A 144,179-nucleotide genomic window follows, 5' to 3' on the forward strand; every position below is an offset into this window, starting at 1 on the left:
GAAGGGGGGGGACATTCAGAGTGATGGCGTTTGTCTTCCCAAGTAACTGTTACGCGTGATGGAGCCCTGCTTTCCTGGAGATGGCTGAACACCTGCCTGCCCATGGGAAGGAGTGAATGAATTCCTTGGTTTGCTTTGCTTGTGTGCACAGCTTTTGCTTTACCTGTTAAACTGTCTTTATCTCAACCCATGAGTTTTCTCACTTTTACCCTTCCAATTCTCTCCCCTACCCCACTATGGGGGGAGTGAGCGAGCGGCTGTGTGGTGCTCAGTTGCCAGCTGGGGTTAAACCATGACACTGCCGCTGGTTATTTTTGTTGGAAATGGCCCTTGCTATTTTTCAGTCTAGTTGATTTAGCCAGCAGTTTCCGGAGAACAAAAAAGTCAGTGCTTTCTCTTGACCCTTCATTGCAAAACACAACCTGAGCTTTAGGAAACTCGTTGTCGGAGGGTTCCCATTCCTCGACCTGCCCTCGCCGCTGGGGCTACTGTGAGAAAACACCCAGGGCTGTCGGGTGGCCGTCCCACCAGGCACAGAAGGGCACGAGCCCTGGCTGCCTGGGCACGGTCTGTGAGAGCCCCTTCTCCAGGGAAGCTATGTATTACAGAGCAGTTGGTGCTGCACAGTGCCGAGGTTGTAGATGCTATAATAAAAGCACTCCAGAGAGTTTTTTGCAGGGAATGAACGAACACCATTGCTTCTGAAGCAAAAGCAAAGTCTAATTTTGAGAGGCTCAGTACAGCTGCAGCATCGATGCGACCCCAATTTGAATGCTGCTTCTCCTCACCTGTTTGCACAGCTAAAAGTGAGCGGCCATTTGCCTTTTCCATATTTATAAAAAAGGTTGTAACCTTTATTCCTGCCTCAAGGAACAGATTGAATTGCTTGTGATGATCCAGAATAATGTCATCATTTATTCCCTCTCCAAAAGCAATTAGTATTTCAGCTTGATTATTTGCATATAATATGAGTCATCGGACAAAATACCGTGGGTACAAAAATGCTCCCTAATAAAGAAAATGATAAAAGGTATCTAATCTTAAAGATCCAACATATGCTTAAATATCATGAAACTGCCACACATCAAGAAAAAAATTTCAGCCCCCACTTTGTGAACCAGGAATATTGATCCTGTATTTCTGTTTAACCCCAAACCCTTAATTAATTTCTTGCAGGGTCAGGGCACTGTAACACCAAAGGCAGCTTGTGCTACTGTCAGAGCGCACAAACAAGGCACAGCAACTTTGCTCCAGCACACTTTCAGAGCTGTCAAAGCATCCAAAAACCTCCTAAGTCAGGCTCGAATTTTGGGGTTTTTTTTCCTCTTATTTATTTTCTGATTTCTGGCTTGATGTATTGCAGCTCGTTGATATTTTCAGCTCTTTTCCTCAGAAACTGAAGGCTAGAAGCTGACACATTCTTAAGAGAAGGTACGAGTCTCATAGGAGCATCATGATTTCAGGAGCTCAGACTTTAATGAGAACATCAAATCTATCTGACATTATGATAAGGTCATCAGAAATTAGCAACACTGAAGGTGTATCCTTGGTGTGCTTCTAACATAGATCATAGCTGAGATAGATAGATAGATAGATAGATAGATAGATAGATAGATAGATAGATAGATAGATGTCAGTACTGATGTTGACAAGTAGCCTCATTGGCAAGCTTTGGAGTTAAGTGTAGCTAGAAATGGAGTTTCATGAAAATTTAGACCAAAAGTAAATGTTTTTTTTCTTTTCCCTCCTTTTAAAAAGAAAAAGGAAATTCATGTCTGTAAGTCTTCATATGCAACATCTCAAAAGCGTGGAAGCGCTTTCATTTAAAACTTCCCTTAGCTGGGTTAGCCTCAGCCCTGCCAGGATGACATAATTGTCAGAGAAAGGGAAAGCAAAAGTTTGCACAGGAATGAAAGTGAGCCATTTAATGATGTTTTACCTAATGATTCACCCACAAAAGCAAATAAAATCAATGCTGATAAGCGATACCCATACCCAAAGTCCTCTCCTTTTCCAAAAGCGGAGGATTACTTCTTTTAAGTAATTGAGCGGGCAGGTGAAGGGGGTGAAGGTGAGGAGACCACATCAGCTGTGCGAACCTACCTGCAACGTCAAGGGAGAGGACTTGCAGAGGAGCTCACAACACCAAGTGCCAGGCAACACATGCAGAGCGGAAAACTCCATGTCTGAAGTGATGCCCATGGGCTAACAGCACGGATCAGGGTCAGCGCTGGGCTCCAGGGGTGCTGCTGTGCTGGGGAGCAAGCATGAGCCCCGGGGAGCCTGGGGAGACAGACTGGAAAGGGACAACTGGGGAACAGTTGCTCTTGCAGAGCGAGTGCAAGAATGGAAATTAATTTAAGCGCATGCCCAGAGGACACGTCCAATGGCAACTCTAAAATGTGGGTGTCCAGCTGCAGCCTCCGGTTTGGGAAGTCCCTGAACTGTTGGCTGCTGGAAGGTGAGATGATGCTCAAGGACAAGGATGGCTCCAGGCCTTCCCTCGTGTGTCTGCTGCTGGCCACAGCCAGTCGGAGGTGTGGGGCTAGCTGGGCTGGGTCAGTCCTCACTGACAGCCCAGGAAAGGACCCTATGGATGGATAACACTCGAAGTTGCTCGATTTATACTGAGCAGAAAGCATCGATATCACAGTACTTACCCCACCTGGAGTAATGCATCCAGCTCTGGAGTCCTCAGCACAAGAAAGACACGGACCTGTTGGAGCAGGTCCAGAGAAGGGACACAAAAATGGTCAGAGGGCTGGAGCACCTCTACTGTGAGAAAAGGCTGAGAGAGTTGGGGTTGTTCAGCCTGGAGAAGAGAAGGCTGCGAGGAGACCTTACTACAGCCTTTCAGTACTTAAAGTGGGCTTATAAGAAAGATGGGGACAAACTTTTTAGTGGGGCCTGTTGCGATAGGACAAGGAGTAATGGTTTTAAACTAAAAGAGGGTAGATTCAGACTAGATATTAGGAAGAAATTATTCATGATGAGGGTGGTGAGACACTGGAACGGGTTGCCTAGAGAGGTGGTAGATGCCCCATCGCTGGTAACATTCAAGATCAGGTTGGACGGGGCTCTGAGCAACCTGATCTGGTTGAAGATGTCCCTGCTCACTGCAGGGGGGGGTTGAACTAGATGTCCCTTCCAACCCAAACTATTCTATGATTCTACTTACACTGGATCAGTTAATAGTAATAGCCACTGCTAAAATACAACCATGTTCACACTAGTGATCCCAGCAAGGGGCTTGCTCTCTAACAGAAACCCCCACCTTTAAGAACATAACCACATTTTTTGGGGCAGTATTTTGGCAATGGCTTTCCTTAAGGAATAAGTCAGCAGGCAGTGTTCCAGTATCAGGGTGCAGTATTTTTATGCCAGGCGGCATTAAGCGGTGTGTTTTCTGCTCGTGCCCTGTGTGCTGTAGCACTCACTTGGTCAGGTGGGAGCTGGACGCTCATGAGCTGCGGCTGTGCTGGAAAGACTTTTCCCACTGTAATGAACTGGAGTAAGATTTTTATGACCAAAACCACCAAAAATCACCGTGCGCAGAGTTGCCCTCATCTTCTGCAGGGTGTTTTTTGTTCATTTTTGTTTGGGTTGGGGTTTTTTTGCATTGCTCATTCTTCTTGATTAATTCAAATGCCTACCTTAAACTTATCTTGAGAAAGGCAAAGGATCTAACCCTCCTGTAAACAACAGACTGTAGACGTGAGAGCTTTCTCTTCTCTAAATTACTAATAACTGATACCTGTATTTTCACATCCCCAAAAGGAAACTTTTTTAAAGAAAGGGACGTTTGCCACTGAAGCAGCTAGCTCATGGTGAAATGCAAACAGAGTTGTGGTGCAGGTTGATTTTACCTCCAGGCTGACCGTGAGCAGCCACGCTGAGATGAAATAAGACTGCCATGGAAAACCGGAGTGTTTTCCCTTGGGCTACAGGGTGCAGAGCTGCAGTCCCCTCCTTGCCCCAGCACTCGCTGGGGGCATTAATGCTCACGAGGAGCAGCACCGAGGCACGCAGGGGTTGGGGCGGCCAAGCCAGGCGCTGGCAGCTCCTCGAGGGAAGGGTGGGTGGGTGGGCAATGGCTGCTGAACACCCCCATCCAACATCGCCTGGTCTTACGGGCTCTCCACCTCCTGAACCAACAGGCTCAGCACAGATGGCCTGAGAGGTCCAGGCATGTACATCCGCTCTGCTAAAAGCCAGAGGGTCCAGGAGCAAGTTTAAGCACTGCAGGCATTGAGGATGCTCCAGTAGAAGAACATCCCCAAACCTCCTCTGCTGGAAACAGTTAGGGGCACATGCTAGACTTCCCTTCCCCTCTAAGATTTCACTTCATGTATTAAAAATGAATTAAGAAAACCAATATTGTGAGAGACAAAAAAAAAAAATAAAGGGCTGTCTCTTCAAGCCTTTTCAAATTTCCCTTGTTCTGCATGGGGGTCATTGTGGCAGCTTGGCCCTGGGATCTGCTCCCAGACCTCGCTGGCTACCAAGGCCACCAAAGCAGCCCAGGGCTGGAGTAAAGTCACTGCCCAGCTCTGACATTTCTAATACCGATACTGGCATCCCCAACAAGTTACATGAAAATACGACCTTTCCTATCACCTCCCTCTATCCCAGATCTACCTGAGCACCCCCAGCCCTGACTTACTTGTGTCCTGTTCTTGGTTGGAGCTGCTTCAGTTTTCTCCACACGCCCTGGCAATACAACTACTGCCATTCCTTAGAAAGCCCAATTGCATTTATGGCACTTAAGTAGTAAATAGGAGTAATTGCCTTCTGAACACACAGGCTGTCCTGGCTCAGATCCTCTACGCGAACCCATTACATGGGGAGCTGCTCTTCATTAAGAGCATGACTGAACTTGATCCACCACCATTGCTCACTGGATTTAAAGCTGATGGAGATGGGGAGAAGGGCTAAGGGACTTTTTCCTGCACTGCCTATGAGTAGTTACACTTCCATCCTCTTCTCACCTCACCCTGACAGACATGAAATGCTTTTATTGTCACGGTCGGGGTGGATCCCTTGTGAATGGCAGATGGAGAAAGCCCATGGCTGCAGGGAGCTTACCAAGGCTTTGCTAAATCCTGTACTCAGGGGGCACAGATAGGTACAGCACCCCGACCCGCTGGGGCTATACTCAGCTGCATTGTCCCAATCTCTGTTTGCTTTTTTCCTATTCCAGGTAAGCATTAAATCTGCTTCTCTGTCAACCAGAGGTCACTGCTCCTTGAAGGCAGGAAAGCTTGCAGTGAGCTGCAAGGCACACCTACTCCCCACACTCACATTCACTTCTCTTTGGGTTTGGGGTTTTTTTTTGTCAGCTGCATCTTTTCTACAAAGAAGCCCACACAAACCTCCCTTCTGGCTGCTTTCGCTTGTGATTTTGCAAGCCTTTATAATCAGTTTTTAGAAATGCTTCAAGCAAGACCACTGAAGCACTTCGTAACATCCTTCTGAAGCATTTTTAAATGAGGTTGTGGTACGTGTCAGGAACAAGCCTGACATTGCTTGGAGGTCACCTTTACCTCTAGGATCATGGAATCATTTCCAAAGAGCTGTTCCTCACAGAGGCTCGGTGGTCTGGCCTGCCCAGTAGTTGTTTGGACCTCATCTCGATCACCTCATAGGGTCACTGCAAGCAAGAGTGGTGGCCCTGGAGCAGCCGGCCCCAGGGGATATGCACTTACAGAGCTGGAGCCTGAAGTAAGTCAGTGAAAACAAGGAAGTCCAACTTCTTTTGGTATGGACATTCCTATCAATTCATCATGCTTTCATGCCCATGCAAAAGGTGCAATAATTTACCTCTGGAGCCCCTTTGGAGCTTATTCATCCTACCTGCTGAGGCAGAAAGACGCTACTCTGCAGCAACCACTTTCAATATGTTATAAAGCAGATTTTGCGGCTCCCGAGTAGCGCCAAGTTTCTAGCTTCTTGCCTGCTTTGCAAGGAAGAAGAAATAAACTCCTAGCAGCCTCCTGTGAGGAAAGGGTCCTCATTTCAAGCATCTGTAAGCAGGGCCAGGGGGGCAGGAGGGAGGACGCGCCGGTGGCAGAAGTGCCGGAGCAGAGCCCAGCAGGCTGCAGCCCCGGTGAGCCCGTGGCGTGCAGGGCACTCTGCTCTGGCAGCGGCCGGTTTCACAGAGATCGTGAGTTTAAGCACATATCTAATTGAATTGCAGATGTCTTTTCTGATGGCTATCTGGTAGCAAAGCTTTGATTAAAGCAGCAGCGGAGAGGCAGAACAGGCTGGTTCTCAGTAATAAAACTAATGGAAGGAAGAATGACCATTTACTGCAGCCTCCACCGGGAGCGTAATGCAGGCAGATACTTCAAACAAGATTTTTGGGGGAGATCTGAGAGCTCAGCACAGACACCCAGCTTCCAGCTCCTAGAGATCCTGGATGTACATTGGACTGGAAAGCAGCTGACAGTAATTTAAATAATCCACAAATAAGCTCATCTCTCTCCCTTCCCATACTCCCTGATGAACAACAGATCTGCTTTCCTTTTTGAAGGCCATAGATGTTTGTTCTTCTTGACTTTGTTTTTTCAAAGGCTGACAAATTTTATTTGCTGCTGTTTTGCTACTTCCAAGATTCAGGTGGATTTGCCCTGAGCTTGCACTTGCCAGACCTCAACCTCTTGCCGTTTTACAGTGCCTTTAGAGCTCTGAAGAGGGAGAACTTTAACAGAGCTCTCAGTCCGCCCAAACTAGAAGACTGTAAAATGGAGTGTTATGACTTTTTTTTTGTTGTTGTTGCCTGTAGCCACTTTCTCATGACAACTTGAACTGCATCCAGTATGTATTACCACATACACATCACTGAAAAACCACCCCCACCCAACGCAGCTGAAGAATCAAAGTTACACTTAAGATGACCTAAGAACCTGGCTTAGCTCAAGAACAAGGTTTTTGAGAACTGTTTTCCCTTTCCTCAGCTGGCCGTTACTCTGTACCCAAATTCCCTTTGTGCTACATTTTGAGGGCCTCTTGGCCATGTCCTACCCCAAACGCTCTTGCCTCTTGGCCCAGCACAACTCTCCTGGGAGCATCTCAATGAACCACCACCATCTGGGACCTAGTTTCAAGGAAAGTCAGCGCAGTTTTGCTCATTTTCCCTTTTGAACTTCTGCCCCCTTTCCGATCTATTTACAATGTAAGGAAGTTAGTTTATTCATGGTTTGGCTTTTAACTTCGTTGTTGAGCTTGGCTTTGCTCCTGTTGGAAACTGGACCCCGATTCAGGAGGGCAGTTGCCAGTGTCTGCTGGAAACTCCTTGCCATGGGATTTTCAAGCACGCTGTTTGTTGGCCTAGCTCGGCACATGCTAAATGCCGTCGGAAGAGTCTGCTTACTCATCGCAGGAAAAGGGTCGGGCCAGTGGCAGGTGTTTTTTCAGAGTATCCTCAAACAAGCATTTCAAACACCGAAGCTCGTTCCAGACTTGCCAGGAGCTCCCTCCAGCAACCACTCTCTGTTCAGTTTCATACATCCCACGTTACACTGACAAGCAACGGTTGGAATTGGGCTAATTTCCAGCTTCGGCAAAGCCTTGGATTTGTAACTTGTTTCAGGTTCACCCCAGCAGAAAACTCTCCAGAAAAGTTAAAATGCGTAACCCCAGAGAGAGGAGAAAAGCAAGAAATAATGCAATGTCCGTCAGACGTGAACTGTTACTAAAGTACTCAAGACACTTAACGAGCGGTTTTGCAAATGGCATATATTAAGCTAAACAAGCATGCCTTCAGTCAGCAAGCTCAAGTACTGCTATTTCACCCTACAAGGAATAAATAATAATTAAAATCCTTTGTATTGAGATTAATACATTCACTGTAGCTACAGAAATCAAGGGTGGTAATTCCCAAAATAACCTCACTGGGTTCTTTCTCCAGTTGAAAGACAGGAAGCTGCCTCAAAGGCATTGATTTATTCCGTAAGAATTAGGGAGAGGCATCTCTAAGGCACTGCATTTACTCCACTGCTGCTGGGAGGTTTTGTCTGGGTGCTCTCCGGACAGTTTTCAGGCATGTTATTGAAGCATATTTCTCTTCCCCAAGTATCTACAGAGCCCTCAGAATCTGAACAATCTGGACTTGCCTTAAAATGATTTGCCAAAAATTATCCTTTTTTTTTTAAAAAAAAAAGCCACGAGGAAAAAAATAGCAACTTGCTCTCCATGATAATTTGCTTAGATCAGTTTATCATATTGCTGTTAAAAATAAAGCAAGTGTGCAGCTAAATGTCAACAAGAACTTAAATGACAAACAGCTTGAATACAGCCTGAGAATTACTGAATTGGAGATATGCAGAAAATAAAAAACCTGACATATAAAAGACAGATTACATTTAATTTGATTCTCACTGTGGATGAAAAACCTGAGCATCTCAGAGTTTGTATAAAGAAAAATTCTGGTGGAAAAAGACAATACTCTTCACTATTGACGTTTGATTTAAATTGCTCTGAAAAATGATTTGTTCTAGAACAAAAGCAAAAATCAAAACAATTCATTCCAGCAGTATTACAACACAACTGACAGAAACATCTACTCTTTGTTTGGGTCTCAAGTGCAATTTTAGTCAATTTGAATCCGTTTCATGGAAGGAGGCTGCAGTTTTGACAGAGCTATTGCTAAAATCATCTCAGCAACAAAATGTTGCTCTGCCTAACTTTAGCAATTAATAAACAGCTCCAAAAACCAGCTCCATAGTTTTAAAACTGTTCGGTACTTAAGACTAAATGATCAGATTTGTCAGCGTTGAAGCACGGTGTACTAAAATTATCAATGTATGACCTAACTGAAAACCTTCAGACTTCCAGATATTGTATTAAAGAACAGTTAAAAAAAAATAATCTTGGATTTAGAATATACTCAGGCTGTTCTTTAAACAAAGCAAAAGAAATAAACCCAGAGGTCAATTTCTTTTTTAAACAAAAAATAATTCTTCGCAAATTTTGGTCAGTGAAGCAGGTGAAAAAGCCTATTTGCATGTTAAGATTGACTTTTTTTATATACTCAGTGTTATGGCCTGGAAGTGCTAAAGAGACATTCAGAACATAAAGGCAACTGGAGACAATTAAGCCATTTAAAAAGCACCAAAATTAGCATTCTTTTTGTCAGATCCAGATAATTCAAGTGCTGTTCTGCCACAAAGGCTATCATCAATTTCTAATTTTAGCTTAATCCATCAAAAAAAGCATCTTGCATTTCTCTCTGGTGTTCCTCATTGAGAACACTCTTAAATTATGTATTGAAATCTAAAGAACACAAACTACAAGTTAAGGTTCACACTCCCAGAGACACACTCATGCATGCACTTTGATACTCTAATCCCAATAAAGGAATGCAACTGCCTGCACCGATACAGCTGCTGAACTGCTGCACGAGGAGTACCCAAAAGCAAGAATTTAGCTATAAATCACACAAAAAGGTGACCTGTCCTGCCTTTGAACCCTCAGCCTTCTCATTCTCTCTACTACGCCCAACTATTCGCAATAATATGAAGTTCCACAAGAATGGTACCTCCTGATTTTCATTGCATGAAGTACGCAGTCATATTAACATATAAAAAACCTTGTAATTAACTCTTACGTTTTAAGTCACATTAATTCCTTGTATTCAAATATTAGGACACTGCTGTCACGGTCAAAGCACTGTCCTACTACTCCTCAAAAGGACTGACCATTTTATCCCATTAATTGTGAATACTGTTAAATATCCAAGATTCACATCCTTAACACCAGGAAACAGAATCCACTGTAAAACTGCAAATTCCTTCACTCCCCCAGTTGCAGACTACTACACCGTATCTATACTCTTTCACCTAGAGATCTGTAGGTTTAGATTTGGTTATATTTTAATTATCATGAGTAAACACGAAAAAAGTATTTTTTTCAAGCTGAAGGGAAACAGTTTTGTCTTCACACTGGACTGGAAATGAACACTTTGACAAGGCAGAATTAATACAAGTTTACACAACTTCAACTCACAGAAAACACCACCTATGAAATAACCAAAGGTAAGAGCTGTGAAGGTGGAAGTGAGAAATTCTTGAACATCAAGATTTCAGTCTGCAGTCGTCACTAGAAGTTTTCGAGAGAAGTCAGTGCCACGGCTGGCCTTCTGGGGAAGCTGTAATGCCCGCTGCCTTTGTCGCCCCAAATTAAGGGCGTTGGAGCTGCTGCCAGCATGGGATGACCGGCGCCCAGGCAAGGGCAGAGTTTGCCGCTAGGGAACAACCGCTGCACAAGATTTATACGTTTACAGCTGATCATACAGAAGTCTGTGCTCCTGCTTATCTACTACTCAATGTACAGAAGGCACCCAACAGTCCTGACCGTATAGGATTGGACCAAAACAAGAGCTTTGCTCCTAGTCAGGCCCCCTACTCCTCCCCTCCTTCACTTGACTTCACACTCACGTTTCTAAGAAACTGGAAAGCAGGAGCTGCATTTTTAGCTGAACCTGTGAGATCTGAAGCCAACAGACAGGATCTCGCAGCCAGACCTATGCTTCTTGACCTCACTGCTCATGTGAAACTGCACTGCAACATGCTGAACGTGATTGCAGTTAACATTAGTACAATATACAAACAGTGATTTATCAACATCATATGCTTTATTGAAAGTTGACAAGTGCAACAGTTAAATACATTGACGTGTTACAACTGTTTAGAGAACATGCACAAAAACATATGCATACTACTATACAGATAATATGCAAAAAATCCATACTGGGAAACCCAATTTTTTTTTTTTTTTTTTAAATTCTTTGCTAGCAGGGTTTGATAATTTTTGGAGTGGTTTTTCCTGTCTTGAACCAAACTACAATGAACAAAGATTTACCTCAAGATAATCAGCAGCCAGGGAACTTCAGAAGTTACACAAACAGCATAAATCTGCCAAATTCTGAACAGTTGCGTAGGTGCATTCTTATTTATGTAGCATTAAAAATAAAAAAAAAAAACCAAACAACTTCCCAAACTTCTTCAGCCAATGAAACAACTAAACTTCAATCTGTACAACCTAAATAGTTACAGTTTTCTATTTTACAAAGTAATTACACTAAATACACAAATATACAGTAGGCAAATAACCTTCATTGTAATTATCCTATGACCCAACTGTACGTCACCTACCTGCTTTCTATATACAACACAGCTTTATGCACCTGTCCACTGCTTCAGAAAACGGTGCAAATATTTGCACTTAAGGTTTCAGGTGACAGTTAAGTGTTAAACACTGAATTTACCTTTCTCCCTCTTCCTCTTAAGATCCTATGCACCAGTCCTCACTTTGGAACCCCAGTGCACTATGGGGGATTGAGCCATCGCTTTTCACTCCAGTCTATTTCTTCATATTTCCAAGCTCGAAAAGCACTTGTATCAGTTACATCACTGGATGAGTGGAAGATTTAAAAACAAACCAAAAAAATGCAGGCATGCAGCTTCGTTTCTCAGCCACTTGCAGAAGCTGCTCAAGTCCCCAGTGTACTTGTGCTAATTCTCTGGAAGAAGTTTATTTTACAATCAACCTAAGAACAAAGACTCCTTCAAGCCAAAGGGGGAAGGGAGGGAAGAGAGAGACAGATGAGTGTGTAATACAGGCGGGGAGAAGCCTCTCCCGATGTGTGCAGGGCATGGAGTCCTCAGTCTGGGTTGCAACGTGCATTGAAATGGATGAAGGGTGGCTGTGGCGGATTCCCGCTAGTCCTTCTTGCTCTGGACAGTCCAGAGGCCAGCGATCACGATGGCAATGGCATTTTGAACTATGCTGAAGGCCCCGACCCCTGTGATGCCGGCTGAGCAGGCTGCTGTGTTGTCCCTTGTGACTGGGAAGAGGAAGGCGGGGAACCAGTCTGCAGCTGTGCTTGGAACTGGGCGAGCTGCTCCGGGCTGGCGAGTGTTTTTAGCAGAGTGTTTTCTTGCTCCAGCTGGGAGTTCTTTTCTATCAGCTCTTTGATTTGCTCTTTGAGGACCTCCACTTCCTCCCTCACCGCATACATCAAGTGACTCTTTACCAGATCCTGAAACGCAAAAGAGAGCGTGCGCGTTAGGAAAGCAGCCCAGCGCCAGGCCCAGGCTCCCACCCAGCTCAGCCGCACGGAGATGCAGCAGATCCACCTGTACAGAGAGCAGGCGCGAATGCAGCTCTGCGAGGGCGCGGAATCGCATCCCAGCGAGGGCCATGACCCCGCTGCTCACGCCCGGCGGGGCCAGCCCCATGGCCAGCTGCACGTCGGTGGAGGGAGTCGGGCTGGGCAACGCTTGGCATCGCAGCAGCCAAGATGCGCCAGGGCTTGGCTGGCCTGACTTGGGGAAGGGGCCGGGGAAGGGTGACAGCCCCGGTCCCGCCAGGGGAAGGGGCTGGGGCCCGGTGACAGCCCCGGTCCCACCGGGGGAAGGGGCCCAGTGACAGACCCGGTCCCACCGGGGGAAGGGGCCCGGGGCCCGGTGACAGCCCCGGTCCCGCCGGGGGAAGGGGACGGGGCCGGGGCCCGGTGACAGCCCCGGTCCCGCCGGGGGAAGGGGACGGGGCCGGGGCCCGGTGACAGCCCCGGTCCCGCCGGGGGAAGGGGCCCGGGGCCGGGGCCCGGTGACAGCCCCGGTCCCGCCGGGGGAAGGGCCCCGGGCCCGGTGACAGCCCCGGCCCCGGCGCACACGTGCGGCCCCGCGCGGGCAGCCGGCCCCGCCCCCCGGAGCCCGGCCCCGCCCCCGCCGTCAGGCCCCGCCCCCCGCGCACCGGCTGCAGCCAGTTCTGGGCGCAGGTTGCCGCATTTCCCTCCCTCCCGCCGGCCGCGCGCGGCCGCGGGTGACGTCAGGGCGCGCCCTGCCAATGAGCGGCCGAGTTATTTATAGCCGGGAGTTAAAGGCTCGGAGTTTGCCTAGCAACAGTCGGCAGAGGCTCCCGTGAGAACGGCTGCAGGCTCCGCTCCAGTAACAAAGGGCGGCCGGGCCCCAGGCGCAGCGCGGTCCGGGGGCAGGGCGGGGGCCGGCCCGGCGGCGGCCCCGGGCACCGCGACGCCCGTGGCGGCCGCCGGGAGCGGGGCGGGGCGGAGCGGCGGAGGATGCGCCCGTGCGGCAGGGAGGGGTGGCCCGGGGCGGGATGCGCTGGGAGGATTTTAAAAAAAAAAAAAATAAAATGAAAAGCACCCCAAGACATCCCCCACTTTGGGGGGGGGGGTAAAACCCCCAAAGAAGTGCCGCTGTCTGCCCCAGCAGCGCCCCTCCCCCGCCGCACGGAGCCGGGATCGATCGGTTCGGGGAGGCAGGAGCCAAAAGCGATGCCGTCATTCCCTCCCCGGCATCGACAGAGAAACGTGCGCATTCCTCCCCGCAGGAAGCCTTTGATCAATTAAAAAAAAAAAAAAAAACCCCAACGAACCCCAAAAACCCAACAAAAAACCAAAACCGAACCACCACCACAAAAAAAAAAAAGCCCCAAAACCAAAGCCGTGCCTCCCCCTCCCTGGCCCCGCTGTAAAAACGCGTCCGCGCAGGGGTTAACCATCGCCCGACGCATCCCGATATTGTTTACCGCTTTAAACACGAACTAGGTTTTATGCCCCAGTCGGTACGTACCATCGCTTGCTCGATTTTGTTGTCGATAGCTACCACGCTTGCACCAGAGGAGCTGCAAGAGAGAAAAAAAAGAAAAAAAAAAAAAAAAAACAAACCACAACATTAGCGGCGGCTGAATTATTTAAGAGACAAGAGACGCGGGCATTGGTAGCCAGTTGGCCGAGAAAGTCATCCTCACGCTGCCCTGCCGCCGCCGCCTCACCGGGATGCTCCAATGCAGCAAAGCAACCTGTGAAGCCGCCCCGAGCCCCCCGCCTGCAGCCGGATCAAATATCCCGACATTTCCCCCCCCCCCCCACCCCCCCCCCGCCCCAGCAGACCACAAAGATGGAGCTGAAGTGCAGGCTGCGGCAGAAGCGCTCCGCGGCGGGGCCGCCGTCCCCCCCGGGGAGGCGAGGCGAGGCGAGGCGAGGCGAGGCGAGGCGGGCGCCCGGTGCCGCCGCTGCGGCTCCCCCGGACAAAGGAGCCAGCCCCGGCGTTCACCTGCCCCGCTGCCGCCGCGCCGGCACGGCCCCTCGGACACAACACTTATTTACCTACTGTCGAGCCTCAGGGATGAGTTGTCGGTGCCCAGCAAGGACGATAAGAAAGAAATTGAGAAGTGTCTTAGTTGATAAACTCCTAGATCCATTGCCACTGGTCTACAACATTGGGCATTCATGCAATCGCGGCCAGAAACGCTCCCCGGAGAAATCGGGTCTCCCTCTCTCCGGACGTGTGTGCGTGCGTGCGTGTGTGCGGGCGGCGGGGCGGCTCCGCCGGGCGGCGGGACCCTGCGGGGCCGGGCGGCGGGACCCTGCGGGGCGCGGGGCTGCGCTCGGCCAGCTCCGAGGTCAGCGCTCCGCCGCGCCGCACAAAACCTGGCCATCCCGGCCCCCCCCATAATTTATGCGCCGCCGCCGCCGCCCATTGGCTGCGCCGCCGCCCGGGCCCCGCCCCCTTCGCATCTCATTAGGAGCCTTCCCCCCCCGCGCCGCCGCCGCCGCGCAGCCCCCCCCCCCCCCCGGGCCGGCAGCGCCCTGCCCGCCCCGCAGCGCCCACGCGGGACGGCCCCGCACGCGTGGGGGGCGCGGGCTCTGCCCCCCTCGCCCGCCAAACCCCGGCAGGCGGGGTGCCGGAGCGCGGCTCGCCGTGCCGACTTCCAGCCGCCAGAAGGGAGGGGGAATTAAAAAGAAAAAAAAAAAAAAAAAAACACCACCACCACACCCACAACCAACAAAACCCCCAAACTAATAACAATAACAGTAATAATTAAAGGCGCTCGGGAGCGGCGGGGAAGCCCCGCGCGCTGCCAGCCGCCGCCGCCGGCGGGAGCGCGGCCCGCGCCGCCGCCCGTTCCCGCGCCGACAGCGCCACCTGTCGGCAGCGGCCGCGCAGCTGCCAGCGCCGGCTCCCGCGGCTGCCCGCCCGCCCCCCCCCCCACCCACCCGGGGCGGGGTCCCCCTGCCCGCACCCCCGCCGCCCCTGCGAATTTTAGGTCAGGAGAACGAAACCCGCAGCCGTTAGCTCTGGCCGCTCCGGCTGGGCAAGGCGGTGAGGGCAAGGCACGCACGTAGCGAGGCGCTGCAGAGAACACCCGTTCAGGCCGCTACGGATCTGCTAAAGCAGCAGCGATCCCCCTCTTATCCCTCACACAGCCCTCGCATCATCCACAGAAAGCGCACACAGCACAAGCCTGCAGCTTCCTAGCGAGCCGGCCGATAGCCCTCTACGCTAACAGGGAATCACAGAATCACAGAATTGTTTACGTTGGAAAAGACCTTTAAGATCATCCAGTCCAACCATTAACCTACACTACCAAGTCCACACTAAACCAATCAAGGGTAGACTAGGCTAAACCATGTCCCAAAGTGCCACATCTACCCGTTTTTTGAACGCTTCCAGGGATGGGGACTCCACCACCTCTCTGGGCAGCCTGTTCCAATGCTTGACCACCCTTTCTGTAAAGAAATTTTTCCTAATATCCAATCTAAACCTCTCCTGGCGCAGCTTGAGCCCATTTCCTCTTGTCCTATCACTAACTACATGGGAGAAGAGACCAACACCCACCTCACTACAACCTCCTCTCAGGTAGTTGTAGAGACCGATAAGGTCTCCCCTCAGCCTCCTCTTCTCCAGGCTAAACAACCCCAGTTCCCTCAGCTGCTCCTCATAAGGCCTGTGCTCCAGACTCTTCACCAGCCTTGTTGCCCTTCTCTGGACACGCTCCAGCACCTCAATGTCTTTCTTGTATTGAGGGGCCCAAAGCTGGACACAGTATTCCAGCTGTGGCCTCACCAGCGCCGAGTACAGGGGGACAATCACCTCCCTGCTCCTGCTGGCAAATGCCTCTTCACTCATTTTTAGATTGCACTGTACAGCACTTAAAAAGTTGCCGCACGTGCATTAATAATAATCTCGGAAAAATTATTCTCCCACCTAACTGTGGTGTACCTCTCAACAAACATCACGCTCTCGTGCGTCGCGGAACGCAGCCGCCGCCACCCCAGGCGACCCCCTCCACCGTAAGAGCTCAGGAGGAGACCCAAGGCTGAACCAGACGGCCGCAAAATACCGCCACAAGAAACAGCCGACCTTCAAAACCACTATGTTCTAGACCTGCACTTTCATCGGGCATTACATGACTTAAAGCCGCAAAAATGAAGTCAAAAACCTCTTCAACTCTCTATAGCAAACTTCTCCAAGATCTACAAGTCACGTATACGCCACAAGTGTTGCTCCCAGAGAAGCAGGAAAGCCGGGAGGCACGGAATAATCGTCTTAAAGCTAAATTTAGCATTTGCGTACCTGCATCATCCTTCTTAGTTTATTTATGTTGTCCTAGTCTACTATTCTTTCATTCAATAATTCTGGCAGAGTAGTACAAACTAATCCTATTCACGAGAGAGGTCACATATTTAGGAATACAAGTTCCTCGTAGCCGCTTTCCCACTACCACGCATGACGCACATCCTGCAAGGGCACAGCTCTCATCTCGCCCTTAGGCTATCTGGGGAAGTTGTGCAGAATAGCGCCCAACAGGCTGAAAATGAAAGGAAGGGATTTTTTAAAAAAAAAAAAAAAAAAAAAAAAAAGAAGAAAACCCCACCTTGCCTGTATTGACTTGCAAATTTAATAGCAAGTAAATTAGAAGCAACACATTAAAACATATGCATCAGGCTCCAGCTTCCCACCTTCCGACAGACAAATACCAGTAACCATACACTGTACGGACACTTCAACTAACCACTTTCTTTGCAGAGGTTACTTACTGCACATGATGGTGCTCACTGTATTCAATGATCAAGTGGGACATTTAATAAACAGCACCAAAAGCACATTATCTGCACCAGAATCTGTATCAACTTCTGTCCTAGACTTGATCCAAATTAATGTTTTATGAAGGGCTGGGCTTGAAAATCAGTAATGGCTCAAATGACTCCTCGTCATGGCAGTTACTCAGGACATTAGAATTAATGAAATTTCAGCTGGACACCAGCTCAGGGGCAATCTCAGGCCCCCGAAGCTCTTAATCAGAAAAGGGCAGATTAGGTGTAGAAAGCAAGAAGTCCTATCTCTGCTAATTAGGGTCCTTAGAAAATAACTTGCTTAAGATAGCAAACTCACATGCCTGAACAGACATACCCTTGAAATGCCTGCTTTGCTGTTGCAGGACAGACAGCAAACATTTGTATATATATTTTTACATGTACGAATGGAAAGTCATGGATGCATTCCAGGATGATTGTTGCTGCTGCCATAATGATCATTACTAAATGCCATCATTCAACTTTTGACAGAAAAATTATACGATTCTTAGACTAGATTAACAATAAATAACATTGCCCTCTTCTAATCTATATTAATGTATCTTCATGAAGAATAGATACAGATATGATGCTAAATCCAATTCCCACTAAACTCATTAACCATCTTCCATTAACTTCAATAGGCTTTTAACAAATTCCTTCATTTATTTTTAGATGCCTACAAGCCAAGTTGTGATTCAACAGAAAGCTGTCAGCTGCGTAAGTAGGACTGCATATTAATATGCATGCTCCGCTTTGCCCACCCTGTAAAAAAGCAAGCCGTAAGTCTCCCTTTATGGCTGAGAAAGCTCTGAGCTCGCAGACCATCTAGGAAATAAAAAACATGACATGTACTACTTCCATCCCCAAAATTGGGGAGGGGAGGAGCACCACTAATCTCCGATGTTCTCGCCTCCACATCCAGTCATCTGCCTGACACGGACAGAGACTGAACACCCTATTTAAAGGTTGAGGTTTTGCTGTTCTTTTCCTCAATGCACATTACCTATGAAATAAAACAATCTATAAAAGATCTAAGGCAAATAATCCTCCGAGCTCCCTGTCCCCTTGCTTGCTCCCTAATTTGTCTCCCCTCCCTGCCTCCTCCACCATGAACATTCAACATGCACTTCACTCAGATTATGTTGTTTTGACTCACTCGCTCTCCCTTATAGCATGAGAAGGGAGTCAAGATGACTAAAGGAATTACTCAAAACCTCCTAACCATCTCTTTAACACCTCATTAACAGATACAGCACGATATTAGACATCAACTCCTCCTGCAAAAGCTTACAATTTTACATTCCTGGGAGCAGAGGTGAGAAAGGCTGCATCATTCCTCATCTGTTCAAAGCCACTCTGGGTCTGCACCGGACTGGACCAATTCACACCCATTAGATACGCGACGAGGGACATTTGTTGAGAGTCCCCTCGCAGAGGATCACAGGCTTCAGAAGCCTGCATGTCTATGGAGCACCCCAGGTGTTCAAAAACTGCATAAAGTAATAGAAAAAGACTTGAGATGGGTTACCGAGAAACAAGCAGGGCAGAATACAATATAGTGCTAAACAAGTAGCTTACCAGCATCTTTGATCCTCAAATAAATTAACTGCTTAAGTTGAAACATATATGGCAGTCAAAGACTTTTTAGCATGCTTCACCTTTCCTAGTGTTTCAGTTCTTAAACACTGTTTCTCCCACTAAATAATTTCCTCTTGTCTCAATTTAATCATGCTAAGCACTTGAAAAAAGTGCTTTTCATCTTAAGCACATAATGAGGTTAGCTGCAGCACAGAATCATTTTGTCTCTACGCAAGTCTGGTTTGGCATATTTCTCTGTTCATGTCAGAAAAGTCTTTCACTTAAAAGATTTATCTTTCAAGTACCTTGTCAACGTATGCTTCCTTCAGAAGCCAACATTAAAAGCCCTAGACAAGCATCTCCTGAACTTAAAATAAATTTCATCTTTTGACTATGTTGCAAAGTGACCACACCAGAAACCGTACAAGAAAACAGCAATTTCTGTCACAGCACACTTTCATCTTATACTATAGACAGGCTCAGACACTGTGGACTTGAACTACAGTTTTTAACTACAAAATAAAAGTACTGAAGAGGTTAAAAAAAAAATCTGTTAATTACTCAAGATGAGACTACAGTAATTAGATTCTACATGACATCTGACTTTACATTTCACTTGGCATCTAAAAGTGGTCAATAAATGGCAAAGTACTGTTCTGCCTTAAAATTCATAAATTCAAAACTATTTGTGTATTGACAGGAATCCCCAGCATCAAACTTACACAAAACTGCTCCAAGCTAATAACCTAAAGAGGAAACTCTGGCTGCAGCTGACATCAAGGACTAAAGCATTATTTATTTCAGTAGGCCATGATTTTTTTTTTTTTTTTTCCATTTCAGTAAAGGTTTAAGATAGGCTGGAGAAGCTGCCTAATGATTTTTTTTCCCCCACAATAAGTCATAATTATTTTTTTAACAGACTGTGGGGGGGGGGAATCACATTCAGATAGTCTAAATAAAGATCACAGAATCTCAGCCAACTTCCTTTTCCAGCCCCAAACTTGTAGCTAGGATCTTGATTTAAAGAAAACAAGCCATTGAGTACTTATTGCTCAGCTCCAAAGGCTAACATGTATTTTATTTCTAGTTAAAATTCTGCAGATTTCAATTTCATACCTCTGCTAAATTGGAGAACCTCTTGTTACCAGATATTACTCTATCAGTTTTCCTAAATGTGTGCTTTTCCTCCCCCACAGTAAAGTTATTTGCATCTATAATTTGGTTTACTAGGAATTGGATTTTAGTTCCATGAAAAACAGATAAAAGGGAAAGCTATGCAAGATGCTAGTGAAATGAAGTACTATATTTGTAATTTTTTTTTCCCCCTCCCAGATGTGCAAGCATAACTAAATAAATATTCAGCGGAACAAATACATACACCCTACTGGGGTTCTGGAAATAACCTGACAGTATCTCTAATCGCAATGCATACACCGAAGTATCATGCTGTGCGCTCTGCACAGGGGACAGAAGGCTGCATTTAAAAGCCAGAAGATAACCGTGTAAGATCAAAAGACAAACAAGGAGCGGTTCGCACTGGCTCCTTTGAGGATATCCTCTTTCTTTTACAGGCAACTAATTGCTAAGTCAACCCCAGTTGTTTTTAATGAGAATTATAATGATTCTACCAATTTTAATGCTGACAAAATAAAACATAAGGTCCGTATCAAGTACCTGGATATAGACAAACACAAAAGATAATCCACTCTTCACTGGTCAGAGAACTCTTCAAGGAAATACAAGCCATCTTACAGCAATTCTGATGCTTGGAGAAGGACATGTGGTATCCCCTTTCCTGAGATCATCCATAGATGACCATCTAGCAATGCGGGTGGGATGAAGGACCCTGCTCTGTGCACATCCATTGAGTTTCAAAAGTCTCCTCACAGAGTCAAGTGAGGTCTATCATAACTCAAAACCTGAAATTGCATCTAGATGCTACACCACCTAAATTTAAAGAGTTATATACATTTGCAGTAACACCTAGTTTGGGAATCATAGGCTTCCCTAATTTCATATCCAAGCTTAAAATGAGTACATGTAAAATATTTAAATTCATTAAAAAGTGAAAGCCCTCCTCAGTATCCCATAAACTGCCCTTGACCAAGGACTGCAAGTGGGAAGAGATTCACCAACCATGTTACCACCCTGAAAGCTTTAAGTGAGACATCTGAGCTGAGAATTGATTTTCTTTCCTCCAGAAAGCAGCACACAATGTCATTCTGCATGCTATCACTGTCCCCAGGATGGAAGGGGAGAAAAACCATTTAGTGGCATAAAGCAGCATATGCAGAAAAGTGGTAAAATATTACAGTCTTTAAGTTTTACTACCCGAAGCATGGAGCTGAAATTCATTTTTCCTTTCTGTGAAATTTGGTTTAAATAATTTAACCACAAAAAGAGCGTTCAATTCCCTGGTCTTATGCATAGCTTTCATGTGCAATGCTCTTCTCAAAGCCAAGGAGAACACCTCATAGTAAAAACCACTCACGCTAGCATTTAATCCCACTTGTTCTAACTGTACAACAACATATTTTTCAACCACAGACTCCAAAATTAAATGAAGAGCAGAGGAAAGAGTCACTGGAGCATTTCAAGTTACATCTAACATAACAAAAGAAACATAGCAAGTATAGGAAGTGGTTTGGCACAGTGACACAACAAGCATTTGGAAAGCTGAAGTTCTTTTATTAAACAGCATCTCTGACCCAGGGGGCCAACAACCCAGGAGGGAATCCGGGACAGTGGCTGACACCCACCCACCCCACCCTACCTTGATAGCACACAGTGGGATTTAGTCATCAAATTAAAAAAGAAGCCAATTTAACCTGTAGCTGAGAAGGGTTATCTTTTATTATTTTTTTAAACTCTTAATATCTTCTATTTCCTTAAGGCTGCGGAAAAGTCACACCAAGCACATGAAGTGGGAGTACTCCATCTTACTGACTGGTGCTATCTGTGGAAGGGGAGGGGCATGGAGGACCTTAAATCCCTCCATTTCCCCTGTCTCCAGCCCCCTGTAAAGCCTACACCCATTATGCTTTTTTTTTTTTTAACCACTTAATCCCTTGTTTTCTCTTTTCCCACCTCCTCCCCTTTTTCTAATTGTTCCCCTTGAAACTATATTGAAAATCTTGGATCAGCTAATAATTTTGTCACCCTTATTAAGAAATCATTTATATGGCGTAAGAGCTGGTCTACACTTCTCACTGAATATCGTTTTCTCTTTGATAGCCACTTTTCGATTCAACAGTTGAAACTAACCCTGTATTTCCCACAGAAGTATATCACACTAGAAGCCAACTCAAAGTTGCCAGGAACAAAGCCAAAACCCCTGCAGTTAATCAGCATTGTCCTATGGTCTGCAGGAATTTTGGAATGAGGTTTGGTACTCCAGCTTCTATGGAAATTATTAAAAACAGTCAATGATGACCAAAGGAGAAAAGTACAGACACAAAGTGTAAGGTAAGACTGTAGTGAAGGAATGAAGCACCCGGGAGGGGGAATCTAATCTGCCGTGAACGAGGATGAAGGTCCACCACTGTTTGGCTTTTGACGTGGCAGAACCCTCATTATCACCCTGTTCTGCAGAACCATTTTTAAGGCCATTCTGCTAAACAATAATAAACCCCCAACACTGCAACTCCATTACACATGTAGTAAAGCCAACAAGGTGAGAGCTCAATGCCACTCTTCTTCCTTAGCAAATCCGCCAAGGCAACAGACCTCTATCCAGTTGTCCATTTACACTCCTACAATTTCAGTCTCTTTGCAATCACTCAAGGGCAATCACTCATCATTCAAAGGCATTAGCAACATCAATGAACAAGTAGGTGAATGGCTTTCAGATTAACTTCCCTGGCTCTAATGCATGTACATTACACAAATTTGTAATACCGTGTTTCCTAATGTCTGAGTGGTCAAAACACTCTACTTCAGTTGTGCCTGAACCCACAGTTTATCATCTTTTGGTGAATTCCTAAAAAATTTAGAGAATCGTAGAATCATTTAAGTTGGAAAAGACCTTTAAGATCATCCAGTCCAACCATTAACCTAACATTACCAAGTCCACCACTAAACCAATTAAGGGTAGAGTAGAAATTTCGTGTTTCCTGGCTTGGTGGCTAGATTATTTTTAATGAAAGTAAAAACTAGGAATCATTAAGATTGGAAAGGACCTCTAAGATCATTATTCCAATCATCAACCCAACACCACCATGCCCACTAAACCATGTCCCAAAGTGCCACGTCTACCTGTTCTTTGAACACTTCCAGGGATGGTGACTCCACCACCTCTCTGGGCAGCCTGTTCCAATGCTTGACTACTCTTTCCGTAAAGAAATTTTTAATTAATCCAATCTAAACCTCCCCTGGCGCAGCTTGAGCCCATTTCCTCTTGTCCTATCACTAACTACTTGGGAGAAGAGACCAACACCCACCTCACTACAACCTCCTCTCAGGTAGTTGTAGAGAGCAATAAGGTCTCCCCTCAGCCTCCTCTTCTCCAGGCTAAACAACCCCAGTTCCCTCAGCCGCTCCTCGTAAGGCCTGTGCTCCAGACCCTTCACCAGCCTTGTTGCCCTTCTCTGAATACGCTCCAGCACCTCAATGTCTGTCTTGTATTGAGGGGCCCAAAACTGGACACAGTATTCCAGCTGTGGCCTCACCAGCGCCGAGTACAGGGGGACAATCACTTCCCTGCTCCTGCTGGCCACACTATTTCTGATACAAGCCGGGATGCTGTTGGCTGCCTTGGCCACCTGGGCACACTGCTGGCTCATGTTCAGCCGGCTGTCAACCAGCATCCCCAGGTCCTTTTTGGACCTGAAAAATTCAAGACCTGCTGTTCCATCCAAGCAGAAGTGCACTTTAACAGGCTGAAGTAACTCTCATGTATTTAAAGGTATTTTTATACCTGAATGGAAACTTTCATTTATAGAAATCAAACCCCACGTACCTCCACCCATTCAGGAAGCATGGGGGGAATTTCCAGAAATGTGCAGAAATGTGACCTGATCTACCAGATTTATTGCACAAAAGTCCCGCTTCCCTTTATCAGCCACTGCGTTGGGCATTTGCTGGGTGTTTTCCTGCCAGCCTGTGCCTTTTTTTTTTTATTTCCCCTTCTTATGGAAATGAGGATATGAGAGGAATCTGATACATGTCCATGCTTCTAACTCAGTACGGCACTGAGAAACAGGTACAGCTAGACACTGCAGTGGGAAAGTACTCTCAGGCTTCTTAATCCAGGCATAGCTTCAGTGGCTTAAGAGACAAATCCTACTGACTCATGATTGCAGAAGTCCCAACAGAGTATCTCCATGTAAAAAACACTTACGCTTTCCTCACTGAAGAAACTGTAAAGCAATACTGGTTTGAAATAGAATGCAAGATAGCTGGGAAAGTACATACAACTATGAAACGAGGTGTGCTTAAAAAGTACTTTAAAAGTTACGTAAAGACAGATAAATAGATATTTTAATCTGACCTGACTGTTCCTTATAGCTACCCACTTCAGCACAACACTTCTTTCCTGTAATCCTGCCACGCCGCAAACCAAACAGAACAGTCAGAACAGATGTGCCTGCTCAGCATACTTTGAACACGTCCCTGGAGCACCTTCATGGCTGGCACAGGTCCATGTCACCTACAGAAGGCCCATATATCCTAAAGTCCTGGTTCTCCTTCAGGTGGGGTTCAACTTTCCTCAGTGCCCTACTGCTCCTCTAGAGGAGACTCAGGCAGTAGAAAGCCCTCCTTTTCCACAGGGCTGCATCTTCTAGCTTGTAAACAGCAAGTACCTTGACAGCGTCAGATCTGCGGTGGCCACGATGGGCAGACACCACTGACATTTAGCCACCCTTGAGCCAGACCTTCTGCAAACAGAAGACAGACTCTCAATCTTTTAATACACAACTTGGAAAGGAAAGATTACAGCATATTATTTCATACCTATTCAAAAACCAGGCAATCATCTTTATGCAGAGTTGGCTAAATTTATGAGTGGCATCCTGTTTATGAAGCAGCCCAGTCCATTCCCTCATACTGCTGATGCCTGTTTTCTGGTAGATATCCACCTAAAATATGTTGCATTAGCTATTCCAAGAGTCTTTCGTACAAAACAAGGTCTGAGCTCATGTATATACTGTGTCAGGCACCTAACACTTCTTGAAAACAATTACCTCATCCTCCAGAAACCACTGTCATCAAGATGACACCTTGAACCTTTGTGGCTTTAAAAAAAACCCCAAACCCTCAAAACAAAACCCCCACAAAAACAAAGCCCAACCAACTCCAGTATCAGAAGTCTGAGATGAGTAACCCGTTTAGTAACACACGGGAGTCCAAAGCAGCTCCCAGGTGCGTTTCCCCATTCTCACATGGGGTGTTAGCCCAGATGTCCAGTGGCCACTCTTCTACAGCATCAACGTGGTGAGCTGCCACACTGCTGTCAAGTTTAGGAAGGAGAGAAAACCCCTGCTGCGAGACAGGCTTTAAAGCCCCTCCCCTCTCCCAGCTTCACTGGTGGAGCCAGGGAACTGCTGCTGCAGGGTCCCATCAAGCACAGAGGACAAGTCACCTCTTCCAAAAACCACTCTAGGCAGGGAGGCATTGCCCGCTCCCACACAAGGTACTGAGTGGGGGAATTCCTCTCTGACTCTTCCTGGCAACTACTAATTGCTAGAGGCCCTGGGCAGGTAGATGGTAACATCAATCAGCACTTCAAGTATAAGCAATCATGACAGCTATAAACAAAAATATTTGTAAGTGAATATTTGAGTCACTGGGTAGCACTGGTGCGACTGAGATAGGCTCCTGCCTTGAATTAGTTTGCCCAAACCTGTTTTTCAGTCCCATTTCTGAAGAGCTCAGCATTTTAAAACAATCTGTTGATAAATTGAAATGGGTAGAAAAGAACCACTGAACCAATTCACAGAGACTGGGGTTGGGGGAATTTACTTACAGATAGACTGAAAGACATCAAGGTACTTGAAAGGATCTTTGAAATCCTTAGAAGGACTGAGACCCAATTTAACTAGAGTGAACAATTACCTTTAAATAGAGAAAATACTAGGTTTCAGGGGCTGTCAGATGTTTAATTTTCCATATTAGAGTGCATCTATTTAATATTTGCCTAATGATGAATTAAAGCCTGCCTTTTAAAAACAGTAAGAACGACTAGCTCAAATATAGTGGGGTTTCTATCCCCTGAGACTGGATGCCTTTCACTAAGGTATGCTTTAAACAACCTGAAGTTACTGAAGTACAGATAAGGATAACCTGAATATAATAGCGCAAGACATACAGAAGTTTTTGCCCTTGCCTTCAGTACTGCTCTTGTATTTTGACCAACTACAGCCCACCTTAATTGTGTCACGAGTTGGCAGGTGCACCTAGCACCCTCTTCTTCCAGCTGATGCCATAACCAGAGGCTGAAGCACCTTCTGACTTGTTTCCCCCCCCGCCCCAGGCCCACATCAACTGTGTTTCCAACCAAGTTTCAAAAAGAAGTACAGAAGATGCCACAACACTGTTTTTTCACTATGAATATGGAGACGTGTTGAAATATACCCATCTCAAGTGGACACAGGCACCTGCCTGCCGTCTGCACTACAAGAGAATCAGGAGCTCCTGCACACCCATATAATCTCCATTTCCAGCTGCCTAGCACTAGACAGCTGCCCAGTAGCACACAGACATTAGGGATCACCTTTCCAAAGCACTTTGGTGAAGCTCCAGTGCCTAAACTCTAAATCTTGGACTTCATTCTGGCAGCCAAACTTAAAATGAAAAAGTATAAAGTATTTAATTTTTTTAAGAATAAAAGCCCTTCTTAGTATGCTGTAAACTGCCCTTGACAAAGGACTGCAAGTGGGAAAAGATTCACCAACTGTGTCAATACCCTGAAAGTTTTAAATGAGATGCCTGACCTGGGAATCGCTCCTCTTTCCTCCAGAAAGCTGCACACAATTGCACTCCCTCTCAAAAGAGATTCTGCCTCTAATCCGGAGAAAGCCAAATGCTTCTTTGGATTTGGCCCACGCACTGAGGAGGGTCAGTTTTGGAAAGAAAATATAGCCATATGCAACATTAGCCAAGAACAGCTGCAAGAGAGGCTAAAGTTTCTCCTTCATTTGCAATTTATGGTTACATGACAGTCAGCCAGCCTTAATTCACAGAAAAACAAAGTAGAGCAAACCCAGCATATCTGCAAGAGAAACTAGAGGAAACAAAAGCAAATGAGAAGTAAACAGGAAGTAGCTTGCTGAAAAAGAATACAGGAGAAATCATGCAAATTTTCTGTACAGTGTTAACAGATACAGATTTTGGTTTATGGACTAGAGGTGCTGCATCATGCTGCTACATGTATCGGTAAAAATCAGTTATAGCAAAACCTCTTAATATTGCAGAAAGGTTGAAGAAAACCACATCTACTCCATCACACTTTTTCATTATATGTTCTCTGGAATAGATTGGTTTGTGGTAGGAAACAGTCGTCTTAATACTACCTTTTTTGTTCAGTAATATATAACAACACAGGTCATTGCTGTATACAAACACTGCTCAAGCAGTACATACCTGTTGTCATTGTATTTCAATTGCTATTATGAAAGATTTCCATTACACTGGTTCCTTAGGTGTTCAGATGAATTAATTTACTATAATTTTTAACATTCATTTGAAAGTTCAAGATGTTTTCAGAAACTGTCAATTGCTGAAGAAATTAAAAATGAGTTTTTAGAAGTTTTCCCATGTATAAATTTAGAATCATAGAATTGTTTAGGTTGGAAAAGACCTTTAAGATCATCCAGTCCAACCATTAACCTACACTACCAAGTCCACCACTAAACCAATTAAGGGCAGAGTAGCAATTTCATGTTTCCTGGCTTGGTGGCTGGATTATTTTTAATGAAAGTAAAAACTAGGAATCATTAAGGTTGGAAAGGACCTCTAAGGTAATTTATATTCTTTAAAGAGGCACCATTCACAGAGGAAAGCTATTCTCCACAGGCAATATCACAAACATAACATGACAAGAATATCAAGTGAAATGTATTAATTGGTGTTTGTCAAAATTTATATAAGAGCAAGGTTTTTGGATTTCAAGGGTGTGGCATAACAAAAGCACCAGTTCAGAGATCAGAAGTTATGTAGAACACATTCTGTGCTCCCTCCCACAGAAGGGTATTGGCCTCCTGCATACAGAAAAACAACTCTGCAACATGAAGAGTCAGGGCATTTTTTCCCCCACTGTCATGTTTTTTTAACTCAGTAAAAGAATTCTTCCCATTCACTGAGTTACTTGGTATTTCTTTTAAACACTAGAAAGGGACCAGATCAAAAAACATGCATTTCATATTTCACTGTTTATATGGAAAAGGAGGTTAATAAATGTAACTTGCAGAAGACTAAGCTGTATTTCAATGCCTCTGCAAACATTTAACAAGACTGATTAACTACACTTTTCTTTAAACATGTGACAAGACGGAAGAGAGTATATATTACATATGAAAAATATTTGAATGAATACAAACTTGTTTGATAATAAGTTTCAAATCATGTTAAAATTTTCATTTTTGGTTTAGCATTATGTCACTTAAGATTTGGAATAACATTCTTTTGAAAAGAGGAAAGAAAAGTACTGTAATGATTTTTCAAGACATGTAGATTTTCAGTGAATAAGTAAACCACTCTGTGTGACACAGTACTCTCAACTAGTATGATACTCCTAGCTTGAAGTAGTTTGAAATAGTTTTAACAAGTGCCAAGCACCTTGGTTTAGGAGAAGCATTTTTAAGTACTTGCTCAAACAAAATAATTTAAGAAACCATTAAAAAAAAAAAAAGGAAGTAAATCAAGCATCTAAACATTAAAAACTTTATAAATACCTCTTTAGATGCTGTTCCAGTTCCAGGAATAACACTTTCATGGTTATTTGGTCAGAGCCTTGTTTCTGGAGAAGTGTCACTTTCATTGATGTATCTATTTAGTACCTGCTGATTAGTTTCCCCCAGACAGAGGGTCGGAAGAAATACCTCTCGGTCCTTGGCAGTCGTAAGATTAGCATTAGCATTCCACTATTAACCACGGGTCCTTAACTCCACTGCACTTTCAAGAATCACAAAGCCTCGCCCGTTAAAGATTATCCACTTGCTTCTATTCAAAGTTTGCCGAGTTTAATAGTGGTTGGTCATGATCAACAAAAACAAGAAGGGCGAATGCTGATGACACTACAGATCCTGAGATCACATGGTGTTCTGTTACATAAAGCATCAAGAGAGATTAAAATCTTCACGATTAGGTTTTCAAATCTCGAACAAATGCATCTTCTTTCAGCAGTGCCAAATTCGCCAACTCTCAAGCTGATTCAGCCTGCTCCCACTTTTTGTAAAGCACGTTAATTGCTACAGGTAGCTAATTCTGCTTAGAGAAAGGCACCTGAGTTGTACTCTTTCTCAAATCAAAGTTCTAGTGCTTAATAGCAACTGTAAGTAGAGACAGAACTGACAGCACCCAGTTGCCAAAAAATATTTTACACAGACAAATCCTATCCCCTGACTGCTCTTATAACAAGAACCAATGACAAGAGTTGCAGACATGCATCTGCTTAGAGTCTTCTGCAGACCAGATAAAGATAGCAATTCATCATGTATCAAGCCAAATTCAATCAAATATTACATATTCTTCCTCACAGAAACACAGATCAGCATAAGGAATCTTTGGTGCCTTGTAGTACATCTGTACCATGTAACTACCAGCCTACTTGCGTAGGTACCATTATCTAACATTGTTTCAACGTAAATGTATTCCTTCCTCTATCACGGTGAACACTTTCCAGTGCTAACAAAAGTTGACTGCCCACAGTACACTGTAGAGAAGCAAACAAGATTCACTTTCCTAGTCTACATGCAAGCTGGAGAGCCGGAGATAACCTCTCACCACGGAAATAGCTGGCTACTTGCAGCATGTGTGCAGGAACCGCCACCACAAATGAGAGCATGGGCATTGGTGTTACACTCTTCCATCAGGCCGAGACCACAAAAATGCAGATGTTAACTTGGGCTTACTGCCGACGGCTAAAGGCATGTCACATCTATTTCCTCAAGTAGATTTGCTTGTAAGACTACACAGGAAAGAAACCAAATGGAAGGGCCAAACAAGTTGGCTCAGAGCATGGCTGTCTACTCTTTAGCTTGCATCTCTGTCTACTCTTTAGCTTGCATCTCTGTTATATGTTGCCAAGGCACTGAAGAGGTGACTGATGGCAAGAGAAGCAGGTATTACACGATAAAAAGAAAACAGTCTGGCTTGGGGGAGGAAGGAGTAAAACCAACCCCACGTATTAGAACTAGTAAGTCTGACATCACACAAAGGGAGTATTTTGGTTAGGAGGTAGAAAGGAACCAAACAACAAGAAATAATGCAATAATTCTTTGGGTTTTTTTCTGGGGGTGAGGGTTGCAGTGGGATTATCTCCCCATTCCCAGAGCCAAGAGGTAATTCAGATAATTTAAACTGGGCATCAGAGCTACTAACTGTGAAGCAATACAGAATATTTCTAAATGGTCTTCCCAGAGCCTGGTATGCCTGGCTTGTAAGGACAGAGCATCATGTTCCTTTTAAAGCACACCAGGGAGATTGAAGCAGACAAGTTACACCTAACAATGAATGTTTCTCTCATTACATCAAGTCCATCTCCCTCAGCATTGCCTAAAACAATGAATATACATTAAATTATGTTGTGATAGGAAAGGGACAAAAGTAGTGACGTTAACCTTTCCTGTGGACAGTCTTTACTTTCTCCTTTCCTATTCCAAGATGCCCTCTGAACAGGAGCTCCATCACGCTAGGGGCTGTGTCAAGACACTTAAAAACAAGATCCAGTAAGTTGTGCATGTCTGACCAACACATCACTTAGCTCTAACACTACTTGATTCAAACCTGGGTTTGCTTTTCAGCCAGAAGGATCACCAAATGTTAGATTACATGGGGGGGGGAATCAATTTCTTAAGACACACAAATCTAAGCACTGAATATAATTTACAAAAGATAAATAACTGTACTATCAACTCATGCCTACACACAAATAAAAAGATACTGTAAAAAGTTATCTTTCCAGCATCCTCCTCATGTGCTTACACTGAAGTCCTTATAATTTGCTCTGCTTATTAAAAGAAGACTAAATTTGAAAGTGAAAGGAAAAAAAAAATATATATGCACGCATGTATGATGCAGGACTACTGAATATATTCAGCTGCTTCATTCTGCAGAGAAGGAAGTACACTGCTGGGCCCATGAAGAGAAGCCATAGGTAGGCTCGATCTCTGGTAACACTAAAATCACCTTTCCTCATGCTTCAGCCCCAATTCCAGTGATGACTTTACAGTAAGGCAACACTCGCAGGCTTCATTTGATGCTAAGCACTTAATTCCAATTCATCACCTTTTTATTTGGAGGTTTTGTGCCCCAGAGGACTCTTTTATCAGTTCCATTTACCATCTTCATGAAAAACAGCAAAGGATTTGCTTTGTCAGTTCCCAGATTGAAACCAAATTAAATGTTAAAACATAGCTGCTTCAGAAGCAGGTCTACGTGATTTTTCTCATAAGCATTCCTATAAATTTGGCAATTCTGGTTACAGTGCATTCAAGTAATTAAAAGTATTACTCAGTTATGCGCAGGTCAACAACTTACAGGTAATAGAAACCACAAAGAAATTGTAAGTCAACTGGATTAACTAAGCAATGGAACATTTTTACTGCTTTGAAAAACAGCCTCTAGCTGCAACTGAAAAATGCCTGAAGCACAAGTATCTTCTTTCTTCTCCTGTCACATTCAAGAATTCAGCACCAAGCTATGCTTTCTTCCTTTGTCCTGAACCGTTCTGGCTGTTATATAAAGTGACAGATTGCACACAGATGAATTATCACTATGGGTACACTAGGATGTCAGATACGGGTAAGTTTTAGCATCTAATGAAACAAAAACCAACAACATTTCATGCGTGATAGCATCAGGGTACCTAGGTTCTCCCCTGCCCATAGCTCTTATGCCCAAAGGGGAGGAGGGAGCATATTTCAAGATACTTAACTTGCGGTACTCCTTGACAGTTTTGCTTTTTTTTTTAAAAAAAAAAAAAAAATCAGGCCAAGCTTAGATTTAACCTGGTAAGCAAATGAATCTGGCATTAAGCCAACAGAATTTACTGTTTATGTCAGTCTGAACGAAGTGCACTTGAGCACAAATTCCTGAGCATGTCACGCATCACTGAGTGAGCTGCCATACCTTCCTGGGGTAAACATTTAGCAGGTTCATTTTCCATGTACTATAGAGGACTTCAGAGACAGCTTGAATAATCCAGACTTTACCATAGCAAAAAGCAGAAAATAAAGCGCAAGCCAACCTTTAGACTACAGACATAAAGCGCTCTATGGTAACAATGTCAATTTTGATGTGATGCAACAAACTAAGAATAAACTTAAAATTCTGATGCCCATATGAGTGCTTGACAAAGCAGAAAATATACCAGACAAACATTCAAGCTCTTCTGGGAACTTTAAAGTTACAAACATGCAATCCTTAAGATATTCAAGGGTTAAAAAAAATTACTAAAACAGTGATCCGAGGTTGATATAAGCTGCCAGTACTCAGGATTTCCAAAGTTTGTTTTGTGTTACAGCAGTCTCCAAGACTACTACTTCAGGGGTTCAAAAAGAACAAGCAAACATTTATATCAAGTTGCAGTGCTTTTTGGTACAAGAGATGCCCCAGATAGCATTTGCATCATAACTTACGGGTTTTTTTAACACTTTGTTCCCCCCCACCCTCCCATCTTAAGATCAGTCTTTATAGAGTACTTTGGCACAAAGTGTTTTGCAAGGCTGCTAGTCAGTGACAGCAACACAGAAAAACCAAATCTGACTTCAGAAAATATTCATTAGAACTCATCAGTGAAGCAAGGCATGCTGGATTATCAAAGGAAATAAAACTGACAACGAGAAAAGGTAAAAAGCACAAAAAGCTGTACAAAGACATCTGCACCATAATGAAAACAAAAGCACTGAAGTGAAAGACAAGCGCGTGGAAGCCAACTTGGGAAGTGCCTCATTCCCAAATGCGAGCAGCAGGAATCTCTGCTGTACCTTTGCAATCCTTTTGTTTTGAACAGATGTGATGAAGTGCAGTTAGAGAAGATAGCTTTATTTCAGTCCATCATTAAGCAACTCAAAAAAAAAAAGTCTTTAGCTATTAACATCCTAATTGAACATCTGAGGAATATTCATATACATCTTTCATAGTCCCTACCTTTGTATCGCTTGGTGATGCTTTCAGTTACACAAAGATAAACATGACAATTACACATAATTAGCCTGTTGTTTAATACTACATTTTTATTTTTATTTTTGTCTTTATTTTCATCTCTTTACCCTGGTTATATGTTATCCTAGTCTAAAGCAAGTGCTCCTTTCCTTCGCTCTAGCACCTGTGAAATCCAAACCAACAGAATCTCTGATTAACGAGAAGCCCGATTAACATGGACTGACACAGCATAATAACAGCAGCTCAGCATCTTTTGCTGCAAGGGATTGTAAATTTATTTTGCATGTTACATCAGCTGAATACAAAATTAGTAATGAAGGATTTATGAATGTTCAGCTAGATTGGAGGGAAAGGAACCCTCCTCACACACACACGTGTGTGTTTGGTTGTGTTGGGTTTTTTTAACCTATGTACGCAAGAGAATTTGAGAGTATTATGAAGTTGCCAGTCATATAATGCATGAAATGGAGCCTCATGGTTAAGGGTAAATTAATTTCAACAGACAAATTGGGGCACAAAGCAGGCCTCACAAGCCTTCCTATTGAAAAGGGCCATCCAAAACCTTCACAGAACAATTCCAAAACAAATCTGCGTCCTGCCCAAACCTCCAAACTGAAACTCATCACTAGGTGTGGGCTGATAGGTACCGGTTACAGCTATTCCTGGATACCAGAAACTCCTCGGCAATACAGGAACTTTATGAGACTAAATTACAGCTGACATTCCTTGGGCATTTGGTGACATCCATATCAAATGAATGAGCTAAAGTTTTACAACAATGTAGTTCTAACCATTATCAAGATCGGAAGAATTTTTAACTCTACAGCTCTCTTCCCCCAAAGTTTTCCTTTCTTTCAGATTCCAGAGAGCAGCCTGCACTCAAGCAGCAGTTCAGGCCCAAAAAGCTTTGGGCTCTGTGAGGCTAGCATCTTATTTTTAAGAAGTCAACCTGTCTTGAAAAGGAGGCAAGTAGCAGAACGATGCAGCATCACCTCTGAGACACTACACAAGCACAAAATCATACCCCTTTTGCTATCACACACACAGCAGTTGTAACATGACCTTCGATGGTCTAAAGCAAGCCGCTGAGACCAGAGAGACCCGGTTTCTCTGCCACGCTCAACATTTTCCCATGGAGGGAACAACACTTTGTGTCCTGATGCTCCTCTTCATTTAGGTCAGACACTCTGCGAGGCGAGATCTAGCTGAAAAATTATTCTCTGATCTTTACATCAGAATAAAGCCCTCTAGGAACCCGTTGCTACCAATGGCAAGGCCACTCCAGCAGGCCTGGGTGTTTGGCTCCCGGACCCCCAGGACGGGAGGTACTGCAGCAGGAGCCCTTGGGATCAGCGCAATGTGGGAGCAGCACATGCAGGAGAAAGAAGGGTGTAACTTGCTGCTGAAACTGAAACTTCAGGATCTGACAAGTATTCTGTGCATAATCTGTTCTCATACAAATAACTTTCATGGTGCTGTGAAGCCTACTCAAATACACCAATTTCTGTGAACACATACAAGTGCGTAAAGAGGTCTGACAGGAAAATGGCAGCAACAAAATAACACTGCAGGTAGCAAACTAAATACCTTCCCATTTTGAGCCACTGATGCTACAAGTTGGTTGTTCCCCCGCCGTAATGAATCCTATCAGTGGCCCACCATGAATGATTAAGCCACATTAGTTCAAGTGTCAAGAATACCCTTGTCAAGAATACCTAACATTAAGCATTAGTTCCTGTAGCAGGCATTGGAAGACAGCATTAATCCCATACTTGATAATTTTTACTGTGAACATTCAACATTGCACAGCTCTTACCCTTCATCTACTTTGGTATTCTTCTAAATTGAGTGTGTTCGGCAATGTTTATTTCAGAAAAGACTGAAAGTCACAACCTTCAATTTTCTTACCTGGCTATGTAATAACAGCAAGCAGTTCTGAAATTAGTTGCTTCTGACAAAGCATTTTTTTCAGAGACCTTTTGACTGTATTTTCATTTCTTCCCTTATCAGTAAGGAGCACAGAATGTGACAACATTGCAGATATGCTGAAATGCTCCTCTTTTAAACCAGAAATTGGGACTTCAGTTCCATAACCAGTAATTATAAGTCATTTTCTTGAAATTAATTGCTCTAATCAGGTAAGTAAAAGCTATGGAGGTTATTTGGGAGACCAAAATAGAGCTTTGGAAGAGTATTACTGTATCTCACAGAGGAAGACAGATTATTTTTATATAAGCTATTATTAATGAGACTGAGAAATGTATTTATCATGAAATTAAATATTAAAGAACAGAATCACAGGAAAACCATCTAACTACAGATTTGGAAACTAGAAAAGCACATCAGTGAACCAGAAGATATAACAATGAGAAGAAAAGAACAGAAATAAGGCAAGTGGAAGCAGGGAAGGAACAGGGAGAAATAGTAGTCAGAGAAAACAGCAAGGAGAGCAAGGCATTAAACCGAGAAGGGTCAGGAACCACATGAGGGAGTGAAGAGGATAAAGGAATTATGGGCTAAAAATATCCCAAAGAAAGGTAACAGCAGATGTTACTTTTTTGGTACTTTTAATACAACATCTGAAAAACAGAAAAGGCATTTCTGGAAATGCCAGATTTGTCTGGAAAAAGAGAAGTATAGGAAGGGAAGGATTAAGAAACTAAATCTACAGTGAGCAGCTGCCAAAGCACTGCAATTTCCCTCGGCAGACCAGCACTTCGATTCATAACCCAATGCCATGACATCACTGTCTTATGATGACAGCTTTTGGAAAAGAGGAAAAAAAAAAGGGGGTGGGGGAAACCCCCAAAGTTTCAGACTCTCAATCTCTCTTCTCTGCGTACGTGAGCAAAAACATCCAGCCTATCACGACTCTCTCCTTAGTGCATGCTCCAAATACAATGTACTAGAGAAATACCTTAATCTAGGGTACCAGAAGTAAAACAGTTATATTAGCCAAGATTTTTACGTGGCTCAGCTTACCCCACTGGAAAGGGCTAAGGTGGCAATGCTATGGCAACTCATTCCAGAACGACTCATACAGCCCTGAACTGTGCTGTCCTGCATTTTGTAGCCATGCACAAAAGCCTCTCTACCACACAAATTCTCCTGCCAGGAGCACTGCAGTTCAGTATAGCACCATCAGCCCTTGGTTTAACCACTACGGCAGCTGCCTTTCAGCAGAGGTGGGTTAAACACTGCAGCGACTGAAAGCGAAAAGCCAGCAGACACCCATCTTGCCACAATCACAACAAGTATGAGGATTTTTTTTTTTTTTTTTTTTTAGAGAGAGCAGTACTCTGTGCGAGCTGCAAACAATATAGCACTACTTTCACTCCTCTTCAGAGAACAGGGAAGAAGAGAGAGCAAGCACGCATTTGAGTGGGGAGGACAGATGGACAGACACAAAGCTAGTTTATTGACCTAATTGCATTTCAGCTGTAGTTAATAATGGCTAACACTTCATATTGTTCACTGAAAAATGCACCAGAAGCAGTATGATGGGTTCTAAGTGTATTCCAAAAAGTCTCTATACTTCTGGCTTCTGAGTATCAATTTATCAAGTTGTTAGAACTGGGAGTTCTTGTTTCCAAGGTGCCTGAAAAAAAGAAATCGAAGTTTACTTCTTTCTCCTTCAGTGAACAGTTCAATATCCCATTAAACATTTGCGGTGATCCCTATTGGTACATACATACTGATCTAAGTCCAAAGATGTAAGTAATCTGCTCAGGCATTCATGGCAACAGGCTTTCCATTGACAAAGGCTCAACTTTCCATGTTTTAATAAAAGGCACGAATGTAGCTAACAAGACAAGTTAAATAACACTCTTTTCCTCTCACTCCATTACACATATTCCACTATTGTATTTCACAATGGGCTCCAACTAATTGCCATGAAACGTTCTCCTACTTCATCCTGCCCACATGTTCTTGCCTTCTCCTTTGCATTGGATCTGATGGAAAATGAAAAATTATAACCTGCTACACCATGTGAACAATATAAAAGTGAAGGCAGAAATGAGTCACTGGCAGAGGGGGAAGGGTGAGACTCTATAAACATTTTTCATCCTAGGCTGCTTTCCCCTTCCTTACACACACACACGCCAACTCCACTATCAGCATAAGGTCTTCCAGGAAACACCAGACAGGATGTGCTACCACCAAAAAGCAAATGTGAAATTTTGTTGTTGTTACTGTCTATCTGAATGTCTTCTTTTGGTTGGGGGCGGGATATATAAGAAAAGCAGATAAGGAAGAAAATATTCCAGCCATTCTCCTGGCTAATCATCTTTTCTAATGATACCCATCATAGCAGTAGGTTTTCCCTTTCCCAGTCTACAGCTAAGTGTGTGGCATGTCTGATTCAAGACTCACTGCACACTGCCAAGCAGAGGGCATGCTCAGTAAATACAGATACAAACAGACTGATATTTACCTGTGTCAGAAGTTTATCAGAACAGTTGAAGAACCACATTCCAAAGAAGATAAGCAGGCAGGCAGAAAGGACAACAGAAAAGAAAAAAAAGCAAACCCTAAATTATAGTCAAAGCCATCATATTGAGAGATAGACAGCAGCAAGTACAATTAATATTGAACCTGTTACTTCAAGGTTATTTGAGAAGTGGCTGGATCATTTGTGCCCAGGAGCAAAGAGGTATTGACACAGATATAGCATTATCCAACTATTTTATTAAAAAAAAAAATAAAAAAATAAAATAGTTAAGTCATGGCTTTATCACCTGTAACGCTGTCTGGTCCATTCAAAGGAACCCTTCAAAATAAGCACATGGTTAAAAAGAAAAAAGTCTGCTTACAACCGTACTGAAAGTAATTCACATATGGCTAACAAGAGGTGTTTCCCAAAGCTCACTTTAGCATAGGCACGGTTAGATGTCTAGAGGGTAGTACCCAGCCTGAGGCCCACTGTCCCTGCCTCTCTCTGCTAATCACAGAAGCAGCCCAATCTCCTGCACTAATGTTAGCCTTTATAAATATCCTCCCCTCTTATAAAGCAGTTTTTCTAGTGGCCAGCATAAGCCAAACTCTAAAAGGGCAGCTCATAAAACAAATAGAAAAACCACACATACAAAAAAAAAAAAAACCCCACCCAAAAAAATCAATTCAGTGGACTAAGAGAATTCTGGTAGCTAAAAGCCATCAGGCACAGCACCTAATGACACTCTTGACTTCACAAGGTTACTCAAGCTGAGGCCCTTACTCTGAAGGAGCTTAGTAGCACCTTTTCTGTTCCTGTGCTTCATTCTCCTAGCTTCTGAGCCTGACACTTCTCCTTCCCCACCTCCCGCATATTCTTTTCTCTGTCCTTTCTGGTACCTTTCCTTTTGGTTTAGTAGACTGGCACATAGCAAACCTTCCAGGTGTTTCCCCCTCACCCCCCACCCCCAGAAGACACAGTTGGCAATCAAGTTCCAAGCATGAGGGTAGTGTAAGGAGATGGGTAGATGGTTAGGGCAATGGATATCAAGCATGCATAATTTATCTGAGCTACAGCTGTCTCTGTAGAGAATGGAGAAAAATTGTTTCTTCTAGCATACCACACTGTAAGGAAAGCAGAGATCCACAACACACAAAAAAAGATCAGCCTGGCACCTTTAACAAAGCCAAAGGTAACGGGGGGGGAAAAAAAAAGCCAAGAAAAAAAAAAATCATTATCCTAAACTGTACAGACTAACCCTAAACCCATTTGGGGTTCAGACACTTTTTACATTCAGCTCAACAGCTCCAAAAAAGTGCTCAAAATCTAGCAATTCCCATTGCTCTCAAGAAGAGTAGCTAGATTATAATTTTTGAAGACCTGAACCTTTGTTCAATTGCACAGCAAAAGGTATCTGAAGAAACTGGAACATTATAGTCTTAACTCTGTTTTATCACTGGTCTTAATTATTTTCTTGCCAACCTGAATTAAGAGAAACTAGATAGCTTTCAGTCTCAAATTGCTGATTAAACTCATGCATAAAAGAAAGTTTTCACTACAATTAAAAGGTATTCCACATAGCACATTTTGGTTTTTAAAGCAAGTGCTTGCTCGTGCTGACTTGAGACTCCCCTCATTCACCAGTTAGATAGCTTTTTTCTTCTGCAAGGCCCCTACTTATGTAATAGCTCAGCTGCCTATGAAACACTCATACATCTCCACACAACAACCATGAAAGACAAATTATCCATTTTTGCTACAAACACTCCTCTAAACACAAAAAACCCAACTTTTTCTGGTTTTCTTATTCTTTACTTCTGCACCAACTTAGTTTTATAACAAAATGAAATCGCCACTAATAACAGCACTAGAAACAGGCACCTAAAATAGCAATGCAGCTTTTTTAAAAGAGATAAAACTATCCTTTGACCATGTACATATTGTCTGAGGAAAACCAAAGGGGTCATGCATATTTTTAAACTTCCCATACAGCACACTGCACACAAAAATAGGAATCAGAAGTGGACAATGCTTGTGTAACCAGAAAGTCCCCAGTCTCACTGCAGGAAGGCTTGACGTTATCCACACCAGCCCTGCCCCTGGAGGACTCTTTATACGTGGAATTAACTTTTACAGTCACGTTAAGACAGAAGAGGCTCCCTGTTGTTTACAACTGGGAACTTGAACAAGAAAGATACAAAGTGTAAGTACAGGTGTAGACCACTCACTATTTTTATCCCAAGCATCATGGAATTCTACGATTAATGATTCTATGATCATACAATTTGGGAGTTATTCAACCACAACAATAATTAAGGATGTCTTGAGAGTACCATACCTGAGCAATCTCTGTTTCAATACACTACATCACTGACACCGCAGCCTCAGCTGAACATAACCCAGCCCTGGCAGTTTTGAAGCTTTTTCTGTCTTTCCTTCCTTTAATGCTTCCCTCCTGTTGGGGTCTGTAGGCAGGCAAGACGCACAGCTGACTTGCGGAGGTCAGGAAAGCCCCTAATAATGTCTTCTCCCCAAAAGTCTAGCCCTAAACATCATCTAAGTTAAAAGCTGAATAAAAATGTGATTTAAATAAGCAACCCTGAACCAGGACTCTGCAGAATCAATCTATAAAAAGGTGAAACAATCACCATGACACATAAATGCAAAATAGCCAGATTTGGTGTTGAAAAAAAGCAACCATAATGCTATTAGCTACTTCTATCAACGCCCTCCATAAAAGCCCATATATAACGTCAGTAGAAAGGTCTGCCTAATTTACTGACTACTATTTCATGACTGTCATATGCCAGCATAGTCTGCATCCTTGTAGTCCATAGCGGAGTGTCACTGTTCCTTCCCCCAACCCACTGCCCACTAACCCTAATTGCTGTTGGTTTGGTCAGATGCGGATACAGCTGTGTTTCCAACTACCACTACATGGAATCATAGAATGCTTTGGGTTGGAAGGGACTTTTAGAGGTCATCTAGCCCAACCCCCCTGCAGTGAGCAGGGACAGCTTTAACCAGATCAGGTTGCTCAGAGCCCCGTCCAACCTGACCTTCAATGTTGCCAGGGATGGGGCCTCTACCACCTCTCTGGGCAACCTGTGCCAGTGCTTCACCACCCTCATTGTAAAAAATTTCTTCCTTATATGCAGTCTAAATCTACCCTCCTTTAGTTTAAATCCATTATTCCTCGTCCTGTCACAACAGGCCTTGCTAAGAAGATTGTCCCCATCTTTCCTGTAGGCCCCCTTTAAGTACTGGAAGGCCACAATAAGGTCTCCTCGCAGCCTTCTCTTCTCCAGGCTGAACAACCCCAACTCTCTCAGCCTGGCCTCATAGGAGAGGTGCTCTGGTTTTTACTGGCTATCAAATGGCGTTCAGACTGAATCCTGCTTCTAGTGAAACAGGCTGCTTAAGAGTAAAATCCAGATCAATAGTTCGGAACATTAAGATCTCATGGGAAAATGAAAACCCCCAAGTCAGGCAAATTCCTCATATTCTGCCCATTTTGTTCACCCTGCAGTGTCAACACTGAACTCCAACACCTTTTCTCGAGGAAGTGAGGGCTTCACCTTCTTCCCCTCTGCAAGGCCTTTCCTCTGATACCGCATTTGGTGCAGCTGCACTCCCGAGATGACGCTTCCGCTAAGAAAAACCTCAAGTTACGGACAGTTTCTCACGTGTCCCGAGGATCCCACTTCCACACGAGCACCGCTTCTGCTAAGCGGGCTGATTTATCCCGTTCACGTTAACAAAATTTAGAGAAGCGAAGTCTTAAGGCCGAAACGCGCCTTCACGGCTGCAGCCGTTCATCCAAGCCCGTCAAGCGCTGAGCCCTCAGGAGCGAGGCAGCGGTGACTCGACCCCGCCATCTTGTGGCCGCTGCCGGGGGGAAGCCGCGCTCCCCGCCGCAGCGGGAGGGCATTACCAGCTGCACTCCCCCGTACCGTGCGGGGGTGGTGGCCCCCTCCACCCGCTCCCTGCACAGCTACGGATTTGGGGGTGATGGGGGTGGGGGGGGGTGTCCCCTGCGCTCCAGCAGCTCGCCGCCTCGGGGGGGGGGGGGGGGTATCCCCCCCCCCCCGAGGCGGCGAGCTGCTGGAGCGCCCGCGGCCGCCAGGGGGCGCTGTGCGCCCGCCCGCCCCGCCGCCGGCGCGGACCTGCGGGCTCGGTAGAAAAATCGAATCGTCGCGACATGTCCTAATAAAACGGGATGCAGCGGTTCGAGCTCTCCTTCGCTCCTCCGGAAGGCTGTTTTATCTCCCTGAAAACAGTCTAAGACACAACAGGCCACTTCTGCCTGCGTTTACATAGATAACGGCTAAAAGGGGAGGGCACAGAAGTGTTTTAATTTTTACACAGAGGCCAGGCATATAAACAAGAGCGACGGCACTCGGGGGTGCTGCAGATAAACCCCAACTAACAGCGAAACGCGGGTTCTCGGATCACAGGGGAGCACAACCCCGAGATGGGAAACCGGGACCTGCCGGGCACACCTGTCCCCAGCTGCTGTGCACCCCCAGGCACGGGCCACACGCCCCCCACCTGTTTCTACAGCCTCCCCTAGCAATTTTCTTTTACCACGAAGAACGCGCCGAGTGGAAGCTCGCAGGGACAGAGTCCTAGAGAAAACCTGAGAAAGTCAACCTTCGCCCTGGGCTGGTTTCCCATCAGCGTCTCCTCTCGCTGACTGCCCGGAGCAGGGGGTGCCTCCGGGACACAGCACCAACCCCTTCCCCAGGGCAGCCCTCACGGTCACTCACCACACTTCCAGGTCTAAAAGGAGCCAAAACCTGTGTTGGTTTTCCCTCTGAGCAAGTATTTAAGGCTGCGTGCATGCAGGAAAAGCCCAGATAAATCTCTCAGAATCGTTTAGGTTGGAAAAGACCTTTAAGATCATCCAGTCCAACCATTAACCTACACTACCAAGTCCACACTAAACCAATCAAGGGTAGACTAGGCTAAACCATGTCCCGAAGTGCCACATCTACCCGTTTTTTTGAACGCTTCCAGGGATGGGGACTCCACCACCTCTCTGGGCAGCCTGTTCCAATGGAGCGGCACACCACGCAGTGTCTTCCACGCACACCAGGCAGTGCAGCTTTGATTGCTGGAGCCTGCTTGTGAATGGGGGCAGAAAGAGGCAGTGATCTGAACCAGACTGGGGCACACCATGTTTTTCTTGGGAGAGTTAACCTCCAAAACGCCACAGGCAGATAGGTTGGAGTACACCACGCTTGCCAAGTCAAGCTAAAACAACGCCCTCCCTTCCCTCAACCCTCTGATCAGGAACAAAGCCACAGACAAGGGTAGCAAGTTACTGGTGTCACACAATTGATGAAAAAAAAAAAAAAAGTAGAAAAAAGGCATTTCACATTATGCCTCCATAAATTCAGACTTTTTTTTTCCTTTCAAAACACTGAAGTGACAATGTATTTAAAAATCCTTCTCCTTTCCTGACTGTAAAGCCAATGTCGCTTCTCAGATTAAAATAATCCTTATATTAATTGGATTACCAGATTCCTTCCAGTGTCTTCCTGAAAACTCCCCTAAATTTAATACTTTCCATTGCTAGGAGGTCATTAGCTTACCCACAACAAACACATGCCCACAGCATTGCAGCTTGATTGAGAAATGACCCTTATCCTTTGTGCCAGCCTTGCAGCATATGACAGGAAAAAGAAAAATCCAAAGAGTTGTTTTAACAGAAGATGCCAAAGGGTCATTGCACTCTTCCCCCCGTCCCCAGCCCAATCCGACTTTGCTCACTAGCAGTTACCTCTAAGCAAATACTAAAGCAGCAAGACATCATGCATTCAAATTCTGCCGCTACTCCCAGGGAAACTACGAGGAAAAAACCAAGTCCTTGGCTGAACCTAGCTTAAAAAAATACACACAAGTGCCTGTGTGTGACATACCAACCTCACTTGTGTGCCTACATCAGAACACACACACTTTAGACAGTCTTAATTTCCAAGACTTTTTACGGCTAGAATATACTTTTAAAAATCAAGTTTTATGATTTTTTTGAAAATGTTTATGAAAAATGGGAAGTTTAAAAAAAAAAAAAGAGTATTCCACCATGCAATCATTTTCAACAATGGTAAATATGTAAATCAGTGTTTTTCCTTTTTATGAACACCCAAACACTTGAAGGTATTGGTTTTTTGTTTTTTTCCTTCCTTGTTTTTTCTGTTTGTTTGTTTTAACAGAGCATCAGCCAACATGGCAAAGACTTGTTCTTCAACTGCCAAAAGCATCACTAGTATAAAAGTGATGTCAGCACTGTTTTGTTAGTAAAGTTGGCCTTCCCTCTGAAGAGGCAGAACATGCACATTGCCAGGTCAAGCATTAATGGAAACTATTGTTAGTTTACTTAGCCCAGGAACGTGAAAGCTCGTAAGACAAGACAACATCATCAAAAAAGATCTGGGATCACCTCAAACTTAATCACTCCAACTCACTTCTGAAGATCCGTAGGCTCAGAAGTCTAAACAACTGAAGACATGGCATTGTTAATCACAAAAAAGGAATTAAGCCTTGACTTTTTTTTGTGCTCTTCCACCTCACCTCCCCCACCCCGCTGACTTACCTACACATGCACTGAACACGGTATATGGCAGAGAAAGATGTGCCTGCAAGATTGTGATCTCAATGAAAAACAGTTGTTTTATGCAGTCTACCCTTCCAAATTTAGTAATGAATCAACTGTCATAACAGGATTTGACACAAGAGTCTGAATCTTTTGTTACTGTGCCAAGCTAGAGTTTTGTCTACTACTGTAGTTTCAATACTGCACGTAGACTCCACAAGTTATCTGATCAAAACCGTATTTATGCTTTTAATTATCAAGGCAATGTTTTATTCAATTATTTTAGTGAATTGGCTTAGTTTTCCTGGTTACTTTCTCAAGTAGCTGAGTTCTTTCTACTGTCTACTTCATTACTTCATATGAACTTATGAGAAAACTATCTGAAAATGGACCTCGACCGGGATACACAGAAAGAGGAATACTGAAGGGCAAGTATTCTTAATTGACCAAACGTCTTTTGCTATAGCTTCTACAAGCTACAGAGTTGAAGTTTATACCTTTAAGGAATGGGAGCAAGTAATGACAGAGCAGGTCCAATAAAAAGAAAAAAAGCAATCAAGAAAAGTAGCTAAAATGGAAGCCTTGGAAACCACTTAGTGGGTGCTACTAACCACTGAATAATAGAAAAATTTAAATTGGAAGGGTTCTTTGGAGTTCATCTAGACCAACCTCCTGCTCACATGAGGACTAACTTCAAAATTACATCAGGTTGCTTTCTGAAGCAATTGAACAAGAATAGACAGAGCTCAAAGTTCATGAGCACTACTACCCTGACAGACCACCACAAGTTGGAAAGCGCCATCTGAAAGACTCAGCCTTAGGAATGCTGAAGAGCAGTAAACAAAAATGGTGCAGACTTCAGACAGACCTTGAAATTCAGATCAGCAAAGGCCACGGGTTTGCAATCCCCCACCCCCAACTAAAACAGCACAAGTTATTTTCTGAAACAACAGAAAGGAAAAGAACAGAGCATCAGAAGAACTAGCAATCGGTTCCCAAAATATTACAGCTCTAGGATATGAGAACCGGGAGAAACTGTATGGCTCATCAAAAGTACAGTTACAGAAGTACAGCAGGGAACTCCTCAGAACATACCTTATATTAAGCTATATTTTAAAAATTACTTCAGCTATTTGGCTTTTGCACTCCTGGTTGGAGGCCAAACCAGAATCTCAGCTCTCCAACAGCAGTAGCCTTTAATATGTTGTACACGTTTTCTTGCAACAGTTTAAGCTAAGAGATCATACTAGCCTGAAAAATAAAAAGTGTAAATAACTGTTCTCCCTCCTGGATGTTCTTAAGGAGGAAAGTTACATTCTCTCAGTCTTCCACTGGCGAGGGTAAACAAGGCAGCAGCTGAAGAGAACAAGAAATGCAGTACATGAAGCCTTTTCAGAAGTGCCCAAATTAAATTTGAACTGCGGGGCAGGGTGTGTAGCGGAGGGGAATATCAAAGTGAAAAGTGACAGTGAAAACAGGACCAAATACATCAGTCACACAGAAGGCAACTGGTTCTATAGCAGTGTCCCAGACAAAACCCTGTTTGCTTTGCAAATGTAAGTACAACTAGGTTCCAGCTCCGAACCACCCAGAAGCCTCAAGAACTCAAGAACGTATAACTGTACCACCAGATCATGCTAATAAGATCCAATTATGTATTTAAAAACAACAGTCACAAACAATTATGTTGTAATTAGGTATGATGTCATGGATCCAGGGTGCAGACAGCATTGAAAGAAGGGTATACCCAAACTGGCAAGAGAGATCTTATCTAAAAAAACAACCCCAAGAGACTGATCCAAAACATTAATGCTCTGTAGAATGCAGACTTAAGACTCAGTAGAATCCATTTTAAAAATGCCAAGTCTGTTTAATAGGCAGCTATAGGTAATATTAAAAAAAGGCAGACAAAAATTAGAATACTGTGGTCTTTATGTTAAAAACCTGACTATGAATCTGCATGAGTTTTCTACACTTTGGTGCTATTCTGTAACACTCAAATGACCACTTTTACAAAGTCCAACACCTGCCTATCTTGGGACTATTTCCTTCATAACGAAATCACTCTATGAACCACCGTTTCAGTCCAAATGTTTAGATGAAGGCTGCCTGAATTAACCACCAGGAACAGTTTGTTAAAGTGCAGAGACACCTATGTAATGAATAACTCAGCAGGTATCGGTCTCTACAGTCACTTCTGGAACTCAAAAGCAAAATAAATCAGAAAAGGAGAACAGAAACATTGAAATGAAGAGATGCAAAAATGAATTTAAGAGATGTATAAATGAATGATGCCGATGTCTATAGTTCAGAGAAAAAAAACCACAGAAGCAGAGTACCTGAAGTGTTAAGACTATACAGATGAACTGGACACATATCTTAACCTTGTATATCACTTAACATTATTCTCAAAATGTCTGTGTCACACAACTACAATTTTAAGTATTTTTGGAGTCTATTAAGAGCCAGTTACTTTTTCAAATCGCAAGCACTCTTGCCTGCACTGACTGCCAATAGTAACCACACACTTAACCGGATGTCCTTCTGTAGCTTCTATGAGTTAAAGATTGACATTTCTACTGTTTCAATAACTTGATGGTCACAAAGTTATGATGAAATTTTCTTTTTTTTTTTTTTTTTTTTTTTAAAATTCTAGAAGTTGTACTCCAGACTGAGCTCTAACAGCAAGGTTAAAGACATGCTAGAAATGTTTGCAATACATGCTTGCTGAGGTTAAGAATAGCCCAAAGATAAGCAGTTGCCTAAACTTGGCAGTTATGAACTGGGACTCTACACAGGCACAAAACATTCTTCTGATGCTCAGACTCATTTATTCTCAAACACTGACTGTCCCAGCTCCAAAGCCATACAAAAGTTTAATGAGGTGACAATCCTCTGCTGTCACAAAGTTTTGAGAGATTCAGGTCACAGAAGAAAAAAAAACAAAAACAAAACAAAAAACACACCACACACAAAAAAAAAACCCAACAAAAAACCCCATGGGTAATTTGACACAACAGGAACTCACTGAAGAGAATTAGATAATAGGTGCTAGGAGTCGGGTTTTTCCCATCAAGATAAAAAGCCTATTTTTTTTCCCAACACTAAGAGAGAAGGCTCACACTTCATATCAGAAAATGTGTGTATATGTGATCCTTGAATCGAGGGAAGGATTTAAAGAAAGCCTCTGATAAACCCATTCTTTTCAGGGAAGTCACCATTCACAACCATTTCTTTCCCAAAAGCTCTCAGAAGGTTAAAACACCTTCAGACAGTCTTACCTTTTGTGACAGATGCACTCCTCCTGTTTGAACTAATTGAACTTTGGTCCAGGCAGATGCTCAGCAAGTAGGCCTAATCAAAGTTAATCCTGCTGTGTGAGGCTATCGGTGAGAGCTCGGCACCAAACCCCACAAAAACCTGCCTGGCTGGAGACTGGGCTGATATCCAGCCGAAACTGCATTAACACAGCAGAAAATCTGCCTACAAATCAACCACTTTACACTATGAAGGTCTGCAGCCATCGGGGCCCGTTGAGATCTCCCTCCATAGCAGCTGGCTGTGCGGAGGCGATCTGCCCGTGAGCAGGGACGCCCCTCAAGGTTACCCCTCGAGGCTCAGAGATCCCTTACCTAACACCAGACATCGACGGGTTGGTAAGTGACATTTTTTGCATGCAACATTTAAGACATGTCTAGTAAGCTGACGCGATAATCTTTGTACCCCATACTAACCTAAGGGTAGTAAATAGTATTGACCACCAATTCATCTGTACTTATTAAATGTTTTATATACCTAAATTTACTGATTAGAACTCAATCAACTAAGTACTAGCTCAGATCTGAGTGATCTCTGACTCTTCTCCTGTGACACCTTTATACGCATCCATATTAAGACTAAACTTGGGAGGGGTGGGTTAGCAGGGAAAGGAGAGGCATAGCAATGCATATAACGTCGTCCGTAGCAATTAAATCTGCCTTTCATCAGCAAGAATGGCATATTGAATCTATCTTAATTAACAGCATAGAATTTCCCATAGCATTTGTGGGAAATACAAAATTTTTAAAATTTAGCATTAGTTGATCTCACATGCCATCTATACCATTGCTCTTGAAGCCACTAAAATCCTATAGTTACTGGAAAAATAACTTAAAGTCATGGCAGTGATAAAAGAATTCCCTCAGCCCATAAACCATACCCATATTGTTTACAGTGAAACTTTTTTTTTTTTTTTTTACATTCCACTTTCAAAAATAAAGTACACATAAGGCCTTGTTTGTACCAGGAGAACCCATCAGACTCATTATTTCTATTTAAAATTTGATGTAAGAACATTCATAAACACTCTGAATACAGACACACTAACAGTAACTTAAGTAAGAGTAATTGTACCTGCCTGCTATGCATTAATTTTATTTATCACCAGTTAGCATAACATGTAAGGGTCCATTAAGTTCAAATGCTTCCACAGTAGAAAGCTGTACTGAATCATTTTTCAATTGACTGTAATTAAACAGGTCTTCTCCCTAGAACTGGTGATCAGTTTCTGAAAGCAGATCATGCACCACAGGACAGATTCTTCACCTAAATTAGTCAGACATTAAAATTCCTTCATCATCTTCCCTTTTTTCATAGAATCTTACTAAGTACCACCCAGGTTTCCATTCATTTTAAAAGCAAAACCAGAAACACTGGGATTTTGTTCTCTGACAATACAAGAGGGTTCTATTTTCAGTAAAATAGCACTGCTTCACATCAGTATGCAAGACCATTACATTTCACAATTATTATGAAACAGAACTGTTAGATTAACAAAGGGCAGACACAACAATCTGGATATTTCCTATTCACATGTAACAGACAAAACTTAAATGATCACAATTTTAGACTCAAGCTTTACCTTGATAACTGCCTCCCTGTCTGCACACAGAGAAACTGAAGACTTTTCATTCTTCTCTAAAATAGCTGCATCTCAGAATTAGCTTTCAATGGAAAATTACTCTAGCCAGTGATGGATACTACCACTATAAATAGTTCCTGGAAATAAAGTGTTGAATAAATTGTTAAGCTAAATGGAAGGCTTGTTTTCTTTCTCACATTGACTCTCAAACCTCTCAAACACACTAGCCATAACCAACAGTATGATCCTCAAATATTAGCTAATGAAAATGTCAACAGAAAGCATGAGAATTAAGGAAAAAAAGTTAGCAGAGGCAGAGAGGCAGAGCTATAAATATTCAAAATATAACAAAACACAGGAAGGCATCATCAGCACAAAAAAAGTCAGCTATATACACAGCATAAAGAATCTCAAAGATTTTTACTCCTTTCTTATCCTAAAGAGCATAGAAAAGAGTGAGAATCTCATTCAGCTTCTCTCCCCCATATCATGGGATACAAGTTCCATGCTTTCATCTACACAATTACTACTTTTGTCTTTTGTGAATTATAGTGTCACCCATTTCCAGATGAAGCCAATGCCTTTATTAACTTCAGTGAGAAGGATTTGGGCTTCAAGTCATTAAGTATTTCAGAAATATAGGTTAGCCTATCTATAATTAGCATTCCTGATGATTTAAACATGGTTTGATGATTACTAAATTCATCATCTTTAAATAAACACTTCTGACTCAGCATCAGCAGAATAGAGACATTTTCATCAACTAATTTAGCTTAAGACTTTTTGGCAAGCAAGAATAGGAAAGAACCGATAGCTTTCGTAAGATCAGTGAAGGCAGGAACAGGCACGCAAGCATGTTAACAAGTAAAAGGGAAAATATTGTCATGAAACTGAATCCAGAATCATTGCAGACAATTGTTCCCATACTCTGATGTTTTGCATTTTCAAGTGAGTAATCAGTAAGCAGACACTACACAGACAAAAAAGTCCTTATCTAAGTATTCAGGTAAGGGACCTACCCTTTTTTTATTATGATTCAATAGTAACATGCTTTAGAAGTCAAACTGTATCTCATAGAAGCTAACAATATAAATTGGAAAACATTTATTTCAGTACTTAGTGGTCAAAGAGGATGAAGCTAGCTACTTCTGAATCAAAGATTTAATCCTATAATGGAGCCACAGTGTTCAATTGCCAACGATGAGCAAGAGTCATCTCAGCAAGTCACCTGCTAAGTAAGCCAGGAAACAATACAAAAATAAAAAGCGCCATGTATCCATAGTGGAAGAATGTACAAAGACTGAAAGGACATGCGCACACTGAGATCCTCAGCAAACAAACAAACCCCAAAATTAGGTACCAGAATTATTTTGTCAGTTCATTTACTGTCCAGAATTGAGACCTTCCCACAGCTCTCAAAGATCTGACCCACATTCAAAGGCCAGATCCAGAACTTTACAAGTCATCTGAACTACAAAATCTTGTTTCCAATACATCAGTGTCACACAAGGCTGACTGTCAGTCTTTCTAAACACTCACAAACAGATTTTTTCAAAGATTCACATAATTCTTTACACTAGTTTATTGATAACACATACACACCCCAGTAATTGCACTAAAACACAAGTCATTTTGCATATCAAGCCTCGAAGTCTGTTTTGTCTACAGACTCCTTGGAAACTTGGTTTGCATAACACATTCTTTCCAAAAGACTCCTCTGCTGAAATTAATGTAAGTTTTTTTTTCTTTTATGAAAGATGAGGCAGTTCTCTTCTAGTTTCAAAAACTCAATTTAACTTTTTTTATTTTAAATTCAGCAGAGGACCCTTCCTTCCATCTTCATAAGGCAGGCAAACACACCTTTCCACCACACAGATTTTAACCAAAACCAATTCTTTCCAGATTCAGTAACCCCCTCAGCTTTTATATATTGCATCGACTTATTTATTCCACACTGCACATTAAGATATCAGAGACCTTTAACTCTCTTTTCTAGTGTGTTACATCAGTCTTCAGCTACTAGGCTGCATACCATTCCTCAAATAGCACAAGTCATTCATCTTTTTTAGCAGTACACACACATGAAGCAAGCCATTTCCCATTTTTCCCCTACATCAGTTGCTTTAAAATAGATGAGACCTTAGAATGATGCTGAGTATCTAATGTGAGCTTCTCCAGAGGTCTGACCATATTTTAAAAATAAATAAATAAATAAAGGTGACAATTATATCTGTACTGGGTACAAGAATATGGCTGAATACAACAGCAAGCTATGTATGCATTGTCTGTGACATTTTGAAACAGACTTGCAGCAAAATATCTGAGGCTCCATAGAGCACAACAGCATAAAAAATTTATTCACATGCTTACTGCAAGCAGCTTGCCACTTTTTTTTTTTTTTTTTGGTCTGGTAGTTATTTCCTCCAGCCAAATAGGTGGCCGAGAGAATTCACCAAAGCAAAATATTTTTTAAAAGCTGACAACTTACATAAGATTAGACAATATTCCTAAGGAACAGTTTAAATGTCTAGAAGGTTTTATGAATGATGGCTTTTGTTCAGATTAAGTTTTTTATGTCATTATGGAGAAACTTATTACAGGTTTAATATGATTTGCAACCTCCACTAAATCAAAACAGAGGACTATCCCAGGAACTGGATACATTTAATTACATGCTGCTTGTCTGGATTTTTCTTTAAGGGACACATGCAGGGAGAAGGCTTCAAGGTTTAGGACCCTGAATTTTGCCCAAGTAGTCTAAAAACTAATTGTAACAATAATAAATAAATTACAATATGCTACCAAAAAGATTTCATTAACAGTCTGAAAATCCACTTAGTAGAGGACTTTCTAGACTCAGAGGAATAATGCTGTCAAACGCAGTATGCCCACTTAAAGTTGTATTTTAAATCAAATTTTATCTTCCGAATGATTTATGTTCAAAGTCAGTTACAAGTGGTGTAATCTCAGACTTCTGACTTTCTGTAAGCCACAGCATCCGTAAATCTTTACGTTAAAATAATTTTCCATTATTCCATTACACTAAGCTTCTTATGCTTTTCATCAGCACGGTACATTTGGAAACCAGAGTCAGTATGTCCTGAGGTAAGTGATCTCAGATGTTCAGTCTGAGCTTTAATAAGGAGAGATTTTTTTAAAGAGCCTCAGCATCTCTTCTCAGACCCACATTCCTTTATTAGTAGCTGCCGAATCCAGCAGCCCAACAGAGGTGATGCAGCCCCAACATCCCGCCCCAAGGTCCAGCCCGGTAGCGAGGCTGAGCATACGTTCCCCATAGGCACAGACACAAAACCACATGCACAGAACATATAACACACGGCTGTCCGCACAGGTCAACGCAAACTCCGCACTTGGGTAAACACAAACAGCACCAACAGCGGCCTCCTCCTCCTCCTCCTCTCTGATCAGGGTGAAAGTCCATTAGGTGCGTACGTACATACGTGCACGCACGCGCGCAGAGGATATGGCTACCCCTGTAACTGGCCTTGGGCTTGCTCTCAGCCTCCCTAGCAGCTGCCCCCTGACCCTCGGGCCCCCCAGCTACCATCACGTGGCTCCAGTTGCTGGTACTCGGACCCCCTCGCCAACACACAGACACGCTCACTACGAATCCCTCTAGGATCTGGCCTCGGGACTCTCGGTCTGGGCAGCAGCTGGCCCCCAGAGCCTCTTGCCTCCGGCTACTTCACGCACAGACACAAACAGGGGTCTCGCCAGACCCCAGTCTCCCCAGCAGCTGGCCTGGATGCCCAGTTCCTCCAGCAGCCAGCTCCTCCAGCTGTCTCGCGCAGATGCACGTGTGTTTTGCCCGCGCTTCACGGCCGCTGCCAACTCTCTTCTCCTACTCCCTGGCTAGTCCCGCTTCCCCGACCCAAGCGACCACGCACCGAGGCACGCGCCCTCACCCGAGCCAGCCGTCGTGGGCCTGTCTCCCACCGTCTGGCTCCAGCTGCTGGCACTGAGAGCCCGCAGGCACACACAGTAGGCAGCCCCTTACCCAACAATTAGAAACAGATTTTAATGAGAAGACAGGCCAGACTGATCAGGGCAGGGCATGGCCAGCCAAGCATACTATCCAGCCTCCTGCTCACATACAACCAGCCCAACTTTACCCCTTTGCCCCTCTATTTTCCCTACAGCTGTTCCTTCCCCAAAAATCACCCTCATTCCTCCTTCCCCCAGCCTTGGTCCCTCCCCGAAGCATCCCATGCTGAGTTGTGTACAATCCCAAAATGTTCTTCCCTGCGTCCCATAGTAAGTCCCAGGGTGACCCTACCCCCTTTCCCAATCTGCCAGCTGACCCCACAGAGCCTCTCCATTTACTTGTCAAGTGGCTGTCACCCAGGTCCCCGGGGCCGATGATCTCCAGTGACAGCCCTGGCAGGAGCCAAGTCAGGGGGCTCGTTTCTTTGACGAGGTTACTGGGGTTCCCCCACCTGCCCCTGCGCCTCGGGGCTTCGCTGTGCACACGGAGACAAGCCTTTTAATCACATAACCTATCACCCTTAGTATTTCCAGACTAAACATTCAAAGCCATTCCAAGAGTATTTATCAAAGCCATGAAAATAACATTTCAAAGTTCAAAGCTAATGTGTTTGGAAAAATCATCATGTTCACCACTTGTTTTAAGTTGTGGAGTTTTAGATTAAAAAACACAAGCACATCATTTATCAAATTTACTTACTCAAGTTGTTGCTCTTAAGTGTCAGGTGCTTGCTCATGCGTAATCCTAATAAACGTTTTCCAACAGTTATCAGGACACTTAAGTAATACAAAAAGCACCACATACCTTGTTGACCATATCATATTATATTTGCTTTATAAACACTCATGACTGTTAATGTTATTGCTAAGCAACTGGACTATCTACCATACAGTATTTGCATAGCACTGTCTATCAGCAAACAAATGATTTTGAACTCTTTCAGTTCACAATTCACAGAACTACACACATAACTAACACTGAACAGATTTTTTTTTTTTTAAACTTTCGATAAATTATCCATATCACTGGATGGCAAAAACACCTCATTCACCACTAGCATTTAAAAGATTGGAACTCTAAAGAGATTCAAAAGCATGGGGAGGTTTGGGTTGTATGGCAGATGACAGTAAAGCTGAACTTTTAACTATACAGCAGCTCTGCAAGGTGGAGGAAGCAAAACTAAAGACTATCTGGAACTTGCAAAGTACCACTTTATGCCTAGAAGGTAAGGGAACTCGGCTCTCTTTACTAGCTGTTACAGCAGCTGCACAGACGCAAATCTGCTCATGCACAAGAAAAAAAAAAATTAGTCAGTCAGAAAACGGAAGAGGAACAGACAAAGAGGAACCAGGGCTGTACTACTTCTGGTAACAATTGAAAATCTGCCCTCTTCCATTGCCTGCCACATATTACCTTCTCTGGTAATCCTAATTTTGTCCTTCTCTACCAGTATGTGGGGTGATCGTTCTTTCAGATCCCTCTTCGTTTCCGTTTTCTCTGAAAAGTAGAGGGTTTGGGTTTTTTTTTTTTAATTAAAACCTCAGCATTTCCAAATTATTTGACCCCAATGACATATCTACAATCTTGCAAAACAGCTGCTATTACTGAATTATACTCTAGTAGCCCCTCCATGAGTTCCACTGATGTTAAATGGTGCATTCCCTTGTGCAAGAAATCATACAACAATTCATATTCTGAGAGAGCAATGAGCTTGGCCAGACAAGGGCCCACCGAGGGCAAGCAAACCAGGTTCTTGCAGGGTTTATACAGGGAGCAACATTTTAACAGCCAGATTTCAATGAGGTGCTCTGAACAGCTGACCTAACAAGTCATGCTCTCATCACTGCAATGATGAACTGAAACCTTGTCCGTCACAGCTATGGAAAGGTCAAATATACAGTAAAAGTCAGCATAGTGTTTTAAATGCCCCATTCTTCCATGCAAAAGCATCATCTCAGTTGAATGGTGTAAGCAGCCATACACCAGCTGAAGAGAAGCAAGAGGAGCTCACATATTCCTGTTACTGTCAGGTCAAAACAGTGGGTAATTTTAGAACTACTCCACAAGAGACACGATTAAAATAGACAGATGAATTATATGAATTTGGAGTGGTGAGTGAGACTACAAAAATTCTCATTACCAAACATCTGGAATTAAACACTCTACTGAGCTAGAGATCAACGCAAATATTAGTTAGGCAGGTTTTCTAAGCATGGAGCTTCAGAAAGTCTACGGCTGCCCACACAGCCATATACTTAGGTTATACCAGACATTCCCAACATAAATCACCTTATTTTTTTGGTTTGATCCATCCCTCATCATTATTGATTCCTGACCTGTACTGTTGTCAGGGAAGCTGTGGCATGACTGTTAGCAGCCTACAGCTCAACATTGACAGAAGTTCAAAGAATCAAACACAAGAGGATATACAACAAAGATCACACAAGAGAATATACAACAGGTTTAAGCCGCTTTTGCACAAACACTGACCTGCTGGCACTGTTTGTGAAGTTTCTAGGACAGAGAATATCTTGCGTATTGAACATGAGAGGGGAAGCTTCAGTTTGCTTGTAAAGTCCACATTACAACAACTGAGGCAGAGAGAGGAAGAAGTGGGAAGAAGGATGTCATACCTACCAAGTGGAAGTGGGTAGCCAAAACAGGAGAATATTGCTACCCTTTTAAAAAAGAAACAAACAAAACCAACGAAACAAAAAACACCACACCCCCACAGCTTCCAAGGTGACACTCTTAAAATTTTAAAGCACATGGCTAACAGCAAGAATTAGAAGTAGACAGAGTAAGGCTGAGGAGAGAGGACACAACTCCCTACCTCGCCAGCCCTACAATGTCTACTTAACATGCACCGCATTAGCGAAAACATGCTCCCGGGAGAAGAATTAATTTAAATAATCACTTCCTCAGGTTAAACAGTTTTATGAAACAACACACATTTAATATTTATATAATGACAGTACCTGGCATCATATAGGCCTGAAGTCTCTGTGAATAATGGACTACACATCAACTCTGCCTTCATGTTAAAGTGCACGTTATTCTGGAGACTACATCTCTGAATTTTTCCAGGGAGAGTTGGGGAGTACAGGAGGAAGTGGTACAACACAGATCCTTTTAAATACATTACATATGCTTACTCAGATCAACAGTCATAGGTTTTTAAATCATATCATAAAACCACATTATTTTCCAATATAACAATAAAAGGAAGAGAAGGGAAACAAAGCACACATCATCAGTGTCAATGGAGAACTACTCACGTACTGATAGAGTGGGATAATTTTAGTATTAGAATGCAATAGTGTCAAATTTGTACTGGTTTAATTCCATTACCAAAATAAGAAGTTGGACCAAATTTAATGCTAAGTGACACATCCGATTATGCTAGAACTTGGATATCACAGTGATAACAACATGATGGCATGAAAAGACGCCTTTCAAGAAGGTATGGTATCTTTAGGTACCGTAACAGTTACACATGGCCTAAAATCCTCAGAAGGAAGTATTACAGCAAGAATTAAGGTAATTTCATTAATTTCAATGTTGTTGATCAGAGAAACATGAATTTAAAAATCCCTAGTCAAACCGTCATGGTTTCACTACTCAGGTTACAGAGGAAATGACTAAACATCACCAAGCATCTGTTATACTTACATCAATGTTATTTTAACTAGTCTTTGTGCAGATTCTCTTTCCATGTAAAACCCCAAGTGCAGTACTTGGTTCAAAGTATATGTATGACGGAAGGAACACAAAGTCTTTATGGCTCAGCAAAGACCATTTCCTATTCTCACTTATACTTTCAGTCCTATTTTAAAAGGCAGTCAACAAGACTTCAGTAAATTACTTCAGTAAATTGTGGTTCCTTTATTGTAACAACTAATCTGCTAAGAAGAACTTTTATTTTGTCTATGTAATATCAAAATAAGCTCTAGAAAAAGGTTTGGTAGAAAACAAGAACTCCAGCATCAGATTTGTGTTCGCACAATTTAAAAGTTACGACCAAGCTGTGTAAGACATCAAGTCATGTACCTGTACAAGCAGAAAGCATGTATTTCTGCATGTGAAGCACCATCTGCAAGCAATAAACTTCCCTGTCTTATTCTGGCCTCCAGGAAGATGAATAATGGCCTTTCACACAAAAGATATGCAGCTGGAGGGGATGCCAAGATAAACCTGCAGTACTCGTGTTTACCGTACCAAGTCCTACACAATTGTTAAAGAGTTCCCAGGAATAGCCTCTCCTGGAAGCCTGTGTCTTGCTTCTTCCCACGCATGCCCCAAACTATACAACCTGTTCTGACAAACAGGTTCAGTATAACCCAAAAGCTGTCAATACGCCCCATGAAGAGAGGAGGAGAGCCCCCAGACCTCCCATTGAGGTGTTAGAACAGACCCTCTTAACAGCACTAGCAGGACTGCTTAACACAGCATTTGGGGCAAAAGCGCTGCCCTGTGCGCTGTCATCCTTCCAAGCAACAGTGATGTCAAATAAGCACATGTTTAGAGTCAGAAGGTACCCCATAATTTGCAAGACAAATACAACAGGCAGCTATGTCTACCAGAAATACTGACATGCCCTTCAAGGGCAGATAAGCTCACAGAGCACAAATCAGGACAAAGATTCCTAAAAGGTAAGATACCACAAGTTGGTAACAGTGTTAGACAGTACCTGCCTATCCATAGGACCACAACATCTCTAAGAAAATTCAGTAGTCACCTCTTAGGGAGGCTGCACTGCAGGAACAGGTCCTCTTGTTAATGCCATACAGAATTCTTATGCCCTCCCAACAGACGGGAAATTAAATTGGTATTAATGAGTTGTCTTGAGTTCTTAGGTGAATGAAAGATTTTTTTTTTACAAAAAATCTTTTTATAGATGGCCCCAGGACTCAAAAGCATCTCCTCAAAATAGAAATCTGAGTTGATGCTCTTGTAAATACAACACAAAAGTGGAAGAGCCACTTCAGCATTCGAAAAGCAAAAGGATTTCAGTATTTTTTTCCCCTCCGGTGGGACCTTTGGTCTTGGTCTTATATATGGCTACGGTTGTGACTGAGAAATACTCAAGTCCACCACATCTGAAGTTTAGAAAGTACTAAAAAATTAAGTTGCAGGTCATGTTATTTCATTACCATTTCCAGAGGACATGATTCCACCTTCCTCAAGCTCTAGCCCACTTTATTCCAAGTTTCACTGAGCTAGCTCACTCAGGTACTAAGCCATAGGAGTGGCAAGGCCACCTCTTCATAAGTAAATCTAGTGGTGTTTTGTAATACAAGGAAATACCTTCTAAAAAAACCACATCTACAAATACTTGTTCTGAACCAGGCTTGCACACTCTTCATATTAATTTACAACCTTCATCTTTAAAGATGAAGTAACATATCTGTTCCTCATCACTGCAATAGCTACCACGAGCAAGCAGATTCAGCAATTTCTTTAAACTTCACAATTTAAAATCGAGAACTAAAACCAAACACCACAAATGGTTTAAAAAGTCTATACTGCTTACATAAGCCATCTTTTTTTACTTAAAATGCAAATCAGTGACCACCAAAACCACGTTAACACTTTATTTAAAAATGAAAGAATTAACTGACTTAATGCCTTGTTAATCAGTCTGTGGCTCAGCATTTAAACCTCACTGCCCTTAACAGGGCAAGAGCATTCAAGTCAAAAAAGCAGCACACAGGAGTAACAGATGGCAAAAAAAAAAAAAAGCAAAGCTTCCTACAGCCCTATCTAGTGACAGAGGAGCATCACTGCTGCAGTGACTGATCACTGCTCTTTGTGGGGACAAAACCATTCAATTACACATTAGTGCAGAATCATCAAGAACTAGATAAATATAGTATAATAATATTGTTTTGAAAGGCTAGGGAAAAGTTATGTTAAAGCCTTTATCTATTTAATGATTAGATGCTGAGTTTGATGGACTTTAAAGTCAAAAGGAAGAAATTAAAGTTCCGAGTCCCCAGACAAAGCTGTTTACAAAACTGATATTCTGCACCAACACACTATATCTGTCTATAAAAATACACAGATGTATCTATAAATCTATTTATATATAGACAGATATAGACATATAATCTCATTTGCAGAGAAAAATATACCTGATACTCCAACATGCTCTTACAGGCTGCAGGAGTTTGGAGTTGATACAAATTCATGCTTTCAACTTACTGAGCACTTAAAAAGATACAAAGAGTAATGTTTTTGAAGCTGTAGAAAACAATATTCTCTCTCACTGAATGTCCTCACTTTAAAAATAATCATCCGCATCCTTAACCCGACCTCCTTATAACCAGCAGAATAGCTTCCCCTGGAATCCTCACAGAACTCGTTATCTTAGTCTGCTTTCTGCAGGCAATCACATTAGTTGCTTTAGTTTGAGCTTATTTTGGTTTTAGTTTTCATTTTAAAGGTCAGTATGGGCGTCTAGTGCTATGAAGCAGCTCTTTAAATAAGTTTAAGACATCAGAATTTCATTTACCACTTTCCTTTCACCCTTCAATATAAATGTCACACAATATACAGTATCATCTCCAAAACTCTTCTTCAGTGTAAAAAAAATACACAATAGTGTTATTCAGCTACAGATCCCTTTGTAACCTGATACATACCTATTTGTGCATATACATGCACACCCCCACACAGCTAATACTCATGGGTTGGCATGATACTATTTTGATTTCTCCTATATACAAGCGCATAAAAGTTTGTATAAAACACTAAAAATACATATTTAGTTCCCTTACCTGTAAGAATGCATTTAATTTAGCAAAAGGCTAACAAACTCACATCTGAAGCTGTCCCTAACAGCACAGTAGAGAAAAAAACACATATAAACTTTTAAATGTTTAACTAACGGGGAGGAAAAAAAGAAAAAAAAAAACCTTTCTACTGCCTTTATAGGAGGAAGACAGTACTACAAACCTCGGCAAAAAATAAGGTCAGTGTGCTAAATAAGACAGGAACTAGGCAACAAGGGCAGAGGGCTTATTAAAAGTAGAAGGTCTTCACTAGCAAAGCCTGACAGCACTCACAAGTACAAATCATTCCTTTTTAAAAAAACTCAAGCTGTGAAGAAAAAAAAAAAAAACACACAAGGGAAGAATTATGAAAAAGAAAAATAAACTTTGTATCATATATATCATAGAATCATAGAATGCTTTTGGTTGGAAGGGACCTTGAGAGATCATCTAGCCCAACCCCCCCCCCCCCGCAGTGAGGAGGGACTGAACCCATGACCTTGGCATTATTAGCACCATGCTCTAACCAACTGATCATATATTATATTGTACTTTATACTATAGGTCTCAAAACTCCACCTCAGTGGGACTTTTGTCCTAGTAAAATCCTTGTATGACAGCCTATGCTGAAGTCTGAATTTTGAGGGAACAATTTTCAACTTTGGGTGCAAATGAGGAAATTCAAGTTCATTTGGGGTGTAGATAAAAACCCTTGCCTTATACATCAAATTGTTTGTACTGAAATACCATCCATGGGTCTCATTTAATAAGCAAAGTCTCCTTCTTGGCATCAAAAGAGGAAAAAAATGACATCCTGAATTATTTTATACAGACTAAAATGAAGTTTAGATTTGAGGAGGGAGGTGGAAAAAGAATTCAAAGCATATTACAGTCACTATAATTCTAGGTTAAAAGGTAAATTCCTGTATTTTGATACAGGTCGAGGCTTGAGGCTTTTTAAGTATCAAGATTAGTGTATTTCATAAATTAGGTTATGGATCATATTGAAAGCAATGAATTTTCCAGGTTTACCTAACCTGCAAGGATTCTCTGATGGGTGGGGGCAGTTTGCCAAGTAAAAAAAAAAAAAAAAAAAAAATCTCTTCATTGTGCCAGAAATTAGAGAGGAAACACAGGAGTGAAGAAGGGGAAAGAAATACAGGACTCTGGCAGTTTTATTGTATTTGCTTTTAGCTAGAGCAGAAAAAAGTTCCTTTGAGCAACAAGAACACCTGCCTTGCAAAAATCCAGTCACTACGTGATTTACTCCAGTGCAGTCCCCACAAAAAAATGTTCCAAGAATATGTCCTGAGAATAACTGAATGTCACATGCCAGTCAAACTGGTGAGATTATTCACTGAACCGAGGCCTTACACAATGTGGTTCTCAAGTATCTCCAATCTTTAATTCTGCACTCTGTGGAAAGAAACAAATACCGACAGCTAGTCAAGTCTTAACATCTTACATATACTTCAGTATTTACGTAAAGGCAGAAAGGAGAGTTTCTTTATAAAGTACACTGAATCACAAAGCAAGCCAGATTTTGGAACAGTAGGTGCTCCAAGAGGGACACAAAACAGTTCAGGGTGACAAAATGTGGCAATATAAGCCATTCACTGCTTAAGTACAAAGGCAAGTGAAGATCCTAGATCTATCTAATCCATTCACAGAATTAAAGCCCTCAGAAAAACGTTTAACTTGCAGTGTCATAAGGAATGGACAAGGAGCATAGCCCTTTATCATTATTATATTGCCACCAAGATTACACTTTCTAAAAAGTCTTTGAAGGAGGCAGAAAATTAATCTGAAACAATAACTTAAGGTCAACTACGAGCAGGAATTTGGTTGTTAAGATTACCTGGAGAGACAAGCAAAACACCCTGCAGCTGAAGTGCTGCCACACTGGAAGCACTGGTTTGACTGCTAGCCACGGAGATTATATTAGAGTCTTTCAAGTAATATGTATTTTTAAGAGAACAATGTGAGGACTGATACAGGGAAAAAAGTTACCTTGATTTTTCTTAGACATTTATTCTCTGAACAAATATAGTATTACCGTTCATCTTTCTCATCTGCAAAACTGCTTTATTAAAAAAACAGTTCCGAACTAGTTAAAAAGGAAGTTTTACAGAGACCTGACTAGTGTACTCTTTCAACAGGGATAGATGGGAAAAGGCTCCAAAGCAGATGCAAGTATAGGGAACAATAGCTAAAAAAATTTAAAAAAAAAATCATCGATAAAATTTAGCAGTAATACAAGGGAACAGATACTTAAGAGATATCACCCAAGGGAACAAAAATGTCAATACACAAATTATTTCTTGGAACACTCCTCAACATAATACATAACAGAAGAAAGCATTATTGTTCCCTAAAATACTCAAGATAATTTCATCATGTGTTTTGTAAATACTGTTTAAAAAAGTTCAGCAATCAGTTAAGAAATGTATGAAAAATATTAGCTGCATTCTAGGATATTATAGAGGTAAAACTAAGAAGAGACTAACACATGAAAAGCTGAAAAGTTTGTTATAGCACATTCTCATTTTTACAACAACTCTCAATTTATTAGGAAAGGAACTAAGGTAAGTTCTTTCTGTGAATGACCCTATTCTCATGTCCCTATCAATTTTTTTAACCTATTTCTAATTTCCACCAGATCCAACAGAGGCTTCCAGCTTCTAAAAAGATATACAAGCTCTTAAAAAGTTACATAAAAATAAACAGACAAGTCCAGGAGCCCTTCTAACTTCTCCCTACTTTCTCCTTAAAAAAAGCTTCAGCATTAACTCACTGTTTTTGACACCATTAGGTGATAAACATAACCAGTGCCCAAGGCATAACAAAGCTTCAAATCAGCACTTACACTTTATTAGCCACCAGAGAACCTAACCACACAACATACAAATCTATAGGAGTCCAGACTTTACTAGTCTCATTGCTTACAGGGCGGAAAAAGCTTAGCTGCTGCAAATGATTTTCTGTCAAATCTACTGCCTGTTAAGGGAAAGTTTCTACATTAGCTGGCAGCTTGTTATTTCAGTTCCTGCGCCGTTCCAGTATCTGACTCAGCCTCAATTTCTCTGTAGTCCTGAAGTCATCCAGGAACATCCTATCTGAACACGGCAACTGTGCTGAAGTCAGCTGTTCTTCATTTACTCTTCAGTCTGATTTCATCTCTCCATCATTTATACGCATACTCAAAAAGATTTTGCAAATTGATTTTTCATGCTTTCTCATCTAATGCAAAGTACTACCACAGATCAGGAAGACATTTTAGAAAGTATTTCAAATTTTAGTATTCTGAAAAGTTCTAAACACATGCCAGCAGCAGCTGTGTGAAAATTCCCCTGGAACACTTGAACGGATAAGGATGCTTTCCCAAGTCACAGCTTATGTGTGTTCAAGGTAATTTCCACCATTTCTCAGAGATTCATGTTTCAACATTCACATGCTACTTCACTTATACTCCACATTAAACAGTTATTTCCTAGCCTTTCACAATACTCTCCCTCACTGGTAAATGCCAGAATATACAATCGTGGGACAACAAAACAGATGAGAACAGAATTAAACTTCTACCTTAAGGAGCTGAGATTTCCTGATTTTACGCCTTAAGCCTTCCCCTAGCCACAAGCAACCAAGCTTCGGAAAAATAAGTAAGAATCTGTTATTTGTCAGTAATTTCTGCAACATAACATGTCCAAACAGTCTTTCCATTCTTCCTGTAACCCCACACAAAGAGTACAGAACAGTGTATTTTACCTTTGTGTTTTTAACAAAGGTTTCCTATCAACAAGAAGCAAAAAGTTTGCAAGCTCATGCTGCCTAGGCAGTTAAACCAATTTTAATCAAGGTAACATACAGAAAAAGTGCATAAGCTGCAGAAAATTCCATCATATTTTACTAGTATTAAAACTACAAAAATATGCTGATCTACCATTTAGCCTACACCTTCTCTATAGCTTTAACAAGTGTTTTCATTTTTCACCAAAAAAGCCAAAACTGAAGAGTTAATTTCCCTATATGCATGCCAATAATTCTAAAGATTACTTAACATGATATTAATTTCTAGAGTGCCTTTCCTCAATAGCAGTTTACATTTGCTAGCAATCTTTCTGCATTAGTATTATCGCAATTTTAATGTGGGCTCTAAATGAGCTAATCCCATCAGATGAATAAACCTCAGTTCAAGTCAGCACAAAGCTGTATTTTGTGGAAATCGATCTAAACCACATTTCAATCTTCAAAAGTCAATTATTATCACATTAAATATATTTATAATCATTAAAATTTCATTATTTGTTCAAATGCTATTTACTTCAGAATTACAGATGATATCTTTACCTGAATTTGGCAAGAAGGGGTCAGATACTGGCATGGCTGAAATTGTTCAAGTAGTTACTAAGAAGAAAACCACCCCAAGCCATATACCTCTCTCAACTGTTCGCGCAATCTCCTACAACTGTCCATCACGATAAATAAAATTATTTTCCCCCCATAAAAATTATACTCATTTGTGCAAGATCGATTTCTTCACTTACTGTTCTGTAACAGAAGCCTAATTCCACACATTTTCCTGACCTCCACTTGATTAGTACACAGAAAAAGTGAGAAACATCATTTTCTACCAGGGAGAGAAAAGGAAAGCCACCCATGTGTGAGAGTGGATCAAGGAAACGAAACAGTATAGCACAGTTTATTAAAACAGTAATTTTATATTCATCAAAAAAAATTAGCAAGTGATCAGGGAAGCATCATTGTCATCAGTAAAAGAAACACAAACTTAATATGGTCTTCAAAGAATTTTTTTACATTTTTTAACCATTCTTAAAATAGTTAATTCATCATGCCTTCCATGCTGTTTAGACGACCCAGCTTAAGTAGCAAAACCCAGCAACTCCTGAAACAACCCACCAACTCACCTCATGTTGCTGATACCAACTTATGGACCTGGCTTAGGAGCCGTGCAGCCACCAGTTCTTCATAAAGTCCACGCATGCAAGAAACAAAACTGCAAGGGTTCAACCATTTGTTACCATTGCTTTCAGAGAATGCCTTTTTCCAATTTTCAATCAAAAACACTTTCCTAAACTAACCCCTAAATCACATTCGTTCTTTCAGGGATCAGTAACAGAGGTCTGGCAAACCACGGTATCAATCTACTTTCCTCAGTTCTTTAAAAAAAAGTTGAAAAAGGATTTTTGTCACTGCTACTTGCTCAAATCCCAATGCTCTGCAAAGAGGACTGGAGAAATGAAATCCAACTTACAGCACACCACTGCTGATACTAGTCCGGCTTCTAGAAGTTCACAGAAAACTGTTGATGTTTTATTTCCTATCTCCCTCTCACTGTAAAGCAAGGAAATATAAACACCCCAGAACCTATGCTCTTTATTTTCATTTTCTTGTTTCTAAAATCATCATCATTTTCTGGTTTACAAAAGGAACACATTTTTTAATACAGCTCCCTTCCTTAAACTACTCTAAACTTACAAAGCATCTCTCACAAATGACACGTTTAGCTCTGGCTGAAGTAGCAACATTAGCAAGATTTTCCCCCAAATCTCCTAATCTTTACAGAATACTTTCTCATTCTCAGAGCATCCTGTTAACAGAGAAAGAGTTGCGACATAAGCCACAGAGAGTGGACAGAAGGTGGAAAGAAGCAAGCAAATTTTTCAGGTTAAACAAGATAGCTTTTCTGGGACAGGGAAAAGGAGCTGTCAACAGCCAGGATTTTATTGACTGGCTATGAACCAGTTAGGAGGAGCTGGCATCTGGTCAAGAAGATGAAAAGGATTAAGCAAAGTGAGTTAGGTAGCTCAAATGCTCAAGGAATCTTAAAGGGAATAGAAAGAGGAAAAATAGGAACAATTACAAATCTATTTTGTGAAATTCTGTTAGTACTGGGGATTAAAAACCTCTAAAATCGTACGGTGTTTTTCCATGTTTCCTGGCATTCTGGAGTCAGTCAGAAGATTCACTCAATACTCATACAATTATGTTAATTACAATATAAACAAGAAGAAAATGGTTTTAGACATCTTTATTATTTAATAACACAAAGGCAGGAGGTATTGCTCTAAAGATGTATCAAGAACCCAAGATTCCAGTGGCAAAACTCAGAGCATGATAGTAGTATGCTAACACAATGCTTATAGACAAGAAGTATCAAAATACTGACTGTAGAATAGCAACAGGTTTTTTGGTTTTGGGTTTGTTTTTTTTTTTTTCCCTTTGCATTCGTCCCAAACTGGGGGGGGGGGGGGGGGGGGGTAAAGTCATTTTAGCAACTGAGACAGTAACATTAGAAACAGTTCTCAGTGCCCCTGTTATTTTTTACTCTAAGTATTTAGTATTCTCAAGTGTTTGATGGTCTTAAATTTACCTTATACTACAGAACAAAATGACCAAAAACTGTGGCTGAGACAAGTATACCTATTAAGGAAGACACAAAAGATAACAAATCTTAAATGGACTAGAAGTTAGAAAAACAGGTATTTTCAACTAAAAGCACTGCTAGCACAGATCTCTAGCCACAGATGTTAGTATTTATTTCTGAAACTTGCAGATCTTCAGCTTATAACTTCTAGATTACTCCCGTTCAGCACACAGTTCATGTCTATACCCATAACAACTATTCAATTTTAAGGTCATCACATACATACTTCCACATATTAAAAAAAGTATTGAGTTTGATACATTAAATAGAGTTAAACAGATTTTTCTTTAAACTTCAAAGTTCACAAGTGTTACTGTGGTTGCATAGTTTAACACATGCATCTGACTATCAATTTTCTAAAAATACCAGGTTATAAATTTAGCATTTTACTTGATAACCGCAGAAGCAGCAAGACAAAGAAGTTTGATATTCACAGCAAAAAAAGGATATTAAAAAGCCATCCAGAGTGCCAAATCTCAGAAAGTCCAGTGAAAATGGCTCACTACATAAGTATGTACTTAAACACCACCATCTGAACAATTATTTTTAGAATGTACTAAGACTGCAGTGCATTCCAGCATAGTAAGAAGTCGCAACTGCCATGAAGCAGTAGCCTCAGGGCTATGTTAAGACTGTTCAACAATTTAAATACACTGGTAAATTTAATGAAAGATCTAGGCATTAGTTAAAAAACAATGTTTCGTGGTAAGTGATTTAAGAAATTAATTGGATTCAAGCACAAGCATCTGACTAGTTTACTCCAACTGCCAGAAGCAGAAAACAGGAAAATAGAAGTGCTCTTTACCTACTGCCAGAGGGTCCAGTTCACCCTCCTGCCACCCCTTCTCACACTCGGCTTCAGAACAAAGCTTTCCCCTTTCCTAATCTGAACATTAAAAGTAGTCTTATTCTACAAAACTAATTTCCTATAGCAAAAAGAACAAAAGTACACGGGCATGCGTATATATTGTTCACTACTGCCAAACATAAGGTTTTTATTTGAGATCTTGCAAGACATTTAATTAAGTTTGACTATAGAATCCCTTAGGGGGAAAATAATTAAAAGCTTTCTGCTTTCTAACAAATAACTCTTCACTCTTAAAAGGGGGAAAAAAAAATCACCCTAAGTTTTTCCACTTTCATAGCTGTCAACACTTCCAACATACCTTTTCTTGACACAAAACCACAGGAAACCTCAAAAGATGAAGTACTTCCCATATAGCCATTGTGACATTTTTAGCTGAAATTTATTTTTAAGTAAACTTGGAGAGGTAGAAGCCTAATTAAATACCATTTTCACAAGAAGCTTTATTAATATTATTTCTAATCATTTAAATGGACTGTAATTAGAAAAGGCTTTACAAATATAACAGTCTGAACCACAGCAGAACCCTGTTTCACAGATTCATGTGGCATCTCCTATGCAGGGGACAGCAAGATCCGATCACATTATGAGACCTGCAAACTCTTAAACTTGGATTTATTGACTTGATCTTCAGATAGGAAGATGCCAGGTTTAGGTTCTATAAAAGACATCTTTATGACATTGTAACAAAAGGACCGTGGGAGGCCAAACAAATTTCCTAAAGAATGAGGCGTTAGAAGTAATTTTCTGCCTAGGCCTCCATTTCTAGGGTGGCTCTGTGTGATGGAAAAAAGGAGTCATTTCTTTCCCAATCCCATTTTTGTCAGAAGATCCTGCTTAAGGAAGGCCAAGATCCAAACCCAGTCATCTTCCAGCAACATAAATGGCTCTCAAGATCTTCTGCTGAAGGCTTGTGATGCAGTATAAAGGTTAGAAGGTGTCCTGAAGCAATTTGGAGGGAATGAAGAGGGAGAGAAGAGTCACAAGATGCACCAAAGTAATAATGCACGTAACATAGTTCCAAATGACTTCAACTCAGCACGAAAGAGGAACTGGTAAAATCTCCTTAGAATTTCATTGCTAGTTTTCAAGTGATTCCTTTTGCTAAAAATCAAAAGGAAATTTAGAATAAGCTTCCTGTGCCAGCACTGACATAGCTGGAGAAAGAAAGGTCTGACTGCGGGCTACCTATGTTTGCAAGGAAGAGGCTGTTGCTCTGCACAGGGTGAAGCAAGAAAGGCAGAATTTACCTGAGCTGATTCTACTGATTCCCCTTCTCTGGGCCTGCCGATCGTGTGGGTTGGTAGCACATCCCTTTAATCAGGGTTTTTCAGTCTATTTCCTTCACATGGACAAAGAAACAGGACTTAAACCCAGCAGCCACAGGCTCCTCTGAAGGAAGAACGTATTTACACGTTTAGAACTGGGGAGCTTTTTCAGTGCTGGGAATCAAGTCGGATTTCAAACCCATTTAGCGGCCTCCACCTTACTGTGCATTCAAACCTAGCACTGGTGTAAAGAGACAGGGAGGAGATGAAAATTGCATGGCTATGGGCCATATACAATCACTGGCCCTATTACCTTGGCCCCAGCCACCAGTTTCTGCTCTTGGCTTAGTTTCATGTCTAGAAAAGGGTCAGACGAAGAAAGTCATTAGTGCTTCAAAGAACTGAAGTACAAATATGACCCGTGGACAGGAAGCTTACACAGAGGCATAAAAACCATTCTTTCCAAGTGCCCAGGATATTTTTTTTCTCCTCTCTCTCTCCTGCACATTTTTTTCTTTAAACTGCTCACACTTTCCCTCTCTCAGCCTAGAGAAGTGGAAGACAACATCAACAAAAAAAAGCATAGAGAAACAGCATAAAGTCCATCCTTCACACCTGAGCGGATGGCAGTTCAAAGGGGCCCTACCTACCTGCAACCCTGTTGTTTGCTTCAAGAACTCTGTTTGCCCAAGGAAAAAGAGACGAGCAAATCCTGGAAGCAGATCCTTCCCCAAAGGAAGTTTCTTTCTGAGTCTGCAGCCTGGAGCTTTTGCTTGAGACTCAGTCCTCTGAGTGGATTCTTTCTTCAAACTCTCACACTGGTTCTTTACTTTTTGTGGGCAGCTGGAAAAAGAATGAAGCCGTAGGCTGAGGCAGGGACTCCATACTTCCAGGATAGGGAGGCAGAAAGACTGGAGGGGAAGGAAAAGTGCTAGTTGGTAACTTCTTGAATAATGATCTGCATTCCCTCATTTTCTGCCACAGAGACATACACAGTCACTGCAATAGGGGAGGATGACAAGAGATGAGTACTAGACATGCAGTTTTTTCATGCTCTGATGCCAAAAAAAAACCCAAAAAAAACACCAACCCCAAAGTGTTGAGCTGTGAACTTTCCAGACTCTTAAGACATCTACCAATAGATGAGATCAATCATAAGATGTTTTGTCCAGAAAGTTCTCTCAGTTTGTTACAAGTAGATGTAGGTGGGGTGGGAGGGGATTTAAGTGCATTTCTTGGAAAAAAATTCCAAATCTCTCCTCTGTTCACTTTTTCTCAAGTGAATTAAAAATGGCATCTATTGCAATGCAGTGAACGTCTCCCCATAATCTGTTTCAGAAGAAATGATAATACTTACCTGAATGTTTCCCTCACCAATGACTTCCTAACCCCACCCCCAACTCCTCTGCAAAGGCTTTACTCCAATCTCACATCTTCCACTCTATTTGCAAAATCAGATCAAACACTGACAGCAGTTTAATGCTCCTGTGACAACCTCTGACTTAACCTAGGCACATTACGATTGCTGTGGAAGCTAAGCACCTACCCAAGTTCCTGGATCAGGTTTCTGGATTTCTAGAATATTCCTCTTTCTTCCTGAAAACCTAGGTGTCCTAGGAATTAATTGTCATTACTTGAACAACAAAAATACAGTGCATAAGAGAGCTGAAATTTTCTTCTTCACAAATCCTGAAAGCTGATAGACGTCTGTAAAATTTTATCAGCAGCATGGAGCCAACATGCAACAAAATAGAACTAGAAGTCACTGGACTTAAAACACAATTATATGCATAGCTGCTCATGTATGCGTTTACTGGTTATTATCCATTGCAATACGTTTTGCACGACAGCAACAGTGTCTGGTATTTGCGTGTAGGGTAGCTGTTGAGCTGTGTGCCTCAGATGAGGCGCTGTCATTTTACCTGCAGTGCTCTTCATTGCTCTCAAGACTCCAGGCAGGGTATGATCCAACAGTTAACCAAGAAGGTATGCTACTCATTATGTGTGATGCAGTTTCATTTAATTCATTTTGGGGCAATTTTGGTGGTGTTTCTTCATGCTCTCCTTTAGAGCACACACCTAAACAAAACAGCTTTATATGGTTAGGTATCTTATGTATCCTTCAATTATAAGCTTCCCCCTCCTCAAAGAAACTTTCCTTCATTCTGCTCCAAATAATACAAGGAGGAGTTGGAAAAAAAGCTAGGTTTTGTCATTAAAACCACAGCAATAAAATGTTTTTAAAAAGGCATCTTTAATTTTTGCAAGTTAGAGTAGCAGACAGGAAAATTTTTTTTTTTAAACAGGTGACAAATAAAGCCATCAAGGACAGAACCTGATATCCTACAGTAATTAAACGAGGAAAGTTTCTTCCAGAGAAACCACTTGGGCATGCAGAAGGATACTCTGCTTCTTGGTTCCTCTGAGGACACTGAATATTGTGATGGTATCTCAGTCTAAGGTAAGAAGTTTTGCTCTAAATAGCAAGACTATTTCACAGAAATAATAGGATTAGTTGTCTTTTACTGGAATTTCATGGCTTTTCAACACATGAGACCAAGATGTGTTCCTATACCTTTCAATTTGAGAAAACATTTGCCTTTTGATTATTTCAGATCAACTTCAAAGGTTAGAGAGTCAGATTCGGTCTTTTCATCCCACATGCATGTTTTTGTGAAAGGTCTTTCTGTTTGGAAAGAACTGACCAACACACACATAAATATACTTGGCCAACAGATGTCTCCAGGGTGACATTTATACTCTCCTCTTCAGTAAGGTAGAGGATACAAGATAAAAATAAAAGAAGAGAAAAATATAATATACAGAACATGTTCAATGCAAATTTCTGCTGCTCTGTACTTGCTGGCTAAGAAACTATCACAAAAGGACAGTATAATTAAAAGCACATCTCTTCTTCAGATTCCTTTGTGAATAGAAGGTTCTTTTTTACCAGGTAACTTGCAATACCTTGAATCTCGGGAACTTTTCAAGTTGCCAATACTTGTTACTCACAATTCATAGCTACAGTGCCATATAGAGCATTATAGGCTTAATTTCAGGTGATGCGTTGAAGCCTACAAACACTACTAACACTTCCGAAGTCAATATTCTTTTCTACCTCAAAGCAATAGAAGGTATCGGAGCAAATCAACCCAGACGAAGCAGCATGAACCAGCTTATTGCAGGTTCCTTTCAAACAGGAATCTGCCTAGGGCCTCTGTAATATCAAGATAAGGCCGCCCTTGAGAAATCCTCTTTCACCAGGGAAAGATCCTATTCACTGGAAAAAGACTCCAATATGCTGCACAGTATGAAATCACCTATTGAAGTTTCAGGGGTGTAGAAGAGAGGATTACTTGGTCTTATTCTCCTCATGTAGCAGTTCAGTAGAAGAGACAAAGATCCAATGTAAAATTTAAGGGGGGGGGGGGGGGGGAAGCATTTGCATGGACTTTGTCCACTGGTGTTTTCCTCCTGGAAACAGATGAACAACAAAACAGTTTGTGGAAGATCAATCTTAAACATGCTGTTAGGAACAACTTGTTTTTAAATTCCTTTCCTTACATCAAGGTCATAGTATCTTCTCTTTTTCCAAGAAAGGGAGAACCCTTTACTTCTGATTTTTATCCTTTCATACATCCTTCTTCCCTTGAACAGACTTGTCTTGAACTCTAAAGAATAAACGAGGTCAGTAATTTTTGTGTTCTACGTGTCAAAAATACTAGCCTGATTGATTCCTATACACAGATATGTATTTCAGGCTTAAACAACTACATCTTTCTGCATTTTGAGATGAGAAATGCTAATAAATACTCCTTTGCTCTTCTAAAGAGTTAAAAGAACGGAAAAGAGGTCTAGAGTAGACCATCCAAAGTACCTGAATCCCTCTGATGGAAATTTTGGGAGAGGTTTTTTTGTTGCCTCACATCAATCATCAGAAGTGATTCACACTACTGAGATGGGATGTTAAGCCAGCTTCAGGAGCTGAATACACAACAGCTCTTCTCAGTCGCTGTACCACAGAGTTTGCTGATTTACCTCAAGTGCAGGCTGTGATGAGATCTTTCTAGTTGGAGCAGGAAGGAATTATGGCTGTGATGACACAAGAACAACACATGTTGATGATCTTCAGATATAGATGAAGTCAGGAAAGACACTGATAGTTCTATTTGAGCATACAGAAGTCTGTAAGGAATCCTATAATCAATGTTCTCATCTCCTTTGGGCAAAGAAAGGAATCCCTGCAGTATCTTTCCACAGTGACCTGACTGTTGATAGACTCTGGGAGGAAAACTCCCTTTAGTGCTTTCTTCCACCTTCCTTGTCTACATGGCAGGTTTCACTGCCACTCACTAATTCAAGAGCCAGTGAAGAGTGATCCTCATTTTTCTGCATCAGTGAGCAGAAGCTCAGTAGCCAATAAAGAAAAGTTTAAACAATTGTGAGTAAATTCTACAGAATACCCATGCCAAATAAGCAAAACACTGAATCTATCTTTGTAAGTGGTACAGAATATAAGCAACAATACTTTTTTTACTTCTAGTACTCCAGCTCCAACAACTGCAGGATCCAAGTGAAAGAACATGGAAACAAAATGCAAACTGGCACAGCTGATTCAAGTTACCTGCAGCTACATCAACTATTTTTCAACCCTCAAACTAAACTTCTAAAGCATCATGCAACTATTTGAGATTTAAAGCAACAAGCCATACGAAATATTTGCAGCTCCTAAAATGAAACTTGTTCTAGGTTAAGTAGTTGTTGCCCTGCTGCCACTAGTCATACCTCTAGAAATATGTGCAGGCTGCAAACCCACTGCAGGATCTATGCACCAGCATCCAGTTGAACTGTTATTCAAAATAAACATTACAAGAACAACAAATTTTACTACAGCATCTTTCTTCTCAAAACTAGCACCAACATGACACGCATATTAAAGTATCAACAGGAGCGATGGAAGGCTGAATGTTCAAATTCCAAGCTACTGACACTATGAAAAAAAAAAAATACTAGTTTCCCAAAACTTCCTGGTTTGGGGTTTTTTTGAGGGGGGAAGGGGAGGAGGGGACTTGATGGGAAAGAAAGGTTCAGAAGCCAGTGAGCATTACAACTATACCAGATAATGTTATCAAGTCCCAATGTGGAGAAAAGACAGCAAAACCACTGATCAAAGTGTTGATTTTAAAAGATTAAATGTCATGCAACCCATCATTAAAAGCTTTACTTGCAGACAAATAGAATGGTAGGAATCTTGACCTTCTGAATTTCAGAATTTATTTTAAAGCATTTGGCCTCTCTCCAGAAATGTTTTGTGCTCAACTTCTTTAAAGGCTTACTAAAAACCAGAGAGGGCCACAGCATTGTCTAGATTATCAGACAAGGCATCGGACAATACCTACTCAAGACTGGCAATAGGTACCAAACCCTGAAAGACCCTTCCTACTGCCAGTTCAGGAGTGGTAAAAAGCTATGGCTTTTCTGAACTCAGCATGACAGAAAATTCCAAAATCGTATATGGCTGTCACAGCAACACACATTCGAGAAACACAGCCAGTATTTCTTGGCACATATAGAACAGCAGAAAAACACTAGGGGTATAAAATTGAATGATTGGTTGATTATAGAAAATACCACCTTGTAAAAATAATTCCCATTAATAGATGCATCATTTTTATAAAATTAAAGAAATGAGTATTTGTTAAACAGTGTTGTAATAATTTTTTCATTTTCAATTCATTATATTGCAAGAATATTTTTAAATGTCTTTATGAACATGCTTTTTGCTTCTTGTCAACTTTGTATGCCAAGTACAGTTGAGAGCAAACCTTTTTTTGGCCTAACTAAACCACATTTTAAATCAGATTAACAGACTTTACTGGCACTAATATACATTCCTGTCATAAAGACAGACCTTCATTCAGCCTTAGGGAAATTCTATGCTTCTGGACAGAGTGCATGAAGCGATAAAAAAAACCCAAAAAACAGTGTTTTTAAGACATCACATGATGCCATGTTGTTTGCCTTTTTCCTCCTTAAGAAAGCCAACTGTAGCAACAAATGTTACAGTATTTATGTATACCTTGAACTTATTTGAAGAAATCACATAAAATCTGAAGTTTCTTAATATTAATAATGTCTTTGCACTTTCCTTTTTAGCTCTTAATACATGGCTTGCTTGATTTAATTTGATTCCATTTACATGCAATTAGTTTACGTAAATTTCTTACACAACTTTTTTTTTTTAAAGCATCATTTTTCTTACTGAGTTCTCAATCTTCACATAATTCCTACACTTCTCTGGTCAGGGTCTTTAAGCCAGTCTATCTGCAGAACCTGGAAGCTGAAATACTACACATAAACAATGTTAAGAGGAGCGATTCCAGTACTGTTCAACAGCCACACCAGACTGGATGCCTGTGATTTGGGTTTTTTTTGGGGGGTGGGGTGAGGTCCAAACTGAATTTTCAGGTGAGAACAGCTCAAGGCTTTTCTCTGTAGGTTTTGACCCTTGATCATCTCCTTCATGACTTTCCTCTGGTGTCCAGGATCTCTGGAGAACTGAAATACTGCTTGAAAGCGGCATTTTTTCTGTATTTACTCAAATATATATATTTAATAAAGTGATGTTAGTAAAGGGCAGCATGGATGCACTGGAAAAATAAAAGCTAAACAAATGAGTTGCTTTTTTAAAATCACCAGTTTTAAGAAGTTCTACTTTGAAAAGTACTCAAAACATGCATTTCAGAATTGAGCACTCATTATGTTACTTTCTATATCAAATACAAATTTCTACATCTTCTATGTTAGAAGAACTTCCTGACTCTAGAGCTTACAAATTTAGCATGCAGTCTGACTGACAGGCTTGATCTTTTCTTCATTTTCAGTAGCAATAAGAATGCTACAGCCAAAACTGGACTGAGTTTTCTAGTAACTGTTACTGCTGAGGCACAAACTGATGTCAAATGCTACTGTAAGCTGTGTTAGTTCTCCAGCACTAAGTGTGTGATGTAACTAAGGCTTATTTTTGTCCAACACGAGCTGGTGACAGTGGAGACTGAAACCAATTTAGAGCCATGACTTGCAAATGATGTGCAAGCACACCATGACACCTCTGCAATATGTAGTCTGACTCTTAGGTTCAAGATTCAAGTTTAAAAAGTCTCATGTGCAATCCGTTAGGTTTTAGATTATAACTACACTTTTTATTTTCACCTAGTACGTGTTAACAGTACATGAAAAATGCATTCTAGATTATCTTGTACTGCTACCACCACATAAAACATGCTGTCTCCAATTAGCTAATAATTAAATGTTTTCTGAAGATTTGCTGACTTAACTTTCCTTATTGGACTAGTGCCTCAAATTCACCCATAGTTTAGCATCAAATTAAAATTGTGTCATTCTCTCAAATACAACTTGGAATAAGACCACCACAAGTTTTGTAATAAAAACGTTCGTAAGTCAGCTAAGGGAAAGGCCATTTGAAACGTATCATTTGGCTCTGCTTAACTAAATCTCTTTGCATTCAGTTGTCCCTATATCTTCTCTCCATGCAAGCACCTTCACACCTACCTGCTGTCATCAGCCAGAACTCCCAGCTTTTGCACTAGACACAGTTAATTTTGGCAGTGCCTCTTCACAGGCATACCAGTGTGCAGTGTTTGACTGTCATTCTGTATCTGTTGAAATATCAGCACTTGGTTTAGGTTATGTGCAAGAAGAAAAGAAACAGTATCAAGTCATACATAAACAATACATAGGAAAACACATAAAGATCTATTTCTAGCCTAGGCTTACTTCTTTCACAAAATTATTCAGAACAGGGAAAGAGACAGACATCAGACATCCATACCAAAATAGAAACTTACCCCACTGACTGATCTGGGTTGGAGAGTGTTTAACCATACCCTGAATCTCACAGGACCCTCTTTCCTTCATTTGAGTCAAGACTTTATTGACAAAAATAAACACAATCCAGGGCACATAAAAAAGAGCTTCCCACGCACTCAGACAAACACACAAGACACTATGAACCTTCTTGAAAAAAAAAACCTACTATCTGAATCATTACTGAACACTTTTGTGTATGATTAATATCTATAACTTGCATAGTTTATTTTGAAGCAAGTTTGACAACAATATACACCAGAGATATTCTTGACATAACTCTTTTAGCATGAAATTAGTTGCCTGATCTCTGATTTCTGTGCCAAAATGTAAAGGCCCGTGTTTCCTCAAAATAGTTTTTATATTTAATAAAAAGCTTCTGCCTCTAAGCTCCTAAGATCAGTTCTCCTATAAATGACCAGCGAGGCCCCTTTCCTTCCATCACATTTTCTTTTTAAGGCAAGATTCTAAAATTAGTTTGCAGCAGGACCAAGAGAGATCTGCATTAAAGTTCTCAGGCTTTAGCTGTACATTATATGCAAACTATTGTATTTTCTACTTAATGGTGTTCTAGCTACCAAAACCAAACAAAAGTAAAAAAAAAACAAACTCACAAGCATTCCACACTGCCATTACTTCTACATGCAAAAAAGTTCTTATTAGAAAACTATCTTACACACTCTTAAGTCAAACTCCACCTTCTAGTTTACTGAAATGTACAAAAAGGAAAGGATAGTGGATGTGACAAAGCTTGACATAGCCAACCTAAAGAAAACTGCAACACAGATGCCTAATAAAGTAAAAGTCTTTCATTGTTGGCATGTGTTCAAAATCCATTCTCTAGAGGCTGCAGAGTTAAGCATTACATTATATAGAATTCAACTGAGAATGAGTCTGTATTTTTAAGTGTACTCTTCCAAACAGCTATTTCCCCAACTTTTAAATGATTCTTAACTCATAGTTTAATAGCTGCATAACTGAAATCCCCATAAGCATTTTGCAAACTAGACCGGAGTTTAATATTGCGTAACTGCTTTTTTCCCTCCTCCTTTTTTTTGCTGGACAAGCATTACATTGAGTATTACTTCATGTATATAATTGTACATGTGAACATCAAGTAATTTTCTATTCTTTTATTTCTTAACTGTTTTTATTTAGACTTCAGTCCAATAGAAAAATTCTTCGAACAGAACTGCCAACTTCATACTTCAAGATGCGACTTACTGTAACATTCTGCTATTCCGAGCCCAGGCAATCTTTTAATGTCCTTTTATCAAGTCATCAAGGGATTGCCATTTACCAGTCAAGTTCTTTCATTCTCTTTTATAAAATAAAGCATGCATATGTATTTAGGCAGCCCGCATGACAGAAGAATCATATATGGTACCAAATAAAATGTATTCTAATGGTACTTGCATAGGCAACTGCACAGCTTTGTTGGAGAGAAGCTATAGGAAGTATTTGGGCGAGCACTAAATGGCACACTGCAATACAACATTGAATTTTTTTTTTTTCCACATGAACTGAATGCAGGGTTCAGAAATATGGCATATTCAAGCCTATGCTAATCAAAAGTTTGTTTTTCCAGTAATGTATCTTGATATTATCACTCAATATTTTCATTAATTAAATTTTTTCTCTCTTGTACATTTAAAACACGTAGACAGAAAAAAGGTGCAGTAGGAAAACCAAAAGCACTAACAAAATATTGATAGTCTCTCATTACAACAATCAAGTAATAATTTGGTTTTATACATACTGCAGTTCATTACAAAAACATGCAATGAAACATATTTTGCATTCAACAAAACTATATGGAAGATGTTTCCCATCTCCATTGGGGGGGCAGGGAGGAGGACATGGGGAAGGGTATACTCCACAACTCCAGGGGAATCACTTGAATGCTTGTTAGCAGCATGTACATTGGCAGACTGTTCTCAAAGAGCCAATAATTTAACCATGATAACCTTGGCCTTTAAGGAAATGAATCATTAACTGGACTGCACAGACTTCTGAGCTCCACAGTATGTAGAGCTCTAACTGCAGCAAAATGATACTGAGTATAGACCATAAAATTATGCAAACATATGATGAATCTTTAACTGCAACTTAATAAACAGTGGTAAAAGACATTACTGAAAAAGTGTAAGTATGTGTAAGTATTTTAAAAGGAAAGCGAAGAGACAAAATGTAAACCTTAACATTCTTCTCACTACAAGACAACCACTTCACATCTTCTCTCTCCACCCATTCCCCAGCACACATTAACACAACACGTATTCCTTCCCTCTTCTTTTTACTCAAATGAGAGCAAATGGTTATTCTGACCAGTGTCCTAAATATTAATGTAAAAAAAAAAATTATGTCTATTTAGCAGCAAGCAATCAGAGAAGTTAGTACCACCCGACCACCCTGTTTTCCATCTATCATAAGGCAAATTTAAACTACTACACGTTCATTCAGAGCATGAATATATAGTGCAAACAAAGTTAATCTGAGGTTAAAACATGACACTATGGACAAGAACGTCAGTAATCCCCCTCCACATGGCGTAGTCAAAGTACACAATTCAATGGGAGAAACCAGAGTTACTATGAGGAAGCTGAATTCACACAAGCTTAACAATCCATTTCAGAATCGGCGCTAACATTAAACACAAAAACCTACAAGTTATAGGAAAAGAGGGCTCATAGTTATTGTAACAATAAACTTGTCTCCATATTTTATTAGAATTATTCGTTTTGTTTAGTAAATGACTAAAAGAAAATAGAAGTTTGTGTAGTTTACACAGTTTAAAACTCCATAAACTTGCAAATGTCTAGTTATTACACTGAAGTGGTTTGCAATGATAAACCACTCGGACTCCACAAGATTAGTGCCCACTACGCATAGCTCTTATCTCAATTTTGATTGGGTCTTGAAAAAAAGAACGTAACAAACCAAGTATTTCTGCTGCATGTTCCCTACAAAACAACTTTTGAAGCTACCGTTCAATTTAAATCCAGTTTGACACCTCAAAGAATAGGAAAGTGTCATGAAAGCAATGGTGTGGATGAACACAGCCCTGTATCTGCCTCCACAAGCAGAAGGCAAGGGATGGCAAGAGGCACCCCAACATTACTCATTCTGATGGACGACAGCCAGCTATCCATGTAGCACATCCCAAGCTGAGAAAGCAGCAGCCCGGCCTGTTTTTTTTCAGGCAGACAGCAAGTCAAAAGACACAACGCAAAAGGGGAACTACGGTGGGGAAGGCAGAGGAAAGAGATACGAGAACTTAAATTACTGGGGGCAAAGGGAAGAGCAGCATGGCAATAGGAAAAAGATAACTGCGGTGCCAGAGTGAAGGAGACTTCTGACAGAAATCCCAGAAGCCCTACAGACAGCCCCCCCCCCCCTTTTTTTTTTCCTTAAAAAAACCCCTCCAGTACTCATGGAATTTTTTGTTTGTATCTCAAATAATAAACAAAAATACCCAGGGCGGGGGAGGGGGGGGGACAGACTTGAAAGTCAAATCTTTGAAGGTTGCTTCCTACATCCTACACTCGCCCTGTAGCAGAGTGAACTCCACTGACTGGAACGCTCTTGCAGCATTAACTTCATTTACGAAGCCATTGGCAGGACTGAAGGCAATGTTATGGGTATAATAGTTAGGCTTCAACATTAGCCTGACTATTGCATCAGTCATGCTATTTTTAAGTACAATTCAGCTTTTCTTTCACGATCTGATGCAAGCCTATATGGTTTTTGTTTTTAAACAGTTTAAATGTAGTTTGTTCAATACCGCCTTATTTGCCAAATATTTAAGAGCCATTTTAATATCATACAACCATGTCTACCAGTGAGTACATTTATTAAAAGCAACAACTGTTATGCTTGACAAGAGAGCTGCTAATATTAAATTTCTCCCTCTAAATAATATGCAAAGTTGGCAAAACATGTTTTGTTTTTACTTCCATTTTACTACTTTAGGCTGCATGGAAGACAGTATCAAAATGTTTGGCATCACTGTGCAAAAAAGTTAAAAGGTATCACAGGTACTAAACCCTGAAATCCAAGCTTTTCTAACAGAGGCACACACTAAACAAACAAAAAGCACGACAATTTACAATGGAAGCTTTGAAAAATCACATTATCAAGGTTTAAACAACCAAAGTAGGGGGATTCTCAGAAAGACAAGTTTCAGCCTTCAAGGCTTATAACCAATACACATTGTCATCTGTGCTGTATTTCAAAGAGCTTGGTCAGTTGAATTTACAACCCAAAATTTTAATGTAATTTTAACTTTAAATTTGTACATGCATTTTTTTTTTGGATGATCAATGCACACATTAGCACTTAACCAGAGCTGACAACCAAGCATTTAAAAGAAATTAGGCCCTGTCAAGAACATTTTGCAATAGATAGAATTGCTCTTCCCCACACTTCTTTTAATTACCTGTACTGGGGGAGAAGAACATTAAGTTCCCAGTTTCTAAGTTCTCAACATTTTATGAATCCCTTCCCCTTTAACCAACCAAAGCACGGACAAATGTTTTGAAAGCATTCTCCAACTGCAAATGGTTTTGAGTGCCCAGTTTGAAGTACCCTTGGCTCAGTTCCAGGAGCATTCTTCCTTTGAGACCACCAATACAAGTGCGTTTTAGAAAAATATGAAGTGAGACTAGTCTGTGCTAGAATAAATACCATCCAAGAGACAGCATGAAATAAAGAATCAACTAAAACCAAGGAGGTTTTATTAGAACATGAAGCTGCAATAAAATGGAATGCAACACATGAGTCAAAAGTACAAACAAGAGAACTACACTATAAAAAACTGTTTCTTCCCAAACCTTTGGGGTTGGGGAGGAACAAGTGCCCTTCACTATATATTGCTTTATTTTTATGCACCTAACAAAAACCAAAGTTAAAAATATTTCCATAGAAGCAAAACCACATTTACGAAAGTAGTGCACACCCTCTTAGAAAGACTTCAACATAAAAAAAGCTTAGCTAAACAGCTAGTTGTAAAGAAGAACTTGTGAGTTCTCAACCTAAGACTGCAGCAGAAATGCAACAGAATTCTTACACAGTTTTTCAGAGTTTTCACCAGTTCCTACGCTGTGTATCTAAAAAAGCACCTTCCTACAGTTTTCAGATAGTTTACAACCTCAGAAAAAAATTTAGAGTCTGATTTGTTGGGTAATTTAACTCAATTAGGGGGCTACAGTCACTGGTTTGTTTCTCATGCTGACGTTATCCTTAGACTTGCTTTCGTTTTCATCAAGGTACATTTGGGATGACATGCGAAATATTGGCAATTTCTCAGCCATAACACTAGTACATCTTAAAAACACATCATGGGAAACCAGGCTTAGCATTTGTGAAATTCCTGTTGTCATGGTGACATAATCAGACCCCAAAATACAGGGCCTAGCAAGGGGAAGACAGACTTCCCAATACCTGCGCTCTCCCATTTCTTTTAATACTTAACATCCTAACTTTTTGAAAAAGTTTCACAGAAGTTCATGAAAAGGTAATCATCAGGCTCAAGACAGGGTGTTTGAAGAGGGACATGCAGTTGCCAATTCCTCCACATTTCTTTTGCCCCAAGTTATCTACCAAAGCCATTTAGCAATTCAACAAACAGGAAAAGAAATCCTTTGAATAAATCTGAACAAGGATTCAAAAGCATATTCCATTTTCTTGGCTCCAATACACCCACTCTGGTCTGCTCACCAGCCAAAGTAAAACCACAAAAAACCTAACACGTTCTGAATTACTAGTATAACGAAAGTCTGAGCATGTTATTTTCACTCCATCATGCACTTATGCCACATTCTCTACTAGTTCAGAAGACACAAAATGAGGAAAGGAAAAGTGATGAACAGAAACTTTCCAATGGTAGAATATCTGGGAATAATAGGTCTGAAGTACCTACCCTTAGGCCTAGCGATCCCTTCAGACTGATCGAGATGCACACAGCAAGTCCAATGGATATGCCTCTCCACTTGTGTGACTGATGTACACCTACCGAGCCGCCGCTTCCTCTGGAAGGAGTTTTGGAGCCTGGACAGCTGTCAACCTGTGCAGAAGCTTGCAGGCTGCCACCCAAAGCAACAGGGTAACAGCGTACCACGAAAAGTGGAAGAGTTGGCAAACAGACAACGGCCGGTCAGCAGGTTCTCCTGCAATACTCTGTCAAACTTTACAGCTCTTTACTTCAAGCTTCTGTTCTCCTCTACAAGCACCAGTGAAAAAGAATTCAGAACACCAGAACAAAACCAAGACTTTTTCCTTCCTTAGAGCTCTCCCAAGAAATATGCATAACAAAATAAAAAATCCCTCAATCCCAGAGCACTGAACTCAAGGCAGCTTTGCCGATTGCATTGTGGAGTTCAAGACTGAAGGAGCCAGGAAGGGGACACGATATGGCTACATGGCAACAAAGGGCGAAATGGGCAAGCATTAGTTATAGATCGCAGAAGAAACAGTAAGTTTCCTTATGGTCTTTCTAGAAATTTTACTTTACAGAAAGCTAGATGTTCTCTGATTACAGTGTAGTAAATTAAATTAATTAAAACCAAATATTCACCATACTAACACTTAAGATACAAAACTGTACACAAATTCTATAGCTTGCTAAAACTTGCTACTTTGAAGTTAAACTGACAATCATATAATGTATTAGAATAAACTTAATATGGACAATAACCAGTGCCAGAACTGTGGGCTTAACAGTGATAAAATACTACGGTGAATTCACCACACTCTTTTCCTTCCCCCTTCCCAAAACATCCCATCTGAAGGTTTCAAATAAAGTAAACTAACAGGTTGGGGAGGAAGGCAAAGATACAGACAGCAAACAGAGAAAGGTAAAGGGACCTTAGGAAGGAAGAAAGCCACTGGAATTTACAGCAGTATCTACATCAAGTTTCTTGAAAACTGTTTCTGGGGGAAAAAAATTCTAAATAAAATGCAGGTGTGTGTCAGGAACGAGTTAAAGGTGTTCTACAGAAACAAGAATTAATTGCAAGCTCAAGAGGACTAATACAAGTCAGGCTTGCAGTCTACACATCAACCTAACATATTTAAGGTTTTTGGTTTCAGTTCTGTTATGGAGGAAGAATATTATCTCTGTTCTAGTGAAGCACCGCCTCCAGTTCCTGTTTTACCATCATAGGTCCCAATTTTTATGTTCATTTAAAAAAAAAAAATAGAATCACCAAGCAAGTAATCATGCTTCCTTGATGCATAAGTAATATTTTTTTTTAATAAATTCTTCAAAATTTATAAAAGTGTATTGAATTTCTCACAGGATCATCGACTAGTTGAGGTTGGAAGGGATCTCTCGAGACCACCAAGTCCAACCCCGCTGTTCAAAGAATGGTCAGCTAGCAGAAAGGAACAAGAAGCTACAAAAGGAATAGTAAGCTGCAAGATGTTCCAGTGCACCAACTTCTGAGACTTGGAAGCAAGCAGGGCTAGCAACTAACAGACCACCTTCCCCTCTTGTTTATTTTTTTAAAAGGTAGGTAGCAATGGTACTTGTACTTCATTATAGGAAACAGAAGCTGCATTTAAGAGACCTGTATACTAATTTTTGGAAAAACTTGCTGCTTCTTTATAAGTGAAGCGCATTCAGTGAAGCACAGTGTGCCACAAGGCCATTAAGTAATTATATTTAACATAAGATTCTGACACCCCATTATCAAATCGGTAAACTTTCTTGTTTACACATGTCACAGTTTGGTATTTCCCAATTTATGGAAAGCCTTTCTCTATTTGTCAATTACCTCCTCCACACAATATACCATACCTTCACTGATGGGAACAGTCTATTATTGATTCGTAACTGGAAATCTAGGGCAGCACATAAAAAGCTCACATCTTAAAGTTTTAGTTTCAATAAAATGTTTAGTGAAGATGGCAAATTATTCTCCAACTGATACAGTCCTGAATCTGTGCAATAACTGTATTTTTTAATTTATAACTACTTGTTTTGAAACTGAATAGCCAAGAGACAGCTACAGAAAATGTGTGAATTTTCTTTTATCTATCTGTATGACTTAACCCAGGAAACACCAAAAGACATGAAAAAAGAAAGCGTGAACAGAAACAGAAGCTTCAGAAGAGCCAGTTCCAAAAAGAGCAAAGATAGCAAGTAATATTCAGGGACACAATTTTTTTATTGACTTCAAGGGAATTTCATCAAGATGCTTTGGGACATATTGCGTTTGAAGAGAGTATATGCCAGGACTACTAAATAAACCAAAAGAGCAGGAAAGCAAATAATGTAAACCCCTCTTGAAGTGTGAATATCATCATGATTTTTTTTTGTGTGTTCAGTTGTATTAACTCAAATCCATAAGCAGAATTAAGACGACTAAATTGCTCCTCCCTAGTTGTCAAGTAAACACAGTCACCAGGGACCCTTTAAAGGCAGTGATTTATTTAAACTGGGCCAAAAACTTTGAAATTAGCATGGGCATTTCATATTACATTTTTATATTATATATCATCAAATAAGGTTTTAAACATCAAACATTTTGATATTTTTAAAGCTATGATGTCTCTTCTAGTTTTATAAACGGCCACATTAATGATAAAGAAAACACTATACTGCAAACACAGTAGAAGAGATGTAACACAACTCATGAATAATCCCACTGGTTTCGATAAAAACTCTTTAAGTACATGTACGTTTTCAGCTAAAGCTACATTCTTAAAAACCTTAAGGATGTAAAAAAGTTTCAGAAACTATTCAAAAGTCTAAGCTGTGAAAAATCAAAATCCTCAATGGCAAGGTATCCAGATTCCCACTTTTGGGTTTTATTGGTGCCAGAGACAGAGGAGAGGTTCAAAGAACTAATATAATCAACTCTTGTGTCAACCATAGCAATTCACATTTCCCCACCCCTCCTGCTCATGCTCCCTTAGAGAGCCATTCAGACAAAAAAAAAAAAAAAAAAACACATAAATAAGCAGCTGCAGTATGTGACACAGTACAAAACCTCAATGAATTTTTAGACAGCTATGAGTAAATTCCAATAGAAAATTCTTCCCTGGCTACATCACTCTTCTTTTTCCTCCAGGGAAAAATGGATTCCAAATATCTAGAAATAATAAGCATTTGTCAAAGGCTTTGAAATTAATCCTGCCTAGATACAGCACAGAAATAACTACCATATCAGAAATGCTAAATATCTTAATCCTTTTCCTAGATCTATGCAGGATTGCAAGAATGATCAAGTATCAACTAAAAAGTTAAGGAAAAGATTTGTTTGTCCATCTCCCTTCCCAGCTGGAGATTCCATGCATTAAACCTCAGGATTTTTTTAATTATTAAGTAGGCTTTCTATTACACAGCTTATTAAAGGTTAACATAATCAGTTCAAATAGAGGACAAAAACTATTAGTACAAACAAAAGAATTTAACAGCTTGTTTCAATGCTGGTTCTTTTCTTGTGTCAGGTTCTTTTGTGCAGCAACTGAAAAGCTTAAATAACAGGGGGAATCAGATCATCCAAAGCAAAATAGAAAAACAGCGCTACACAAGTATCTGAATCAGGTTCCACAGTCCTTAGAACAGTTCATATTTTCCATATGAATTTCAAACAATGCAAATATATTTGCATTTCAGTCTCACTCCAATGAATAATACATTTATTAGTAAATACAACCACTGAAATTCTACTTCTATTCTTTTTCATTTGGTATCTCCTAAAGCTTCTGGATTTTACCAGTTTATATTTTAAAGTCAGTCACATACTAACAAGAGTAACAAGGTTTACTTTACACAGTACAAATTATGCACAGAGCTGTTCTGGCTTCCTTCGTTTTTTTCCCTCTGAGCTTTGTCTTCATCCTCACTCTACTTAGAGGGGTTTTTTTTGGTTTTTTTTTTTTACTTAAAAGAACTTGGGTACCATTTTGGTGTACAGTTTTAAAAAAATATTTAAGCCATGTCAATTAACTACACCAAAGTATCTCAAATGCTCAGCTATACTAGAAACTCAGCAATCCCTTTCATCATTTTCTTCCATTAGTCTCAAACCCCTAATTACAAAAGCATGATGATTTCCCAAACGCAAACAGCAGCAAACATTCTTTTCAAAGGCAAAACAGAGTCAACACTTACACTTCTTAGTTCTAAGTCATTAAAAAGAAGAGCACCAGGAGCACCTTAGGTCATCATCCAGCAGAAATAATATCCCATCCATCCCCACAGCCTATTAACCAATATTGCATACTTCAAACACTTCTGCTGAAATCTAACTGATGGCATAACAGAAGTTTTTGCAAAAGGCACCTGTTAAAATTACTGGCACTAAGTTATTAGACTAATCAGATTTATAAACTTATCAAACCCAGCAGCCAGTGTCCTACAAGATTAGTTGGCTAGTTCAGAGCAGTTTAGCCCCTTATACTGTTGAACTGGTCATCACAGGCATATCCTGTTGTATACAGGAAGCAGCATACACACATACAGTACTTACATGCACATCTTAAAAAAAATTTTTTCCACAGTACCATATCTATGGAAGATAGCCACAAGATTAAAGCTTGCATGATCAGCAAAAAACCTCTAGTCAATGGACAGTGTGGAAAACACTTCTGAAAAAGGAGCTAGCCAGTCTAATTAGATATACCTAAACACACTAAGTATGGCAGCTTAAAATAAAGGGTTAAACCAACACATACTATTACATAGTAATATCTGGAGGAAGAGGATATATTTACAGTCTTTAAATAGTCTTTACAGACTTGGCTTTATCTTCCTACCTGCCCCTCTGCACCCACCAGTGTTTATAAACATCACTCACAAGAAGATTTCTTTCATAAGAACATAGTACTTTTAGTCTTGATTATCAGCACCCCTGATAAAGTCACCAGCTTCTTCAGATCCCTCTCTCCTAGGATGCTTTACAGAAATATCAACAACATTGTATTAGAGAGGGTCGGGTACATTTTCTTAAGAGTAAAGCTACACATAAGCTTATATGTGTGGTTGCATCCCCCTCCCCAATCTTTAGCACACAGTTTATCTTCCAAGAATATAAGATGCTCATGTTTATCCCTCTTCCAGTAGATGTGAGCAAGATGCGGCATGTAGTAAGCACTAACGTAATCAGAATTATGGTTATTTCTTTATGGATAATTTATTCTGCTTCCAACAACCCTGTACCCATTTCCTGAGAAGCTTAAGATATTCAAAGCTAACTGAACAATTAATTCATCACCTTAGTGTTCCCATAAACACAGCATTTTACAATATCACCTAGACAATAATATGATGCAAATTTCAAACACAGACTATCCAGCATGAGGAAGGAAGAAATAAATTTCCTGAACAGTAGTCAAAGTGTAAATAGAACGCTTGTCTAATCCTATTTTAGTGTTATACAGTACTTTCTAATCTCATATTCAAGATGCTTCATTAAGGCAATGGAAAGGTATTCTAGAAGAACTTATTACATGAAACAGGTTATAGACCAAAAAAAATGGATTAAGCACAGAAATTCACGCCAAGACACTAAACTAATTTGCAAAACCACATTTGCTAACTGGTTTTATACATTAATCATATGCCATGCAATGACTTGGAGTATATTACTTTGTTTTTTGAATTTTGTGTTTTAAGCCAAACATAGTAATTCTCTCCAGTGCTAAATGATGTTGCAGCCAACAGTGAACACTTGAGATATCAAACTATCTAGAAAATGTTAAGGTAATTTATTGGCTTTAGTAACTGCAATTAATTAAAAAGAAAGTAAGTTTTGCCAGACTTTTTATATTTAAAACAAGATCAACAGGCTTCCTGCATTTCCGAATTTATTACTCATTTTACTGCTAACTTGCAACATAATTGCATTATTTGCATATAATCGACATCACATTCTGCTTTGAAGTCTATCAAACAGCCTCTCCAAACACCAAGTACAACCCCTGAAAAGTCTGCAGACTCCTCCAGCTTCTGAAGTAGGATTCCTGGAACAGGTGCCATAGATCAAATACAATACTAATATTTAGCCAATAGCCACATGATAAGGAGAAAAATAGGCAGATACTGTATCTGGGGCTTGTCTAACCTGGATTTTGATTTAAGTCCTTTCCACAGCAGTACTCTTTTAGGGATCATATTCAGGTCTTGTCCAAGCACAAACTCATTAAGCAAAACATTCATTTCCACAGACAGGACAAGATAATACACATTCTACTCTGTGTGAGTATTCTGCTGCTGGATGGATTAAAACAGAAATACAACACAATGAAAAGAAAGCTATTTTCAATATATTACAAACTTGAATTTCTCAAGTCAGAAAAAAAACCCAAGTAGATTACTTGTCACCCTCAGGGTTTAGTGACCTCTGACACGCTTGCTGATCCACAGAGCATCTGACACACCAGCAACTCTGGCAATCTGGAAGTCCTGAAAAACGTGCTCCAGAATTTATTAGTAGCACAAAGTCAAATTCCTCCTCAATGTTACTCAAAGCATTTGAAAAAGCAGCACCGTGAGGAGGGCGCATTCTGAAAAATTTACACCAGATCTCGGAGTTCTGGTAACACTCTTGAAAATGACTATTAGTGCCCTGGTTGCAAATGTGACCACACAGGCATGAATCAAGCTGAACTGTCCTATTCTCTTTTTTTACTGTGAAGACAGTTCAAAGCAACTTTGGTAACAGCATTTACCTGACAGAATTGGAAGGGAAAGCACAGGAAGCATTCCACATCTTTTATTCAGAGTCCTCTGCAGGCAGCAGTAAAATTGAGAAAGTGGTAATTTTAAATGCTTGCTACTTGCCTATTTATTCATTAGCAACAGCTAATGGAGTTATCCACAGCCGCTCTAAGAGAGGTTATCACAACAGAATGCACCCTTCCTCCCCTGAGGCAGGATGTAACTACCAAGGAAGACGCGGAGAAGGAGGCTGCTGAAGGCCATCCCTCCTCCTGGTACCTGCAGTGTCCTGCAAAAGCACAAACAACATACTTCGATTCCATCACATAACCACTAAACGTGTAAATATGTTTGTAGAGAAGAACTAGCCTAGAAAGGCCTACAGTGCATCCTGATGTACAACCAAGCATTTGAAAAATACGCAAGCAGGGAAAACAGAAAAATCCAACTGCTAAAGTTTGTTTCTTTTTACCTCACTGGTGCAGCTACCACTTTACTCTGTAAAACTTCAGTAATTCTTCGCAGCTAGCTACCCTACATGCACTCCTATAACAGAGTTAATTATTTTGTGTTGCCAATAAGAATTGTTTCTATCAATGACTCTTCACAGGATTCTAAGCTTGCTCTCAAATATTTTGCTAAACATATAATTTTAAAATTTTAGAAAATTTAAACACCAGAAGCTGCCTTTTCAAGATTTATCATTTAAAGCATTTTTCTTCTTTTACAGGCCTCCTGGATGTTTGCCAGCGGGGCTCTAATGCCAGTGTTATAGCATCCAAAATGCTATTTTAAGCCATTGCTGTGCTGACCATTACATTTTTCAAGCACAAGAACAGCTTCCTGAAAAATAACAATTGTGAATAAGTGGTTTTGTTGTTAATAAAACTGTAAATATCTTGCTTCTGCTTACATGACATCTTCATTTCTGACCTATGCTTTGAAAGAGTATGGCAGTTGTTACACCTTTCCCTACTTTAGAGGTGCAATGTCTAAACTTCTACTACTCCATAAAGTCAGTAACACATCATTGCATCCCATCTAGCTTTTAGCAGCCATAGGATCAACTGCAATCATTCACATTTCTATAAACAGTTAAAGGCATGTATGGCTGCCTTCTGTACCTCTGTTTTTCCATTCGACTTGATTATTTTCTTCTCCTGCCCTCATGCTTCCATACTATTTTCAATATTTTAAATAAAAATAATTTTAAGTTTTAGTTTATTCCTAGTTTGAGGTAAGAAGGTAATGGAGTAGTATCCTGTCTTTAATAGTTGCCCACACCAAGTACTCCAGAAGTCACTGAAAAAGGTGAAAGTAGCAGATACAGCAGATCTAACTGAAAGATGTACTTGCTTCCCCCAAATTAGCTAGTAGTCCTAGAAGCTGAAGCCGAAAGTAATTTAATTTTTTCCATGTATCAATTATGTATCATTTTCTATATAAACATACATACACGTGTACACATATTTTTTCCTTTAAGTGTTGCTAATTTCTAGGCCTCCACAGGATCTTGTGGCAATGAGCTCCACAGACAAAACCTTTCTTAAATTAGCCAGGGCAATCTTACCTGTGTCCTCTTGTTCCCAAATTATTTGAGGGCACATAAGGTCCAGATCTTGTTCTGAACTAGTTCTCATTTATAATTTAAAGTACAAAAAAGTGGATATGTTATCATAGCTTTAGGCTCCTTATGAGTCATTGTCTCAATCAGAACTCTGATGTAGGTTTACCATTTGGCTTTAGAGATTTGTTTCTTGGTTTAGGTATTACTTTGTCATTTCATTTTGAAATCCTTCTAATCCCTGTAGATCATCTTTAGTCATTTTAAAAAAATGCACCACCACAACTGAATTCTGAGATGTTGTAGGACAGGCTCCAGCAACACCACAGACCTTAACTCATTAGCTCTTTTTTTCCTCCAAGGGCTCAAGTTCAAGTACTCAGTTTATAAGATGGACATTCTGGGCTTTGTATCTGTCCACACCAAACCCAAATGACCGTTCTGGCACATTTGGCAACAGATTTGGAACTCTTAAACATATTAATTTACCACAGTAATACTGGGTAAGAGTGGAAAATCCTTAGGAAGGCAGAAGTGACCAGATAAGACACTACATTGTAATTAGAGAACGTATGCGTGAAATAAGATAAAAGGCAAGCCACTGGCCCTAACACCGGCTCCACTTCCTGCTGGCACCAAACATTAGGAGCAAGCAAACCTAGCCTACAAGGACAATACAAAGGGCTTCTGGTTAAGTAAGAGTGACTCTCTAGGAAAACAAAGAAGGGAAAATAATACAAACGGAGGTTTTCCAACAGTCTGACAAGAGGAATTAGCAGCATGCACACTTAGTTAATCGCTCATACCATCCTCTTTCTTACTCCCTTTCATTGCTTCTGCTGTGAAGACTCACCAACAGCCAGCCTCCTTTTCCTGAACCAAAATATTTACCATTCGTCAAGAGTTCTCAAGCAAAGAACAGCAGATGCTGAACCAAACTGGACAAATAGAAACAGCACAGGACACAGTCCTGAAGCAGAACTGTAAGACACCATTGCAGGCTTCGAAACAGGATGCATTAGTTCAAGCAGCATAACCTAGCTCTGCAAGCATTGCATTTCACCAATGTTATCAGAAAAGGAGCAGAATAAAGTTTTGAAGCCTATACTCAGGTATGCACGCGGAGCAATATAGTGAAGCTACAATATAAACAGTTCACATCAAGAAAAACAAATACCCCAGAAAATCTTAAAATGCAATTTGCACACACATAAAATACGCTAACCTGGTAAATCTACAATTAGTATCAACCAATTGCTTCTATTACTTATAATTCTGGAAGGTGCTGGCCTCAACAGTTAAGCATCGATTAAAACAGTCACTTCCAAGGATATATGGCATCCCCACAACACTGGGTCATACCAGCCAGACTCTACAAAACCCACTCTAGCTGGCCGAAAGCTTCTCACTAGTCATTTCTTCCTATGGCAGTGGGCCTCCGGCCACAAGCCATCAAGAAAGAAACTCTTTCATCCCTTCCCAAGAAATTATATTGAAGGCAAGAGAAGCACATACGTTTCTAGATACCTTTCTTGTAGAAGGCTAAAGGTTCAGACTCTCCACGGCAAACTGCTCCAAAGTGCAAACCTCAATTCAGGATTTTCAAGCCCTCCACTTCGCAGGGCTCTATTCAGCTGCCTTCTTCGGCAGGTCTTTCTTCTATTATTGTTATCAATTACTTGATTAGATGAATTAACACAAGTATGTCGTTCAAGAAGATCAAGGTGCCAAGTTAACAGCAGCCATCCTGGCATTTTAGGTGTTCACTGCCATGTTTCAAACATGACTTTTATTTAGTTTTATTTTTCAGAAAAGCCAGAACTGAAGAGATAGTCTTAATTTTCATGTTTCATGTCTGTGCAATCTTAATTCAACCCACTAACATCAATATACTTAGAGAGAAAAACCGCTTACTTCACCAGAAAAAATTGCAAATCTCTTTTCAGATAGTACATTTCAAACCATTTCTTACCAGCCTGAGATTACGAACAACCTTTGTTTACCACTTAAGGACAATCTCACAGAAACTAGTCACATTCGCTGACAGAGACTGTAATTAAATAGTATTCAAACATGGCTGGATCTTCTTTCATAAAGAAAAAAGCCTACTTTTCCCAGCAATTATGTTTGGTACATTTCTTCTGTGGTCACTTTAGGCAGACTAGACTACCAACGGTAGTTACTTCTTTTAACTCTTATTTCTGAAGCAAAACGTAGATCTTCCCAGCAACCTCATGATTTCTGAAAGAGCTTTGTTTCTAAATCTTGCCTCTTCATTACAGGCAACATAAATCCATGGCTGAAACGTGCAATTGATGAGCAAAAATTAAAACATCCAGTGTTCACCTGTCATGCTCAAAGTATTTTGCACAGGGACAAATAATTTTAATAACTTCATTATAAATGTATTTCTTAGGATAGAATATATCTTAGTAGATAAAATGCTACACAAAATCATTTAATATTATGTGATTTTTTCATACTATAGTTACTTTTTTAAGAATGGTGTCCAAGAAAGTTGAAGTTTTTAGTAGAAAAGGCATTGTTTAACAAGTTCTCACATATAATTTACAGAAGCTGTACGTACACATATTACAATTTACCACAGGAAACTAAAACTTACACTTGAACATTTCTGAACACAGACCTCAGTGCCAAATTGCCTATGCCAAATTGTGCAAAACTACATGACATTATTCGATGAATGCGATCTCTGTGACTGTTCTAGTGATCACAGTAACAAAAGCATGGGAAGATTTGTCTGCATACACAAAGGCCATAGACTTAATCCAGAGGATAGCAACTTTCCTCTGAAGTCACAGACAGCAGGTCTAGTGCCTATCATAAAGTACTTCTGTTCCAGAGCTATCTGACAGCAACTTTGAGAAAGTAATTCTAAAGAGTACCTATAAATTCACTGAATTATAGGATTTTTGAAAGCCGAAGTATAAGACAGGGTGTTTGGGATTTTGGATAACTGCATGGATCTTACATTTACCTGACTTGATCTTCCATCTAACATAATATGTAAACTCGGTCATTTAACAAAAAGTTATCCCAATGTTTTGGGTTGTTTTTTTTTTTTGTTCTTGCAACATAAAAATGCATAAAACATTTTAGACATTTATAAAATGTACATGCTCCTCAAACATTAAGAATGATTTAGTCTATCATGTTTGGAGGTTGGAGTTGGAAGGAAATTATGGAATTGGAAAGAGTCTCACAAACTCGGAAAGAAAGAAAAGAATGTGGAGGCACAAGCACAGCCTGCACCATTCCCTGAACGTTTATGAGTAACTTGCCATTTCACCCCATTTAGGATATTAGGCCTACTAAAGAAACACTGGGCAGTCCAATATGCTGATCCTTTCTTAACATAATAACCTCACTCAATAGATTAAAGAGGTACATTTATAACTTGAATTCATTTGAGTGCTACAGTAAATTATTTAGTAAGTACTTAAAAGATCTTGTCATTAACTCATGGTTCCTTTTATTTTATTTTCACTTGGTCGTCTTTTGTGAGAATGCAAGAAATGAAACCATAAGAGCACCAGTTGCTCCTTCTCTCACCAGCAGGTTTGGTTTCTGTTTTTAAAAAAAAAAGAATTAAGCTTTATATGTTCTCATAATACACATATACAGATATACAGCATTCAGAATTTCAGACCAATTTAAAAAAAAAATCAAAATGTTTAGTAGACATTTCAAGTTAAGGCCATGTCAAGATTTTCACTGAACAGCTTATAACATAAACAAACCATAATGCTGAATATAAACTAATTATTACTATAAAATCATTCCTTGCCAAATTTCAGAGATGCTCAGGATTTGAGAGTCCTGTACTGCAAGTGGCATCAAGGGACAATGACAATTAACACCTTGCACAAGTCTACACACACACAACAATCATGAAACACCCTGAGTTGTTCTGCTTCCCTTTACATGCCTTTCTATAGGGCAGGCGATGCTGCATGAACCCTCATGAAATCCTAGAGGAAACACAAGCATTCCACTTTGTTAGGCTCAACCTGGAAGTAAGAATTAAGTTGCTGTTTATAGTCTACAGACTTCCTCAGAGAAATACAGAATCTTTTCACATGGTATGAAACCCCATGATGATACTTTGACACATATACATACATCCAGTAAAATTACCAAGCTGAAAATGATCTTCCAGAAAATCTACAGAAGTTATTTTTTTGATTATGCTTATCCCAACTCAGTGGCAACATATGCCAAATAAGTCACTCGATTCAGATTCCGCCTGAGAAGTTTCTGCTTGCTCCTCTTTAAAAAGAGAAATATTTCAAAACTGCAGTCACAATAGAAGTCAAAGCAATCACACCTGAGTTACTGGGTTTATTTTTAATCACAATCTTCCTTACTAGCTATAACAGTACTAAATATATAGAAACACAAATTTAATATGGTTACCTCTTGAATTCTTTGATTTCTACAATTTCTTATATGTAAGTTATAACTGCCTGTCATCATCTCTCTGTCATCTATACACAACTGTGACAGAGTTGGGCAAAGGAAGGTCAGAGGAAGCTTAAAAGGCATTTGAGTTTTCTCTTGTCTTGACAGGGATTTCACCCCTCTACATTGCACAGGAAGTTCAAAGTTACTGGAAAAACAATAAAAGATATTTCTACACCATACATTTGTTTACAATGATTGAAAGGAAAATACCATTTCTAAAGCAAGCACAAGCACCTCACAACAGATACTAAGTTCAGAAACTTCATGCAGTTAAAAGGACTGCTGACTAGATATGTAAGCACTGAAGATTAACACTCGATTACCAATAACTAGAACTGCTACTGACCCATGAGACAATGGATTACAAATAAAAGATCAACAATGTCTGCAGAAAAAAATGGTGTAACTTGCATTTGAGTTGCACCTTCTGATCTTAAAGGAATGAACCAAGCATAACACTGAGGATACAGAAATAAGCACACACTAACATCACTGCGTGCTGAAATTACCTTATCTGCATAACTCATCTTTAAGAACTACACTGCAGTATAGTAATAAAAAAGCTATTATTAAATGCATTAAGGCACTAAGACTATTGCAGAATGTGTATCCACATTTTCAGCAGCTTCCAGTACTGTCCCTAATACTTAGCAGAGTACTTTGATATCGTTGCTTAAGCAACTGCTGGAGAAGTTCAAATCTTGATTACACATAAAGAAATCACAGACCTGAAAAGTTCCTGTTGGATAGTCATGCTAATTAAAACCACCAAAAGAGACGTATAAACAGAAAGTTGAACAAGTACTTAAGTCACACACAAGCTCAAAAAATTTGCCTGGCCAACTAGAGTAGCACAGTTAAGCAGCAGGTTAGAAAAACACTCTACAACCAACTTCCAGTTGCTATCAAATCTATACCTTACTAGAAATACCGTCTACATTTTTTTAAAAGACTGTGGGCTCATCCTTATCCTTCTGTTAAGTTTAAACTTAACGGAACTTCTTCTGCTGCCTGTTTTAGCAATTTATTAAACCGTACTCCTCCACTATACTCAAAAGAATGGGTTACTCAAAAGCATATAAACAGATGATCAAGCTACCCCTCAAGTTTTATTAAAATAACTGCAAAGCATGGTTTTCTGAAAGTTTCCTTGAGAAAAAAAAAGTATCAGCGATACCTGCATTTCTTCCTCTACAAGGATTAGAGTCGACTTCAAAAGAGTGCTAAATCTCTAATCCTTAATGATAAAAACCCCTCAAACTCCTGTACTTCCTACTCTATTATTCTATCGTGCTTTCAAAATTCTGCACCCATTTCAGCTTGTACACTACCCACAATCCCCAGCAAGACAGGCTAATAATAAAGGGTAGTTTGTTTAGGTAGCAGTTCTCCACTGAACAAAGAAAAGTTGTATTGACCCTCCTGGACCATCACTAGCCCTGAGCTGCCAGAAGAAACATAAACTGGGACCAGAGCTTCAAGATTGAAAGCCTACAGTACTCAAATATACATCCCGATTGTCAAAGGCAATATATGAAGCTTCACCAACGCTACACACCTCATGAAAGCAGTATAATAAAAACTTAAACACAAAGAAAAAAACAGTTAAAACACACATGACAACAAGCATTGGCCTAAGTGCCCAAATAGAGACATACCTACATGTGAATTTTTCACACTTAGCACAGTGGTGAAAGCTTGACTTCATATATACATATGGAGCACCAGACTCAAACATATTCCTATGCTTAGACAGCCCAGTTTAAATGTTTTTTAGTAATTCATATAGCATTATTTTAAACTTACAGTAGTAATACTTAGGCTGAATGTACACTTTCTCTTATTTTAAATATTGTGATAAAAAGACTAGTGAAATTCTGGAAAATAGTATTAACCGAATTTAAAAAAAGGTTACATTAACAACAGCATTAAAACGACTTAGATGAAATCAAGACCAGTACGTGTACATTAAGAGTGTGGAGTAGGAAAAGGAAAAAAAAAAAAAACAAAACAGGAGTCATTTCTGATGTACAGAAATAATGTCAAAATAATTTAAAGAAGGTGTAATAAAAAATTAATTGCTTGCTAAAAGAAAAACGGTGAACAAGTTTACGGTGACTACTCTACCAAAACAAGCGTTCAGGATTTTACTTTGCAAGTGTAAAAAATTTCATAAAATTGAACAAGTTCAGTTATTAAAGCATAATGTTGTATTTGAACTACGATGAGTATTATTCTTAATTTCTGCACAGCACCAAAGTCAGAAGTCCTCATTTAGTAGGTACTAGCAAGTTGTTTACTCCACAAGGTAACCAACAATGATAAAATACCTAAACTATCACAGGCAATACTCTCTAACGTTTGTACGTATGGGATCATTACAATCCCTGCCTGCCAAACATTTATAAAACATCTAAGTCTCTCTCTCAGGAAAGTATATCCAGCTTCAGTGGAAGATGGAGACTTTTGCACATAACTGCAACCACAAACCAAATCCTGCTTCAAACACTGATAATGTGTAACAGGTGTTTGGGGGCTTGCACAAAATGAGCTGATAAGGGTTTCTACACCACAACCGACTGTAGCACAACTACTGTCTTTTATTAGTAAACTCCAAAGACAGACCAGGAGCTAAAGTGTTGCAAGACATTAAAGCCACAAGGATGATCGGGTGCTCCAGTCTGATACCATAATTATGCTGCACTTCCATCATGCAGTTCATAACTCTGTGAAAGCTTTAGAACAGGCTAAAATAAAGCAGTAGCTCCAGTCACTCAAGAGCTCTTTCCATCTTAGCTTTAGGCTATGATTTCTCAACAATCACATTGAGAATAAACTAGTTCCTTATTTACGGTGATCATTACCATGAAATAATTTACTGAATAATCTTACCCTTAGTCCCAGCTTAGTATGCTGTTAAAGCATGCCTTTGCTTAATAGCATTGCCTTTGGTGGCCTAAGTGCAGTAAGTGAAAGGTATAGGCCCACTTTTAAAAAAAGTTTTCAGTCATTTGTTAAAGTATAATACGTATTACACACAGCACATTTTAGTCTCATAAATTAATCAAGAATAGAAAAGAACCAGTACATTAAATCAATGAGAACAAAGACATGCTATTCTTTCCTATTCTTGTTTACCTTTCACCCACACCAAACTGCAAACCCAGATCACAAATTATTCCCAAAAAGGTCATACCAAGAATGCACTTGCTATTACTACACTGATATTCAGGTGTGCGTAATTTCTTCTTCTAAAAGACTACACTAGCAACACTACTGTTTACAACTTGATCTACATCCTAAGCTGTTAAGAGACAGGTCTGAAAAGGCTTATTTACCTTATTACCCTCTGTAAAGCAAACAGCATTATTACAGGGTATTTTTGTAGCATAGGTGTGCTATCCATACGTCTTTTTACTTACACTTAAGCAAGGTACATTAACATTTTGCAGGTTGTTTTGTTTTTATTATTCTCCCATCCCATCCTCATAACTTTGCTAGCTTACCACTGACTGTTACAGTTGTTACTCTATTGCAGCATTATCTAGATCACAGTAACTTGTAAAGGCTGAAATACTTCCACTACCAACACACAGACTGACAAACGGGTAATTTTAATTTCCAGATTAGCCTGTAACATAAAGAATGCAAATCCTGAGACAGTAACAAAGATTGCTTTTCAACACTGAATATTTTAAAACCTTTTGTTTCTTTTTACATACGCATACATAGGTGATTTAGTCTGCTTATACACTGACAATTTCCAAAGAGCAGCCAAAACTGTAGGGCTAAGGAACATTTTCTGGAAATCGCATTATCAGTTGGAGAGGTACATTTTTCAGCATCTTCAACAATCTGCCTTCAGTACTAAATTACTGCTTTAACAACCCCCTGAAATCTATTGGTTCTTCCTGTCTTTAAATACAATGCAATACCAAGCACTGCAGCAATCCTTAGTTTAAAGCATATCATGGCATGCAGAAAATGCATCTATAAAAGACACCAGAAGGTCCCTCCGAACAGGTATTGCCACCTACAGCTGGCCAGCAGACACACAAGGTGCAGACCCTAAATTCCTCATTGTTCTTTACTTAGAGCAGAGAGCTAACAAAGTCAGTTCTGTCAGTGGTAGGTATTTTATTTCATCAGATGAAATGAGAAGCTGGACTTGTCAGCATGACACAACAGCAACCACACTTTCTTCGCCAAAGCGCTCCCTTTTTACTCATGTGACTTGCCATTACTGAGGGTAACTATTTTTTCAAGTTCCATAAATAGCCAAATTGAAGATATGAAGAGACTTTTTTTAAAAAAGTCTCAATCTCCTAGAATTCAAGTTATGCAATTTTCAAATTGGTGGCAAGACTCTGAAGCAAGTTTAAAATCTAAAAAATGGAAAATAATGACACTGCCCCTAGGATGCAACTAAAAAAATACCACCATAAATCCTTTGTTGTGAAATATCTTCTAAAAGTATCTTCTCCCTTTTTCATCAAATACACACAAGCAAAACTTACAGCAAATTAAGAAGCCCATATAAACTCTAAAACAGCTTACAAAATAAGTACGCAAAATAGTTACTGCATCAAAAATAATGTTTAATTGAAACTTCCAGTTCTACTTTAAGAGGTTTGTTCACTACTGCTTACTAACATCTTCAACAAGTATTGAATTACATCTGTAAAAGTCTCATTTGTACCTGATCAACCTTCCTACTACACACTTGCAGACATGATGAAAATTCATCCAATTTCCTGACCGTACTCTTGCTTTACAAGCTAGTACTAGTTACTACTACTAGAGATTCTCAAAGGCTGTTGTTCACAAGTCTCAATTCTCACATTCAGCTTTAACCTTCCAGCCTCTCCACAGATTCAGTAACAAGCCAAAACATACATCCTATACAGAAAATATTTCCTCCACTTTTTTTTTTCCCCCCCGTCCAGCTGTAAAGGGATCTTTTAATAAAAATTTCTCTTCTAAAAGAAAATTATGAGAGATTGTCAGATAATAAAGAATACTTCAAATCTCTATGGCAGTTTTATGTGGTTTTATCATCACCTTTTCCTCCTTTCTCTTCTGCTTCACTGCTGGGTGAAATGTACAAACAGGTGAAAACAACTTGCATCAGACTAAAGAATGAAAGCAACTCTACAGCACATGCTGTCAAGGACAGGGAGACAGTTATTCATTGTCTTATCCTTCATTCAGAAAGACTGCGTTTGAGTAATGGCAAACAACATTTCAGGTTAAGTTATTTTTAAATTCACCTACAGCAGCCTTTATAAATGCTGTAAAATACTTTTTTTTTTTTTTTTTTAAGTTTTCACTTTACAGGTAATTTAAGAATTATACAAGTCTGTACAAAATCTTACTGCAAGCATCTATAGCATAATAAAGCATTGTCTAGGAAGAGGTAAAACTGATTTTGCAATAGTAAGTATAAATACACAAAAGAATTCACTGCAACATAAATATTTTTCCATACTTAAGTTTCAAAAGCATAAAAGAAATCCTCTTCTACAGTTCTACAGATGAAATACTAAGCTCAAAAGACCATGTCTAAAATTGACAGGATTTAATAACTGAACTGAAGAAATCAAGGTAACTGCTGCAAATCCAAGAAACAGTATCAGAATCATGCACTAAAATGAGTCCATACCATGATTCAAGCTAAGAAAAAAAAAAAAAGATACTTAATACCAAAAAAATTGGCTTGCATTTCTGTAGATTGAAATACTAGAAGAGATGATGAATCTACCAACATATTAACATCTATGGCATACCCAACAGGCTTGAAGACAGACTAGTCAGAAGAACTATGGGTGGATTTTTTTGTTGGGTTTTATTTTTAATACAGAAACAGTATTGTTTGTATCCCCTTTTTATTTAATAAAGTTTGCAAATTAATCTTCCATATGACATTCTGCCAAGCAGTTCATTATTAATACCTCTTATTTCAAGACACAGTGAAGATTAAAAAACAAAAAAAATCATTCATACCAGGGAAATAAAGGTTACAGTTTTCAATGTAGATACACTCCACAGTCTATATTTAAAAGGCCATGCCCTGATAACAGGCACAGAAAGAGCTGCAAATGGTGTTCTAAAAACTGAACTGGGCTGAAGACTTAAAGATACTGGCACGTCTTTAAATGCAATTATATACAGGTTTAACGAAAGCTGGGAGTTAATCTAAACAAGGTATTACGTGGGTCAGATGTTTTTTTCAAAGGCACACCAAATGGAATTTTACAGCTTCTTCACTGGCCCCATTATGTCATCACTTACTTCTTTCTCCTACCTTTTCCCTTGCCAGGTTTAGAATCACTGGGGATGTACTGATATAAATCTTCAGTGATATATGTGTGTGCGCACATGAGACAGAGAAATAGGGATTTTATACACACATATTTACAGTATACCCACTTCTCGAATGTTTATGTATTTTTACAACACACTACCCTTTACCTCCTGTAAAAGAGGGAATAATCTAACAAACAGGCAAAAAAACTCTCAAGAGAACTCTAGTTAGAGACATCCAATGGCCAGAGAAGTGAGGAGCCAAGCAGAGTAACAGCGTATCTTGCACTGCCTTTAGTAATGAGGTCTAAGCTCCAGACCAAAAGAAATGCCAGTCAAGATGACAATACAAATAATGCCTTGCCCTGAGATCCCCCGGACACGGAAACAGAAGTAGTCTCATGAAGTTTTTAATGTTACAGGCAGATATACAGGGAGAAGTGCTGCTGTAAATTATCTAATTGTACACAAAAGTGACCTGACCACTACTGCCATGCAAAAAACCACTATTTTTGGTCTCCATTTAATAGAGTCATATCCTGCTCTGTGTAAAGCATCTAAACGCTTTTCCAACTGCAGCTAAACAAAAGTATAGTCTACCTGGAGATGACAGCTTGAACAAAGACGCAACGTGCATGGGAGAAGAAAGGATATGATCTTTGGCTAGCCAAATAACAGAGGAAGAAGGTATTTCTGGCTATTGTTACCCTGAGGGATTTAAACACACTGGGAAAAAAGACCAATCATGACAAACAGCTAACATATGCTCTTAAAATCACGGTACAGTCGCATGCTAGATGTCATTTTCCAAAACACTGAGTATCAATGAGTTTATGATTCTCTCACTCAGCTAGGATCCCCAGAAAGCTTAGGGGGCTTTTTTGGTTGGTTAAAAAAAAAAAAACCCTAAAAAAGGAAAAAAAAAAAAAAACCCACACACCACCAAACACAAACAGGACCCATAAAGAGAAGGATTAGTGTTCTGGTTTAGAAAGATCGAAGGAAGGGAAACCAAAAAATGTTTCCGAGAAAATTGACTGCTAGTAGCATAATGGTGACACTGTGGGCTTTAACACCTCAATCTGTCTTCTACCACCTTCACGTACTTATTGACTAAAAAACATAATCAGAATGAAACAGTGTTGGAACTTGTCTTCTAGCACTCCTGGAAGACAAGCTGCTACTCATTATAGCTCTCTGGCATCTTAGAAAGACATGATGAAAGCCACTAAGGCAGTCAACACCTCATGATCAACATAATCAGAGACTGCTGATAGAGTTAGTATTTTGAATATTAAGAAAAGAATCCAGCCTCTCCCAGCAACCCGTTTTATTATATTTTGTTTTGTTTTTAATGAAGTTTGGCCACTGATATTACTCCTGATTTAAGTTATGGCACCAAGAAGATATTTAAGAAGTACTTCACCTCCCATTGCTATGGCATTTTTCCCACCTTGCAAGTGTTAAGTGCTTTGTCTCCTCACCTGAGTCTCGGTTTTAATTTTCTAGTGTTCTTTCCTGTCCTCTCCCACATTCTCAAGGCAGGTTATTTATCTTAAAGTTACTTCTCACATTAATGTAGCTTCTTCTTAGACAAGAAGTTCTTTGGGATAATCACCACAGCCTTCCTGTCCATTTGTAAATGCATATCACAGGAGGTCCTCAATACAGCGAGGAATTTCCATGCGCAATTAATATCAAACAACTGCACTTTAAAACTGCTGTTCAGATTGCTTCAGCCTGCACATGCAAGAGCCTTTCACAACTGACACAGCTCCTCTGTACACACTGCAAAGAAATCATAGAATGACAATATTCGCTTGCACATACTATTAAGACCAGCCGGTGGTCATTTATTTGAAAAGGTGAAGGAAGAACATGTGCAGTTTCTTACTCTGCACAGAACTGGTGCACCAGATTGAAAGGCTCACCACCCCTCCACAGGCCTGAGCGGCTCTCACAATGGATTAGTGCTTTGAAGCAAAACCACCAAGACCAAAAGTGCCCCAAGTTCAATTTAAAGAGCCACAACGGTGTTGCTGAACCTCCCTTTTCCCACCATACTCATTTGCTTAAAGCGTCACTTGGCTGTCAAAGCTTCTACATACACCATGGACTCACAACTGGTTCAACCTGAGTGAAGTCAATACTTGAAAAAGAGAAGCTGAGGCAGGATGAAGTCTAGGCTCGTGAAGGGGAAAAAAAAATATCTAGCTAAGAATAAATATTAATTATTTCAGTATAATAAATAATCTAAACTACAATCACCACTAGCATATCCACATTCCACAGTATTCTTTTGTCTTCCTCTATACAATGGGAATATACACAGTCACAGATTGTTAAACACAATTTACCCACACAGTAGTGTCAGAGCATGATCAATACAACCCACCCCCTCAAGAGAAAAGCAAGTATCTTAATATAATACCTACATGAGCTGGGACCTGAGAAACAATATTTCTAATTAAACAAAAACGTCACACCGCTTCAATTCACAGAATGGCTGTAACGAGACCTGTAAGTTAGTGCAAATCAAACTATCAGTGTATCTTTTAATAACGTTGCAGGAAGTCTTACCTCTCATCCTCACCATCTACGAGGGGCGTTGTCAATGGCAGCACCTTCAGTGGAAAGAGAGAGGCAGAGGATGGCATGCCGCTGCTACCGCCATCTGAAACGGCTGATGCTCCAACACCACTCTCGCCACTGGCAGCTTGAGGTAAACCCACTAAGGAAGGCTCTATAGGGCGTCTGCCATCTTCAGTTTGGCTTACAGTTGACTGAGCTAGTGATTGTGCGGGGAACTGGGTAGAGCTTAGCGGTATCTGCTGTGGCACACTCTGTGCCACTGGCATACCTATACTTGTTGATATCAAGGGAGGTTGACTAACACTTGGAGCCAAATTCCCGTTCTGCACAGCCGAAGCTTGTGCTATATTCTGTGGCTGTCCCAAACCTATAGAAGCAGAAGGTATGCCAGGAGGCACAGCTGAACCAGCTTGACTTGGTGCAGGAACAGTACTAGCAGAAGGTATAGGGCTAACCGCAGGCAGCTGCTGGCCAGTCATCCCTTGGACTACAGATTCCACTCCTTGTGCCTGCGGCGGTACAGGTAACAAGGTGTTTTGCTGAGCAATGACCATTTGCTGAGGAAGGCCTGAAGCGCCAGCCTGTAATCCCTGCTGCATTATTCCTGTCTGCACAGGCTGCACTACTTGTGAAGATGGAGGAGCAGCCGTCGACGGCATGACTGGCGGTGGAATTTGGTTTGCAGCAGATGGTGGTTGCACCACAGCGGCTACGCTTCCTTGCTGCCCAACATTCAGCATTTGACCACTGGTACCTATACCTGGTATCGCTGCTGGAGCATGTGCAATGGGCTGAGCTGGGGCAGTGGCTGGATGTGCTTGTACTGAAGGCTGCATGCTCTGTGCCTGGGCAATGGGAACCGGTTGCCCCGCTCCTACTCCTGTAGAACTGGGCTGCATGGCAGGGGCTGGAGTCTGAAGGATCTGCTGATGTTGAATGTAGTCTGGCATAGCACCCGTAACTGAGTTTTGGTTCACCGGCTTAACGTGACCTGCGGCCATCTGCGTAGGAACTGTCTGTTGCTGCTGCTGCTGCTGTTGCCCATACTGCAACTGCTGCTGCTGTACAACTGGCAAAGTCTGCACAGGCTGCGCCGGCTGAGAATACGGTAGTTGCTGTTGAGCCATACTTTGAATGGCAGGTTGCTGGTGGCCCAGAGATGGGGATACACCTAGTATATTAACTGGGGCTGGCTGAACCCCAGTAACAGTGGTTAGACTGGCCTGTGCAGGAGGTTGGACCCCTGGCTTCTGCTGTGGATAGTTTACTTCTTGAGAATGCAGCTGGACTTGTGCAAGCTGTGATTGAGAAACACTCTGTGGTATACTAGATGCTGGAATTGCCGGAGGAGCAGCGCTGCTAAAATCCATCTGCTGCGGACCCACACCTTGAAACGCTTGCTGCTGTACCACAGTAGGTGCTCCTATTTCTCCACTTCCCACACTTTCTGTATAGTGACTCAGTGTGCTTACATTGCTGCTAACAGAACTCCCACTGGTGCTCTCCCTTTCAGAAGTCACTTCAAGCGGGTTTTGTTTTATCGTCTCTACTGCTTTGTTTACTGCTACTCCTTCTGAAACTGCAACAGTGTTTTCTTTATCATAGAATTCAGTGCATGTCCATCTACCTTTTTTGAAAGGTTCAGAACTAGAATCTAATTTTACAACCCTAAACCTTGACGTGCCAGATGCAGGCTGCTGCTGGCTTGATCCCACTGCCATTCCTGCAGTTGGATTAGTAACATTGTTCATGACACTAGAGGAAGCACTCGTACCATTGCCAACACCACTCAAGATATTCACATTAACATTGCTGCTAGTTCCAGACAAAGCATTTACATTACCAGTACTCGTGATGTTGCTTAAATTTATAGTACCAAGCATGCTGCTTGCCACGCTAGAACTACCGCCGCCCATATTATTTAAGGTACTAGTTCCAGTAGCAGGACTTACACCTAAATTGCCAGGAGTACTTGTAGTGCGGATATTAGACACGACAGATGCCGGGGAACCAGTGGATGATGCAGCAGAAACTGGTGCAGTTGCTATAACACTGTCAGAGCTTCCAGTTGTTGATAGTTTTCTAAACGATGGACTGGGCGGTGGTCCTCCAGAAACCGGGGCACTGCCCACCCCAGGATGCGATGGATGATGGTGTCCATGATGGTGGTGGTGAAGATGGTGGTGGTGATGAACGTGATGGGGGTGAACACTTCCGTTGATCACAACACTCTGCTGTGGGTGATGAGGCAGAGGAGCATGCTGCTGAGGAAGATGAGGCTGGTTTGGAGAAACAGCCCCAGGAGTCTCTGCCTCTTGGAAGTTATTTAAAGTCTCTTCAGAGGAGCTCCTCTCAGGTTCTCCCAAGTCAGTGGCCCTGGATAAAGAAACATCCAATATTTCTGAAGACGACAGGTCTTCAGTGTGGGACTCATCCAGGTCATCGTAGCTTTCTGTATCCTCTGCTATGCTGTTATTAGAGCTCATACTAGCTGATATTTGAGCGGGGGTCACACTGGTAATTTGGAAGCCACTTTTCTTTTTCATTTGAGCTCCAGTCTGGGCAAGAGGCTGCGGCTGGAGCTGAGACTGCGAGAGGAGGTTCAGGCTTTGTGGAGGAGGGGGTGTCGGCTGTGGACCCGCTGATGAAGATGCTGCAGGAGATGGAGGCGGTGGCTGGACCAGCAAAGGCGGCTGATAATCCTCGGCAGAGAGGGCAGCGCTCCCAACGCCGGTACCTGGTGCAGTGGGAGCAGTAACGCAGCTGCTGCTACTGCTGCTGCCCCTTCTAGGAAACATTGCCGGGTGCGCCATCTTCCTAGCACTAATGTCTGCGGCTGAGTCAGGCTGGTGCATTGTATCGGGTGTATTTTAAGAGTGCAATCCCCCGGTATGGAGAGAGACAGACATACACACACAGTTAGCTTTGCGCTCACGGCAGGGCAGAGAGACAGCACGCACAACCCCCCCGGCTCCCGCAGAGCACAGGCTGAGGCGCCTCGGCACCGCCGCTAACCACCCCCCTCCCCTCCTCCTCCTCCCCTCCGAGACAGGGAGGGGGCGAGGACCGGTCCTCCGCCGCCTCTAGATTAGCGCCTCTGAATGTGACACTTTCAATCCTCCGCCATTCACTTTCTTTCGCCTTCTCCCCCCTCCCCCCCCCCCTTTTGATTCCCACCACCCCCCTCCCTCCCCGGCCGCCCCCCCCCCCCCCCCACCTCCCGGACTGCGCCTCTCCCGGGGGGTGGGCAGCGGGCGGAGGAAATGCCCGCGGTAGCCGGCCGGCCCCGGGGGCGAGCCCCTTCCTCCCCGCGGCTCACCCGGGCGCCGCGGCTCGCCGGCAGCCGGCAGAACCGCCCTCCCCGCGGCCGCCGCCGCCGCCTCCTCCTCCTCGGCGGAGGGGCGAGGGCAGCCGGCGGGCCCTCAGGGCAGCCCGGCGAGGCGGCCGGCGCCCCTCGCCATCACCGCTGTAGTAGTAGTAGTAGGAGAGCGCAGATACGTACAGGACTGGCGCACAGCAGGGCGGCAGCGGCAGGCTGAGCCGGGCAGGGACATCCCCGTCAGTGGCAGCCATGGAGCTGAATCATTTTGGGTATTAAAGAGACGGAATAAGGAGGGAAGAAAAGCAGCAGCAGCCCGACAAGAGAGTCCATGAAAAGGAGGGAGGGAGGAAGGGGGAGCCAGCCAGGCAGCCTCGCTCTCTCCTCCCTCTGTGTCTGGCTGTCTCTGGAGGAGGCTCCGCTCCGCACGCTCTTCCTTCCCCCTCCGCCTCCTCCCCCTTTATAACAGGCGGCACCCGCTCTTCCTCCGCAGAACCGCGCCTGGGATCAGTCCTCCTCCTCCTCCGGCGTGCGCGCCTGCCCCGTCCTTTCTTTCCCTCCCGGTCCCTCCCGGCTTCCCCGCCGCCGCGGGTCTCTCCCCGGCCCGGCCCCGTCTCCTCACGGAGCGCTGGAAGAGGGCGCTGCGCGGGGCTGCAGGGGGGAGGGCAAAGCTCGCCAAAGGGGAGGGCAGGCGAGAGACAACGCAAGATGGCGGCCGCCGCGCATGCGCGCCGCGCTGGCAGACATAAAGCCCGTCTGGCCCGGGCTGACGGAAATAGGCTCGGCTCGCGCGGCGGAAATTGCCGAGCGGCGCCGATCCCCCGGGAGGGGGAAGGGCGGGGGGTGTCCCCGCGTGGCGGCGCTCCGGGATGGGGAGGGGGCAGGGCCGTGACCGTGGCCGTGGCGAGGGAGGGAGAGAGAGAGAGAGGGGGGGGGGCCGGCACCCCCCCCCCCCCCGGTGCCCCTCTCTGCCTCTTCCCCGGGCCCGCAGCATGACTGTGCCTCACATGACCCGCCGCCGCCTCCCTCCCCCTCAGCTCCGTTGCAGATTTATTCAAGTTATTCATCACCTTCTCCTTCCTCCCCTCCCTCGGTCCAGAATATTCCTGCCCATTCCTTCCCCCGCGCATGGGGAAAGCGGAGGCGCCTCGCTCGGGGGCCGCCTTCCCTGTTGTGCCCCCGGCGGCTCTTCCCCCTCCCCGGGCGGGGGTCGCGGCGGGTGGCTGCCCCTCACGCCCCGAAATGGCCGCCGCGCCCCCCCCCTCCCCGCTCGCTCTTCCCCGCTCAAGCCGGCCGGGCGGGAAGGCCCCCGGGGCGGGAGGGCGCTGCCACCGGCGCCCCCGGGTGATGGCGGGGCGGGCGCTGAGGCGGTGTCGGTGGCTGCGGCTGTGCCGAGGGGGAGCGGCGGCCGGAGGAGGCCGGGTCAGGGGAAATCGCTCCTCTGCATCCACAAGCGACACGCGTGTGCGTGGGGGAGCTCCTGCTGAGACGGGGAGAGGAAGCGCATGGAAGCGCTGCTCCGAAAAATGATGCCGTTCAAAGGTGGTTTTAAGTTACTAAACAGAATTGAGGTGAAATCCACCCATCTTCCCTCGCTGTTTCAGTGCCCGCATCCCACCGGGGAAGAAAGACCACGTGGCCCTCTCAGAGCTGGGTGGCAAACCTCGACGGGCCCGTCACGGCGGGACTCCAGCTCTCCCCCTTCCCAAACTGAGCTTCTCCTCATCGTGGAGCCACGGCCGCCTGGTCTCTGAAGACGCTCGATGCATGCGTGTCCGCCGGGACATTCCCCTTCGAGTCCTTGGAAGGTGTTGGTGTGCAAAGAGCTGCCCGGCAGGTATTTCACGGCCATGCAAGCCCAACAGATTTGCACCATCAGCGTTGCTCCACCTCTCCCGCAGCGCTTTCAGAGCACATTGGGTGTCCCGCTTTCCTACGGAGAGGGGGACAGGTTCGTACCCTCTCCCCCATTCCTCCAGCAGCCTGGTGGTAGGGTGCGCGCTAGTGCCCGGAGAGCTGCTCGTGTTTCCCACCTCCTGGCATCCTCATCCCCAAACGCAGGCATCCATGAGCTGGTAGAGGCGTCTCAAATCACTGCTCTGAAATTGGGCTGGTTTGCGTGCAATAATAAAATGTTCGCAGGATTTGGCTGTCTAAGGCTAATTCTGTAACCTGACTATGAAGCCCGCTGGTTAGGACAGTCAACAGGGCACGGGGATAAAAACAGGGCTTGGTGTTTGCTGCAGTCAATATTTCAGCACATCGTGAAGAGTAGTAGAATAACGGGAGAGAAGTTGTGAGAGTCCAAGGTGCTGTATCATATAGCCGAGTCATTAGAGAGTTCTTGTGGACAGTGTAAATGCTACTTCCTCCAGGCACAGAGGAGATTTGAGTCTCCCATGTTAGGTGCATGGCATTTAATCACTGAGGTACTAAAAAAAGCTGTTTTTCTAGCTCCATTTTGTGAAAAGGGTAAGGATTCAAGGTCACACACACAGTGGGAGCTTTTGCAGCCTGTTCCCAAATTTCATCCTTGCATCTTGCCTTTCCCTGTTAACCTAGCTTATCCAGCTCTCACTCAGTGTGGGGACGGGGTGGCTTTGAGAAAATCTTGCCTTTTGCAGCCTAATTCCTTTTATGTCTGGAATGCAGACATTCAGCTCAGGTCTCCAGGTACCTGAAAAGTAGACTTTGCAACCCCTGCTCCTTCTTGTGGCTGTAGGGACACTGCCTGTATACTACAGACAGTGCTGAACACTACAAAACAATTGACACACAATTAAATAAGATTCTGCCTTTTCTGAGAGCATGACAATATTATTTTTTTAAAACTGATAATCAGATAGAACAGCTTGAAGACCATACTACCTGAACGTGAGCTGCTTACAGGAAGGAGCCTTCATGTAACCCTCACAGATTTCAGGAAAGCATCACAAAGGTACCCACAATCTGTCTACATCTTGATGCAACAGTGAGGCCTTATATGTGTCTTTAATGAGATACTCACATGTGTAAACATTTTTGAGATGAGAGCTTGAGGTTGCAAGCCAACTTCCATTATAAATTCCTGTTCTGTCTGCTTATAACTTTCCCAGAAGAATATCCTTGAGGAATTAAGTCTTCTATGATTAGTCCCAGCTCAAAGATGATTTTTTGAATGTTTGAACAAAGTCCAACTACTTTTAAAGCACATACACTATGAATACAGATGAATCTGTTTCTAACCTTAAAAATGTGAGCAGAAGTAACTCAAAAAGGATTGAGCTATAAAGTTTGTATGCAACTAACAGACATCAACAGCCTAAAAAATTAAAACAGTAGTATTGTCATTGGTTAAATGTTTGCTTTTGCCCACGCTAACTAACTTATGTTCATTTTGAATAGTTGGTAGTCTTTTGGGCTATAAACTTCGTAGTACAGCATGTGAAACTGTTCTTTAAATTGGGTCCATATAGTTCTCTTCTTATACAAGAGAAACTGAAGCAAAAATGAAATTTAGGTAACAGTGTTAACTAATCTGCATAATGTGGGCACTGGTCAGTTAACAATCCAAAACATGGTCTAGACTAGGCAAAGCACATCTGAAGTGGCATGTTTGAAATTAATTTTTTAGTGCTGTTTGTATTTATGAACATTTTCATGTTACACCTTTTTTCCTTTGCTTATCCGTTTTCATCAGGTATATGCTTATGCTTCTCTTTCTTTCATTTTTTTGTAAGCCTTAGTCTAAGCATGAAAATAGGATTCTCAAATTAAAGGTTCTAATTCCTTTTCATATCCACTGAGGTTTATGGAATTAAAATTAAACCATTGAAATTGATAATTTAATTGCTATGAATTGTGTTATTTGATTGTTGTTTGAAGTGGGAAAAGAAATTTCATCACATACCTCATTTACAAAACACCAAATATTTCAGAATTCAGCCACAACACGATTGACCACCTTCACGTATGGACAGTAAGTGAAATTACCCAATAGTTATTCCAAACAAGTCCACCTGCTGTTTTTTAATGAACTGTATCAGTCGACTAGCTGGAACCAGAGGTGATTCTGTCATGACTGGATGGATCCAGCACCTTGTTCACCGTGGTCACTGCTTATGACTGCAGGGCAGATGGTCCTGAAATTCCGTCACTGCCTCAGCTGGAGACTGAAGACTGCTGGAGGGTTGCTAGTATAGAGGAATCCCCTTGGATTGCATCTCCTACATACATGCTTCCCAAATAAGCAAGCACAGATGGGCTTGATGCAGCCCTTGCTGCCAGGTAGGAAGAGTGAGTGTCTGGAAGAACTCTTAGTTCAACCTTAAAATCTTAATCATTCAGGCTAGTGCAAGAGAACAAGATCTTCACAGTGTAAATATTTAGAGATCTGTCTCCTATATATGTCATATTTCTTCAGACAGGAAACAACAAGCCTTGTTGCCACCACAGATTCTCCAAGGATACCAGAAGCAGTACTTTAATATTTTCTTTCTTTGGCTCCTTTATTATTTGACACAGTTGTATGCATTCATCCTAGCATATACAGTAGTTTATGTCTTTGTACAGAGTAATTATAAAGCCAACAAACAGGAACGCTATGGGTTTTTTACTCAACAGTCAGCATCATGGCAGATCATTCTGATGTGTGTTTTAAATCCCATGTGACTGCTTCATAATTTTTTAAAAACTTTAATGAAAAGAATTTTTTTATGATATGAAGCTGCCATTGTTAGTTTAGACAGAAGGCTTTTCTGTGTTCATTAATATTGCTGACTGTAGTCTCTAAGTTGATTTGCAAAGATGTATGCATTTTTTTTTCCTTCTTAGAGAAGTACTCGTAAGAAAATTCTCACCTTTCAGCTCTGAAAAAGCTGTAATTCTGCTTCTGCATTTTCTTAGAAAGTTCAAGTCAAGTCTTGATCTTCCTTTCTTGTTTTGTTTTTAGTTGGCTGGTTAGTTGGTTGATTGGGTTTACTGAATGGTTCCAAAACGCCTACTGAGACATTTTTCAGTCCTTATTTTAATTCTTATGAAATAACGTTGAACATTTTTGGAAAGGGAAGTTTTCTCACAAGTTTTTATTAAATAAATGCTTGCAGAAATCGGCAATTCTAGCAATCTTTCAAAAAAATCACCTTCCTTTAGACTAGTCAGGTCTACTCCAATGCCAATATACTCAAAATCATATCTTTATAGATCATCTGGAAAAGTTGTTTTAAAATATTCATTATACCTGCACTTGGGGAATGTGGCCAAGTAGGTAGTCTTTTTTTCTAATGGGGATTGCATTCAAATTCAGATTTTATGAAAGACTTGTAGAAGCTTTATCATCACTTTAAACTGTACAGACTATAGGTGTATAGACTGTGCACTGTTTTGCAGGATCGAGGGTTAAAAGTAAATCCTCTGCCAGCCCGTGACTGATGCATTAGCAGCCAAAAGACCACCATGATTTTATCACTGTTATCATCTTGCTCTCCTTTACTTCTCCATTTTCACTTATGTTTGTAGTCAACTGACGAAATTGCATCTTACAGAAGCGCCAAGTTCTGGAAAGTATTTCTCAGATACCTCAGCCTACAACTGTAATGGATCCAGTTCCACTGTGGCCTGAGATCATTTATTTAATTAAGTGTTTGTAGAGTACAGGTCTCAGATTGTTAACTGTTTGATCTTTGATTAGTCAGCCAGGTGGTATATATAATTAAGCTGAAGATCAAGTGAAATAGATGATCAAATCATTGAAAAATGGTCCAGCTGTTAAATAGACCCTCCCTTTTTTACTTCTGGAAAATCTATGAGCACAGTAGCAAGTCAACCAGTTTTTTAGGTTAGTTTTAGTTTTTATGAACTGATGATGAACACTTGCACAGGACTCTTTAATAGTGTCAGAAATGTAAGCTCTTAGTTTGTAGTTCTCAGTCACAAAGACTGTGTGGAATTGTTTTCTTTTGACTGATCCTAACCCTGATAGAGAAAAGCACTTAGAAAATGCTTTGTTTAACAATGCACTTTGTGTCCCCTGACTACACTGGGAATTCTGTGATGTCTAAAAGTTCTGCAATTTATGTGTGGTTTTCTTGAATGATCAGGGGTGAATGTGTCTGTTGTGATGAGGCACAAATCTTTAAAATCTCAGGCTAGGAATAAATAAATACATTTTCTGGTGGTTTTTTTTTTTCCCCCCAAAGCACCAGGCTTGTTTGATGGAGAATTCTTTGGAAAAGCAGAATGTGTAGCTAGTTAGTATTTAGCACAGCCACACAATTTTTGTCATTGTGTTATCACATAGTAACTGGAGGCAGATAGGGTGTCCTAGTTGTGAAGGGTACAGAGAAATCCTTCTTGAACTCATTTAATTGCCTGAATCTTGTGTATCTAATTTTCATCTCCCTTTCGGCTGTGTCAACAGCATTTCTTCCCATCTAAAACATATTCTGTGGATGCAAATATTTGTTTGCACAAATCCAGAAATTTCTACTGCACAGTACTTTAGCAAACTTAAACTTTGGTTTTTATATGCATTAGTTGTAGTGTAACTGAACTGCCTACTGAAAGCAAGCACAGACTGGTCATGAGCACAGCAAAAGTAAGCATAATTTTTATGAGTAGTCACTGTGTATGTTTTTCCATAAGTCCAATAATAAAAAATCACCTATACCATATTATTTCTCTGGTAAAGGACATACAAACTTATTCACAGTAATAGGAAATTTAATTTCTCCACTTCTGTGAGGTCTTTGGGGTCTTCCCCTGCTTTATAATTTTTCAGTCATTTTGATTATCTGTGCCTTTTAAATTACTGTACGTGACACTTTTGCTTCTGCACACATACACTGACAAGCCCTGAAAAGCCAAATTAGATGTCCTTGTGACAAAATTCAGTGGGAAACAGGTTTAGGATTTCCAACTCAAGCACCAGAAAAAATTGCCTCTATCAATTTCAGTAGAACAAAAGATGTGCCAAGTCCTGACGGTTCAAACACATAGTCAGAGGCTTGACTTCAGCCATGTGAACAGTCCCTTTGACTGTTAACTTTTGGTGACTAAACCCCCAAAAACTTAACATTAAATGTGTAAATATTTGTAGGCTCAGAGACAAAAAGATGAGGTATGTGCTAAGGCGTGGTCTTATGGAGCCTGAGGATTATGTTGACCTTTAGTTGGTAACCAGGTTGAGTCCTTATCAGCAAGAAAGTTACTCCATATGCTGCCAGACCAGGTATTCTTCAATATTTTTTGAAAGATGCTAACTTTTTGTCTGATAGGAGCTTTGTCTTAGCTTAAAAGCCAGCCCTGCAATATTTCACTGCTTTAGGATCAAGCCACGTTAACTCATTTCTGGTTTTACCACTCATTAAGGCATTTTAACTGTTGTTAGTAAGAGACTAGAAAATTGCCTATTTTAAATAGGGCATCAAACAAAAAAGCATGTTTCTATTGTTTAGAGAGTGCTTTATTTCTGCTCAGCCTTAATACTTTTGTAAGTAGTTTGGCATGGAAGCACTGATGAGAGTTTAAAACCCATCGAGGTAGCTTGCCACATCTCACTGCCAAGTGAATTCTTAGATGATAAACAAGGAAAGGCAGAAATAGTGTCAAAACACGCCTCAGACTGCGCTGAGCAAGTAGCCCATCCTACCTGAAGAAGGGGCAGTATGTCCGTGTGCCTGTCCCATGAGACAAAATACAGCGACGCTGTAGGCAAAGGAATTGCTTCCTGCAGCTAACGCCTCCTGCCCGGTGTCTCCCCAGTGACTCAGTCATCTCTTTTAAACCATCTGTAGGAAGCAAGAGACAAATCATGGTCAACACGTGTGCTGAATCTAGCTCAGAAACATCCAGAGCACTTGCTCTGGAATTGACAGGCGTCTTCTCAGCAGCTAGTGGGGATGGTCAAGGCGGAATCCTTGGTGAGAGGACTTCTAACAACTCCCTGTTGGCGTGGGCTGCGGGAGACGGTACTTTATACTTCGTGCATAGAGGAAGAAGTTAATAGGATACAAATGAAATTCACAGACATGAAGATGAGAGGTGGTGTGGAAACCAGGCAGGTCCAGGAAATAACATGCGGACTTAATATTTCCAGAAAAAGTACATTTGCTTAGTGCACACTCTTAGGAAACAGAAATCAGATACGATTTTTGGAATATAAAACGGATGCAAAGTAACATTTTTAATATTTGGTGACATTTGTAAAGATGCTGTTGCTAGTATACCCTAGGAATTGTAATAATTTAAGGACACTGTGGTACTAGAAGTATATTGGAGGACTGGAAATAGTCCAGAGAAATGCAACAAAAGTGATGTTGGAAAAGGCTGGAGTTTCAGTCATAATGTGTGTTTGTTTTGCAAGTGTCTGCAGGTCGAGGCATTAAATCACAAGATAATAATCTCTGACTATTTAAAAGAGGAGGGTGGTATTTCAGACCCAGATTCAGCTCACCCCCGGTGAGGTACCTGAATTAGAAGTGTCGCTGTAAAATTTCTCATAGAGAACAGGAACTGTCACCTCCAACCTCTGCATCCTCTGGAGCTGCTCATTTCTCTCCATTGACTGCTAGGAGAGCCCAGGGTAATGAGATGTCTGGTGTGTGTCCCTCAGTAGGGGCCTAGAGTAAGGTGGGAGGTACATGAGCCAATGCCATAAGAAAAAGAATATTTAGACTGAACACCAGAACAAACGATTTTGAAGATACATTGGACACTAACAGTGAAATACAGCCTGTGAGAAAGTGATAGAAAATCGATTACAGGGACACTCAAATTTAGCCAGGTAAAATACTAAAGAATTGCCTGTAGAGAGTAATCCTATGCTGATCAAGAGAGGGCTTATATAATCTGTAAGATTATTCCTACCATTAATATATACAATACTCTTACCTGGCAAAGGACAATAATCTATAATTTAAGGCTCTTACCTGATACCAGGATTAAAGTGACAGGTGATTGTCCAGTGCAGGAAAGAATGTGATTTTATTCCTCAGCATTATTCTGGGGAATAAAATCACATTCTTTATATAGATAAATATATGTATGTATATAAACATATACATATATCTGAATATATATATATATGTGCGTTTATATGTGAATATATATTGTATTACTTATACGTATGATTTTAATTTTTTTTTTCCTAACTGAAGCTTGTTGGTGCTTTCAGTGTCTGCTAATTGGCACTTCTGCATCCCCCTGCTGTCAGATACCATTAGCTGAGGGTGCTCTGAGCCGGGTTCAGCCTGGCCTGGGCAGTGGAGAGCTTCTTCCCATGTTTCTTGTCTTCATTTTCACAAAACTGTCCAGCTCACTGCAGTCCACATAAACATGACCTCCCAAGCCAAACGCTGGCAGGTAGATGAAAACAGATTTGTGGGTCCAGCCCTGGCCACGTTGCAGACATTGCCTGCTCTTCTTTGCTCTGGCGTCCACTGCATTTGGAGGCGGTGATGCTTCATGTTGATTTAAAAAGTGTTTAAGAAGACCAAATCTGTATTCTAGACATTTTTTTCTTGTTCAGTTTCTATCGACTGTTCTAACATACCTGTCATTTAAATTATATACCATGTTCCTCAGCACACTGAAATGCATTCGTTGCTGCGCTGATTCTGGGTTTTTATCTTCGTCTTCTGTCCTACTTTTCACTTCTCCTTTTCTTTAACTCTTTTTCCTTTCTGATGCTTAGATTCTTTTCTTTCCCTGTAAAACTTCCCCTTAGCTTAGACCAGATCTAGCACATCTATGCGTAGCTGCCACCGCTTTCAAAATGCTGCTTTCAGACTTCCAGTTAGACCAGCTTCTTCTCAGGTAGGGTCACAGAGAGGTTATGCTGCTTCTCAGCTAATCCTCTGAGGCCTAGAAACAGGTTTTTCAAGCAGAATAAATAACTGCTGAGCCATTACGCTTGTTACAAAGTGTTAAATAGCTGATTTCAGTGTTTTTTTAGACAATGATGAGTGAATACTGCATTTTGTTTCTTTTTTTAGCCTGCTTTCCTAAGGAAACAAAGCTTACACAACTGTTCTGCCTGGCTGTCCGTCTGCTTGTCTGTCAGCCTCTCTTTAATTACTTTGAACCTGTTGGTTGATTTCAGACTGGGATAGAGATCGCAAAGGTATGCTGGCCCTAAAGTTCATGCATTTCTACAGCTTGGGAGAGGACAAAGTCCTAAGGCACCGCTCCCATGGGACAACAGGCATCCCCATGGCCATTTGGGGTGGCAGTGGCCGCAGCATCGGCATCACAGTCCAGCCACCACGCATCCTTCCCCGGGGGCAAGGAGCTTGAAGAGGGGGGATGTTCTGGTCAGGAGAAAAGTGTTGATGAAGTGGGAAGGAAGGAGGCCTGCTCTGCATGGGGGACAAAAGTCTGTAGGCAACCGAGTTTCGTGATTGCTCTTGTTCATGGAACAAGGGTATTTATGACAAAGAAGAAAGCGTGCAAAAAGAGTTTCCTTCACAGAATTCTTTCTCTTCTTGGAAAGCGTGTATGCACATCATAGACTCATGGTGCCTATGTATTCATTTTTCAGTTGGGTGGCTCGGTCTTGGATTTGGGTCACTAGCTGCCACTGAAATACAAATAGGAGATGTTAATAATATTGCAGCGGGAACGTTAGACTTCGTTCTTTGGTACCCAAGAGATGGACCCTACAGCTTGCGATTTTCAGAGTCCTCCTAGGCATTCAAGTTTCCAGCTCCTCAGAGTCTTAATCTTCTCAGCATTGCTACAGTTTTCAGCTGTTTATTCTTGCGGGAGACTGGTCTGCACATATCCAGTATCCAGATACTCAATATTTGTGTTCTTTCTCTCTTTGTGCTGTGGAAGATGAGACTTTGCAGCTGCTGGTTACCAGACTTCATACTCTAAGATTTTAACACCTTCATGCTTTAGCTCTGAAGGTCATGGTCTGAATTCTCAGTTGTGACCACTAAGAGCAAATAAGGTAAATCATCTGATTCACATGTTAAGCGATAAAGGTGCACATAATTACAGTGTCTCAAAAAAACCAATCACGGTGGCAGCTATTACAAACAAACTAGAGAACAAAATATGAGCAGCTAAATGAATGCTAAAAAAAATCAACTCATGCATCTGGCATCGAGGGCTGAAAGTTGCTATATCATATCTGAAATGGGTTGCTGGTGGGAGTGAATTCTAAATAAGGTGCCATCAGCTAAACAAGTCATTCCGTCAGCAACAGATTTAATGAGGCCTATTTCCTGGGGGTTTGCACTTCATACTTGGATTCTCCATTGTCTATTATGGTAACGACCTTGATCCAAGCTTTTCTTGTGGGTGGGGCACTCCTAACCCCTTTTCCTGTGGAGTTTCTCTGCCACTGGTTATACTAAATCAATCAGTCCCAGGGAACAGTTCTGGCCACTTGAATTCAATCCTCTGTACTGTCAAATTGTCCGAATGGTGCTTGGCATGGTGCTGGCCTGTGCCCACCTGCAGTCTCCCAAATGGCTCCTGAACGCAGTTTGGGGGTGAGCTTTGGCCAAGGCCATTTCCAGCCGGTAGTTTGCATTTGGCCACCCTGTTTGAAGGGCAAGAGCATTTAGTAGTACATGGCATGGGCTGTTCACTGCCTGCTGCCCTTAATGGCAGAAAATGGTCCTGGAAAATTTAATGTAGGAGTGTAGACATAGTCTCTCGTAGCTAATAGGAGCTACACCTTTTCCTCAGGACTACTGATACACTTATCCATTAACTAACTGCCTATTTATACAGACCCACAGGAAATAAGTATGTTAGAAATCTCTGCTCTGCTGTCAGATTTGGCTGATAGTGGCTGGGAGCTTCACAGTTATTAGCAGGAGATGGACAGTGATAAGAAGTGGAATTCATAGACATGCAAATGTGCACACACATTTGTGTATGTATGTGTGCTTGCATAAAGCGTGCAATCACAAACCTTTCCTAAGGAAATCAGGCTAGAAATGTGGTGGACAGACACAAACTGGTCAAATCTGGTGGAGCATGCTCTATAACCAGTCTCGGCTGTTTTCATGGGTTTTAAGTAAGGTGAGCTGTAATTTCTCAGGGAACCTGGCCCTTTGGAGCTCTACATTTGCTCAGGCCACCTGAATTACTTCAATTGAACTGAATTTTAAGCAGAAAAAAAGGCCACTGAGAACTAACACATGCTTTTTGAACACATTTGACTACATTGTGTAGCAAGCAATCTATGACTGTGGGTGTGCACGGATGTACGTGACCTACCATTAAACCAGCTTGGGGACTCTCAGCAGTGTAGTAATCTGAAGCTCGACACAGATAGTAGAAGCCACTTGAGTGATGGGGTAAATTCTTGGATGGTGAGCTTGTCCTGAATTAATGCATATGTTAGTATACGCAAGGTGGCTCATACAAGGTTAGGTCAAGGATATCGCAATATGTCAGAATGGCCTGCACACAAACTGTGCCAGCACTCCGCACAGTCTAAAGCTTCTGCTATTGTTGCTGTCCATTTCCAGCCTGAAGTACCCTCATGCCCTTTGAAGTTGCAAAGAAAACCTTGAAAATATAATTCACTGTAAACTTGGGCAGTGAATCTTCCTGAGTCTGCAGGCAACTGAACCAAAGGTTGCAAATGGCAAGAAAATAGCTTGTACTTTTTGTAGCATGAAATCTTCAAGAGGAGGGTTTAAGAGGTCAACAACGTTAGCTGGTTCGCATCTGGTCTCTTCAGTAGATACAGTTTATGTTTACAGCCTGAACCTGCTTCTCATGCTTCCCTTGATATCCCTCTCTTCATCCTGCTCCCCCAATGCCTGAATGTGGAATTGTTGATGTACTACTAGCTGGGAGTGGTTTATTTATCCTGCACAAGGGGAAGAAAGAACATATGAACGTTGGTTTTTCACCTGCATTCTGAGTAATTTCCAAACAATCTGCACTGAAAAGGAAAGGATTCCTCAAGAATTTCCACGAGAACTCATGAAAATCCAGGTTCTTCATGATTTGGATGGTGATTATGAATTTTTTCTATCAGGAAACAACAGAAGATCAAAGTGGCAGCCTTAAAGATAGGATGGTGCAGCTAGCGAGGGTACAAGACAGTACAGGCTGTCAAGATGGTATTGCTCAAGGCTGTCAAAATTAAAGACAATTTATGCCTTGTAAGGGCAGGCTAAAATCAAGACCTTGCAACTAGAGAAGAACCTAAACATTATAGTAGTCTAGCTGCTAGAAATATCTCATTGACTGAATGTTAATGCATCTGTGGGATTTTCAGGAGTGCGCATTGAGGGCAGCAGAAAATGGAATGGAGTTTAATCTGGAAGGAGACAAGAAAATGATGTCTTTCTCTGTTAGAATCAAAGCCAAGGAGAATTGGATGCTTTCCATTACTTAGGACTGACTCAGCCTCTTTTTTGAATTTAGTGTAGTGTCTATTGCAGAGATGCCAACAAAGCTATCCATCAGAATGCTGGGAGGAAAAAGCACAGGTGCACTCCTGCCCCAGCTATTTATAGGAAAGGCCTAAAGCCAGTTCTTTGGCTGCAAACACAGCTCAAAAATTACAATTGGCTATCAGTTGTAGCTGTTTAGCAAAGCTGAAAACCCAGGAATTAAATTCAGCTACAGAAGACTGGGAAAGGAGAAGTAAATTTGGGAGTCTTTGTAGAAAACATACTGGTTTGAGAGACAGATATTAGGGCACCAAAGAATTTGCACGGTATGTTAGTATAATAATATTTTATGAAAACCTGTACATCCAGTCATATGCATATTTAGGATACAGAAAATGCTGTGGCTCCTAGATACAGACCAGGATTTGGATTGGCACATCTTTCACTAAACTTCCCAGAAATTTTCTATTTGTTCTCCTGCTGTTTGAGGAAATCCCAGGTAAACTAATTTTTTCTAAGATGATGAGTGTTGCTGTGGGCTTCTGAAAGTTCTCATAATTTGTTAATTCTTAAGACTAAAAATTATAATAAGTATGAGAAACGTCTGGGATTAAATCAGAAACATTTGCAGCCTACTGAAGGAATCATTTAGAGCTTTGCATAATGATGTTAACATGTTGCTTCTCTTCTCAACATGACTGCTATTGTCTCAGTTCCCATAATAATTGTTTCAGTATATTTTTAACCACTTCTTTAAATAAGACCAAGCAGATTGCAAAGCCAGCAACAAGTAAAGCAATTTCAGATTTTTACCTCTCTCAGGAATCTTCCAGCAGTTCTGCTAAAACTGATGTGCAAACGCATTGATCTACTTTGGCAGATCTCCACAAAAGTCTTACAGGACTTACAGTCTCTCTGCTCTGTTGTTATTTCTTTCTATATTCTTTAAGCCAGTGATTTGTTAGAAAGCCACATAATCAGCTGTTAAACTGCTGGTGGACAAAAAAAATGCATATTTAGCAAAAAAACCCCAAACCAGTCCCTGTTCTGTGCTGTGAGGGGGATTCTGCTTGTTCAAAAGCAGCAGACTCTATGCAGACTACCTGCTTACCTGGGAAGTAAGTAGAAAAGACAGCATAAACAAAAGGTGTGGACCACAAATCCCAGGATATTCAGTTTTGCGGGAATACCAGACATATTAGAGCCTCTGCCTCAGCTGATGTAAAGAAATCACGTCCCAGCAGTACTCCATTCTGTCTTGTGCAAAACCCCACCTTTCAGAAAGGCACTTGAACACCTTCAGGAAGTTAATAAGGTGGCTATAACTATACCCAAATTTTGGTGGCAACATACCACAGACAGCATTTAATCCTGTGCCTCTTGCTTCCAGTGTGCCCAGTAGCCAGAAACGTTACTGTAGGGAAGCGATGAAGATCGGCTTCCTGCTGATGAAAGGCTTTTTCTACAGAGCAGAAGTGCCCCTGCCAGTGAGGTGCCCGGCAGCACTGTCCTAGCACTGTGTCTATAAATAAAGTGCTGTGACCATTTTACTCCTTTTGTTCAGCAGCATGGTAGAAAGTGAAAGCCCTACATCTAATGTATTACTTTTTTAACCTAGTTTCCAAAAGGTTTGAAACTTCTGTGAGTGCATATTTTTCCCATTTTTTTGCTCCAAACCCCAGCAATTATATGTATTTCTGAACAATATATGATTTTTAGCATATTTGAAAAAAAATAGATAGAGGTCCCAGACACCTTTAGTTAGTACAAGCTTAGTGCAAATAGAGGAGAAAGGTTATAGTGCAACTTTCGCTCCTGATATGACATGAGGATGGAGAGAAGAGTGGAAGAGAAAGAGTCAGAAGCTAAGGATATTGCATAAAAACCCTATAGTCAGAATTCTCCCAAATTTCACAGACGCACAGCTGCAGGGAGCCAGGCTCTCCTGGTTCTGCTGCAAACCGGCTTGCAACCCTGCGCTGCAGCAGCTGTGGAGGGTGGTTGTATAGCTATTACTAATACAATAGCATATGTGCTGATGACTTTATAATACTGACGTAAAGTAGGTGGGGAGGTGACACACCAAGCCCCACACCTACCATAACATCATAAGGTCTCTATGGAAAGCCAGTGCTAGTCTCCCACAAATCCAGAGGCTGTCCAGACGCTCTGTATGTAATTCTCCGTGTGATAAGCAATGTGTACACTGCTGTGACGCTATCAGAAGTTCTCCATGCAAGTCATGCCATCTGGGAAGGGCAGTCTCATTCTGGAGCAGGAAGGTAAGCCTGGCACTGGCTGTACATCCCATGTCCAGACCACTTTTAAAGCATACTTAAAGGCTTGCAAAAATAGTGCTGGGTTCCTTAGTAGCTTAGGAGAAGAAAGGATCCCGTAAACTCTATAGGTTCATTGGCACACAGTGAAACCCTGATGCTGTTAGGTGGAATGGCAATCTGGGAAGATTGGGGTACCAAACAGAACAGCACCTCAGAAAACAGCTGCTCACCAATTCTGTCTTAGAATCCTGTGGTTAACATTGTGCTTCAAAGACAGTTTAAGTGACAGCTTGAGCATAGGCAGCTATCAAACGTGGTTAAAGTTCCTGGGTGGTTTTTTTTTTTTTAATGCTTTGCTTCCACAGCAATGTTTCCAACTCATGATCAAAGGTGCAAACCTTTGCTTAGCAATAGCAAAACTAGCTGCTTTCATTTGCAGAGTGTCCAAAGCGTCTGAAACAGATTTGAATGAACCTGGTGGGGTGTGGCACAATTTTTTTTTTTTTTTCCTCTGGTGGAACTGAGCCAAAGAAAGAGGCATTTGCAGGCAGAGCCTGTGGGTACCTTCAAACCCTGAGCAGTTCAGCAGCCCCAGGGCACATCTCCTATCAGAAAGGTCAGTTTAAGAACCGGTCTTGCTTTACACCAGGAGAGGTGCGCAGAAGTCTTTTGCTTGGCTTACCTAGTGTGTCTCTGGTGAAGGGCAACCAGTAAAATGACATCCCACGGCTCTGAGAAATACACATCATCATACTGTACATTCACAGTGTTTATGATGAGTTACTTGAAATATACAGACCAAGAAATGCAGGATTTGGAAAAAAAAAATACTAATACTGGTTTCTTGAAGAACTGAAATATCACAAGATAAGCTTACCGAATGAAAGCCTAGCTCCACTGAAATCAGTAGGAGTTTTATTTGTGACTTAAAAAAAAAAAAAAAGATAATTTCACTGTAAACTAGTTTATAGCTTTCACTAGGTGGGAACTACAAAGTGAAACTATATCCCTGTACAGTAGACAGGTATTTGCCAACTGGGTTTGGGCTGGGATTAGACAGAAATAAAATTTGCTCTGTTCTTTCCTTTCAGTCTTCTAATCAATTTCTGCTTAGTTCCACACTGCCTTCTTTTGCTGCAAAGAGCAGACATTGAATTGGGATTGTATGTGTTGACAGTCCCGGCTTGAGCCTTCCAGCGGGTTGGCTGAGATTTAACAATACATTTTTTCCCATGGTATTTTCTGTCACATATTTTTTTAAACAAACACTGTTCTGTCCGCTATAGAGGGCACAAAGAAAAGATGTGCTGTAAAACAGCAAATAAAAGACAATTTCAGGTTTAGCATTTGCAAGATTATATAATTATATTGGCAACTCTCCTTTTCTATAATCTCTTTATGAAATGTGTGTTCTATTTACTGTGCTATTCAGAAGAATAAAGGCAATTAAGGAACATTTCATTAAAAAGAATGACTCAATTTACCTTTGGCCATAGAAGCATAAGCTCTCCTGACATGTTACAGAGTCACTGCCAACAGATCTGGACTTTGGCTTCAATATAGAGGAAACGGACACCTGAAAATGAGCCCAGCTGTGCATCTAGTCGCTACCACACTAGCTGTGAAAACTCTGAGGAAATGTGCAGAGCCATATGATGTCACACAGCAAATATTTGGTGCCATCACACCTACCATGGCACTTCATGGTCAGAAGTAACCTGATAAGGTAGCCCATTTCTCCAAGAGAATAGCGTTATGGTACAATTGCTATTGACACCTGAGCTTGTTCCCTTTGAAATCAATGATAAAATTCCTATTGTCTTGAACAGGAGCAGTATAGGGCCAGGAAGCCATTGAGCTGAAACACCATGCGCTGCTTTGAAAGTTAAGGAAGCGTTAAGGTCAGAATAATAACTTTCATTAAGTATGACAAAAATCAATGCCATTTGCACTGTCCAGCTATTCAGCTTGTTGTACATGCAGATTATCTGCATTTGGTTATCACACTTAGTAATCCCAGCCTGGCACTGACTGTAAAAGTGCTTTACAAAACATACAGCCCAGGGCAGGAGACTCCATAAAGTCAATGTTTTTATTGCTTTTCTTATTGATGTAACAACCCTCTTGTCATGTAGCTTTTCTTTTCTTTCTTCTTTTTTTTTTTTTTTTTTTTTTTTGAAGAGAGGGGAAAAAAATAGATGATACAAGATGATAACTTCATGCAATGATTGCTGGTTGTCCATGGAGAAGCGTAAACTTGACCCAGGATTTGGAATACAGCCAAGGAAACTGCTGAGAAGACAGATCCTTGGTATCACATGCTGCAGGCCACTGTGGGACCCATTGCAGAGCCTGTCTGTGGGCTCCAGCTCCACCTCTGCAGGCACCAGTGTCTCCCTGTATAGGAACCACTGTGTTAGACAGCAGGAATCAGTACTGACAGCTCTTCAGGTGGGAGAAAGGTACTTGCAATTAAAAAACTTCAGGCATGGTTGGTGTTACAAAGTAAAAAAAGAGATGGGGCAGGGGATGGAGGAACCATCCTGAAAGAAGCACTTATATTCCTGCCACCCCAAAGACCTGCCTGAAACAAAAAAACTTTGAGAACAGAGAGCTGAATCAAGTCCTACTGCAAAAGGTAGTACCACCTGTTGAGGTGGTAGCGGTGCATCTCTTGCTGCTGGTCCATTAAGTTGCACGCTGCTCTGATCACTGGTGGCATCAACATTTAGTTCAGGATTGTGTGCATGCAGGGAGGAGGGAGGGGAGATTTTGCTTGCTGCAGCTTGCAGGAACGCTCTGGGTCCCCATGTTCCTGTACTGCAATCCATTACTTCCAAAAGAAACACTGGGCTTGTTCACAGGCATTTGCCCATGGGCTTGCAGGTTGAAGGGGGCTTACAGTTTGAAGAGGGCTTGCAGGTTGAAGGGGGCTTGCAGGTTGAAGAGAGCTTGCAGGTTGAAGGGGGCTTGCAGGTTGAAGAGAGCTTGCAGGTCCTTTGCCCCGGCCTGTTTCTTGAAAGTGGCACAGTGCCTGCTGTAGACTAACCACATGTGCTGGACTGATGCATCTGCCACTGGCTTGCAGAGGACAGACTGGCCGGGATGGAGCTGGCCCTCCTGGCAGCAGCCGTTGTCCTTGGAGCTCCCATTTCTGCTTGCACGGCAGCAACCACAATCTCACCTCATCTTTCTCCACCCCACCCGCAGCATCCTAGACCTGACCCCTGGGGCTGGCGAGGAGGAGGTGAGGGCTTGCTAGGGATGAGGGAGGGTGAGGGGGGAGAAGGGCAAGCAGCTCTGGGTGCGGATCAGGGAGGAAGAGGGTGCATTGCAGAGTGGGGATATACCACCCCAAATCCCAGGTCCAGCTGTGTTGGGACAGGAAGGTCAGCGATGTACAGCGTTGTTCAAACTACGGTGACAGAAAACCTAGTTAAACACAAGTGATGAGAGAAGCCTGGTGAGATGAGGTCAGAAGGAAGAACAAACTTCTAAAACGTGTGGGGCAAAGCCTGACTGGCAGCTTCCCTGCTTGGCCTGCTGCAAGCGAAAATGTGCAGTACGTGCATCTGAACTCTCCTTCCAGAGGTCACGTACTGAAATAATCTTTTGAAAGGATTTACACAAGCTGAACAGCCATATTTTATTTCTCTAATAATACCAGTGTTTGTAACCAACTGCCATAAAACCTGTAGTATAAAATACTGTGGCACGCTACTCAGGATTCATCGTAGGAATGAGCCTATGCAAGCTGGTTACGTTTTTATGTGCTAGGAGCCTGTTTGCTGCAGGAGGTATTAAGTTACAGTGACCATAATGAAATGTTATAACATATGAGCCTGGATGGATGGATGGGGCATTTCCAAGCAGACATCCCATCAGCAGCAGGATTCAGGCTACTAACAGGCGTTACGACACTGGGCCTTTTTGCTCTCCTAGGCTCTTAGATAAAGTAGCTTGTTATTGCTTCCTCCCCAGGCACAGCAGAAGGTTCTTACCACGTATGTCTCTTAGCTGAATTAGGTTGGTACTTGGCCAACCTTGGTCACAGAATTTTACTGAAGAAATCTCATGCTGTTGGCTGTAGTAAGTGCTTCGTAAGTGGGTGATCATTACCAACATACATTAGATAATAGAGGAGTTATCGTTCAAACACTGTACTCAATAAAGATAACTGAGCAAGCATGGCTATAACATTGGCATAAATATAAAAGCCTATCTGTTGCAAGTTTCTCTTTTTCAATCTAGTGTCATAAAATATGAGATGTAGTGTAACATTTATTTTACATACCAGAAGAAAAATAGCTTAAATAGTAGCATTCATTATTCAAAAAAACCCTGGATTTCATTCTTTATAAAAAAACCCCAAACCTATTTGTTATTTATGATCCCACCAGCATTATGTACTGTCTGACCATGCAGCACAGCTTGTCTCTGACAGCTTGGTTGTAAGAGGACTTTCTTAGGAGGTGGAAAATCTCTTTGCACCTCAATCTAGAGGAGTTCAAACCCACAGTGTCCACACTCCAGGAGACAACTGTAGCTCCATAGGTGGTGCAGTCTCTGTTCTTGCTGGATATAAACCACTCTGCAACACAGGTTCATGGAAGCAAGCTGGTAGGACAGGCTGAGGATGGCTTTGGAGGCTCAGGGTTTAGGAACAGAGGATCTTGGGACTCATTTTGTGTTTTACCCAACATTAAATGCAGGTGCTGCCCTGGGATCAAGGGCCTGAACCTCAGGCTCTCCTTTCTTATGCAAGTTCTTTGCTCACTGGTGTTACTAAGAACGTACCTCCATGGGTTATGCCATTTCATATGTGATCAGCAGAAACAGACTATCTGCTCAAGGTCATTAATTACAGTAGAGCCCAAATATTCAATGTTTTTTTGGGGCTAGGTTCATTTAAGCTAGGAGTAGTATTGAATTATACCTCTCCTAATTCTGGCTCCTAGGAAGTGAACATTCAATTCTGAATTTGAGGAAATCAACAGCTTTGTATCCTAAATACAGGCCAGAATTTTATCCATGATGTTGACCAGAGTATTTTCCATTTGTATTGGTATAATCCAGAACTACTCAGTTAAGATGCAGTGATTTATAGTAGAGGCTGATTTACACAGTTTTAACCAGTATCTGTCTCCCTCCCAGTATTCCACACTTCTGAGCAAATGCTACAGAAACACTGTTCTGCAGGAGGACCCTTCCAGCTCAAGGTCCAGCCCGCTGCTCGCTGCAGTCTCTGGGAAGTTTTCCATGTCTTCAGGACGCACTGGAGCTGGCTCACAGTCTGTTCCTTTAAAGCAGCAAACTGGTTTAGCTAGCACAACCAGCACTTCGCAGACAACTCAGCAATTAGGGGATCATATAACTACAGTAAGAGGCTGAGCTGCAAATTACTGTAATTATGAATATTTCTGTTGCAAGGCAAATTTACAGCCAGATATGTCATGTCAAAATTATTTTATTTTGTGGGTAATTCTAATTTTGCAATACATTTCTAGAACTTCATTTTCCTGTTAAACAGCATTTTAATTTGAAGAGTCTATTACAGTGGTTATGGTGGATTATTGTTAGAATTCAGAGGCAGATTATGAAATACAAACATGCTCCATCACAGGCTAAACCCTGATCCCAGACAGAATAGCACAGTTGGAAATGGTGATTAGTATCATTATAAGGGCATTGGACAGCATCTCAGGACAGGCTCAGTTGTCTCCAGTTCCTCCCATGTGCCCAGATAAGGGTCCCTCTGCAATAAAAGGGGAGAGACAAGCACCTCCAGAGAGCTCAGCCTTTGGGGGTGTTCATCTCAGAAAACAGAAGAAATGTGGGGTGAGACCGCTCCCAATGTGTGTACCTGGCTTGAATGCCAAAAGCAAGGCAGTGGGTCTTTTGTATGACTTTCAGTAAGTCACTTGATCTCCCAGTCTCCTTTTTTTTTGTTCTTCGCCTGTACAGGGAACATTACAGACATGTTTTGGGAGGATACATTCACTGATGGTGTTTAGGTTCCCAGAAACTTTGGTAAAATGGTCTTGCTCATTAATAAGGCGGCAATTTCCCAATCACTTGTTTATCTCAACCAAACATCAGGTAATCTACATTACCGCTAACACCACCTCTGACCTTAGCTCCAGGATTTTCAAAGCAGTACAGACTGCAAAGTGGCGATTTCCACAAGTTTTAAGTCCTGCAGAGCACATCCAGGTTCCAGCTACGGTACTATTTTTTAGGTAGTCCTCCCTATTTCCAAGACATCAGCCTCTTCCAACCCTTCCCAAAGGTTCAGGCACTACCCAAGTATTACTGAAGGCCATGTGCAGCACTGCCTGTCTTTGGGCGACGGCGTGAACGAGTGCCTTTCCCTGCCCCATCCCTGATTGACATCGGGCAAGCGCGGGGGCTTCACCCGGACCCGGTCAGCAGAGACTGTGACCAAGCGCCCGTGGAAAGAGCTGCGACCTGGGGCCGCCAAAAGCAGGAATGACCTTGTCACCTCTGTCTTCGTATCTAGTTACGTTAGGCTCCCTCTCAGGAGGAAGCCAAAAAACAACCCCCTCCCTTGCCAGCTTGTTCATTAGCAGTTAATGGGACAGGCTTGACCCTCATTTCCCCCCCTGCAGCTGTCTCCTCTGTTGATTGCAGGGGGCTTGAGGCATGCATGGCATGCAAGGCCAGGCTTTGGGACACGCTCCTGGCCAGATCCAGGTGGAGCTGGTGACCTGGGCTGTTTTTTTCAGGAACAGCTGCAGGCTGGGGCCATAGCTGGGAGTTGGCTGCAGCAGCGCGCTGCATTCGGAGGGCTTGCACCGCTGAGATGTGAGCAAGAGGTGCTGCGGGCTTTCAGCCCCCTGACCTGGTGACAGAGGGTACTTTCACCCTGTATCCCTAAAAGTTTTGGTCTCAGCAGTCATTGTGATACTCAGGAGCTCACAGGTCTAATAGCCTGTCCCTAAGAAATTAAAACTTTGGTTTGTCTCCTTTTTCTGATGCAGAGGTAGCTAATAAAGATAGGGCTGTGGATTTATTTCCACCAGACTCTGCTTTCCTGCTGGGTCAAGTGTCTGGCAAAATCTCTCATTTAAATTTTAAGTGCATGTAGATAGATCCAGAGCACGGGAGTGAAGCCTAGGACCAAGATATGCAGCCGTTTCGTAGACCAGCCTCACTCACCACCTTACTGGTTCATAGCTGTTCCCTGCAGTCTGTGTTGTGCTCACAGATTATTTTCACATACCTCATCTAGGCTCTAAGTCGAGTGGCGAGGCACTGACTCTGACCAAACGGTCCGCAATGGGATTTTCTTTTGGTTGAAGCACTTGTCCCCAGGCTAACACAAATGAAGCCTCTGTGATACAGGCTTTCCTGCACAACAGCTGTGCAGCTGGTCTTCCCCTCCAAAGACATGACCTTACCTGCAAAGCAGTCGGTGCCACTGAACCCATCCTGTTTCTGAGGTGACATTTGCAGGATCCTACCCCTTAAAAACCTGACACTTTATTTTAAAAAAGAATTTCAGTCTTTCACTCCCAAATGCTGTAACATCCAAGAAGCTTTACAGTGGAAATGGCCTTTGCTGGATCCCTCTTGCCTGCATGCTTTCCAGAGAGCTGCTTTGTTTCAGCAGGAAAATTGGGAGACCCTCTTAGCAAGTGAGCCTTGTAACCAGGCTGCAGGGGACAGAGGGCTCTAACGAGTGCAGTGGGGACTGGGAAGAAATGACTTTTCAGACACTGAAAGGGTTTAATGAAGAGCAGAGAGTAAAATGGTATAACAAAATATTGACATGTTGTTAGCTTCTGCATTATATCATAACCAAATCACTTAGCATCAGTATTGCATACAGTCTGGCCTTGCAAAAATCCCCTCCAATGAGGCTAATTCCCATCAGCTTGACGGCTGAGACTGGGTAGTCCCCTTCAGGAGGTATCATTTATTTATTCTGTGCACTCCAAAAATCAGTGGGTCCTTTTGATATGCAAGATGACTGTTAAATTAGCTGCTGAAGGACTACTGCTGCTTTTCAAGCTCCAGCCTCAGCAAGAGGCATTCCCACCTCATCACGCCTTATCTCACTCATTTCCTCATGCAGTAAAGCTGACTTAAGTGATTTCTGCCCTGGCTGCTCCTTCTCACCTTCACACTGCAATTCACTCTCCTGCGCTTGTTGTGCCCGTGCAATCGTTTCGTGAGGGCAAGCAGTAAATTGGGTCACTGAAATGTCAGTGCTCTTCCGTGGGATGCTGTTGATGATTTCATCCAGGAACTGGGCAAGAAGCTGGTAGTCCCAGCATTTCCTTCTGATGTTCCTCTGCACAGGCAACTTCTCAGCGGTGTCCTTCCACTGCCAAGGAGGCCCACTCAAACCACCAGGCAGGGCACTGCACCTGCATAACTGTTCTTCTTTCTCATATATGGCAAACTAGATTAAATTCCTCATGAAATTCACTAGCAATTAAACTCATAATTAATGTAAATAGCCAATTTAAAATACACCCAAGAGGAGATATTTAAATATACACTTACTGGTCATTTATATTCTATTACATTACATTAGGCTGGAAGATCCATCTGTTATTAAGCTTGCCCAAGACTTCTCATTAAATAAAATTGTAACAGTTATAATGCAGAATTTGTTCATGCTGGTTATCTGCCTCAAGTGAAATAGCCAAGTATTTTAGTTACCTATAGCAGTAAAGATAGAAAAAAATATATGTGATCTCTTGTGAAAAAACATTCCCTCTATTTCCTTTGAAAATGTGAGGTGAAAACCTATGCATTTTTCAAATTTTTGAAGTGTAAATGAGACCAATCTTCCTGGTTTTGTCTCAGACCTCACATTTGCATTGGAATACTCAGACTGAGGGATAGGTGTCATGGTAGCTATTTTAGGTGTATAAAAATTACTAATCTAAGGACGTGTCTACAACAGAGTTTTTGTTTGCATGGGGAGGGTGTTTCTGAAATGCATCCCCCAGGCATCCCCACTTTCCATGCTATGGTTCGCATCACGGAGTGGTCTCATGCGCACCAGCTGGATCCCTTGCTGATGAAACTAAACCAAAAGATGTGCCCTAGGGACACACTTGGTGTGCTGATGGGATGAGACTAGAGTGAGACCAATGTGGATAGTGTAAACGTCAAGTTTTCAGCACCGCTTCTCCCTCTTTCGGTCTGCTCCTTTTGCACTGCACTAGTTGCTGAAGTCTACATGGCCTAAGTCAATGCTAATCATCAACGCTCACTTGCCATGATGGAGATGTCTGGATACACCCTAGCTAACTAACTTAGAAAACTCACTTCTTTGCAGTTCAGGTTAGAGAATATGACTCCACCCCAGGCATGCATCTATCTATAATTCTATCTACCTACCTACCAATTAGGACCATGCCTATGGAGGCAGCTTAACCTGCTTTCAGACTCCAAAAAGTGCTTTCACAAAACATGTATCTGCAAGTAAGGATCTCTGCTCTGAAAAGTGGAGTTGCAGCTCCTGAGTGCTGCCCCTCTTTCATCCCGGGAATGCCCAGAAACCTGCTTCCTGGCACAGCACAGCGTGTTGTGTAGGCACAGAAAGTAGCTAGGACTGAGGACTTGAGCAGAAACACTTCCTAATGATGCTGTATGCACTGGAAAGTAATTTCTGGAACCCAAACTATGTAAATAAAGTCTTCTACTGACCTCTTTCTCCCCTCTCAATTCCCAACCTTATAAATAACTCTTACTTCCACCTTCAGAATTTTTCCAGAGCTCTGCTGAGGCTTTTGGTCTGCCTATTTTTAGCTTTGCATTTATTGACAGTGGTTTCCTCCATCCCTGCCTATTCAGGCTGCAGCTTAGAAAATGCAAAGGTTATTTGATTCCCAAATTGGCTTTCCATGGACAGATCTGTAAAGTTTCTGAAGACAAAAAGAGAGGTCATCGTTTCTTTCCATCACGACTGGCATACACATCCTCTGAGAGTCACCACGGAAGCCACTCACTGTCTGCCTTCAAAAATTTCCCAAGACCTGGGAATGTGCTCTCTCATACCCAAGTACAATCAGTCATCTCTGGGGAAGCCAGCAATGAAGGCTGTCATGCACATAACAAGGAGTAGGAGGGCAAGATGCATTTCAGATAACTCCAGTCAAAAAATACTATCACTAAATGCATAGGAAAACTGCTAGATTTTAATAATGCAGATAATTTTTCCTGTTTCTCAGCAGACAGCGTTGAATCACTACCTTTGTACTCTGCACATGAACTAGATATAAAACTGTTAGTTGGGCAAATTTCTTACCATGTGGTTGGACGTAGTGTATGATAGGCTGTGTGGCATCACGCCAATTTAGCGTGTTTGAGAAGTGCAAACAAAGTTGTGAAGCTATATGGTATGCCCATACAGTTTATGGAACTTAGGGAAGACATAGAGGTAGCTAGATCCCATAAAATGTGGCTTTTTTGCGTATCTAGTTTTAATTGCTGTTAACCAAAAGGAGGTAGAAAACCGCAAACCATGGGTAGTTTTAGCAGCATTTTTTTTTTTTTCCCAGTGGTAGTCCTTTCTTGTGGGGTAATAATGCAGAAAAATGGAAAATGATGATAGTGTCACTTTAAGCCATAAAAAGGTAACTGTTTGACAAACGTAATCATTTATACGAACTTTTATGTTTGCTTGATGTTCTGCTTCAGGCACAGAATTTCAGACAAATCCAATGAGGGAGCTAAAATGACAGAAAAAGCTGCAAATTGCTACAAAAATTGATTTTTCAGAGGTACGTGACATAAGGCCCGATTTTCAGAGACATGCTTAAAGTGGGACACATGATTAATGAACTTGCTGAATCAGAGATTTAGTGTACAAAAGACCAGTTATGCAGCTAACAGGCTGTGCAAATAGAGTGTGTGATTTCCTCACACAGTTGTAACTGCGTACAGAAGAGCTACACATTCATTGCTGCTACAACTTACATGAATGCTACCCGGTAAATAGGACACTTAGCATGGCAGTAGCTCCAAAGATTTTCCACTGTGAATTTAATTTTAGCTTCCACTTCGTCTCCACAGCTAAGATCTGCCTTGAAAAGCCAGTAGGTTAGATGTGGTCTGTGGTAGACTGATCCTCCAAGACGTGAAGTGACTCAGACACTCCCACTTGATCTGAGGGAGTAATTGATAGCAGCGATAAGTTGCCATCCAGTCCTTGGACCAGTGAGAAGATGAGGATGATAGCACAGTTTGTGGGTGAGTTTCATGGCTGTTTCTTGCCAACAGAGGAGTGCCAGGATGGGTTTTGTCCAAGACCATGGTGGAGAACATGCTCCAGCCTCTCCCAGTCTCTGCTCTGTTTCTTTTCTCACCCCTGGCTTCTTGTCTTGGTCTCCTAACCTTTCCAGCCTTTCCTATTTTCCAACCTGTGAGCTATTTATGCTTCACCTAGCCTCTCCTCCCAGTCCTTGGTGCAGTCTCTGCAGCACCCCAGCCAGCAGAGCCAGTGGCCTTACCTCAGTCAGTCTTTGTTCCTCTCTCCCTTCGTCTCCTGGCGAGGCTCCTGGTCCTCAGAAACTTTCCCCATGACCTCCTATGGTTGTTTCCTCTGCTTCTGAGGTGGGCACCACCTCCTCCATTGAACTTGGGCACCAGGCAGGGGAATGTCAAAAGGCCAGGAGAGACAGACGCCATGTCCTCCATTTGGGCACTGAGAGCCACCCTGGCCACCAGCAGCAAGACGTGGTGACAGTGAGGAAAGTCCTGCAGCCCTGAGCCGGATCCAGCCCACAGGGATGACGGCTTTGCAGTGTGTTTGCTATGCGAGGTCTTGTGAAAGGGTGAAGCATGCTTAAAGCAAGCGAGACCCTAGGAGAATTTAGCAACTGTGTTCAGGCAAGATGAAGATAAAACCACCCTCTCCCCCACAAATGTGGCTATGAAAATAAATTGATTAATAACCCCATGGTAGTGGCACAGAAGGGACCATGAGGAAAGGAACAAATCTGCCTCTGAGAAAGGCTTGGATAACGTGGTCAACAGGACATTGGGCTTTTATTGAATAACAATGAAAAACAAAACACTGAACAGCTGCTCACCTCGTGGGCACCGTCCTTTCTGTGCAAGGAAAGAGGCAAGGGCTTGTGACTGGTGGGGGACAGTGTGTTCACAGTGACTGGAGGATATCACAGCAACGCGGCTTGAGGGAAATTCAGAGGAAGAAGTTAGAAATCTAGTTGGTGGGGAGGGGTTGTGCCCATGTAGCCTAAGACAGCAGATGTGAATACCCCTTTATCATACTGTTAACGAAGTCCAGAGGCTTCTTGCAAAGCCTTTAAACCAGAAATTTCACTGTCCACTTTCATACCAATGTTTCCCAGGTGTGCCCCACTTTGCAGCCTAATGTTCCTTTAGCATAGTTTTGTGTGTGCATGCACAGCATTGTATAGGTTCAAAGCAACACCTCCTACCACACCCACAAATGAGTATCTGGGACAGACGATAAGGCAGATGTGTAAGACATTTGTGGTATGAAATGCTACTGAATAAGCAAGCAGCTGTATAGTGATCTAGCTTCTTTTTCCAGATGGTCGCAGTGAGCAGCATCCTGCAGGGAGCATTATAATGGTCAAGTCCTGAGCTGACAAAGGCTGAGTAAGTGTAATAATATCTGCGACTTGAAAGAAAGGATTGTACAATTCCTGCCAAGAACAGATGGCAAGATAGTGTTCTTAGCCACAACTGATACCGGCCTACTAGCAGGAACCACAGATCTTTACTGCAAACATATCTCATGACAATTGATGTGATCCCTTAATCAAAGAGCCTTGACTGTTCCTCTAGTTAAATCCCCCATCCAATCAACATTACTGGGCAGTGTCTGGTATAAGGCTTAGCCACATAAGCAGCTCCTAGATTCCTATCTCGTGAAGATGCTGGCTCGTATCGTGCATTACATCAGGCCGATCAGATTAGATAGAGAAAGGGGCTTTATTCAGACTGCCTATCAGCAGTGCCTCACGTAGATGCTGTGATTCTTAAAGGATCAAAGGACTGATGAGTGATCCAGATCCCAGACCTCATGGCATCAAGAGACATACTTGTGGCACAAAAATTAGGCAGATCCTCTGCTGAATGTGCCTACCAGCACCACAGCAACTACTTGTCTTATACATCTTAACATAAACTGTGGCTCAGATTTTCCATGAGGGTCCCCTTTGGAAAATCACAGGAGTACAATGTCTTGATGAGCTAAGAGTAGGCACTCAACCAGTACTGCAGATCAGCTGATGAGGGGCAACTTGATCAGCTACTACAACTGCTCACAGTCATGGACCTGTGCCCTTAATCTAGGCAAGGAAAACTATTTTAGCACAGATTAGCCAGCTAGAGCAAAGTTAGTTCCTCATTAGCCTTCACTTCAGTCTGAGCCGTACCTTTAAATATATGATAATATATTAAAATTAAAAATATTCTTTAATTTTAATGTTAAGAGGTAGGAGTTAGAACATGCTAGCTAATGCATTTTACAATAATACCTTTCGTCCTAAACTAAACAAGTACTCACCAGCCATAAGGAAATCACCCCCAGTATTTTATTTTTCATTTGTCCTAGCTTTCCTTTTTGCTATATGTGCACTCTCCTTTCTTTTCCCACGAGACCTTCCATGTTTATACTTGCTTCAGAAAGCTGTTGCTCTCCAGCCTACCATACATAATACCAAGTCTGTGAAATTGAGTTTGCCCTTGACCATTCACCCTGAAGCCAGCAAAGAAAGAAATGGGGAAGGTGAGGAGAGAAGGGAAGAAGGAGTATTTTTTAAAGAGATACACTAGTGCTGTTTTAAAAACAACCCTTTACCCACTGTTTATAATGGATAAGGGATAGTCAGGATATGCAGATGCACATTGAAATGGGGTTGGGGAAAACAGTCCTCTCCAAGGGGAAAAGAGGATTCCCATGTGGACGGAATGCCAGACCCAGGCTGGGTCAGTGGGCAACACCCTGAAGTATGGACAGACAAGGTAACTGCTGGGCAGTCTGAACCTGCCCCTATAAATATGCCCCAGCCAACCTCCAAGCATCCCCCCAAATCTCAGCACATGCTAGAAAAATCGTGGCGGCCTCAGGGAGAGCCCAGAGCTCATGTCTGGTTTAAAGGTCAACTCTGGGTGCCGGGAGCAATGCCAGGCTGAGCATCTACCTCCTTCAGGCAGCGCTTGCTCCTCACTCAGCTCTCTGCACAGCACCAAACTTGCCCACTCAGCACAAGTCATCTTTTGTAACATCAGCTAACATGCATTCATTTCCAAAACCCACAAATTAAAAGCAAAAGCAGCCTCTGAAATGCCAATTGTGCTTTTAAGAGGGATGTTTTTTTCCTCTTCCATCCCTATTGCTTTTCATCTTTACTGCTGTACATTTATACAAACTGTCGGGGTTGGGGCGGGGGGGGCGTTACGGTCACTGCTGTTTTCTTTTCAAACAGGTGAAAACTTTATCCTCGCAGATCAGGCATAAGCTCAAACACTCTCTATGCCACCAGAGTCTGAACCGACCTCCGGGGCTGCAGGCAGGGCGTTCGCGTTCGCCCTCCCCTTTCATTAGCTCAGCGGTTCCTAAAAATCCAAGTGCTTGTCTTTGATACTCTGCACTCTGGTTTATTAAGATTCTCAGACAATACTGTTGCAAACACCAGTGGGGATAGAAAGAGTCTGCACATACCAGCTGAAAAATAACAAAGTGACATTCGCTCAGCAAATGAAACATAATACATCTAGGGAAAAACCAGCTGAAAGGCAGATGTTGAAGGGGATGAGAAACCTAGAAAGTCAGAGCTCTGAAGGAGAGCCGGGGGGGACAGAAAGCGAAGGATGAGCTTTACAGGGCAACATGAAAGGAAATGCTCAGGATGATTTTGACCTGACGTTACGTGACCCCATGGGCAGACAGGGCAATGTCAGTGGTACAGGCTGGAGCCCGCTGCCCAGTCGCCCACGCGTGATCCAGGACCACAGAGCTGAAAGCGCAGCAGGGTGAGGTATCCCCGCGCTGAAGCCAGTTCGCTTTCCCCTGAAGCTTTTCTGCATTATACACCTACACTCTGGCGGTCCGAGCAATCCTGTCTGCACCCAGGTGTCTTCTTGGCTGCTCATCGCTGCTGTTTTCACACAAGGAGTAAGGTAAGTCCTCTCCCAACACCGGCAGCAGCAGAAGTGCTTAGAGCAGCAGAAGTGCTCAGACCAAACCAGTCCTTGAACCGGCCAGGTCTGCAGAAGCTCCTTTGTGACTTGTGTTGCAACAAGAGAAATTCACTCAAGCAATAAATCAGGAGGTGCAATTTCTAAACGTTTGTGTGCAGCAACACGGTTGTAGGCATCAAAAGGAATTTACCCATCTATACAGCTGCTGATGGAAAGACTATAGATCAAAGTTTAACATTTATAGCTTATAGTGCCATTACCTTAGGTTAACCTTTCAGTATCTCCCTTGTGCTTCTTGGAAAGTACACTTCAAAAGGGCATTGATTTCAGTGGGACTCAAAGCAAAGCATGTGCTCAGGAGGCAGGACCTATATTTTGAACAGGAGGTCTGAGATGTATTTCCAGTGTATTTTGGATGCAAACACACTTGCCATTCCTTTGGATCTGTTCTGCGCTGGGATACTTTCCTTTCATCCTTCTCAAATGGTGTAAAGAGAACTTTGCTTGTCAAAAATGGTCAGGGAAGAATCACCCCCGTGCAAAGCAGCCCTTTCCAAGCAGATGTCTTCCTTTGTTGCCTCCTTCTCCTACCCAACAAAGAAATCCAGACTGCATGCATAAGATCTGCAAAGAAGCTCTTACACACTCCCTGTGGATAACCTAACACACCCAAATCTTCTAGTGAAGAAAACTCCAATGAATCCTAGCCCCCAGGAGCTGCTGGCAGGTTCCCTTTGCTTCCTTCTGTGCGTCTGGACTCCACACAGAGGGTAAGTACCCTCATTTCCCAGGATTACCTTAGCTCATTAAATAATAGCATTCTTGTGGCGTGATAGAAAAAAAAGAAAAAGTCTGACTAAAAGATAAGTCAAATACATACTCTGTCTCTCTCTTGCACCCAAAATGTAATATCAAAGGAATAAGAGACTTTACACTGAGGTTATTCTCATTTCTCTTTGCCAGAAGCTCAGCTTTAGTCTGCTTTTCCTTCGCCTGTCCTTGCTGGTTCCCTCTATTCATGGCTGACGTTCTCATGTGACACAAGCAACTCCCTGTGTCCAGAAGTCTGGATGTCTAGACATCTTCCTGAACATCTTTAACTTGCAAGGGCTTTACAGCAGCTTCTCTTACAGCCCTTCATCTGCATCTGAATCTCTTTTTGTGCATTTCCTCTTCCTGGTGCTGGTATTCCTAAAGCTGCATCCCTGTTCAGAGGACTCTTGATCATTTCGAAGAGGTTTTTGAATCATTTCCAATCCTAATCTACTTTTAAAAGCAGAACGCACAGAAAATGTTATGTATAAACATGGTTTAAGGCAGTTGGTGTAGCTACCTTTGATCTCATCTTTTTTTCATACTTTCCTAAAGGAGTCTGGATAATGATATCTTTCTGGTGGATGTTTTCTGAGATTTCTTTGTTACATGGTTCTATTTTCTGGATAAAGGCAGGATCCGTGATTTTTTCAAACTACTTTGATTTGCAGACATCTATCCTGCAATGCTGAAATAAGGAGTTCAAGCCTACTAAAGACTGTTTAGTCTCCACTGCTTTTTATGAACTCGTTCAAAGCAGTCCCCCAATGTCCAGGAGAGCCCTGGGTTTGACCGTATTTTGAAAAAATCTGAAGATGGCTCCGTGTTGATAAACATTCAGGCCCAAGACATTTGAAGAAACAATGTCCTCCTTCTTTTTCCCACTGTGGTGAGTGTACGTCCGGCTGTGCGGGGGTCTAAGCATCCCATGGCCCAGATTCCTTTCCTGACTTGCAATTGTTCTGCTGCGTGACCTATCTTCGTCATCGCTCCCCATAGCCCTGATTGCTGTCACCCTCCAGTCCTGGGAAAGGCACTTAACCTCTCCGAGGTTCAGTTGTGACCTCTGCAAAAGAAATTACTTCAGAGCCTGACACGAGAACCAGTCTGGAAACTGGAAATGAGCTGCTTTTGCTTGTTAATAGGAGCTCAAAGGAGTTAAAACAGAGGAAGAAATAGCGTATGGTCTCGATAATCCTTCCTGTTGTCTAAATCGTTCCAGCCTGCCAAGAAGTGGTGCCCTGCTACCTGGCATGCCTGTGTTCTGGCCCTTAATGAAGAGCCTCTCGGAGCTGCACATCTCCCCACCGCTTGGTGGCTGGCAGGGTCCCAAATGACGGGCAGCTGCTCACAAGGCATTTCGGCTTTTTGCCCTGTGCTCTCTGACACCCCAGTGTTCGTGGGGAAAATATCAAACATCTTCTTCTGGTTTCATTTGTCCCAAGGCTTCACTGGACAAGCCAAGTTCTCCCCAACCCTCCCAGTGGAAAATAGAGCTCCGCTGAAGAGTTCACCTTCTGGTGTGCTGTTTCATGGCGTGAATTAAACCCCAATTGCCCGCACTTAAAATTTCAGAATTCCTGCATGAAAACCTTCCCTGCCATGAAGGAAGTTATCTTTTTTGTCTAAGGGCTATAACACATTGCTTTAGGTTTCATGTTAAAATGTCTCTTCCTTCCTAGTAACCCTTCATGTTCTCCAAGACTTGTCTCTTGAGCCACACAAGGAAGGCAGATTTACGTGTCACAGGTTTGAACGTTTGGTTAATAACAACTCATTCATCTCCAAGGAGCAGACTAAATGCAAACAGCAGTTACCCTAAAATCATTTTCTATCAATAGTCTCAATTTCTGTGTTTTATTGTGTCATATACAGATGTACTTCTGCTTCCCCATTGAAGATTGAGATGAATTGGCTGAGGGAAGGAAAGCTCATGTTTAATTTTAGCTCTTTAGTACATTTTGAAACTAAACGCAAATGCTTTTATCGTGATTCCTCATGTTCAAGCTATTATTATTTATTCATTGTGTAGAAAGTCTTCCATAATGTGAATATATAGTGATACCTGACATAGACAGAATATTTCTTGAAAATCAATCCATTACAATTTGTTAACACAATCATACTCTTTTAACATTGTCATTTTTAAGAATTTATCAATTATGCCATCAAGAAACTCTCAGTTTCTTCCTCATGACCACTTATAGTAACAGGATGGTGATTTATATTTTTCTGGATGTCAAAATAAATACAGAAAATAATTTAACTCTACTCGCATCCCTTCTGTGTGTGCTGCACAATATCCTAAAAAATATTTTCTGATAATTTCACTTCTGGAACTATAAGTGAATGCAACCACTGAATCTGTGAGAGTGCCAGCACATTTTTGCTATACAATCAAAAGACAAAAATAACAATAGTTATTTTAAGTGTCCACTGAGCCACAAAACATCAAAACACAAATGAAATCTCAGACAGAGGAATGGTTTTTTGGGCACATGATGCTGCTGCTGCTAAACAAGTAACTGTCACATATATGCAAGACTTTTCTGTTTCTGTTGTATTTCTCTTACTCTCTGCCACTTTGTTACCCAGCTTCAAGTGAATATCAAGGAAGCAGGCAGCCCCATCATGAATGTTAATATTGTATTAGATGAAAGGTACCCAAAAAGATTCAACATCCATGGAAAAAACACTACAAAAAATAAAATCCCACAACAAATACATTTTCTTCCCACTTGAAATACAAAGAAAGTGTTGCATTAGCAAATAATCCAGTGGCTTATAAAGATGTGCCTCTTAGCATTAAGAGGTAGAAGAAAAATACAGCATAAAAAAACTTGAGGTCAATAAAGTATTGCATTGCAGCTTACGGATTAAATTAAATCTCAGGCTCACAGTTTTTAAATTATGGTGCTTCTAATAAAAGTTAATGTTGGGATTTTTTTAACTTATAGTGCCTATTATATTTCAAAGGAGGAAAGACTCAACTTCTACAGCATCTCATTTCAGCTTACAATCTGCGTCTTCTGCGCTTTTCCATTTTCCTCCTGATTTTTGATAGCATCTTTGAAAAGATAATTAAAAGATATGAATTAGCTGAGGGTGAGCATTATGACCAGCAAGCTCACCAAGAGGAAGGTCTTTAAAACTGCAAGATGGATGAGAAGCAGTATGTATGCCTGATAGTATTATTATTCTTTCCATTAGGCCATTTACTGCTCTTGATCTGTGACAGAGCTCCCACTGATGTCAAATGAAGTCATATGCATTGATCCAGAGGGAAGAAAAGGCTCTTGCAGGAGGAATATTTTTTTTTCCCTCGTTCCCTGTGTGACAGAGAATTGATCAAAGCATAAATGCTTGGGCTGGGGAGTTCAGCACAGCAAACCTGATCTGAAGGGGGACTTGGGCACCTCCGGGATTGGAGATGTGATACCCAATGCTTGGGTGGTCACCTACCAGCTATCTCTGATGGCCCAAGTTAGGCAGCTATGTTACCTACACAGCATGTTTAGGAGTGGATTTGGCGCCTACAGCTAGGCTGGTGGGTCCAGGGCACAGGGTCGGGGTTGTCCACAGGTAGAATGGATGAAGCCACCCTGTTTTGGGGAGAGGTGAAAGAGTTCAGACAGAAGGACGGAAGCTGTGTGTGTCATCAGTTCACAGCAGCCCCTTTTCCCTGCCAGTACAGATGGCACCCGCTGGTGTACAGACCATGGTCCTGCACCCGGGGGGCTGTGAGAGCTCTCCAAAAGGCTCCTGGCCTTTTGGTGGTGACACTGTTAATGGTGAGGGCCAACAGCCAAGGAACAGCTCGCTCCCCAGGGTGAGGGCATTTAAGCCACAGCTCCTTGGGGAAGGGGATCACTGTAGCCCAGTGAGGCCACTAATGCAAGGGTAAACGCAAGGTTTGGAGGGCCAGAGGGGGAGAAAGCCAAAATTTATAGGCACACAGGAAGTTCCTGTTCCCAGTGGTGTCTCTACATTTAACTTCCACCAGCTTTCACTTGTCTCATCGAGAAGAAACGTGGACACCATGGCTGTGGCTGGCTGAAGCCTCTGGGGTGGGGATGGGAGTGCTCTAGCTCTGGATCTGGCCCTCAGGAGGCTTCACGGATGGGAGCAGTGGTGCCGTGGCAGCCGGTGGCTGCTGGGAAGGAAAAGCTCCCCACGCCAGGCTTTGGGATGTGGCAGTAAGGAGCATCATTGCCTGTTGCACAGACCACACAACCCAAACCATATCACATATCCTGAGGCCTTTAAAGAACAGCCCCAAAAACTTGCATGAACTGGAAACCTGGCAATATGCAGGGTTGGACATGGCCAAACCAGTGAGGCGGGGGCACTGCGCAGCGGCACAGCGCACACGCACCACCCCCCATAGCCCTTGCACTCCGGAGATTTTCAGGCCCAGCAAATTCTGTTTAGCCCCTTTGCCCTTTGAGTCATGTCTGATTTATACTCATCCCCCACATGTATAACATTTGTTTATTTCTGTAATATATTAAAATACAGTAACATTCCATACTTGGGGGGGGAGCTTAGAGGGAGGGTAATGACTTACACATGTACTGTGCTACATTGGATCTTTTCCAGTATCATAAATAAGAGGGAAAGCAAGATTTTACAGCTCAGCCATTAATGAGAACAGTCCACTATCACATATGGAAAAATACTTTAGTCAGTAAAAGCTGACACAACACTGATGGCATTTAGCTGTCCGGTATGAATCATCTTCATAGAAGAAATTCCAAGAGAAAATATTATATCATTAGTTGATTTGTAACCTTATTGCAGGCAGCTGCAAATAAACGTCTGCATTGGTGTGCTCTAAAACAGGCTAGCACAGTCTAGAAATAAGTTAATTAAACTGTAGGTACCGGACAAACACACTCTATCAAGGGTTAAACCTTCTAGGTATTCTTTTGCATTACCTGCAGGTAACTCCTTTTGTGCTTTTTTCCTCCTCTCCATGCTAGGTGGTTCACAAAAAGAAAAACCGAATGCGCAGTGCACGGGCATCGGTAATCTTTTAAGAAATGGGCATAACTTGAAACTTCTTCACAGCATAAAAACCCTCAGTGTCCTCAGGAAGACATGCAAATACTGGAATGGAAATAGTCTGAAAGGCAGAAATGAAGGTTCAAAAGCCATCTAGTTCTCCAGGCTTGTCTATGGACCACACTCCACAGGACAGTGGTTATCTTTATTTGCTGTCTTGCAAAGCACCAAATGTGCTCTCGCTGCCCTCAAGCACCTCTGGTAGTGCATCTTCCATGGAGATGGGTGGCCTTTCAGTACTTAACGGGGGCCTATAGGAAGGATGGGGACAACCTTCTTAGCAAGGCCTGTTGTGACAGGACGAGGAATAATGGTTTTAAACTAAAGGAGGATAGATTTAGACTGCATATAAGGAAGAAATTTTTTACAATGAGGGTGGTGAAGCACTGGAACAGGTTGCCCAGAGAGGTGGTGGAGGCCCCATCCCTGGCAACATTCAAGGTCAGGTTGGCTGGGGCTCTGAGCAACCTGATCTGGTTAAAGCTGTCCCTGCTCACTGCAGGGGGGTTGGGCTAGGTGACCTCTAAAGGTCCCTTCCAACCCAAAGCATTCTATGATTCTATGATTCTGAGGGGTGGCTCGGGTCTGAATCCCCACCAAAAGCA

General features: G+C 41.8%; 1 protein-coding gene across 3 annotated transcripts; it reads right to left on the bottom strand.

Annotated features, from left to right (window-relative positions):
• Positions 1–10,636: 10,636 nt before the first annotated feature.
• TSC22D1 (TSC22 domain family member 1) lies at positions 10,637–107,107 on the bottom strand. 3 transcript variants are annotated; one of them, XM_075706814.1, is made up of 4 exons: positions 107,076–107,107; positions 103,562–106,419; positions 13,596–13,647; positions 10,637–12,040 (listed from the first exon to the last, which is right to left on the bottom strand). In XM_075706814.1, the coding sequence occupies exons 2-4, from the start codon at positions 106,384–106,386 to the stop codon at positions 11,783–11,785; spliced, it is 3,135 nt and encodes a 1,044-aa protein (XP_075562929.1). In that variant the 5' UTR covers positions 106,387–106,419; positions 107,076–107,107; the 3' UTR covers positions 10,637–11,782. The 3 variants fall into 3 exon arrangements, with proteins under 3 accessions (XP_075562929.1, XP_075562920.1, XP_075562937.1); XM_075706805.1 differs by lacking the exon at positions 107,076–107,107 and having other exon boundaries at positions 103,562–106,401; XM_075706822.1 differs by lacking the exons at positions 103,562–106,419; positions 107,076–107,107 and adding an exon at positions 14,132–14,309.
• Positions 107,108–144,179: the final 37,072 nt, after the last annotated feature.

The sequence above is a fragment of the Pelecanus crispus genome, chromosome 1, assembly GCF_030463565.1.
Source record: "Pelecanus crispus isolate bPelCri1 chromosome 1, bPelCri1.pri, whole genome shotgun sequence".
Taxonomy (NCBI): domain Eukaryota; kingdom Metazoa; phylum Chordata; class Aves; order Pelecaniformes; family Pelecanidae; genus Pelecanus; species Pelecanus crispus.

What these genes read in the sequence shown, in the direction of transcription:
- TSC22D1 (XM_075706814.1), bottom strand. Translation starts at nt 106,386, where the DNA reads ATGGCGCACCCGGCAATGTTTCCTAGAAGGGGCAGCAGCAGTAGCAGC. An exon ending in GTAGATGGTGAGGATGAGAG is followed by an intron (nt 13,648 to 103,561) that starts GTAAGACTTCCT and finishes TCTCTCTTGCAG; the next exon opens with CTCCTCTGGTGCAAGCGTGG. An exon ending in ACAAAATCGAGCAAGCGATG is followed by an intron (nt 12,041 to 13,595) that starts GTACGTACCGAC and finishes TTTGCGTTTCAG; the next exon opens with GATCTGGTAAAGAGTCACTT.